Source organism: Micromys minutus (assembly GCF_963924665.1).
Source record: "Micromys minutus genome assembly, chromosome: 10".
Classification (NCBI taxonomy): domain Eukaryota; kingdom Metazoa; phylum Chordata; class Mammalia; order Rodentia; family Muridae; genus Micromys; species Micromys minutus.
In genome coordinates, this window is record NC_137979.1 from 46,553,905 (window position 1) to 46,698,083 (window position 144,179).

At 43.5% G+C, this 144,179-nt stretch overlaps 9 protein-coding genes across 9 annotated transcripts; 1 reads left to right on the forward strand and 8 right to left on the reverse strand.

The window, feature by feature from the left end:
• Window positions 1-1,955: 1,955 nt before the first annotated feature.
• LOC308425222 (uncharacterized protein) lies at window positions 1,956-3,908 on the forward strand (the record flags this gene model as incomplete). Its single annotated transcript, XM_080922441.1, has 1 exon — window positions 1,956-3,908. The coding sequence occupies one exon, from the start codon at window positions 1,956-1,958 to the stop codon at window positions 3,906-3,908; it is 1,953 nt and encodes a 650-aa protein (XP_080778567.1).
• A 12,378-nt stretch (window positions 3,909-16,286) lies between these two features.
• Window positions 16,287-18,503, reverse strand: LOC308425994 (inhibitor of nuclear factor kappa-B kinase subunit alpha-like; the record flags this gene model as incomplete). The annotated part of the gene is made up of 1 exon (XM_080923694.1): window positions 16,287-18,503. One exon carries the CDS (start codon window positions 18,501-18,503, stop codon window positions 16,344-16,346), a length of 2,160 nt encoding a protein of 719 aa, XP_080779820.1. The 3' UTR covers window positions 16,287-16,343.
• Window positions 18,504-40,188: 21,685 nt separating this feature from the next.
• On the reverse strand, window positions 40,189-41,205 carry KRTAP29-1 (keratin associated like protein 29-1; the record flags this gene model as incomplete). Its single annotated transcript, XM_080923726.1, has 1 exon — window positions 40,189-41,205. The coding sequence occupies one exon, from the start codon at window positions 41,203-41,205 to the stop codon at window positions 40,189-40,191; it is 1,017 nt and encodes a 338-aa protein (XP_080779852.1).
• A 5,870-nt stretch (window positions 41,206-47,075) lies between these two features.
• LOC308425997 (keratin-associated protein 16-1) lies at window positions 47,076-48,554 on the reverse strand (the record flags this gene model as incomplete). Its single annotated transcript, XM_080923699.1, has 1 exon — window positions 47,076-48,554. The coding sequence occupies one exon, from the start codon at window positions 48,552-48,554 to the stop codon at window positions 47,076-47,078; it is 1,479 nt and encodes a 492-aa protein (XP_080779825.1).
• A 7,106-nt stretch (window positions 48,555-55,660) lies between these two features.
• KRTAP17-1 (keratin associated protein 17-1) lies at window positions 55,661-55,984 on the reverse strand (the record flags this gene model as incomplete). The annotated part of the gene is made up of 1 exon (XM_080923746.1): window positions 55,661-55,984. The coding sequence occupies one exon, from the start codon at window positions 55,982-55,984 to the stop codon at window positions 55,661-55,663; it is 324 nt and encodes a 107-aa protein (XP_080779872.1).
• An 18,407-nt stretch (window positions 55,985-74,391) lies between these two features.
• Window positions 74,392-79,027, reverse strand: LOC308426017 (keratin, type I cuticular Ha3-I; the record flags this gene model as incomplete). Its single annotated transcript, XM_080923724.1, has 7 exons — window positions 74,392-74,509; window positions 74,688-74,908; window positions 75,247-75,372; window positions 75,464-75,625; window positions 76,974-77,130; window positions 77,612-77,694; window positions 78,680-79,027. The coding sequence occupies 7 exons, from the start codon at window positions 79,025-79,027 to the stop codon at window positions 74,392-74,394; spliced, it is 1,215 nt and encodes a 404-aa protein (XP_080779850.1).
• Window positions 79,028-89,569: 10,542 nt separating this feature from the next.
• LOC308426018 (keratin, type I cuticular Ha3-II) lies at window positions 89,570-95,317 on the reverse strand (the record flags this gene model as incomplete). The annotated part of the gene is made up of 7 exons (XM_080923725.1): window positions 89,570-89,687; window positions 90,339-90,559; window positions 90,933-91,058; window positions 91,150-91,311; window positions 92,136-92,292; window positions 93,157-93,239; window positions 94,970-95,317. The coding sequence occupies 7 exons, from the start codon at window positions 95,315-95,317 to the stop codon at window positions 89,570-89,572; spliced, it is 1,215 nt and encodes a 404-aa protein (XP_080779851.1).
• An 8,490-nt stretch (window positions 95,318-103,807) lies between these two features.
• LOC308426015 (keratin, type I cuticular Ha4) lies at window positions 103,808-107,422 on the reverse strand (the record flags this gene model as incomplete). The annotated part of the gene is made up of 7 exons (XM_080923722.1): window positions 106,951-107,422; window positions 106,765-106,847; window positions 105,794-105,950; window positions 105,035-105,196; window positions 104,818-104,943; window positions 104,408-104,628; window positions 103,808-103,892 (listed from the first exon to the last, which is right to left on the reverse strand). Exons 1-7 carry the CDS (start codon window positions 107,296-107,298, stop codon window positions 103,808-103,810), a joined length of 1,182 nt encoding a protein of 393 aa, XP_080779848.1. The 5' UTR covers window positions 107,299-107,422.
• A 5,170-nt stretch (window positions 107,423-112,592) lies between these two features.
• Window positions 112,593-115,982, reverse strand: LOC308426016 (keratin, type I cuticular Ha1; the record flags this gene model as incomplete). The annotated part of the gene is made up of 7 exons (XM_080923723.1): window positions 112,593-112,746; window positions 113,351-113,571; window positions 113,763-113,888; window positions 113,980-114,141; window positions 114,889-115,045; window positions 115,345-115,427; window positions 115,635-115,982. 7 exons carry the CDS (start codon window positions 115,980-115,982, stop codon window positions 112,593-112,595), a joined length of 1,251 nt encoding a protein of 416 aa, XP_080779849.1.
• Window positions 115,983-144,179: the final 28,197 nt, after the last annotated feature.

Consider the following 144,179-nt stretch of genomic DNA (forward strand, 5'->3'; position numbering starts at 1 on the left):
TGAGTGTGTATATGTGTGTGTGTGTGTGTGTGTGTGTGTATGTGTGACTAAAATAATTTAGCCTAAAGAACAAAATTATGTGATTTGTAAAGAAATAGTTGGAAATGAAGTTGCCATATTAAATGAAGTAAACCGGACTCAGCACGGTAAGTAGTCATATGGAAATGAGAGGCAAAAAGTGATTGTTGTTATAAAAATAACAAGAAACAAAAATAGAGCTGAGAGAGGCAGAGGTAAGCAAGGCAGAAGGCACCATGCCAAGGACGAGCGTGGTAAGAGTGTGCTGTGCACAGGTAAAAAGATGTCATAATCAACAATAGAATTTTGTAAGATTAGCATGTGCTAATATATATTAATGAAAATTAATCTTTCTATACTTCAGAGGCAGCAGATATGAGCTTTTTAATCAGAACACATCTTGTAGTAGAAAAAAATCAATATCTAAGAATAAAACTAGTCAACTACGCCATATTGACCTATTTAGAAGAAGTGTTGTTTTATAAGTGTGTTCAGGGGTATGAAGGGCTCAGTAACCTGAAATTTATTTTCTTTCTTTGGCTTAAAAATACATCAAACCATGTTATTATAGTGTTATTTGATATGTAAATTTTGTTTTCTACATGAAGTATGACTAAAAATACTCAGAGGAATAAACATTTCATAAAAGAATCTTATAACTAATTATCCACATAGTTATACATGCAAAGAAATGTTCAAATCTACTTGCTCAAAGTAGCATGTAAGGCTTTGGTCATGCCATTAATTTTAATTGATCCAAGCTGCGAACAAACTGCATTTTTTTTTGTAAAAGAAAAATCTACACATAGATTGTGTCAAATTCTTCCTAGGAAAGATTACAGACCAATGAAGAAGAGAAAAAAATAGGTAGTCATAGTGAAAGGCTCCACTGTCATAAGCTGAATGGAGAAGCCAATAACTTTTATTTGAAAAAAAAAAAAAAAAAACAAAAGTGGCATTGTTGTCCAAAATGTAAACTTGATACAGAGAGATCATCTCTCCTTGAGAAAGACTGAGACAATGCTATTTGTAAAAATTAAATAAATTTGTATTTCTTACCTGATTCGTAATGAGACAAACTTGTTCATTTTGTGACATCCTCTCCACCGTAACATAATTTGTCCCTTTCAACATGTACAGTAGACCTTCCAAATGTTTTAAATACATTTGCCGTTGCAAACAAATGAGAAATTATTTCAACTTCTGTTTAACCCACCTTTGTGTAAAAAGAAAAGTAACTGAGAAGGAGAATAAAGAAAGGATAGCAAAATTAGATAGTAGGACAGAAGGACAGGCAGGCAGACAGAAAGAAGATAAAAAGACTGGGGAAGAACACTGAACGCACGTGCTCTCTGGTATTTTCTCACTATGATACTCCATGTCTCCATCACTCCTGTAGTCTACCCTGATATGAAGAATAGTTTCAGATTATCTTCATCTCAAGTGCCTTTGGTACACATCAGTGGAAGAGATGGTAAAGAAACAGATGCCTGGGCTAATCTGAAGTGTAAAAGGACAGAGACCCAGCCTTGTTGTCACTGTGAATGTAGCACTATCATTCAGAGATACTTCATAAGCAAAGATAAAAGGTTGATAAACAGATATTCTGACTCTCCCAAGACTTCAAGGGCTACCATATAATCAGAAGGTGATCAAGGATACAACAAGAATGGAGGTACAATATCCTTGCCTTGTTGAAAGAGTTTCCATGAGTTACTCTGGAATAAATATCAACTTTCAAATGATGCATAACATTGAGAAACACTTCCTTATGAAACACAAACTGAATATGGAAAATGGTGTAAACAAAATCAAGGAAGAGTCTTGCTGATTGGTCCAAATCTTAGAGACCTGGCATATAAAAGGTCCAGAATACAAGAACTCATCATATTGTAGAAAACTCACCTATTAACAGAACACCCAACCATCCCGACACCATGACCAACTCTTGCTGCTCCTCTTGCAGTCTGCTTAGTTGCTGCAGGACCACCTGCTGCAAACCAAGCTATATGACAAGGTGCTACAACACCTCCTGCTGTCAACCCAGCAGCTGTGAAACCATCTACTGTAAGCCAGCCTGTGTGACCAGCTGCTGCAGCCCACCTTGTTGCAAGCCCAGCTGCTGTGAAACCACCTGCTGTAAGACCACCTGCTGTAAGCCAGCCTGTGTGACCAGCTGCTGCAGCCCACCCTACTGCAAGCCTAGCTGCTGTGAAACCACCTGCTGTAAGACCACCTGTTGTAAGCCAACCTGTGTGACCAGCTGCTGCCTGCCCAGCTGCTGTGAAACCATCTGCTATAAGCCAGCCTGTGTGACCAGCTACTGCAGTCCACCTTGTTGCAAGCCCAGCTGCTGTGAAACCACCTGCTGTAAGACCATCTGCTGTAAGCCAGCCTGTGTGACCAGCTGCTGCAGCCCACCCTGTTGCAAGCCCAGCTGCTGTGAAACCACCTGCTGTAAGACCACCTGCTGTAAGCCAACTTGTGTGACTAGCTGCTGCAGCATACCCTGCTGCAAGCCTAGCTGCTGTGAAACCACCTGCTGTAAGACCACCTGTTGTAAGCCAACCTGTGTGACCAGCTGCTGCAGCCCACCTTGTTGCAAGCCTAGCTGCTGTGAAACCACCTGCTGTAAGACCATCTGCTGTAAGCCAGCCTGTGTGACCAGCTGCTGCAGCCCACCTTGTTGCAAGCCCAGCTGCTGTGAAACCACCTGCTGTAAGACCATCTGCTGTAAGCCAGCCTGTGTGACCAGCTGCTGCAGCCCACCTTGTTGCAAGCCCAGCTGCTGTGAAACCACCTGCTGTAAGACCACCTGCTGTAAGCCAACTTGTGTGACCAGCTGCTGCCCGCCCAGCTGCTGTGAAACCATCTGCTGCCCACCCACCTGCTGTGAAACCATCTGTTGTCCACCCAGCTGCTGTGAAACCATCTGCTGCCCACCCAGCTGCTGTGAAACCAGCTGCTGCCCACCCAGCTGCTGTGAAACCAGCTGCTGCCCACCCACCTGCTGTGAAACCAGCTGCTGCCCACCCACCTGCTGTGAAACCAGCTGCTGCCCACCCAGCTGCTGTGAAACCAGCTGCTGCCCGACCTGCTGCTGTGAAACCATCTGCTGCCCACCCAGCTGCTGTGAAACCATCTGCTGCCCACCCAGCTGCTGTGAAACCATCTGTTGCCCACCCAGCTGCTGTGAAACCATCTGCTGCCCGACCAGCTACTGTGAAACCATCTGCTATAAGCCAGCCTGTGTGGCCAGCTGCTGCAGCCCACCTTGTTGCAACCCCAGCTGCTGTGAAACCACCTGCTGTAAGACCACCTGCTGTAAGCCAACTTGTGTGACCAGCTGCTGCAGCCCACCTTGTTGCAAGCCTAGCTGCTGTGAAACCACCTGCTGTAAGACCACCTGCTGTAAGCCAACCTGTGTGACCAGCTGCTGCAGCCCACCATGTTGCCAGCCCTGCTGTTGTGAAACCACCTGCTATAAGACCACCTGCTGTAAGCCAACCTGTGTGACCAGCTACTGCTGCACACCCTGTTGCAAGCCTAGCTGCTGTGAAACCACATGCTGTAAGACCACCTGCTGTAAGCCAACTTGTGTGACCAGCTACTGCTGCACACCCTGTTGCAAGCCTAGCTGCTGTGAAACCACATGCTGTAAGACCACCTGCTGTAAGCCAACCTGTGTGACCAGCTGCTGCAGCCCACCTTGTTGCAAGCCTAGCTGCTGTGAAACCACCTGCTGTAAGACCACCTGCTGTAAGCCAACTTGTGTGACCAGCTACTGCTGCACACCCTGTTGCAAGCCTAGCTGCTGTGACACCACCTGCTGTAAGACCACCTGCTGTAAGCCAACCTGTGTGACCAGCTGCTGCTGCCCACTCTGCTGACATCCCTGCTGCTGTGAGTTCATCTGCTGCAAATCCTTCCGCTGATCAACTTTCCAACTGAACAATCCCACACAACCATATTTCTGTCACAGCAATCTTGCCATGTAAGGATAAGCTCATACCTTAATATGAAGTTATCATCACTTTGGAAACCTACTCATCACTTTGATGAGATGCAAGACTGTCCACTTTCTCTTCTTTTCTTTCCATAATGTAGATCATGTACTGGCTTCAGAGACAAATATGGAAGTCAGTTCTCAGTTTCTCTTTTGAGCTCAGATATTTCTTTTCCTCTGAACAACTGTGAAAGACACTTTAATTAAAATTATCAAAAATGTATGAAAACTTAATAAATTCTGAACTATTATTCATCCCATATTGTCTGTTGTTATTATACTTTAATAATCACTTAATGGTAGATGCACATGCTAAAAAGACTTCTTGTTGTACAATATAATATAGTCTCTCTATGTGTATCTATTTGTCTCTGTGTCTGTCTCTGACTCTGTCTGCTCATGGCTGTCTGTTCTCTCTCTCTCTCTCTCTCTCTCTCTCTCTCTCTCTCTCTCTCTCTCTCTCTCTCTCACACACACACACACACACACACACACACACAATTGTTTTTAGCATTCCTTCCCAGAAGGAGAAATAAACTACATCTACACCTCTTAAGGTCCCAGCAGCAAATCAAAGCAGAATGCAACCAGAGTGAACTCCAAAGAGCCAGTGAGGTTATTGGGATTCCTTACAGAGCCTAGATGGAGGCTGCTTCATAGACGTGTGGGTGACTCCCTTGAAAAGGCAACACTGGAAAGCCTTTATCTAGCTAGAATGTGCTTTCTGATAGCTGCATTGGTGACTTTTCACCCCTAGTCTTGACCTTCCTAGATACTCCAGTCCCTCCCAGAGAACACTCATAAAACAGGTAGTAAGGAACAGCTGGATACTCAGGTGATGGTCTCCTGACCCTCCTACCCCTCAGTGACAGACATAAACAGTAAATAAGTCCAAATGGAATGATCTTTTACAAAGGGCTCCAAGATGGCCATTGTTTAGCTCTAAGAACAGTTCTGAACCACACAGACACACACATACAGATATACATAGACACACGCACACACGCTCAGACACATACATACATACATACATACACACACACACACACACACACACACACACACACACACACATACACAGGCACACATATACACAGAGAGACAGACAGACAGACAGATAGACACACACAGAGAGAGAGAGAGAGAGAGAGAGAAGAGGGAGGAAGGAGGGAGGGAGGGAGGGAGGGAGGAAGGGAGGGAGGGAGGGAAAGAAGGAGGGAGGGAGGGAGGGAGGGAGGGAGGGAAGGGAGGGAAGGAGGGAGGGAAGGGAGAGAGAGAGAAAGGGAGGGAGGGGGAAGGGAGGGGAGGGAAAGACTGGACTCAATAGCATCCATCAGACTCTGGAACAGTTGGAAGTTAACAATCAGCATTTCCCAGCTCCCCCCACCACCCCGCAAGCTGTAGTAAGAATCGTTCTGCTGGTTCCTTCTCTAATTCTGACTTTCAGAAGTGTCATTTGTGTGGGACACACAGCACTGTTCTTCCTGCCATGCTTTCTCCATCCATTTGCAGTTGATTTGCATCAGGATTGAGTACATACATTATCCATTGCTAGTAGGTTTGGCGTGAGCATGGAAGTGTTACTATTTCAGCTCCTCCCAAATATCCCGAGATGACCTGTGAAATCGGTTTACTGTTCTCTTGACCCAGAAAACCTTCAAAAGCATACAATTAAGACCTTCAAATGAACACCCATGGAACTGGCTCATGATACAAAGGCGTGGAGATGGTCCCAGCATCAGTGGTCTAAACAAGTATTATTCTGCTCTTGCAGCTCTAAAATTCAAAGGCTAATGATAAACTCAAGGATTGAGATGTACATTCTCAGCTCATTAAATATATCCAGGTGAACAATCTGAACAAGATGGACCATGGTAGGATTGACCTGACATCCTCTCTTAAGAGTTCAAGGATCGGGCTGGAGAGATAGCTCAGTGGTTAAGAGCACTTCACTGCTCTTCTAAAGGTCCTGAGTTCAATTCCCAGCAACCACATGGTAGCTCACAACCATCTGTAATGAGATCTGATGCCCTCTTCTGGTGTATCTGAAGACAGCTACAGAGTACTTATATATAATAAATAAATAAATAAATAAATAAATAAATAAATAAATAAATAAATGAATGGAAAGAAAGGGTGTTTTAAAATTTTCCTGTCTAATATAATGTTAGAAATATGCTTGTCTTATAGCCTTTATTATTTTTAAATAGTTCTATTCCATCTATTCCTAATTTCTCCAGAGCTTTTATTATGAAAACCTGTTGAACTTTAGTAAATGCCTTTTCTATACTTTTCCTATATGATCATGTGCTTTCCATCCTTAAGATTAGTCATATGATGAATTTCATTTATTGATATGCATGTTTAATCAACCTTACATTCCTTGGATAAAATCTACTTGGTCTTTGTTGTTATTGCTGTTTTTGAGCCAAGCTCTCACTATGTAGACCAGGCTGGCCTGGAACTATTCACCTGACTCTACCTCTCAAGTACTGGGATTAGCTACCATGCTCAATGAAAGCTGCTCATTCTTGAGATATGATTTTCTCAGTATGTCTGAGAGTTCAGTTTGCGGGGGCAGGGATTCAGAATATCGTGGCTATGTTCGTAGGAAAATAGGGCTATCATTTTCTTTTTCATTACTTCTCTGAGATTGGTGTCAGGATAATATTGGATCAATAAGATATATTTGGTACTGTTCCTTCCCTTCTTCTTTCATAGAAGAGTTTGAAAATTACTAGTATTATATCATCCTGAGATTTTGATAGAATTCAGCAATGAATTCTACTTTTATTCCACTGTGGTCTGGTAGAACGCATGGAATTAATTCCTTTTTTATACTTGTTAAGGCTTGCTTTATGACCTATATCTGATGAAAGCTCAGCTATGCTCTAAACTTTTGTGAGAAGAACTTTAATTACTCTATCAATCTCATCATTCATTATGGATCTATTCTAAATTTATTTTAGTTAGGTCATACATATTTCAAAATATATCCGTTTTATCTAGGTTTTCAAGCTTTGGGGAAAATAACTTTTGCATTATCTCCTAATGGTCTAAATTTCACTGGGGTCTGTTGTAATTTCTTCATGTCTTCTCTCATTTTATTCTTTTGATAGTCTCGTTCTTTTTACTTTCTTTTTTTTTTTTTTTTTTTTTTTTTTTTTTTTTTTTTTTGATTAATTGGGCTAGAGGTTTGTCAGTACTGTTAGCTTTTCAAAGAACCAGCTCCTTGTTGGTTATTCTGCATCTGATTTTTTTAGTCTCTACCATATTCATTTCTACTCTATTTTGGGGGGTGTTGTTTGTTTGGTTTTGTTTTGTTTTGTTGGCATCTACTAAGTTTTAAATAGGTTGCCCTAGAATATTCAAGTGCATCATTAGGTTGTTTATTTGAAACTTCTCTGGGGCTTTGTGGGAACACTTATAGCTGTAAACTTTCCTTTTACTAATGCCTTAACTGTTCCCCAGAGAAGCTGATATCTTATACATTGATTCTCATTTATGTCTTAAGAAATTTTAATTTCTTCCCTACTTCTTCAGTAACCCACTTTTTCCCTCAAAAACATTCATTCAGTCTCTAAGAATTTGTGTAATTTCTTGTACACTCTCTTGTTATTGGTTTCTACTTTCGTTCCACTGTGGTCTGGTAGGATGTAAGGAATTGACTCCTTGTCTGTACTTGTTAAGGCTTGCTTTGTGGTCTATGATATGATGAATCTCTGAAAGATTCCATGCGCTGCTGAAGAGAATGTGTGTTCCTTATGAGTTGGGTGGAATATTGTGCTTATGCCTGTTATGTTAGTATATAGAAGAATTTCACCTTGAAGTTAAATTATGGAGTAGACCTTTGCTGAGGTCACTTTGGTGATCTATGTAATAGTGGTAAAATATAAGAGTGGGCACTAAACTATCCCAACAGCTATTGTGTTGGGAACATTTCCTCTAAAACATGAAATGAGACAAGAGTCCCCCACCATCTCCAATCCCGTTCCGTGTTGTGTTCAGTCTTAGTCAAAGCGACAAGACAAGAGATGCTATAAAAGGGACAACAACATGAAAGGAGGAAGCAAAACTATGTCTACTTCCAGGATAAATGAATTTATAATTAAAAAGCTTTACAGAATCTACCAGAAAACTCTTATGCTTACCAAGCACCTTTAATCTGTAACATACAAAACCAAAATACAAAATTTGGTAGCATACATAGCAATAATGAACCCATTGTGAAGGAAGTTACGAAAAACACCGTATTCACTATAGCTCCCCCCACACAAGGTTCTTATAAATGAACTTCACCAAAGATGTGAAAGACCAATACAATGAAAACTTCAAGATGCTGAAGAACAAAATTAAAGAAGATAGCAAATGATGCAGGAGTCTTCCAGCAGGTTGATATTTTGAAATTGTCCATAATATTAAAAATTATTTATGACTAAATCTTATTTACCTAAAAACTCTAGTCAAAGTCTTCATAAAAATCAAAAATAGTCCAAATATATTTTATATGAAAAACAAAAGGCTACACATATAAAAACAATCCTATATAGAAAAAAGAATACTACTAGAAGTACCAAAATGCATGGCCTCAAATTATGCTCCAGAGCAAAGGTGATACAAATCATTTGTATAAGAATAGAGAAAGAAGGGTAGAGCAACAGAGTAGGGTAAAGGACTGAGAAACAAATAGTCATACAGCCACCAAATACCATCTCCCCAAGTGTACTCAACATAACTGGGTCCCAGGAGTAGAGCTGGTGCAAGCGCAGATACCTGATTCATCTGGAGGTAGATTTTTGTAGAATAAACAAAGAGCCAGGCATTCAGCTAATTGATGTGATCATAGCACCCGCTCATTCTTCCCCATAGCTACTTCCTAATCAGACTTTAAACAAAGGAAGAAAGCTATAGAAGCAATATTCCCCCTACCCTCTCTGCCTCAGGGAGCAAACACATTACCGAAAGATATTCAGAGCTGTGATGAGGTTGATGGTGCGTATGACTCTTTCCTTTTATCTGGAAAAAGGTCTTGTGAGTTACTCCCCACAACCAAACACATTAAATACATTTTAAAAGATTCCTATTAAGGAACGGCTTCTTCCTTGATAAATAAACTTTGAATATGGAAAATAGTGTAAATAACAAGGAAAACTGTTGTTGGTCCAAACCTAGGTGAGCTGATGTATGAAAGACCCAACTGAAATAAAGTCAGAGTACTCTAGAAGACGTGTCTGTAAACAGAACACCACCCCCCACACCTGATAACTATTACCAACTCCTGATGCTCTCCTTGCTATCAGCCTCACTGCTAAAGGACAAGTTCTACAGGACCACCTGCTGGAGACCAACCTGTGTGACCAGCTGCCACCATCCCAGCTGCTGTGACTCCAACTACTGCCACCCTAGCTGCTGTGTATCCAGCTGCTACCACGCCAACTTCTGTGGGCACAGCTGCTGTGGCCAAACCAACCCCCACGGCAGCTTCTATCAGCCCCGCTGCCAACCAACTTGCTGTGAAATGTCATGCTACAAGACCACGTGCTGCAGACCAACAGATGAGACCATCTGCTGCTGGGTGAGCTGCATCCCCAGCTGCTGCAGCTCATCCTGCTGCCAGCCCTGCTATCAATCAGGGGTTGTTATGAAACCACTTGCTGCAGGAGCACCTATTTTAAACCAGTCCTTGTGACCAGCTGCTGCAGTGATCCCTGTTACCAGCCCAGCTGCTGTGTGTCTGGCTGCTGCCAGCCCTGATGAGAATGGCCAATTCCCCCATGGGACAAATGTCTGCACAGTCACTTACTGTGCTAAAAGACACTTGGCTAACACCAAAAATTCTTTTAACTATCATTTTTTATTTCAACGTTAATTTCCTTAAGTGAATCCAGAGCTCTTGCTTTTATTCACTTCCTACTACTGCAGATCCTAGGCCATCTCGTCTAGAAGTCTGGTTTCTGCTTCAATTCTATGCCAAGGTCTTTACTCTGTTCTCTAAATACCTTAGGAGAGCATGTTCACCCAAAATACCATAGCTTCATGCACCTTTATAATCACACTTCATTCTCCAGTGCACTACACACTCTTGTGCTACTTTCTTCTTCCTGGTCACTTTGAGCTGTCTCATAAAACATAGGGGGCCTTCACAAATTCTTAATTTTAATTATGCACCACATTCCATCCCATATTGTCTGTCTTTATTATTCTGGGGTAGAGTCATTCACAGGAGATCAGCATGTGCAATCAATATCCACATGTGCAATATACTGTCACTCTAGCACATACAGAAGTTACAATGTTACAGAGCAGATCTCTTAAGTTACTCATCCTGCATACCTGATTACCCAACTCCCCATTACAAACGCCTTCAATGAAACCAGTGTCGCTCTAACAGAAAAGCCATAAATGGACTTAGAAACACAAACCACAAGATAATCTCAATAGATGAAGAACAAAGCCCTTGGCAAAATCCAACATACCTTTATAATAAAAAGTCCTAGAGAAAATAGGAGTGGAGAAAACGCATCTCAACATAAAGACTACTACAATCAGTATGGAAATTGGTGTAAAGTTTTTCTAAAACTTAAAGTAAGCACTTCTGTGCAACCCACATTTACCCTCCTAGGCACGTGTCCAATGCACTCCATACTGTACCACAGACATAACTGTCTTTCCTTTGAATATTGCTTGAGAAACATCCATAGATTTTCCACTAGCTACTATCTCTTTTTTCAATCCCACCACTGTATAAAGATTCCCATTTCTCCACACCCTCATCAACACCTTTGTCTCTAGTTTTTCTCTGATAATAGATGGATATAGAGTTCCAGTGTTGCAGTTACTGAGTAATATCCCAATGATACATTACCAGTCTGGGAAGAATGTACAATATGGCAAGTAACCTAGGTTACAGGGAAGATGTCCTTATCCTATCTTGTACTCATCTCTCCTGATGTCACTTTCCCTCAAACTGACTATGCTTCTAGGTCACTACAAGTTGCTCTTGTCAAAACTAATCTGAATTCTCTTGGTTTGTTTGTTTGTTTATTTATTTATTTATTTATTTATTTGTCCTAAGGTATCGTGGTGAACAGTTTCTGTGCTGATATTTCTATTTGTTACCAACACAACACCCCCCAACCTCAGAGAAAGAATTTTTTCTGTTAAGTAGAATTCCGTTTCAGAGACCATACCTTCTTATCCAGCTATGACAACACGGAGGATCTTGGCGGTCCTGGGAAAAACAGGAGGTACAAATGCACCAGGTAAAACATGTTTCATCCCCAGAGGATGTCTCACTGACCTGCTATTCACCCCCAGACTCATTACCATCTCCCTGTCATACATTACCCTAGTAAAATCCCTGCCCAACCATATAATGCAGATGCAAACCAGCTCCTGAAGATTAAAGGACAGGACTCTCTCATCTCCAAGATGGACTCTACCTCCTCCACAAAAACTTGATGAATAATGTTTCTATTCATATTCATACTCAGTATCCTCCCCTTTGTTGCTTTACCTTCAAATCCATTGTTCGGGTGACAGCCTGATTGACCAATCATTTTTCCAAATCCTTGGCTCCATAGAATCTGGATTTTGTTCTTGCTCCAATAATACCTAAAGGGGAAAGTAAACCAGTTCATGATAAAATATAAGAACAAACAAACTGTCAATATTTTTATTTGGTCCTTGTATATAACATTTTATATGTGTTAGGACATTGTCACACAAATATACTTTTTTAAAATAAAACAGAGGTACTTTCATGACTGTTAAAAGCTAAATATTAGTCTCAGAATAATAAAGTTTAGGAAAATAAAAGTACCAAAATAGTATTTTTCCCAAAAATGTCAGGAGCTCTCATATTCTCTGTAATTTTTGATCAGGTAACACTGTAGTATACCTAGTATGTTCTTTTTTATTGATTTATTTATTTTATAAAATATTGTTACAGCTCACAAAATTTGTTACATAATAATATATTCTGAATACACAATTTTTATCCTTTTTTTCCTAAGAAGAACTGAGGCTTCCACATTTTTGGCCTTCCTTCTTTTTGAGTTTCATAAGGTCTGTTAGTTGTTTCTTGGGTATTCACAACTTTCTGGGGCTTGCATCCAATTATCAGTGACTGCGTATCATGTGTGGTCTTTTGTTACTGGGTTACCTCACTCAGGATGATAGTCTCTAGTTCCATCCATTTGCCTACAAATTTCGTAAAACCACTGTTTCTAATAGCTGAGTAGTACCCCATTGTGTAAATGTACCACATGTTCTGTATCCATTACTCTGTTAAAGGACATCTAGGATTTTTCTAGCTTTTGGCTATTATAAATAAGGCTACTGTGAACATGGTGGAACATGTGTCCTTATTATATGTTGGAGCATTTTTGGGGTATATACTCAAAAGTGGAATACCTGAGTTTTCAGGTAGTACTATGTCTAATTTGCTGAGGGACCACCAAACTGATTTCCAGAGTGGTTGTAACAGCTTGCTACCCTACCAACAGTGGAGGAGTGTTTTTCTTTCTCTGCATCCTCACCAGCATCTGCTGTCATCTGAGTTTTTGATCTTAGCCATTCTGACTGGTGTGAGGTGGAATCTCAAGGTTGTTTAGATTTGCATTTCCCCGATGACTAGGGATGTTGAGCATTTCTTTAGGTGCTTCTCAGCCATTTGGTATTCCTCAGTTTAGAATACTTTATTTAGCTCTGTACCCCATTTTTAATAAGATTGTTTGATTCTCTGGAGTCTAACTTCTTGAGTTCTTTGTATATGTTGGATATTAGACCTCTATCAGATGTGAGATTGGTAAAGATCCTTTTCCAGTCTGTTGGATGCCATTTTGTTTTCTTGACAGCGTTCTTAGCCTTACAGAAACTTTGTAATTTCATGAGGTCCCATTTATCAATTCTTGATCTTAGAGCATAGATTATTGGTGTTCTGTTCAGGAAAATTTCCCCTGTGTCTGTGTTCTAAGCTTTTCCCCACTTTCTGTTCTAATAGTTTCAGTGTAGCTGCTTTTATGTGGAGATCTTTGATCCACTTGCACTTGAGCTTTGTACAAGGAAATAAGAAAGAATCGATTCACATTTTTCTGCAGGATGACTGACAGTTGAACCAACACCATTTGTTGAAGAGGCTATTTTGTTTTCATTGAATGTTTTCAGCTCCTTTGTCAAAGATCAAGTGACCATAGGTGTGAGGGTTCATTTCTGGGTCTTCAATCCTGTTCCATTGATCTACCTGCATATCTCTGTACCAAATACCATGCGATTTTTAACACAATTGCTTTGTAAGATAGCTTGAGGTCAAGGATGGTGATTCCCGCAGAAGTTTTCTTGTTGAGAATATGTTTTGCTATTCTAGGTTTTTGTTATTCCAGATGAATTTGCAAATTGCCATTTCCATCTATGAAGAATTGAGTTGGAATTTTTATGGGGATTGCATTGAATCTCTAGATTGCTTTTGGTAAGATAGCCACTTTTACAATGTTGAATCTTCCAATTCATGAGCATGGAAAATCTTTTCATCTTCTGAGATCTTCTTCAATTTCCTTCTTCAGAGATTTGAAGTTCTTGTCATACAGATCTTTCACTTGTTTAGATGGGGTCACACCAAGGTATTTCTTATTGTTTGTGACTATTGTAAAATGTATGTTTTCCCTAATATTTTTCTCAGCATGTTTATCCTTTGAGTAGAAAAGGGCTATTGATTTGTTTGAGTTAATTTTATATCCAGCCACTTTGCTGAAGTTGTTCATCAGCTGCAAAAATTTTCTGGTGAAATTTTTGGGGTCACATAAGTATACTATCATGTCATAGGCAAATAGTGATACTTTGAATTCTTTCTTTCCGATTTGTATCCATTTGACTTCCTTTTGTTGTCTAATTGCTCTAGCCAGGACTTCCAGACTATATTGAATAGGTAGGAGGAGAGTGGGCAGCTTTGTCTAGTCCCTGATTTTAGTGGGATTGCTTCAAGTTTCTCACTATTTCGTTTGATGTTGGCTACTGGTTTATTGTATATTGCTTTTACTATGTTCTGGTATCTGTCTAGAAATTTGTCCATTTTTTCCAGATTTTCCAGTTTTGTTGAGTATAGCCTTTTGTAATAAGATCCGATGATTTCTTGAATCTCCTCAGTTTCCATTGCTATGTCTCCCCTTTCATTTCTGATTTTTTTAATTTGGGTACTCTCTCTTTGTCCTCTAGTTAGTCTGGCTAAGGGTTTATCAATCTTGTTGATTTTTCTCAAAAATCCAGCTCCTGATTTTGTTGATTCTTTATATAGTTCTTTTTGTTTCTGGTTGGTTGCTTTCTGCCCTGAGTTTGATTATTTCCTACTGTCTACTTCTCTTAGGTGTATCTGTTTCTTTTTGTTCTAGAGCTTCCAACTGTGCTGTCAAGCTGCTAGTGTATGCTCTCTCCAGTTTCTTTTTGGAGGCACTCAGAGCTATGAGTTTTCCTCTTAGTACTGCTTTCACTGCATCCCATAGGTTTGGGTATGTTGTGCTTTCATTTTCATTAAATTCTAAAAAATCCTTAATTTCTTTTTTTATTTCTTCCTTGACTGCATTATCGTTGTGTAGCACATTGTTCAGCTTCTGTGTGTATGTGGGCTTTTTGTTGTCTTTGTTGTTATTAAAGACCACCCTTAGTCCATGTGGTGCTCTGATAAGATGCATGGGAGTATTTCAATCCTCTTATATCTACTGGGGCTTGTTTTGTGACCAATTATATGGTCAATTTTGGAGAAAATACCATGAGGTGCTTAGAAGAAGGCATATTCTTTTACTTTAGATTGAAATGTTCTGTAGGTGTCTGTTAATTCCAATTGGTTCATAACCTCTGCTAGTTTCGCAGAATCTCTGTTTCGTTTCTGCTTCCATGATCTGTCCATTGATGAGAGTGGGGTGTTGAAGTCTCCCACTACTATTGTGTGTGGTACAATTTATGCTTTGCATTTTAGTAAGGTTTCTTTTATGAATGTGGGTTCTCTTGTATCTCGAGCATAAATGTAAAAGGATTGAGAATTCATCTTGATAGATTTTTCTTTTTTTTTTAATTTAAAAATCATTTAATATGCAAAGTGAAAAACTAGAATATAAAAGCATTTCACATTTTTAAAAACAAAATACCTTCTAAATTATTTAACATAAGGCAGAGATCCACAATCTTTTATCTGAAACCCCTAAGTCTAGATGTTTCAGAATGAGAAATTTTCAGATTTTAGAAAGGTAATTCAGTGCATATAACATACTAGATCAACCCTCAAAAGAGTTTGTGGCAGCACACCCCAATGTTCAAACACATTAATATCTATGCAGCAAAATGAATGAATATTCACACTAGATGGGATAAGCAGATTCAGTGTCAGATCAGAATAGATCCAGAAGCAAATGACTTTTGTTATCAACCCTATGAAAACCTTGTTTTCAGAACGTCTTGGATTTTGAGACTATAATTACAGATAAAGGAATGCAGACCTTTTGAAACTTGTATGACAAGACATAAAAGATTGTTTAAACAAGTGACCTATTTTTACAAATGCAAAAACATACAACCTTCAAATACATTATAAATTAAAAGGCATCTTCTCTTTGACATTATTAAATGTACACCTTAAATACATATACATATAGCATACAACACAATTCATTATGGTCAGCTGATATCAGAGGCACATATGTTCAATCCCTTACATGAGAAAAGGACTCTATTAAATGTGCAATTAAAGATGGGATTCATCTGACTCCATTTGAAAAGCATTTGCTGAGGGCAATACAAGGAGGTGGGGCTTAGTCTTCAGGTAGCACAATTTTACTTATGAGCAGTCTCTTCCACAGAAACTTGATAGACAAATTTTACTTAAATGAACACAGGTTGAATTTTTCATCTCTGTATATTAATACCACGTTGGGCCTTATACCTAAAATTTAGACCTTTAGAAGATTATCTTTTCCAACTGTATAAGATAAGCGGGTCACTAACGATCTCCCTAGATAGTTTCAATGTTAAAAAGAATTAATTTTGCTAATTTGTTATAAAATCCTATCTGTTCAGAGACTGCAATTATTTAAAAACAAAACAACACAACAAAACGCCAAGGTCCTATGCTTGTAAAGTCATTCGTAGTTTCTGATCACGGCCATTTCCTCCACGAACTGGTGTATGAAGAATGGGTTCAGCAAGTAAAGATGGCTTTACAGTAAGTTCCGGAACAGCTTCATAGGCTCGAGAACCATGGACAGATGGGAGTCATTCTGCTAACCAACTCCAATCAAGACTCATCATACTACTGCTCTGGTCCTCACTGGCCTCACGAATAATAGTACTTAAATGGCCAAGACAGTTCAGATTTTCTTCTACCATCTGTGCTAACGTTTCTCACACATGTCAGAGGATGTTCACGGTCTGCTAATGCAGGGGGCAGCCATGCAGATACTGGAGGGGTTACTGTGCCTTCTAGACTGGATCCTACAAGAGAGCGGGCAGAACTCTGTGTACAGGCAATTTTAAGGAGGTGCCAAATTTCTTTCTGCCTCTTTCCCTGCATAAACATGACAGTATTGTCAGCTTCTTTGATGTTACTGAGGGCCACTTCCACCTTGGGGAGTAGATCAATAATCTTCTGTTTGCAACCCAACAACTTGCTCAGGTGGCCAAACAGCTCCTTGAGAACACGGTCCTGACTCTGCACGGTGTGCACAATGATCTTCACCATCTCTGTACTGTCACTGTAGGAGTGATCAGCAGGTCTGTGCTTCAGCTGCTTATAGAGATCAATGGCACGCTGTTCTAGAGATTCCATCAAGTCTCCCTGGCGTCTTCCATAGGGGCTCTTCTGCAGCTCCATGATTTCAGTGTGCAGAGACATAATTTGATCCTCAAGGTATCCAATGACACCAACCTCAGAATAGTGAATGGCCTTTTCTTCCATTTCCTTCCATGCTTTCAGCATTTTTTCTGAAGATATCCCATAAGTCATCTGCTCACTGTATCTCTCCAAGTCAAGCTGAATGCTTTTTCGAAAAAACTCCAATTTAGCTTTGAGTTGTTGTGATGCTGAGATCAAAGTATTCTTCATTTTTGTCAAGTTAGCATTATATCTAAGAAGACTTAACATTGCTGCTCTTTGTCCCTGAAAGAGCCTGCTGTAGTCTTCCTTTAGCCCAGATACATAGTGCACTGCTTCAGCCCATACTTTCCGAAGCTGTATAATTGGAAGCTGTATCTTACTGTCTTGTACAATATAATTTACACAATCAGATAAACTTCTGGATGCAAATGGTCCTTCATATACAGTCTTACTTTTATCAAATAAATAAACCATGTAGCTATCACAGCCTCTAACTCCATCTAGAACACATTGAGAGGCTGGTTTCCGAGGATCCAGAGAAATTCCTGTCTCTGACAGAAGTTCTTGAGAACCGGTATTTATTCCTGTTTCACGCTCAATTCGAGACTGTAGTGAATGAAGACTTTCATCACATGGTAACAGAAAAGAAATGATTTTTGCAGAAGTCATATTTAGAATGTGCACTATCTTTAAGTTGAGAATGTGATCCATTAATACAAAATATCTTGGCTGCTTCAAAGCAAGATCAATAGGTCCCCCTCTCTGCTGTGGGTCCCAATTCAGCATTAACTGTAGCCAGCTTTCCATTGGCTCTACTATTAAACTACAAAGGCTGTTTGGCTGAGGTAGTTGGCTACTAAATCGAACTTCTCCGGTCATCTCTTCACATGCAAATATACACTTTGGATCTTTCTTTTTAATCTTTTCATGCCAAGTAAATGGCTGTAGATGATGCAAAAAAGGCCTATATCCGGCAATACATTCAAACACCATGGTCCCAAAGCTCCAATAATCCACAGTGGCTGTGTACGGCTTATTTTCAAAGAGCTCTGGGGCCAAATACTGCAATGTTCCCACAAAAGATGTACAGAGACTTCCTTGATCAACATCTTTGGCATAACCCAAATCAATTATTTTATGCATTATCTTCCCACCAACATCTTGAAGAACTATATTTTCAGGTTTTAGATCTCGATGTATAATTTTGTTTTCATGCAAATATCGAATCCCAGATCCTATGTCACTCAGTAAAGAAAGTATCTGGCTTTCTTTAAGTCCACAACAATTTTCTGGTTTATTGAGTAGCTTCCGGAGGTCCCCTCCAGAACAGTACTCCATTGCTAGAAGAGGCACATCATTAATTAAAAAATTCAATTCCTCAGGAACATCACAGGCCTTTACAACATTTGCATGGTTCAACTTTTTCATGATCTGGATTTCATGGCACCATCGCTCTCTGTTTTTGGTACTTAGCTCTAAGCGACAAGACTTAATTGCTATTTTGAGATCAAGTTCCCGGTGCTGGTACAGACTGACGTTCCCGAAGCCGCCGGTGCCAAGCCACTCCCGCATCTCCCAGGGGCCGCCCGCGCCCGGCCGCAGCCCCGGGGGCCGCTCCATGGGGCGGGAGGGCCACGATAGATTTTTCTTATGATGAGTAAAAAGTGTCCTTCCTTATCTTTTTTGATAACTTCTGGTTGAAAAAAAAAATCTATTTTATTCCATATTGGAATGGCTACTCCAGCTTGTTTCTTGGGACCATTAGCTTGGAAGGTTTTTTCTCAGCCTTTTAGTCTGAGGTAATGTCTGTCTTTGTCTCTGAGATGAGTCTCCTGTATGCATCAAAATGCTAGATTCTGTTTACTTATCCAGTCTGAAAGTCTATTTCTCTTTATTGGAGAATTGAGTCTATTGATGTTAACAGATATTAAGAAATAGTGATTGTTGTTTCCTGTTATTTTTGTTGTTAGAGATAGACTCATGTTTGTGTATCTTTTTTCTTTTGGTTTTCTTGCATGATCATTTTCTTGCTTTTTCTAGGGTGTTGTTTCCCTCCTTGTGTTGGATTTTCCATCTACTATCCTTGTAGGGCTTGATTTGTGGTCAGATATTGTGAAAATTTAGATTTGTCCTGGAATACCTTGGTCTCTCCATCTATGGTAATTGAGAGTTTTGCTGAATATAGTATCCTGGGCTGGCATTTGTGTTCTCTTAGGTTCTGTATGAGGTCTGTTCAGGATCTTCTCACTTTCATAGTCTCTGTTGAGAAGTCTGGTGTAATTCTGATTGGTCTGCCTTTATATGTTACATGTCCTTTTATCCTTACTGCTTTTAGTATTCTTTCTTTGTTTTTAACATTTTGTGTTTTCACTATTAAGTGTCAGGAAGAATTTCTTTTCTGGTCCGATATATTTGGAGTTCTGTGGGCTTCTTATATGTTCATGGTCATCTTGTTCTTAAGGGGAGGGAAGTTTTCTTCTATAATTTTGTTGAAGATATTTACTGTGACTTTTAGATGATATTCTTTGCCCTCTTCTATACCTATTATCCTTAGGTTTGGTCTTATTGTGTCCTCGATCTCCTGGACATTTTGGCTCAGAAGCTTTTTAGGTTTTGCATCTTCTCTGACTGTTGTGTCAATGCTTTCTATGTTGTCTTCTGCCCCTGAGATCCTCTCATCAATCTCTTGTAGTCTGTTGATGATGCTTGCATCTATGACTCCTGGTTTCTTTCATAGGTTTTCTATCTCCAGGGTTGTCCTTTTTTGTGATTTCTTTATTGTATCTATTTCCATTCTCAGTTTCTTCACCTATTTAGTTGTGTTTTCCTGTAGTTCTTTCAGTGATTTCTCCTGGTTCTCCTGTAATGGTTTAAGAAAGTTATTCATGTGCTTCTCGAAGATCTCCATCATCATCATCATGAAGCATGATTTTAAGTCTAAATCTTGTTTTTCTGGAGTGTTGGGAAATCCACTATTTGCTGTGGTGGGAAAACTGGGTTCTGATGTTGCCAGGTTGTCTTGGTTTCCGTTGCTTTTGTTCTTGTGCTTTCCTCTTGCCATCTTGTTGTCAATGATTGTAGTTGATCTTTTTGTTTCTGACTGGTACTTTTCTCTCCTGTGGGTCTGAAGGCCCGTGGGCTCAGGAGGGAGATTGCTCCTGGGTGTTTGGCTCTTTGTAGGCAGGCAGTGAGTTCTGATGGCAGTGACTCAGTTCTGTCTTCATGGGCTCAGGTGTGAGAGCTCTTGTGAGGCTGGATTTTAAACTAGAATCTTGAATCTTGAATTTTAAACTGGAATCATGTTGCAAAACATCAATACATTTGAAATTAATGATTTGGGAGTAGGGAGCTAACAAAAGACAAGAATCTAGTTTCCCAGTAGCATTTGCTAAAGATGCTGTTTTGGCTCCAATGGGCATTCTTGGCATTTTTGTAAAAAGATTGTGTGTCAAAGGGGGGACATGGGTTTGATGGAGAGCAGGGAAGGGTTTCTGGAAGGTTTAGAGCAAGGAAAAGGAATGGAGAAATGTAATTAAAATACAATCTGAAATAAATCAACAAAAAATACTCATAAGCTCAAAGAACTATTTTTTAAAAAATCATGTGTCAGAAATTTTAGGATCTCAGACTTATATATGGTTCCCTAATTCTATCCTGCTAATTACAGTGTCTCTTTTTGTGCCTATACCAGGATGTTTTATTACTATAGGTATGTGGTATAAGTTGAAATTAGGGATGTTGACACTTCCAGCAGTATTTTTGTTGCTCAAGATTGTTTGGGCAGGCTGAAAAGATAGCTTAGTGGGTAAAATCATTGGGTGCTCTTCCAAAAGACACAAGTTAAATTCCCATTACCTACATGGCAGCTTACAACTGTCTATAACTCCAATTACAAGGGATCTGGCACATTCACACAAATATACATGTAAGCAAAATACATAAAAAATAAATAATTTTTAAAGAAGATTGTTTTGGCTATTTAGGGTCTTTGTGCTTTGATATGACTGTTAAGATAATTTTCTCAATTTGTGTGAAGAATTGTGGTGAAATTTTCATGGGGATTGCACTGGATCTGTGGACTGCTTTTGGTACAGTAGTGATTTTCTCAATATTAATCCATGACTGTGGAAGCCTTTTCCATCCCTAGCATACCTAATTTCTTTCTTTCATGTTTTATAGTTTTTATTGCACAGGTTTCTCTTTTACTAGCTTTGGAGGTTGGGAACAATCATTGTGAAATAATACCTTTGGACATGATGATATCATTGCATGCATGAACTCACAGGAGTTGTGATTGTCTATCCAAGATCTGCATAAGATCAAAGCAGTCATAATTTCAGCATATGAGGAGAGGTAGTCCTGAAGCTCTGTCCCTAGCTGATGATCTTTGACAGTTGAAGGTTGTTGGGGTAGAGAATATAAACGTTCTTAAGAGATTTTAAGGGAATAGCCCATACTCCAGTAGATAGCCTTAACATTGATGATAGACATCATCAACTTTAGAGGCTGTGCTAAGCCATACTGTTAGATACCCACCAGCTTTGCTATAGATAACATTGTGTGGATTTTGATGATAGCATTTACCCAAGATGTTTCCAGGAACAGATTTATCTAACTCAATGGGTTCGAAACCATCGATAATTTAGTTGAACATTTTCAGTGGACATCTCCATTGGCATCAGCATGTGGACAGTACTGGTTGGACTCAGTGGTCCAAAATGAAGACATAAAGTTGGAAGGGAGACACAGTGGAGGAGTCTGGAAAAAGTTGGAGAAGTAATAGGTGATCTACCAGAATATATAATATACATATATGAAGTTCTGAAAGGTTGAAATTTTCTTAAGTCAACATATTTCCCAAGAACAATATGGAAAATGAGAAAAATACTAGTTGTCTTTGTAAACCAGCACCACACATCACAGACCGTGCCTGTCACTCAAAGAAAGAGCTTTGCACAAGAGAAAAGTTTAACACACAAGACAGTCAAACAAAGAGACAGGAAGAATCTCTCAAATCTGCCTTCTTTGGAATACAGTCCAGAGTTATTAATATGAAAAAGACCAAAGTGAACCGTGGCACTCGCATAGTGGGTAGACGCAAAATGAGCTGGTCCACGGTTTGAACATGCACAATCAAGCATCATGGCTTGTCCAGGATACAGGTGAAGAAAATAGCACATGAGGGTGGTTCTCCACCCTCTCATCTCAAAGAAGTCACCTACCGGAAATGTTCATAGTCCCAACTGAAGTATCAATTCAACCCCATTGGGTTAGATAAAGAAATTCGTCTCTGGAAAACATCTTAGGCAAATGCTAACATCAAGACTCACACACCCTCAGTGTTATCTATAGCAAAGCTGGTGGGGAATCTAACAACATGGCTTAGCAAAGCCTCTAAAGTTGATGACCTCTAAGATTAAAGTCAACTAAAAGACAGTCATTGAAGGCAAAAAAAGATCAAACTGGCTCTCAATGTTTCAAGTCAATACCGACTTCGGTTCCTTTAGGGAGGATGTAAGGATGAGATTGGGAGGTCTTTGGAGTTCATTTCAATTTCTTACTCTAGCCCCAGCAGGATGGTTGTGTTCACTTCATGCTCTTCTCCAAAACTAGAAATTAATGATTATGTTCATGTAAGATGATTGAAAGTACTGAGAAAACCTGTCAATGTGTCTGGTTAATTGGGTACCACAGCAACACCTCTTAAATCCTTCCTTGAATAAAAAGAAGATAGAATGGTAAGGCAGATGGAATAAAACAGAGGCAGACAGGAAGAATGCTGATCTAAGATCATTAGCCTTACTTCCACACAGGTTAGGACCGTATTGTTTGGACCCCAGTTTGTTCAGGACAGCAGCAGTTATAAGACCAAAAGTTCTCTGAGTTCATCCTAGTTTGATCCCAGACCTGGAAAATGAGAGGGAAATTATCACTGTATCCATTAACACCTCCTCCATCCAGGGTATCCTGTTACTTCAACACCCCTGCTCTGACTGGCTAGGCTCTACTATGGAAGGCATTGTGCTTAACATCTTCTTCCCAATTTGACTTTTGTTTTTCTTGACAACATCTCATACAACCCAAACTCCCTATGTATCTGAGGATGACCTTGAACTTCTGACCCTCCACCTCTAACTCTTAGTATTGAGATGATGACCATGTATCGCCATGCCTGGTTAATGCAGTGTTAGGGATTGGTTAGGCTTCATACCCTAACCAAGCATCCTTCCAACTGAGCTGCATCACCAGTCCCTTACCCCAAACTGCCTCTGAAGCATCTGGAACACCCAAGTAGAGGAGCTAGCACTGAGACAAATGCCCAAACTAGCCTGTGGAGTCAGGCTTCTGTGAGTGAACAATGAGCTAGTCATTCAGGTCATCTCTGAGCACCGCCAAGCCTCTCTCCTGAGTCTCTTTGTAATCTAAGTAGAGACAAAGGAATAAAACTTTAAAGGGACAACTACACCAAGTCTCGGGATTTAAAGAGAGATCACACCATCAAGAGATGACCAAAGCAAGATACTGCTGATGACGTATTCAGCTTCCTCTTGCCTGCAAAGTTTGTTTTTAATGAATTGTTCTCAATTATGATCCTTACTTTAAAAAAAAAACTTTGTAACATTGAAAGGGCAATACTTTCGTTGACAACTTAAACTGAATATGAAGTATTACAGAAACAGGGAAAGACTTGCTGGTTGGTCCAAACTATGAAGACCTGGTATACAAAATGTCTACAAAAGCTGACTATTGAACAGGAACCTAACTCTCCACATCTAATACCATGACCCACTCTTACTGTTCCTCTTGCTGACAGCCGAGCTGTTGCAGAATTACCTGCTGGAGAGCAAGCTGTGTGACCAGCTGCTGCCAATCCTGCTACCAGCCCAGATGCTGTGGGCACACCTGCTGCCAATCATGCTGAAATTCCAGTTGTTGCATGCCCTGTTATTAGACCAACTGGGCTAACTAATTTGATATGAAGACACCCGCTGCAGGACAATCTTCTGCAGCAGACCCTGCCACTGTCTCTGCTGCTGTGGGTCTAGCTGCTGCCAGCCATGATGGTGATGGTGATGGTGATGGTGATGGTGATGGTGATGGTGATCCTAGCAATTTACTTGCCACACTGACACAATTCACTTCTTACCTTTCTGGTAACCACGAGACCAGCACAGATAGTTTCTCATCTCTCTTTTAAGAGAGTCTCAGCCACTCTGGGGCAATGCAAAGATCTCACTCTTATTTCCTTAGGACTTATGGATGCATATTTCACAACCACATGACCTTCATATGGTCATATTCTAAAACCGGGGTAAGAAAACAGTTCTTAATGACAATTTCATACTTTTATGCAACCGACCCATCACATTTAAGATCATCGTTTCTTCTACAGTGCACACTAGAATTTTTACACACTATTTCCTTCTTCCTGTCTACTTTAAGTTGTCTCCTTAAGTGGAAGAATCCTTTGTAATTCTTTAAAAAGTCTATTAGATTATTTGGTCTAAGCTTTACTTTTTTCTGTTGGAAGAACACTTGACATGAGACAAACATGTTTAAAAACTGCTGTGCACACCTGCTCATCTCTTTATCGCACACCATAGGTACAACATCATGCAGATGTCCTGAAAGCATTTGTTTTGCATGAATTAAAGTTCACACCCATTGACTTCCAACTCCCCATTTTCCGCTACACTTAGTATCTGAGAGCCACAACCATATTCTTCTTGTCTGAATCTTGTTATTTATACATGTCATTTGGGTGAAATCAGGTAATATGTGACTTCCTATGGCTCCATTTAGCTTAGGCCATACATATCACATGTGGGAAGGTTTATTTCTCTTTTAAGGCTGAAAACTGATGATAACATGTATGCATCTCTCAGTGTGTGTGAGTCTCTCTCTCTCTCTCTCTCTCTCTCTCTCTCTCTCTCTCTCTCTCTCTCTCTCTCTGTGGAGGGGGTGTCTCTCTGTTTGTATGTGTGTGTTGCCTCCACGTATGTCTGCACATGACTTATCTGCCTGGTTGCCTCAGAGGTATAAAGATGGCATTGAGCCAACTGGAGTTACATTGAGTATTGAAGCAAAATGTGGGAACAGTACTAAGTCTTCAGAATGAGTAGTCAGTGATCTTAAAGCCTCAACCATCTCTCCAGACCCTACTGAAGTTCTAAGCCATTCATTCATGGTAGAAACTTGAGTTGCTCCCATACCTTGACCTTGGCCATCACTAATGCCCTGAATAATTCAATACCTTGATTTCTAGAGTTATTTGTACATTCCAGATATTAGTGTCTTATCTGACTGGCAAATGTTTTCTTCATTCTGTAGGCACTTTCTTTACTCTCTTGGTTGACTCCTTTGCTGGGAAGTGTTTAAATTTTTCTTAATTTCATTTGTCAATTCCTGGGACTAGTTTCCTGCTACCAAAGTCTTTCTATGCTCATATCTGAAATGTTTTCCTTATATGTTTCTTGACTGGCACTAATGCTGCAGTCTTTCACTGAGACTATTGAGCCATTTTGAAATGGTGTTTATGTAGAGTGGAATATATTAATCTAGTTTCATTATTTGACACGTGGATACCAAATTTTAGTGCTTCTACTTGTTAAAAAGATTATCCTTTAATCGATGTGGGCTTTGGGTGCTTTTGCCAAAGATTAAGTGCCTGTAGCTATGTGGTATTATCTGCGGGTCCCCTCTTCTACTTTGTTGTCTGCCTGTCTGGTTTATTTGTGCCAGTACACTACCTAGGATCTATAAAGATCTTTAAAAACTAAATATCAAAAAACTATAAATCAAAAAGTTGGTAAATGAAATAATAGAGTGAGTAGAGAGTTCTCAAAAAAAAAAAAAAAAAAAAAAAAAGCACAAATATCCAACCTGGCAGTGAGTGGCTGGTGCTGGTTATATTTTAATGCGAATATAGGTTCCCCAAGATCTTGTTGCCCCAGAGAAGAGAGAGTCCGCATGTTAACCAAAGTTCCCTTGCCCCCAAGTTATTTCTGATTAGTGAATAAAGACGTCAACAGTTAATACCTAGGCAGAAGAGACATAGGAAGGTTTTAGGGTTCCCAGACCTGCGGGAGTCGGAGAACCATGAGGAAGGGAGAGAAGCAGGGAGGAAGAAGAAGCTACCATGGGTTCGGTGAGTTCATGAAAATGTGGCCCTGAGGGCTGGCCAATTGGAGTTAAGAACTCCGCAGATGAAACAGAAAATAATAATACTGGGTTATCTATAGGGAAGTAGATTCTAATAACATAGAGAATAGATACCTTCCCAGCTTGTGTACTACTTAAGGCTTGTTGTAAATAACAAAAGTTGTGTGTCTTTTATCTAGGAACTGAATGATAAAGGCAAGGTAGAAATTCTGGATTGTGATTAAAACCTTGTGATTACAACACAAACCGTTCCTGAAAATACATACAACATCTTCACCCATCAGGTGAGTGCAAGTTGCTGGCTTTGAAGTTCCATCTCATTCCATCCAGATGGCTCTCATGAGGAAAACAAAGACACAGAAATAGACATGCATGCAGGCAGAATGCTCATACACATAAAGATAAATGAATATTTAAAACAAAGCAAATGTTGGTATGGATATGAGAAATGGGGGTATTTATACACCACTGGTAGGAAAGCAAACTAGTACAGCTACTGTGAAAATCAAGATGGGGGTTTCTCTGAAAACTAAAAGTGAGAAGGTATTGGGAGAAAAGAGGGGTTAACAGGAGTGAGAGGGAAGATAGAGAGGATGTCAGTATGAGAAGAATATATTCTGTACATTATTAAAGTGTCACAATGAAGCCATTATTATATGTAAGTCATATATGCAAATAAAAATTCTATCTAATGCTAGAACTACCATACAGCCTAGTGATAGCACTGCTGAGTATAAACCCCAAGCACTCCAAGTCAGTATCCCAGAGAGACACCTGCACATCCACGAACTATTCATACCTAAGAAATGGAGACACTCATGTTCTCTGGGGCCACTGCAGAAACCACCAGCACTGGTTTCATAAATTTGTTCTATACTCTGTTGGTTTTGTTCATAATGCAGACCTATACTCAGCAATTTGGGTCCAGGTTTCTTTTTAACAGGTCCCACATAATGTGTGTTCCACAATAGGGCTCATAAAATGGTCTAACATCCTTACTGAAAAGACATCCGCTATTCTCCAAGCCTAAACATGCAGTGGAATTAATGGGACCTCACACAGGGATGAGAGCCTGCAAAAAAAATCAATGCATTGGCTACAACAAATCCAAACTGGGTCATTGGAAGGTGGAGAGTCTTGGTGGCCTCAGACTGACTTTACTGAAGGAGGTAGATGCAATATAGGAAGAACATGAGGATTGACTAGTTGAACACCATGAGAGTTGGCATCCTGAATGGGATTTAAGTATAACCAATTCAGTTCCATGTGCACGTGACTACCATCCTCTTAAACTATTAGCAACAAAGTTGCTCTAATACTTTGGGATCCATCAGTGGCTTCCATTATGCTAATGAAAAAGGTAGAATAACCGGAGGTATTTATATATAAAAGAGTTTTATAACAATCAGTGTGTATTGCCACACTAACCCCCATAGATTCTCTGTGACAAGTTCCACAGACTGAGGCACAAACTTCAAAGGAAGGAGGTCTCCTGGAACCGCTGTGGGACTCTTGGCAAAAGAAAAATATTGAGCCGTAGTTCTCATGGCAGTCTGTCTGCTTTATTCTTATTCTATTCTATTCTCTCTCTCTCTCTCTCTCTCTCTCTATATATATATATATATATATATATATATATATATATATATATATATATATATATTCTATATTTACAAGATGTTCCTGGTAGCCTAGGCTGAGATTTTAAGCAAGAAAATTGGATAAGAAACAATTCCTAGAGATGAGGTCACTAGCCATGACCTTATCCCCAAGAAAACCAGTGCTTTGCTTCATAATCATTTACACAATTACAAAATAGTTTTATTATAAAAAAAACTTTCCCAACAATAAATGATCATGTATGGCTATGCATGTGGAGTCGAAGTGGGCTTTGGCATATTGGTAAAGAAAGCATTAATTTTAGAGAAGAATTAACGATAGTTGTAAATTGTATTTCGAAGACTTTTAAAAGGCAGAAGCTAGATGTTAGATAATGATTACCTATAGAAATGTATTAACTTGTTCAGGACTTAGATGTTATCAACAAGTGCTCATGCGGACCTTACGAACATGCTCTTGGAAGGATGCCATTAACTATAAGTGACTTTTATGCTTTATTCTGTTAAGTGATAATGATGTTATCTGTCCCATTGGTAATTGCTTCTTTGAACTCACTTTTTAGAAGTTGTATTACTTGAATGATTTTTTATTTTCTTGTGCCAAATGATTATGATAATTATTCTTTGTGACTGCTTCACTGGACACATCGGTTAGATTTGTAATACCTGTTTCTCTATGCATGAAAACCCTTGGTTGAAAGCTGCGAAAAACTCTCAGATTCAAACTGCCTGTTTGTTTCTGTATGTCACCACTGAATCCTTATCCACCTGGTCCTCTATCCACCTGGTCTTCAAGGACCCTTGTCCCAGGGACCCCACACCTGGCTGGGGTGGTCTGTGACAATGTATTCAAAATATAATAATTTAGCAAATGAGGAAGAAAAAAAGTTATATTATTCCAAAGGAAAAAATTGGAGAAAAAGAAAACATTTAAGTTATTGAATTTCGGGAAATATTCTTTATATATGGAGAATATATGTATATCCTGCTCATAATAATTTGCAACATCATACAAAGGGGCCTTACAGTGGACTAAGGCAAGAACAATTTGAAATTAAATAAATTACCATTAAGTAGATAAAACATCAAATTCAGACATGACTATGTAAATTGCCATTAAACATGTTAAAATACTATTAATAAGGGAAGGAGAGAAGGAGGGAAGGAGGGAGAGAGTTGTAGTCAAACACAGCTATAATATCAGCACTCTGGAGGCTGAAACAGGCAGATCAGGTGTTCTAGGCCAGTCTGATTGTAAAGTAAAGCAAAGAGACAGAGGGATGCAAAGAGAGAACTAGGGAGGGGACGGGAGGAGAGGGAAGAGAAGGGAAGGGAAAGAAAAGGGTAAGAGGCAGTTTTACCTGGACAGTTGTACTCAGACAGGTCATAGAGAGGGAACAAGCAGATGTAGATAAAGACAGAGTGAGCCAAAGAATGAGAAGGAACCAGATTAGAATTTATTTCCAACAATAGTATGAAGCCAAGCAGAGCAATTCAGGAGAGACCAAGGCAGAAGCCAGATTCAATCAGTCATCTTGGATAGGAATTAGAGTCAGAACAGCTGGATTGAGCCAGCCAGCTAGACATCAGAAAGAACAAGGAAGAGTGAGCTTATTCAGCAAGTTTCAGAGGCTAAAAATGTTCTAGGCCTAGATTAGATGGTACAGAGGCTAGATGTTTCTGGAAGCAGGCCTAGGTTAGCAGACTAAGGCAATAAGCCTCTGAGATGACAATCAGTAAAAATGAATAAAAGATACTTTTACAAGATAGGGTTGTTCATCAGCAACAATAATTATATCTTGCCCATTAAGATGAATCTAAGAATGTAATATAACGGTGTGGTGCCTTATTTTGGTTGTTAAATTGACATACCCCGAAACAGGGACCCTCAGTGGAGAAATTGCCTACCTTGGCGAGGAGTGTGGAAATGTCTATGGGGCATTTTTCTTCATAGGTACTTTAAGTTGGAAAGCCCAGTCTAACATGGGCAGTGCCATTCATGAACGGGTGGGCCTTACCTGTATTAGAAAAATATCTGAACATGAACCCAGAAGTAAGCCAGAAAGCATCATTTCTCCATAGTTTCTGCTTCCAGCTCCTGCCTTCAGTCCATGCTTTGACTTTCCCTAAAAATAGACTATAACCTGGAGGCTAAAATAAACCATTTCCCCAAGTTGCCTGCCTGTCATGTTTAGCACAACAGCAAGTAAACAAGAGAAAACTGTAAAAAACTAGATTAAGAAACAGGCTGTAGGGTTACTAGCGCAAATTTTTGACTTAGGGTTCTCCAAACCCTGGATCAGCTTAGCTTTCCTGGACAGAGCTCTGTGAGGATAACTCCATGATCTGGTCTCTAGATGTTTTGACATAAACACTGAAGCTGCGGAAATAAAGTGGGAGTTGAGGAAGAGAAGAAATGAAACACTCCTAGAAGTCTTATTAGATATAATGGGTATGGATTTTGTTCCCCAAAGACAGAAGCAGGTCTTCTGAATATTTATCAATATAATCAATATGTCCAGATGTGTTCCAGGAAAACAACTGATCCTGGCTCTGGTTGGGAACTAATAGTTTATGACCAGGACTAGCTTGTGGTTAGTTAGATCTCAGGTGGATGGAGGAATTCTAGGAAGGAGCCATCAAGTTATGTCATTTGCTAGATGCTTACTCCCCTGGTCCATGATGAGAAGAAAGATGAACTGGGAAAGTAGCATCTATTTATTATCTACTGGTATGACCTGGATATTTTCTCCTCTTATGTAAATCATAATCCCACATCATTTAGCGTGTTCATTTTGCACATGTGTTTCCACGGCTAGGCCAAACAGTTGGTACCATGCTCACTGGGAGCCCTACACAGTATGCTTATACATGTCTAGAGAAGGAACATGGGCTGATGAAGCTATATAGACAGTGAAATTATCAACAATTATAAATTACCTGATCTGTCCATGCAGTTTGACCTCATCTTCCTAACTGAGAATTTGATATGGAGAATGAAAACAAAAATTTTTGCCTGCCTGTTAAAATAATCCTTGTCAATAGGATTTATGAAACCACTTAATATGTAAGAACTGTGCCAAGATTAAAGACGTGAACGAAACATCCACCTTCATTGTCTTGAACAGAAAGAAGAAAGGAACTGTGCATATCAGGAGTGAGAATCATGGACTTCCATCACAATTACATAGTATCAGCGTTACTCCCACTGCTACTATGATGAGATAGTGCGATGAAAGCAACTGAAAGGAAATGTCCTGTCATGGCAGAGAAGACATGGCAGTAGGCAGGAAAGTCATGGTGACAGGAGCAGGGGAATGACTGGTCACATTGGATTTATACTCAGACAGAAGAGAACAAACAGGAAACAGGGTCAGGTTATAAAACCTCAAGGCCCTCCCCCTTTCCCTATGATACCTTCCAGTGAGGCTCTGCCTGCTAAGGGCGCCACCCACTGGGGACTGAGTGCTCCAACACCTGAACCCAAAGACAGTAATATCTAGTAGGATTATGTCTTGCCAACTAAACAAGGCAGGAAAAAAGAAAGAAAGAAAGAAGAAAGAAAGAAAGAAAGAAAGAAAGAAAGAAAGAAAGAAAGAAAGAAAGAAAGAAAGAAAGAAAGAAAGAAAGAAAGAAAGGAAGAAAGAAAGAAAGAAAGAAAGAAAAGAAAAGAAAGGAAGAGAAAGATAAGGAAGAAAGAAAGAAAGAAAGAAAAATAAGAAAGAAAGAAAGAAAGAAAGAAAGAAAGAAAGAAAGAAAGAAAAAAAGAAAGAAAGAAAGAAAGAAAGAAAAACTTGTCACATTGAATACATAAATCAATGTGTAGGTGGGACAACAGGGAGACACTAAGAGACCAGTTCAGATACAAATGCTTCCAAAATAAGTACATGTAAAACCAGTAGAGTCTGTTACAACAAATTAAATTCCCAAATACATGGAGGAGGAATGATGAGAATCTTCTTGTCTCTGCTTCACGACCCAGCCTCTCCTGCCTCCTTCCACAGTGGGAAACATGCAGGTGAACCTAAGAAGAAAGATGCATACATGAGTTCTCTTTGTATAGACTTATTACACAATCTTCCTGGCCAGATAGGAAAAAAATGGTATACATCACAAAGCTGGTGCATAGACAGGCATCATGGCATACATCTGTAATCCCAGCACTTGGGAAGCAATGGAAAGACCACTCTAAACTCAAGGCCAGCTGAACTACACAACAAGTTCCCAGCACAGCAGGATCTACAGGCTGAGGTGCTGTCTTGAAAACCCCAAAATACATAAATGGGTACATACACTAGAAGACGGATCGTAGTAGTAGAGAAATAATAAAATAATCCAGATATTTCCTGGATATCTCACCCAGTACATCTAAAATGCAAAGCTCTTAGGAATCAAGGAAAGCCACTCTGAACTTTGCTGTGACAGTGGTAGGTCCCACTCAACATTAGCAATGATAAACTTGCCACCAGAGGACCTCTAAAATTTTGTATTAGCAAGGCAGAAAAGTATTTGCTTGACAGAAATTGCACCCCACACCAAAAGAAAATAACCACTGTGTTTAGAGAAAAATCTGTCTGGCTTCCTAGCAAAGAACCCCAGGTAAAGGATCTGACAAAGGCAGAGACATGCTCAGAATTACCATTCTGATTATCCAGTAATGTGTGCTGCTAATGGGGGAGCATTTCAAGGACTTAGAATGGGAATAAACTAAGAGGTGGAGAAACTCTGCAAAAGACCTTTCCTGGGATACACCCACCAGACCAACTAATTTCATGAAAACTGAGTTTTCAGCCAGGAGACAATCCCTGAAACTGGCAACTGCCTGTTGGGAAGATTCATGAGGATTCTTTCCATGCCCGGAATTCCTTGAGCTCTCTAAACATGCTGTCTTGACCTGTCATTACTAGATTGGTTCATTGCCAACCAGATCACCCTCTGAAGTCTACAGCATTCAGACAGTACTAGAAGAAGAACAGATTTTTTTTTTGTCTATGAACTACAGTGTTCCCTTTAAAGAATGCTACCTTCAAAGGACGTTTGGGGCAGAACTCATGGTTCTGATTAACTTAGGATCTGGCCTTTAGCCGTGCCAACTCACAGACTCATATTTGTTTACATACCAAGGGTGAAGCCACCGCTTGGAGCTGACACACGCCAAGGAAGCCTATAAAACCAAGTCATCTGCCTATTAACTTATGGTAGCATTAACTTACAGAAACTTCTCACCTGCCACATGACCAACAACACAGCAAGTGAAAAGAACAGAATGTTGAGGGGACATTTGATCTCCATGTGATATAATGTCTCCCCAGTGAAACATGGGAATTCATAGTCCCAAGACTAAACCCCACCAGCACACCTCCATGGGCCATCCATTGGCCGGGCACTAGCAGACTTGTCCGAGCTCTTGAGTGTCTGTGCTTCGCCAGTAGGTTTTACATTTTTATATATTTAGTCAAGATCTGTCATTCAACTTTCAAGCTGTCTTTTCTTAACTTGATTTTGCACAGTTTGGTTTCTATCTTTTATAAGGGAAATTCCAAGTCAGGAATAGCATCTAGCTGTGGCTCGCAACTTGAGGTGACATTTCACTAACACCACTGTGTCATGAATACCCATGGTGGAATTTATTTTGGTATAGCTCATACTATCTCTTCATATCTCTACATATTTTAAGTGTATTTCAAATGTGGGGATTATTAGTCTTTCTCTTATCTTCTAAGGTCTTCAAAAATGAGAATTCTCAGTGAGATAGAAATATTATACAATGATATCATGGAATTGTCATCATAATATTTCCTGGGCACACACACGTGTGTGTGTGTGTGTGTATGTACATAGGTGTGTATGTGTTTATGTGTATGTGTGTATGTATGGTCTGTGTATATATGTGAGTACATGTATGTAAGTGTATTCATATGTATACATGTGTATTATCATATGTGTCCATCAGATTATAATCTAGCTTCTTATAACTCACATGCACATTCTATAACTTTCCTTCTTCAATATAGCTTATTGAAAACTATACTAGCATCCAGCTTAAGTGTCTCACAGTAATAAATATAACAGAGCATAAATATACTGACAATCCATTAAGAGCTGAAGCAAATCCCCACAAGACAATCTGCCCACATCTAACAGGTGAGTAAATGAAGAAGTAAGATTTCAATGAAGATCCTTTGGTTAAAAAAATATATCATGGCCTAAGGAGTCTACATAATGTTATCAGTGTATTAAAAAATAATTTGGGGCCAGGCATGGTGGCACATGTCTATAATCCCGGCACATGGGAGGCAAAGGTTGGAGGATTTCAAGTTCGAAGGCAGCCTGAGATACCCAGTGAGTTACAGTACATGGGCTACATCATGAAACCTTGTCTGAAAAGTACAAGGCTGTTATGTTTGCATATGTGTCATACAGGCTGAAAGCATGCACATATTCCAAGAACAGGTTACCTTTATGTCTTAGCCAGGGTGTCTATTCCTGCACAAACATCACAACCAAGAAACAAGTTAGGGAGGAAAAGGTTTATTCAGCTTACACTTCCATATCGCTGTTCATCATCAAAGAAGTCAGGACTGGAACCCAAGCAGGTCAGGAACCAGAAACTGTTGCAGAGGCCATGGAGGGATGGTACTTACTGCCTTGCTTCCCCTGGCTTGCTCGGCCTGCTTTCTTACAGAATCCAGTTCTACCAACCTAGGGATGACACCACCCACAATGGGCTGGGCCCTCCCCCCTTGATCACTAGTTTAGAAAATGCCTTACAGCTGGATCTCATGGAGGCATCTTCTCAACTGCAGCTCCTTTCTCTGTGATAACTCCAGCTGGTGTCAAGTTGACACTAAACCAGCCAGTACACTTATAAGGGAAGAAGAATGGAAAATTGAAATGTTTCCTTCTGAAATGAAATGGGGAAAAATCAGACATAAACAGAAAGAGTCAGACACAAACACCAGACAGACAGAAAGACAACAGACAGACAGACAGACACAGAAAAAAAAGATGGCAGGAGATTTTAATTCCTCTTGATTTTAATTTGCCAGCTATAACTGACCGCCCCAAAAAACAAAAACCAAAATGCCGGTTTGCAGTGCAGCAAGCAGCTCAGGGTGGCACTAGAACTGGTTGCTATTTGTCTCTCTCCTCAGGATGCATTTGTAGCCACCCCTCGCCTAACTTGTGACCCAGAAATGTGAATCACATCAGCACCTACACAGATATAGACTCATAAATGGAGTCTGGAATCCTTAGTCCACTAGGATGCTGGAAATTGAGATTGAACAGCGAGCTACTGAAAGAGTGAAGCAAAGGAAGGTATGTGCTGGACTGGAGACTTGCGGACATGGCTTCTGTCTTTTCAGATGGTGGGGAAAGACTCTGTCCTAAAGAATAAGCAACTCACAGATGCTGAGAATGTTTGAGCTCATAGGCTGGTCTTTGAGAAACCTTGAAAAACTGGAGATGCTTGGTGTGTTTAAGACAGGCAAACACCACACCCGGTATGCAAGTTCCTGCAGGCTGTACCTCTAAGCTTGATCTTCTCTCAAGAAAAAAAAAAAGAAAAAAAAATCTTAGAATGGCTTATTCAAAGGACTCTTTGTGATTGTTTGGGAAAAGACAAAACATACCACCAATTAGACCAAATCATTTCAAACCATTCAGTGTTTTTTTTTTTTTTTTTTTTTTTTTTTGCTAGATTATGTTGATAGGCGAAGAGTGATGGAAACAATCCTGGATTCTACAGGATGGTTGAAAGACCTCTCTTAATGCCTTAGGAAAACAATGTGGAGATGTGGATTGGATCCAGTGGCAATTTCCCCGGGCCCATTTTATTGTTGTGAGGATCTGACTCCATCCAATACTAATGAGAATTTAAGCCCAAATTCAAGCTGAGATCCTGGGTAGGAAATGTGTCAGGGGGTGGATAGGCAGGCAGCCTGCCACAGAGATGCAAGACTGCCCAGTATAGGATTTCAGTGCAGCTGGGGTTCTCAACAGCATTTCAAGCAGATGCTAAGCTAGAAGTACCCAGCTGAGCCACACCTGTATTTCTGTCCCACAGAAATACCAAGATACTACATGTTTGTTGTTATGAAAAAAGTGCTTTTTGAAATCATTTCTTTTGTAGCATCGATCATTAATACAATTAAACACATCTGTAGTTTAAAAGTGCATAGTTTATGTGAGTGTGCAAGTGTGTGTGTTTGTGTATGTGTGTGTTCGTGCACACGTGGGCATGTGCACATGTGTATACAAGTGCATGTGCACATGCATTGCTCATAAAGACCAGAGGTCAACTTCAAGAATCATTTCTCAGGAGCCATTCACCTTGGTTGTTGAAACAATGTCCCTTTCTGGGGCCTTCAGCTCACCAGCCAACTCGCCCCACAGATTCTCAGGCATCTGCTTCTCCAGTGCTAAGATTCCCAGCGCCCATCACTATACCTAGCCTTTTATGTGAGTCCCAAGGATAGAGCACAGGCTTGTACACCCTCACAGCAAACACTTCTCCACCTGGGCCAACTCCCTGGCCCCCAAACGCATAGCTCTATAAAGCAATTTAAAACAAAAATTAATAACTGATACTTGCATGACATATATGAATCTTGAGGTTTGTAAGGCCTGCACTAAACTTTATTTAAACAATTCATGGGTAGTGTCTCCAGATTTGGATAAATAACCGTGGCACAATGACACTTGGGAGAGGGTGGATCTAAGATGAGTTAAGCCTAAAGGACACAAAGGAGACTCAGCGCCACGGACATTTTATTTCTGTTACATTTCTGTAAGGATCCAAAGCAGATGTTTTTTAAAAAAAAGGAAGGGAGGAAGGAACAGAGGAGAGAAAAGATGAAGGAAGAGGAAGGGAGGAAGGAAGGGAGGGAAGAGAGAAGAAGAGAAGGAGGGGAGATAGGGAGGGAGAAAGAAAAGGAAAAAACTGTTTATTGTGGATGGTGGGCACTGGCCTGCTCTCCTGTGTTTTGAAAACTGTTTCTCTTTTCTAGACATAGGTGTAAATAAAGATTTTCTTATGAGCATGTTCAGGCTGAACTTGGTTTATAACAGGAGGTTCGGATGTTTTAAGGACAAGTTCTAGCAAACCTACAAGAAGCAAATAAATGCTACATTATCTGACCTGATGCCAAGCATGTTTTAAAAAACAAAAAACGAAAAAAAAAAAAACAAGTCACAGATCTTCCCAACCCACCTCTTACAGACATTGTGTTTGGCACCTATGGTTAGTGTGTTGACAGAAGAGCAATGAGTTAAAAAAACCCACATGGTGGCAATGAAAAGAATAAGACAATCAGACAAGGTAGCCCACATGCCAGTTTAAAGGCTAATTCTAGCTACTTGGGAGATTGAGGCAGAAAGGTCTTAAGTTCAAGACCTGCCTGGGGTTCAAAATAAGTAAGTTCAGGGCAACCCTTGAAGGCAAACTTTTATAGAATAAGTGGAGAGCGAGGCCATAGTCCAGGATGGAGCGCTTGCCTGGCATCCAGAAACTGTAGTGTTGGTCCCCAGCACTGCAAAAGCTAATTAATTATTTATCAAAACAAACTTGATAGGTCCAAAATACTGCAGAATAAAATTTAAAAACTCAGGCATACTGACATCTGGTACAGCTAACAGAAGTGTTGGAGATGAACCCTAGAACACTGTAGCATAAGGAACAGTGTAGAACATCCCCAGCAGTAAAGGGTAAGAGGCATCCTACATCCAAGACCCCATCTCTTCCCCCACAAGACTGACGTCTCTTCATCTTCATGTGTTCCTAACTTTCATTTGAGACTCCAGTTACAAATCATGGAGAACTGCGACAGACACATCAGCCAACAGAAGAACTGAAACCTGATTCATGAAATCCCACAAATACCTATGGTCAGTTGATTTTTGACAGGAGTTCTAATGGAGAGAGAACAGTCTTTTCTGCAAACAAGGCTGGAATAACTAGACAACCATATCCCAAAGCTAAAAACGTCTTCACATTTTTAGTTTTTAAAATTGTTTTGTAATCCCTTCCTGTCATAAAAATCTGATATGGAATCAACATTGGAACTGTGCTTTGGGAGGGAGGGACCTTCTGCTCTTGCCATTTTGCTGAAAGCAAATGGGTTCTGGTCCTCTGTGTAGGAGCACATGGAATTCCATTTTTCCTCTTTTCTCATGTATCGAACCAGATATTTCACAGTGTCTCTATGTGAGCAGTTAAGCATTTAACAACGTATTTTCTTTCTCTAGTGCCAATGTATGTGCACTTGGGAAAGTCAACATAACCTGCAGGGTTGTATTTGGAGTTGATAATCCATATGACAACGTTGTGTTGTCTTCAGGGTTTTCTTGTTTTCCTCTGAAAAGGAAAAATGGTGTTCCACTCTAAACTTTAAAATGTATAGAGGTTGTTTCATTATGGTACAGCTAACTGTGTACACAGAGGACTGGATGCTTTTCTCTCAGAATAGAACCAACAATAGCCTCCCCAGTCTGACTTTTATAACAGCATCTTCCTCAGACCTGGTCACCCTAACTTTGTATTTTGTAGGCACGGCACAGGCTGACCTCCAGGCTACGTAGATCGAATAAGAAGATTTGACTCAAAGTCTTAATGGTTCCATAGCTAGACAACGTGGGTAGTTTGCTAGTGTAGACTTCTACTCTTAATTTTTTAAACTTCTATTTGTCACTCTCTTAAATAAGATTTAGTTAACCCAATACGTTGGTAACTGTGTCTGCTACTGCTGCCCCACAGACCTGTTGCCCAATGTTAGGGTGTACTGAGGGCAGCTAAGAGTGGTAATGCAAATGGTGGCCAAGAAGATGGGCCATCAGAGGAAGTCCACACTGGTGGTTAGGAGTACTTTCCCTTTCTCACTGTGTGTGTAGCAGGAAGTTCTCAGATGTGACTGCATAGCTCTGAATAAATAGGTCTTTTCTGTCCGATGCCACTATGAGAGAGAACCCCTGACTGCCCAAGTTTTTCAATGCTCTAAAGCAGAGCTAAAATTCAATGTCTGGTCAAACTCAAGGTTTTTTTGGTGTATGAATTATTCCATCAGTAAGCAAGGTGTGATCAAAATCTGTCTGCATGGGTAGAGTATCATTTCTGCACAAGACTTTGTTTAGCCAATGTATACCTGACAAGAATTTTGCCCCAATCAAGAAGCATATTTAGTATTTTTAGTTTTATTTTTAATTGGACATTAAATAAATGTACTGTTTAAAAACAACCCTTAGACAGGCAATGGCAGTGCACACCTTTAATCCCATTACTCAAGAGACAGAGGCAGGCAGGTCTCTGGAGTTCGAACCCAGACTGCTCTACAGAGCCAGTTCTAGGACAGTCAGGGCTACACAGAGAAACCCTAGTTCAGGGGATAGGGTGGAGGTGACTATCATTAGGTAAATATCCCTAAGCTGTCCTCCATGACCAATATCTCAGATTTATGTGTTTACATATTTATATGTGGTCAGGTTTGATCTCATTTGCTTTGGTTAGATTTGAGGTCTGTATAGCCCAAGGTGACCTGCAATTCACTGTGTTTCTGAAGATGACCTTCAGCTGCTGTTTTTCCTCTCAGGTGCTAGGATTGCTAGTATGCACTGCCACGCCTAGTTTAGGAGGAGCTTGGGCTCTAACCCTGGGCTTTCTGCATTCCAGGCAAGCTCATTACCAACTCTGCTGCATCCTTGGCCTATTCAGATATTGCTGTGATGTACCCTGGGCAGCCTGGAACTCAATGTCCTCTCAGTCTCCAGGGTGCTGGGGTTAAAGGTATACTACTTTACACTCAGTCCATAGGTTTATGTTCAAATCCACTCATCATGGGGAAATAAAGACCACCCGGTTCCAAAGAGCTCTTGGTGATAAGAAGGTTAGAAACAAGCTAGTTATTTGTCTTTTCTCCCACCTGACCATCTATAGTTCCAGACACTTGCTACCCATGTAGATTAATGCAGATTTTTCTGACCAGAGGGCTCTGGGCCAGAGTGTTCAAATGTGACCTAAATGAAAGCAGTATGTAAGTCTTACTCGATAAACTGGACCACTCGAATTTTTATTAGCAGCCAGCGGCACAAGCGTCTCCAGAAAGACCAGGAAAAATCAAAAGAAAGGAGGTTTGGAGAGAAGGCTTTGCTGACATGAAATGAACTGACATCAGGAAATGCATTCTGAGAGGGCCGGCCATGCCTGATGACACGCCACCCTCGGGTAAGATCTCCTCAGAGCTGACAAGTCCTCTCCTCAGCACCTGGAGAGACTGTAGGTCTGAACTCCAGTAAAGCCAGACTAGAGACAACATCTGTGCAGAGCTGGAGACAATGTCTGTGCAGAGCTGGAGACAATGTCTGTGCAGGGCTGGAGACAATGTCTGTGCAGGGCTGTCTGTGCAGGGCTGGAGGCAGGCACTCACAGAAGAGCTCCATCCTTGTGGACTACAGCACACTCTCAGAAGAGCTACGTAGAGAGTTCCATTGTGAAGTTTGGCCTTAGGAAGGCTGGATTTACCACCAGGTTGTCAGGAAGTGAAACCACAGGTGCCCACTTGGCATAGGTCTGGAGAGGTTGGTGGGCAGCAACCGGGGCCACTGCTGGGAGGTTTGCCTAAACCAGTCACACAGCAGGGGGGATGGCATGAAGGAGATTCACAGCCACTCTGATCGGGAATGGTTCCATCACAAATCGACTGGCCAGAAATTATAACACGTGGAGCTGATTTACTGCTACACTTTACGAAACAGGGAGACTGGCAGACAGCCACTGGCTGGCAGATGAAAGAGATTAGAGGTGCTGGTTGACAGTGAAGTGATTGGCAAAGGGAGGGCACACAGCACATTTGACTGCAAGAACGCAAACAAGTTAATGGCTGGCAGGAGACAGACACGCAGGGAACTGACTGGTAGGAGTTAAGAACATAGCAGATGGGCTGGTAATAAACTGACTGACAAAGCTGACCTTCACCTTTAGTGGGTTGACTAGACCCTCCTTGGCAGCAGGTTGGTTGGCATGAGCCAGACTCACACGGAGTCTCAGCACAGGATGTTGCTTCAGAGCAGGATGGCTGGCAGGATCCATCGTCACGGGAAGCTGATGGTCCACACGCTGTCTGACAAGACCCCGATGTGCAAGCAGATCCCTGGCCGGAACTCTGGCAGGAGGAGCTGTTCTCATAGCACATCGTGTGACAACAAGCAGATTCCAGACAGGAGGGCTGGCATGAGGCAGCAGGGTGAGGAGCCCCACAGCTGTCAGATGCACAGCAGGCTGTGTGCGAACCTATGGGTCGGCAAACAAAACCCACACAGGGAGTTTCCGGAAAGCAGGTTGATGGACAAGAAACGGGTTTAGAGCTAACCGGGGCTCTGTCGTCGGGTCTCTGACAGTTTTCTTGATGTGTAACCAGTTGCCACGTCCTACTCTGGCAGGAACTGGGCAAACAGATAGTATTTCTAATGCAGCCACCATTGGAGCATGTAGAGATGGTGGGCACAGCTGGAACAGCTGTGGGGTTTCCGGGACAACAGCTGTCTGCCATGGTGTTCCTACCAGCCTCACTGGGAGGCTGCAAGCTCCATCTGTCTGAAAAAGGCATCTGATTCCAAGGGGATTTTATAAGTCCTTCCCTAGGGTGTTGGCCCTGCCTAGAGCATCTTTCCTTGTTGCTATTCTTATTCATTTACATATAAACATCAGGTGAGGGCTTAGGAGCCCTGGAAAAGGCCCCCACTGGGAGTTTTCTTTGCCAAATTTGGAGGCGCTCTGGGATGAGCTGTCTCATTTATGGGTTGTTCCTCAGCCTCACCAAAGCAAGCTTTTCCTCAGTACCCTCTCATCAGGAGGCCAAGAGGAAGCCGCTCTTCCTCCAGGATGCAGTTGTATGCCATCAGGTGAGGTAGAGTGCTGACAGTATTCAAAGGGAAGGTATGATACCAAAGATGAACAGAAAACTAGTCTGTGGATCCAAAGGATATCTTCTCATGCCCCCTCTCCACATCAATGTTTTCAGCTTAACTCTCGATTTGGTGCTAATAATTAAAAGCCAGAATGGCTTCCATTTACACAGTTACCCTATATGATTGAGCCTTTGGCGGCATCTTTCATTTATTCTTGGAATAACCTTAGCTAGTAAATATAGATGACATCCCTATTATTAAAATAACAAGACAAACTTGGATGTTAAATTATCATTAAAACAAAATTCAAATCCAGAGTGATCAGATCCCAAAATCTCTGTTCAGTTGGATCTCCTGGGGAGGTGCAGAGCACAGGGACAGGTACAGAGAGGCTGAGGGTGACATTCACACGGGGTTGGCCCATAGCAGCATGTCCAGGCCCTGTGATGGGGATCATCTCCCCGGTGCAGTGTGATGTTAGGTGGATTAAAATGAGTCGAAGGTTTACCTCTATCTAGTAACATACCCAAAGATGATCTTAGAATTTGGAAATTTAAAATATAAACAGTTAGTTAAGCATGATAGCTTACCCCTCTAACTCTGATATTTGGGAAGCAGAGGCAGAAGGATTGCTGTAGGTCCAAGCCCAGTGTGGGCTGCACAGTGAGTTCCAGTTCAGCCTGCACCAACGTATGAGAGAACGTCTCAAAATTTCCTGGGGAAATAAAACAAACCTCCAAATATTTCATGAAGGAGTATTAAATTCATAAAAGGGAGATCAACAGCTTGTGAATCCCACAAATATAAAACTTCAGCAACCAGAAATACCAGGTCATCTCTGCACAGCATTTTAAAGTTCAAGCAATCTCTTACAAGAAAAGTTGTGATGCTCTCTGGACCTGTCTCCTTTTCCTCTAGGCTTGGGTGGGTGGCTGCACCACCGACTGATTCCAGCATCCCACACAAGTGCACATCCTGCCCTGGTTCCTGCTGAGGCTTGCGATGGAACAGAAGGAAGATGATGATGGTGTGGGGCAGCAGGCAGGGCTAGTCTTGACTTCTGGATTTGCAGCTCATTCTGTGGAATGAAATGGCTCATTACCCACATCTTCAAAGTACCAGGACATCATAAGCTGCCTTGATGTTTCCTGGGTTAACTCCGCTGCTTCAGAAACAGATGAAATAGCTAGAGATCCAGCAAGGGTCTTGGCAGGGGAGCAGCTGTGAAACCTTGCCTTTTCGGCTCCCTCTTTTCACTCTGTTTTGAAAGAAGAGCAACTCCTGCAGAGGGTCTCACCCTTGTCATTAAAGAGCCTTTCTCTGTCACTGTCTTTTCCATCTTGGCGAGAATGACTCCTGACACACTCCTCCTCACCCTCTCATTTTGTCATCTTTAAAACGGCAGCCATTGCACACCCCTAGAGTTCTGATACGTTTACCCCAAAGTTCTTCATCTCCCAAAAGAAATACATTTGGCCTCACCAAAGAAGTCAACCAGACAAAGAAAGACACAAATACTTGAAATATAACCTCATTTTCAGTTTGAAAAGGGAAGTTCTGTGCCGAGCCACCGCAGCTGCATCAACCGAGGGCTTCATTTCTCATCTAGTTTTCTCCAAGTGATTCTTCTTTTATTTTTTTTTCTTTAAAAAAATATACATACCCCAATCGAGAGAAAATTTTATTTTCTTTCAGCTTAATATGGTTGAAGGCTCCAAAGACACCTGCAACACCATTCAAAGACATTGAACGACTACAGCATGAGATGGTCTTGAGGCTGGAGAGAGGACTCGGCGTTTACCGTGCTCGCCACACAACCATGAGGACCAGAGTTCAGATGCCTTATTAAAAAGCCAGTCATGGCCGTGGGTGCCCATGACCTCAATATTGTCAGAGTTTGAGACACAAGGATCACTAGCTTCAGTGAGAGGCCCTGCATCAAGGAAACAAGTCAGATTGTGTGATCCACTAGGACAAATGAAGTCCTCCTCTGGCTGCAGACCAAGTTCACATTTGAACACACACACACACACACACACACACAGAGAGAGAGAGAGAGAGAGAGAAAGAGAGAGAGAGAGAGAGAGAGAGAGAGAGAGAGAGAGAGAGAGAGAGAGAGAGATTCATACTGATATATGCAGCATATATTCTCTGGTATCTTCTCACTCTCTCCATCTCTTAATCTAGTATGGTGATTCATAATAATTTAAAAAGAAAACAGACTCTGGACCCAGCTTCATATTTAAATAATTTATGTTACTTATTAGTATAACTACCCTAAATATATATATATATATGTATGTATATATAGATATATCATGTAAGATATATATCTTTGTATTTGTGTATTTATATGAGCATGTATATGTAGGGAGAGGAGCTGATACTAAAATCTGATTCCCTAATTGGTTCTTGATTGTGTCAATAAAGAAAGTGAAAACCAATTGTGCCAGTTGCTGGGCAAACAGAGGAAAGGTGGGATTTCTGGGTCCCAGGAAGAAGAGAAGGGACACAGAGAAAGAAGAGGACTTTCCAGCCAGGTTTTGGAATGGGAGGCATGTACAACCATGTAAGATCTTGGGCGGCTGGTAACAGAGGTTCTGCCACGGGCAGATGGCTGGAATAAGGCTAGGACAGGAAGTTCTTCGCCAGCATTTGTGTTATCTGGCTAGTTTTAAAATGATAAAACTCTCTAGCATTTTCCATCCGCAGAGCTAAGGTGGGCAAGAGGAGAAAGAACAGTCAGGGCAGTTGATGACAGCTTGGAAAAGTTAGACAAAAGGGGCCAGTAGAGTGCAGACAGCAGCTCCCGGATTTCCCGAGTTGGGGAATGATAATGACTGAGTTGGAGCTAGAGGAAGAGGGAGAGGTCAGAGCATGGGTTGCAGCACCAGGCAAGGAGATCATGTGTTTTTAAAATTACATGCAACATGAATATCCATACATATATGTGTATGGGTTGTTTTAATGCTTTAAATATAAATATCATCGTGTAGGGATCATTTAAATCAATCAACATAGTTATTAGGGCTCACCTACTTTGTTACAGCTATCCTCCCTCTTTTTCACTTTAACATAATACTTCATTGTGTTAATTAAACCACATTTTATTTGTCTCTTCATTGGCACTTGGCTTGATTGACCTTCAGATGTTTTATCTCACATACAGGGCAGGGAGAAATCTTACCTTGAAGAATAACTATGCTTTACATGAAACACTAAGTCTAGTGCCTAGCACTGAGAATGGAAACCCGGGCTAACTCCTCATCTGAAGGAGACAGATTCAATCCTAATGTCCTGTTGCAACAATAACACCAACCAACACCCATCTGCAGGTAAGTGTCACTATTGACTTTCTCTCTCTGCCACTGTCTAATCTATGGATTCTCCCATGGCTGGTTTCATAACTCCCTCAGGATGTCTAGCAATGCCTGGCTGGCAGGGAATTCTGTGTGATGGTCTCCGAGGCTCCTCAGCAAATGAATGTCCCATTCAGATGTCAGTGGTGACAAAGCTGAGAAGCCCTGGTCTGTCCTCTGCTGTGCTTATGATTGTTCATGTTAGACCTGGAGGACAGGACAGACCCCCTTATTCTGTGTGGGAAGTAAGGATGTGAATGCTTTGAAGAGACAATGTGCTTCAGATGTAGAAGGTCATGTCTAGATAACAAGCATCTGTGGGGCTCAGAATACAATGCTCTCCTAGAAGATTTCCCATTGCCCAGCCCATCTTACTACAAGCAAGACTCCCATTTGTTATTCTCATTCTTCTCTGACCCCCAAAGACATTTCGTTCTTTCAGTTTCTCTACATCCAGGACCATGTCTTCCCACTAAGTTTTCCATGCCAAGGCCAGAGAGACTTTCTAAAACCCATTTTCCTTCACACCCCTGCCCTCAGTGACTTTACATAAGCCCTTCACCAACCCAAGCATCTATCTAGCCCACAAGGTCCTCTGTAGGAAGATCATCCCCACTACCCACTGTCAGGGCTCACCTTCCCTCTAAGAACATCTCTGCCCAAGCATCGCCTAGTAGACAGTTTGCTCCCAGCCCTGCTCATCTGTCTGTAAATTTTCTTCCTAGAGAGCTCCTCCTCTGCCTCCGGTTAATTCTTAGTTGTGCCAATGGATATGAGTTCTCTGGTTTGCATAAAGGAATATAGTAACTGTCTCATTGACCTGTGTCAGGACACCACAGGGTGATTTCCCCGAAGACTGGTGACTGAGACATCTGTCTTTTGATTCCTAGAACATAACATTGTCTATGTCACTTTCCTAGCAGCTATTCTATAAGCACCCCTGGTTGCCTAGCTAGATGCAGGATTAGAAGGGTGAGTAGGTTAGAGAGGAGGGAGAGAATGAGGGTGGAAATATGGTGGGATAGAAGGAAATAAGAACAAGGAGGAAAAGGGAAAGGAAAAAGAGAGGAAGGAAGTAATAGAGGGAGCTGAAAGGGAGGAAGGAAAATTAAAATGAAAAGAAAGAAAAGAGGAGGAAGTAAGAGAAAAAGGAAAGGGAAGGAGGGAAAAGGATGGAGAAAGGTTGGAAGGGGGAAGGAAGGAGAGAAGGAAAGGGAAAGAAGGATAACAATTGGTGGTGATAACAATAGACGCTTTAAAAGAAAAGAGGGGGAAGTAAAGAAGGAAGAGGATGGGAAGAACAGAAAGGAGGTTTGGAAATTGAGAAGAAAGAGGGGAAGTAAGGGAGGAAGAATAGGAAGAAATAAGGGAGGGAAGAAAGTAAGGAATGAAGAATCAAAAGAAGCTAGTGAAAAGTAGGAGATTTGAGTGGGAAGGAGAAAGAGGGAGTGAAGAAGGAAGGAAGAATAGATGGAGGAAAATTAACAGCTTTAAAGGAAAGGGGGAGGGAGTGGAAGGACAGGAGGAGTTGGGAGGTGGAGAAAAGAGAGGGAAGGGAAAAAAGGAAAGGAGGAAGAGGAGGAAACACACGTGGAAGGAATAGTGGTTGGAGGGAGGGAGAGATTGAAAAGGAGAGAGGAAATGAGAGAGAGAGAGGGAAGGAATCATGGATGGTGGGATAGATGAAAGGGTAGAAGAAAGAAAGGAGGAAGGAATAGAAAGAAGGAGGGATGGATGGAAGGAGGGATGGTTGGGAGGCTTTCTCCAAGAAAAGCAAGAACCATATGTCACTTCAACTTAGCCACTTTTATTTCATGATTAAATATATCTCACTGCAGATGCTCCCAAGGAACACAATATATGAGGACAGAGCTTCTTGAATAGGGAAGAGTCCAAAGGATGTGGCAAATCAGCTCTCAGTGTACTGGCAACAGAAGACAAGAACATTCCTTCCTCTGTGCAGGAGAATACATCTTCACTGGGACCACTAGGAGGCTGGAACTTTTAATAAGTTCTCTGAAGCATAAGCAAGTGGTGTCTGGCAGTGTAGCGTGAACACAAGTCTAGCTAAGGTCTAAGGAGCTGGGCACATGGCTTTCCCAGTTTCTCTCTGGCTTTTGTTGCTTTGCAGAAACTAGTGAGCTGGGGCCGGCTTAGCGGTCAGCAGGCTTGCTCACTGCCGTTTGGGGGGCTGCAGCCTCACGGGTGATGGGGCTGGCGGGTTTGATCTCAGAGGGCTGGCAGGGAGTCTCATCTGGGACCTCTGTCTTGCCAGGTGTTGAGTCAGCACAGTCGGGTTCACCGGGAGTTGGCTTTTTGCAATCACTCTTATCGTTGTCAGAATCAGTGCAAGGCTGGCGGGAGCAGACGGGGCGATAGGAGTAAGAAGCTAGGCAGGTGGGGCGGCGTAGTATGGAATAACAGGAGCGGTAGCAGGTGGGGCGGTAAGTGATGGATGTCACATATGGCTGCCTGAAGGTGATGGGTCCAGAACAGATGGGACGACAGATAGGGCGGCAGGAAACTGGACTACAAGGCTTATTGCAGGAACTAGGTATGTAGAAAGTCCGAGGCGGGCAAGATGGTTGGCAAATGGCAGATGCAGAAGACCCCGGACGGCAGCACGCAGGTTGGCAGGAGGGAGATGGGCAGAAAGCAGGCTCACGGCAGACAGAATGGCATCGTTTGACTATGTAGCAAGAAGGTTGGCATGGGCTGGGCACACACACCGATGGTAGGCAAGGACTGGGTTCGGGGCAAACAGGTTGGCAGATACTGGAGACACAACATGAGGAGTCTTGGCAGCTGCTAGAGACACATGGCGGCTCACAAGGGCTCTGAACACAGCAGACAGGACGGAGACAAACAGGCTCACACACCAGAGCCATACAGGCAGTTGGCTGACAAGCACTGGTCTCTAAGCAAGGTGGCTCACAGGGAGTAGAGTCACAGCCGGCTGGCTGGCAGCTACTGGTTGCAGAGCAGACAGATGGACAGCAGCTGGGTGTTGGGCACACTGGCTGGCAGCAAGCAGGCTCACAAACCACAGGCTCACAGATCATTGGTTGGCAGGATGCGGGCACAGTGCAGACAGCTGAGCAGCAGCTGGGCTCACAGATCACTGGCTGGCAGGAGGTAGACAAGCAGAGGACAGGCTGACAGGATGTAGTCCCACAACACATGGGCTGACAGCTGCTCACAGAACAAGAAGGCTGGCACATGGAGGCCTCACAGCACACAGGTTGGGCGCAGGTGTTCATGGAGCAGGAAGGCTCACAAATGGTGGCCTCGCAGCACACGGGTTGACAGCAACTGCTCACCGAGCAAGAAGGCTCACAAATGGTGGCCTCGCAGCACACAGGCTGAGCACAGCTGCTCACGGAACAGGAGGGCTCACAAATGGTGGCCTCGCAGCACACTGGCTGGCAGCAACTGCTCACGGAACACGAAGGCTGGCAGCACTGTGAGCCGCAGCCAGATGACCCACAGCTGTCCTCGCAAGTCACCAGCTGCCATGTCTGGCTCCGGCAGGAGCTGGGTAGGCAGATGGGTCCTCCACAGCTCACCTCAGTAGAGCAGAGAGAGATGGCGGGCAGGGAGGGGCATTTCCTGGAACAACAGCAGCCAGACATGGTGGAGATGCCTCTGTCTCGGAGTGAGTGCTGCCTGAGTGTGGCAGCTCCCTTTTATACTCCCTCAGTGGTGCATGCTGTTTGGAGGCCCCCTGCATCTTTTCCTCATTGTTGTTTGGGTCCTGTTTCTGGAGGAACATCTTATTATGCCGACAGTTGTTGATCTAGAAGTTGTTTGTCTGCCCATAAAGAAGATGTTTATTTACTGACTTGCTAAATATGGAGTCCTCAAAGCTACAGGTAGCCCCAGGATGAGCATTGTCACCTTCACAGTGGATGGTCTCGATCCTAGCATCCTGAAGGACAGAAGAAAGGAGACTATAATTTAGCTGCCATCTACCCTTCCACTTCTTCTTCAAGTGTCTACATGAGGATGACTGCCTACCCTGCAGCCAGCAAACAAGCCAGGGGCAGACTTAACTGCACTATCGTGATACACTTCTCAGAGACACACAGTGAGGAGCTCAGTTGTGGCTGGAACTTCCAAACTGAACTGTCAGTGGCCACAGTCCACAGCCATCCTGGATGGGTCAGATTATCCTCCCCAGTTACAGAAGGAACACTGATAATGGAGAATAAGAAAGGTTAGGTTGCTTGCTGGAGGTTGCTCCCCTTGTCCCCACCAATAGGCTTTCAGCAAACTGAACATCCCTTAAGAAAAAAAAAGTATTGTCATTTATTTACTGTGTATACATATACATGTGCAGGCACATGTATGTGCACATGTATGTGTCGTGTGCATCCAAGGAACTAAAAGGACAATTCAGGAGTCAGTTCTCACTGTCTACCATGTGAATTCTGGTGATTGAACTCAGGTCATCTGGCTTGGTGACAAGCACCTTGGCCTGTCGAGCCATCTCATTGGCTCTGAACCTCGACTTTCTTAGCGGACGTCATCAATGTCATTCGTAACAGGCTCAACCTGTGATGCCCCCTCCCATCCTGTTCTGCTAGCTGTCCTACTCAAGGACATTGTTCCATCTGTCCCTAGGAAGTGCTTGACAGTATCTCTGCTTCTTCATCATTTCCTTCCATGTCTATCCCAAGCACTCAATGGATGGGCACTCTCCTTGTCACAGAGGCTGTCACGGCCCTCATACCCATTCCTAGTGTGAGGCAGGCACTAGAGAGTAACTGTGCTGAAGAGCCTTGCTGTTTCAGCTTCCACACAGGAAAGACTCACATGGAGAGATTTTGAGAGTTCATAGAAGGATTACTGGGACCAGTCAGATGGTTTAGTGAGTGAAGGTGAAACCACCAAGCCTGACAGTTGAGTACAATCCCAAGACTCACGTGACAGAAGAAGAGAAACAACTCCTGCAAATTGTCCTCTGGGACCCATACATATGCTATGTCCCACATATACCCCACATACATACAAAATAAAGATGTGTAGAAATATTAATTTTAAAAAACTTTTTATTATTTATTTGCATTTCCGGTCCTCCCTTCACAATCCTCCCATGCCCCTCCCCTTCACCTCTAAGAGGGTGCTCCTCCACCCACTCCTGCCTCACCCCTTTAGCATCTACATTTATTTTATGCCGAATTTATTCCCATGTTGTAAGTTTTTGTTTCTTCAATTCCCTTCTGGGATGTATTTTTCTTCTGTGCAAACTCCTCTTCTGGTTTTGGAACATTTGTTCCTTTTCAGTGAGGATCATCTTGATGTGTTCTGTGGGGAGCTCATATAAATTTGTCAGGACATCTCAGGTGCTTTGTTGACTGGGTGTGTTCAGTGACTAGAAAAATCTACACTTTAACCCTTAAGTTCGGCATTTCTCTCTGCATTTTTAAGCATGTACACCAAAACTCATCACTCTATCTCTGGCCACTGACGATGCTGTGTCCAGACCACTGCTTGGCCTGGACACACTGCCAATTCCACCATTATACTGCCGGAACAGCACATGCATCTTTAGAGTGATATCTTTCAAATAGTTGGTGGCTTTTCAGACATGCATAACCTTGATGGCCTGGGCAGTTTCACGGGTAATCTTAAGGTGAACTTGAAGATTTGAATCTCTTGATTTGCATAGTCTTTGTAGGGGTTTACCGGGTGAAGAGAGTAGTAAACTATCATCCTGGGTCACCTCAGACCACTTACAGAAAGAGCAAGTATTAAACCATTTGAAGATATTTCCAGGATTCATGAAGTAAAAAGAGAAAAGGTGGCTTCCCAGGTTGCTCCCTAAGGCACTATGAAGAAGACTACTCTTGGCTGCTATGTAAGATGAGGTAAAAACAAACCACAGGTTTCCAGACACCAAAAGTGGGCCTTCTTGTCCAATGAAAGGCTAGTCCTGCCTATGTTTCCGGCCTGAGCATGGGTTAGCCTCCCTCGGAAAGTTGAGCATTGGCCATCATTCACCCCTCCCTTTATGCATGAATGTGTGTAATTATTCACTCAGTTTCTCTTTGTCTTATCCATCAACTAGGACAGCACCTGGACCTGAAGGAGGAATGCAGAAAGAATGACCAACAATTTCAGCCGCAACGTACAGGTTAAAAGAGAGATATGCACACCCGTGAGCAACTGTGACATTATGATTGTAATAAAGAGATATGCAAGCACTTTGAGGGTAACAGGAGAAATATTCATATGGGGATTAGGAAGGTAGGAAAGCTTTCTCAAGTCATAAATAGGACGGTCAATAGAATCCTCTCAGGAAGATGAAAAAGCTCAAGACACAAGAGCAGGATACCTTCCGGATATAATTTGACAGCTAAGGCAATTGGCACAGTCAGGAAGAAGAGCACAGGAGACAGGAAGAGACGGTGATGAAAACATAGCAGTTACTTAGGCACCAAGCTTTAGAAGGTCTCGAGTAAGAAGTTAGATTTGATAATGATTCTTGGTGCTTTAGGCAAGGAGATAGTGGGTTTGTGATTTTATAAATCTCTGCCTATGGAGATGGGAGAAAGAGGGCAAATTTAATGGTAGAGAGACCATAAGGAGACTGGCCAATTACCCAAAAGCTCTTTGGAGTAGAGCAGTAGGAGAGCCTTTAAGGCAGCAGAATGTTAAGACTAGAAAGGATTACCATTCCTTGAGATATGCCTTCTCAGCTATGGGGAAGATGTACCTTCCCACAGCTTTGTAGAGGGAACAGTAGAGAGGTGATCAACTCCCTGTCATTCATACGTCCTCTCCTTCTGCTTCCCTTCCTCAGTTAAGCCAACGATGAAGTTGTAGTTGTTTATAACTCCCTCAAAAGAGAGCCCTCTTAAACTCTCTGATGGGAGCTGACAGGGCATTGTTCTTTATACTGTGGTGTTATCGCCTCCAAGAATTCTCCCCTGCTACATGAAGTGACGGCTCTTCTAACTGTGGGCCATTTCTTCTTGACTCATCTTCAAAGCACTGCCCTCCTCTCAGCATCATCCAGGTGCCATAAGGGCAAGGACTTAGTCTATTCAGTGCTTGCATACCTGGTACCCAGAGTCAAGACATCAGTGGTGTGCAATTACTATTTATCGAATAGACTAATGAGAACCTGTGTGTATAGCTAAGACGGGCAACCCTTGTTGGTAACTCAAAGAAATCACTACCTCCACTCATCCATCCGGGTGACATAGCCGTGAGCAATAAATTGATCAGCTGTTCTGAATCACAGGCACTCTGTACACAAGCCCTTGGTCTGTTAGCAGATTTGTCCCATTGTCCCATCCTTGGCAAGATGCTCCTTCTGCACCCATGAGTTTGTTCTGGAAATTAAAAAGTCTCCCTTTACAAGACCAGTTATATCCAGAGTAAAAAGTAAATGAAATAATGGAGTCTGAAATGAGAAAAGAGCAAAGTGGAATCTCATATTCTCTGAAGGAAAAATACACTACTCTACTAGCAACATCTTAGAATAAAACTCCAAGTTGAAAGCACAATGGCAGATGGAGAAAACTTATGAATGACAGAGCATTGATAAGCTATTTACTGCTTTGCCTGCAGGGCTGTTGGAAGGTGGGTATATTGTACTTTCCAATGCTATAAACACACACACACACACATATATATATATACATGTACACACACACACACACACAATATATTGCAAAGTCTGATAATATCAAGTGCTTGCAAAGGCATGGAGTAACTAGAACCCTCAGGCATGGCTAATTGAAGTACAGAAAGGCATAACCACTTTGCAAGATAATTTAATACTTTCTTACATATTTAAACACCCAATTGCCATTTTTCCCAGAAATATTGTTCCCATGTATGTTCCAAAATAAATGAAAACATGTTTACATGAAACTTTCACATGAATGTTCCCGAAAACTTTATTCACAATGATGAAAAATTATAAGCAACGCAAGTACCTTTGTTTTAATGGACAGAATTTTAATATCATGACTATTAAATAATAGTTAACTTTTTAAAAAAGGAGAACAAACTAGGGTTTGGGGATCTGACTCATTAAAGTACTCATTGTACAGGAACAAGGACCTGAGTTTGATTTCCAAGGCTCACGTTTTAAACAGAAAAGGAAAAGAAAAGAAGCTGGCATGGCAGCAAGTCCTTGTAAGCCCAGTGCTAAGGAGGCAGAGACAGTGGAATGCTGGGACACACTGGCCAGCCTGTCTACCCACTTGATCATGGAGAGAGATCCTGACCTGAGGGGGAACAGATAAACAGTGCCCAAGGAACATAACCCAGGTTGACCTCTGATCTCCACATGTACACATACGCCCATATACACATGTGCAGTCATACACAGAAACACGACACACATGTATACACATGGAGAGGGAAAAACTTGATGCCGGCAGCAATGTGAATGAATATCAAAGCTGTTACACTGAATAAGGAGAATTCACACTGCGTGGTTTCTTTCTTAATGAAATTGTAGACATGGAGAAGTGCCTCAAAATATAGGGAGCTGATAGCAGCCCAGGGCTGGGGAGGGTTAACTACTAAAAGGGGAAAGCAGGGAATTCGGTAGGTGGTGAAACTTTCCCTGATCTGTATGCAGCTGTGTTACCACAAGGAACAGATGTGCAATACTCAGGTCTCATCGGGCTGGTAAAAATGGTAGCATTTAATCACATTCCAATCACACAGCCATGAAGTACACTGACCCATAAAAGTTTATGAAATTCTCAAAGAATATTTAAGAGAAACAGAAAAAATGTAAAGGCATTATTGTAGCAGCAGCCCCCCACTTGTGCCTGTGAGGGCCCTCCTGAGCTACATATCAGTGAAAAGACCTGAACAGTCCACTGGCTCTCTCTGCTGCCTGTGCTCCTATAGTCTGCTTCCTTTTAAGAACGATTGCTTTGCTTATAATCAGATTCCTGATATATAACATATATTCCTTATACATATAATATAGTCTTTACATTATAGATCTTTTATATAATATATCCCTTACATAATACATATCCTTTATATATGCTACATGTGCTTTTTATATAATATATATCTTATATATTATAGATCCTTTATATATATGTTCTTTGCATATCCTTTATATATACTATATATGACATATATGTCTTTTATATATAACATAACCTTTGTATATTATTATAATAGAAAGATTTCTGGCCAAAAATTGTGTTACATGCTTTTATCCCCAGCATTAAGGAGGCAGATAGATGCAAGCGGATAAATTAATGGCTGCCAGTCTGACCTATATAGGGAGTTCCGGGCTAACTGGGGGCTATATAGTAAGACCTAGTCATTCCTCTGTAAAAGTAAAAATAAATACTGTTTCCTTATTGCAAGAACAGACTTTATTTATTTTAACCCAAGTGTCATTTAAAAACATTTCTTACTAGGGATTAATCCACTACTATATAGTTTTAATTTCCCAGATAGGCTTGTTCTGCACATGTGACCCTTTCCTTCCTCTCAGTACAGGAACTGCAGCTAGGTCCAGGACAAAAAAAAAGACAAAAAGTAAAAAGCAACAACAACCAAAAAAATTCAAGAACAGAACCTGAGGCTAGAGGAGAATCGCAACCACACAAACATCCTCAGAAACTGTGCATTCACTCAATCTGGTTGTAGAAATTCCTGCCGTCCATAGCCAGCCTGGGATGGGTTTATGATGCTATCTACATGGATGGCTAAGGCAGGAGGATTCTAAATTTAAGGTCAGTTGGGGTAACTTGGTGAGACCCTATCTCACAATAAATGTAAAAGGAGGCCTAAGAATTCAGCCCTGTGGTAGGGGTCTTGCCTAGCAAGCTGTTGAAGCCCTAAATTCAGTCTCTAGCATCTAAGAGTCGTTGTTATTCTTTTACCTCCTCTGACTTTGCCTCCTGACTCTGCCCCAGGGTTCAGGCCAAGCATCCTAGAAGCACAATACAGAAAGAAGGCATCTTGGACATGATGGAGCACAGCTAGGATCAGCTACCTTGAAGATTTCAGAAACATGACCCTCGGGCATCCCAGGTGTTAGAGCTAATGGAAATCACAGTCAGTGGTGACACCCAGGTACTCTCGAAGCCTCCCTAAGTGACTTTCAGAGAGCTTCTGTCTACCTGTCTATCATCTATCTGTACAGCCTCCAACCCTCCATGTAGAGAATTACCTGTCTTCCTATTAAAAACACAGACTCCCCAGGCCACACCCCTATAGTACCCCATGTGTTTCAGGAGTTGGGGTGGGGGTTCCAGAACCTAGTTTTAACCAGTCTCCCAGGACTCTGCTGCAGGAGATCTAACCCTAGGTCGATGCCAGAGTAAGTTTTTCTAGTAGTGCTTAGGAGGGTTAAAGGAAGAGGCAAGGGGACTGATAGGGTAGCCAGCATGCTTGAATTTATTAAAAGATTGACACAGTTTTAAAGGAGCAGAAAGCTGGGGTGGACCAACAGGTCCAAAAAGTAAGAGACTGCCTCATAGCTATAACGCATTTGACTTCATACAAATGAAGCCAGGAACATTGAACTTGGTGACCACCACATTGGAATCCAGCTTTAACTTCTTGCCAAGAAATGGCTTTGGCCCTGAGTGCCTTATACACCAGGGCAAGCTTTCCTCTCAGAACTAACAGGAGAGGAATGTCGCTCTCTTGGTGGCGTGAACGAGTCAGGCGATGAGGAGGTCTCCATCTGGACAGAGGCTGTCCCCAACACTGTCTCAATTAGAGGAGGGGAAGATCTTCATTTCGTCTCGCATACAGGTGTGGGCTGACAGCACACTGGACCACAGCACCCGGAGCCACAGCACCCGGAGCCACAGCAGCTGCCTCCGCAGCCCCCGCAGCCAGATCCGCAGCCCCCGCAGCCAGATCCGCAGCAGCCAGACCCGCAGCCAGACCCGCAGCCAGACCCGCAGCAGCTAGATCCGCAGCCAGAGCCTCCGCAGCCACAGCAGGAGCCACAGCAGCCACAGCAGCCACAGCAGCCCTGCTGGCAGCAGCACTCCTCACAACATTCTTGTTCCTGGGAGCAGCAATTGAGGCAGTCTCCCGGGCAGCATCCCATGGTCCCAGCCGGTCAGGTCGCAGGTCAGGAACGCGGCCGAGTTTCCCCTAGGTCTGACAGTGGCCAGCTGGACAGCGGCTTTTATATCCCCCTCACCCAGGCGTGTTGGCACGGGGTACAGGATGTTTGCATTGTTATTATTTATGCTGGTTTCCATAAGAAACGTCTCATTAGCTGGCTGTTTATTTTCCAGCCGTGAGTACCTCAACTCATAAAAAAGCCCCACTCGGCCCAACTGCTATTTGTCCAGAGGGTAAAAATACATCTGGGCAAAGACCTGTCATTAGCCAGGTTAGAGAGAGGAAGGGAAGCTGGCCAAGGAATCTGCTCTGGCTCCTCTCCCTGCTCTGGCTCCTCTTCTCTGGCTAAAGGGGGATTCCTCTGTTAGCCATGTAGCCTGTTTTTGTGAATGCTGACCCTTGAAAACTTGAAGAGTGAGAATGGATAAGCCTTCCGACTACACAGAGACTGCAGTGAAGGGTCTGAGGCTGTGGATCCTGCCAGGCAGAATAGCATTCTCTCCCCAGCCATGTGAGCAAAGCAAATATTTGTGTCTGTGTAAGGTATGTGGATGTGAGCTGCATGTTTATTTAGGCTTAGCAGGTGAGCATCAATCACGAGTAATAACTGACTTGTGAAGTGCAGATAGACTCGTCATAAAACTGAAGAAGGCTGGGGAGCCGCATTCTCTCTAAGATGAGATGAACTGAACATTCTCACTTCTCTCTCCGTAGGCAGAAAGAGCTCAGGGCAACACCTGCTGCCCACCGCCCCAGGCCTTTCAGTGATGGAAGATGAAGATGAGGACCAGAGGGAGGAAGGGAAGGAGGGACGGGGAGAAAAGAAGGAATAGAGTAAGGAAAGGAAATGAGGGACAGAAAGAGGAAAAAGGAAATGAGAAGGGCAAAAGAAAATGGAAGGAAGAAAGGTAAGGAAGGAGAAAAGGAAGGTGAGGAGACAGAGGGAGAGAGATGAAGAGGGAATGTGGGTGAGAAAGAGGAAAGGAAGAGAAGACAGAAATGATGGAAGGTAGGAAGACTGGAAGGAGGAGGGGAGAGGGAATTGGAGCAAAAAAAGAAAATGGGGAGGGGAAGCTAGAGTGAATGAAAGAAGGCAGAGAATGAGAAAGAGAGAAAGAAGAAGGAAAGAAGGGGAGAGAAGAGGAAATGGGAAGAAGGGAGCAAGAGAGGAAGGGGAAATGGAAGGGAAGAGAAGAAGGAAGAAAAGGAGGAAGTGGGAAGGAAAGAGAAGGGGAAGTAGGAAGAGAAGTAAAAAAGGAACATGAGGAAAGAAGAAGAAGAAGAAGAAGAAGAAGAAGAAGAAGAAGAAGAAGAAGAAGAAGAAGAAGAAGAAGAAGAAGAAGAAGAAGAAGAAGAAGAAGAAGAAGAAGAAAGGGATGGAGGGAGGCATAGAAGGAGGGAGGAAGTTATTGAGGGAGGGAGGCACAGAGGGAGGCATGGAGGGAGGAAGGGAAGGTCACTGAAAGCCGAAATGGGAATGTTGCAGGGCTGAAGAGAGGGCTTAAGAACTTAAGAACACTCATTTTTCTTGCAAAGGGCCCAGTTTTAGTTCCCAGCACCCACCAGCAGCTTACAATCATCAGCCACTCCAGCTCCAGAGTAGCCAGTGTCCTATTCTGCCTCTGTGGGTACAAGGTGCATAAGCAGTACACAGACAGACATGTGGACCAAACACCCATGCACATAAAATAAACAAATCTATCAAATGGACAGATAGAACTGGCTCTGACAAAGCTATAGATTTTTCTGTGGTTGTTTCTAGGCAACCAATACCAGATAAAATCTCCCCTGGGGTTTTATTACTTCTCATGGTTTTTCTTATTGAATTACACTCCTATCTTAACTGAATGCTGTGTTTTAAGGAAAACAAAAGTGGAGGTGATGTAGGGTGTTCTCCAGGATGCAGCATCAGTCTGGAATATCCTGGCTTTGCCCCCAAGAAAATCAAAGGCTTTGGGGAAGAGATGAAGATGCTCAGGTTCTGAGATGGGCAGTCTGTCTCCACTTAAAGCCTTGGGACCTTGCCCTGCTCTAGGGATGATCATGGCAGCTCTGGAGCCAATGTGGCTCCATCTCAAGTTCAGAGGACAGGGGTACAGATGGGGATCTGAGCCAAATAGCACAACCCCTCCCCTGGAAGTGAAGCGACCTCTAAGAGAGGTCAGGCAGACTCAGGACAGGGCATCTGTGGCACAGGACTGGAAAACACACAACTTGGACCTCACATGGATCCCACTAATTTACCGAATAGAGAGCCTGGGGTACGAAGAAGCCTTGAACCATCACCAGTTCCAGTTAGCTTTAAGTCAGGATTACACAGAGTAGTGACTTCTGGGGTGACACTAGGGTCCTATCAATGCCACACCCTGGCAGATGCTCTCCATTCGTAGTTCTCAACCTTCCTAATTCTTAATACAATTCTTCCTGTTATGGTGATTCCCCCGACCATAAAATCATTTGTGTTGCTCCATCACAGCTGAAATCTTGCTAAGGTTGTGAATCACAATTTCAATATATAACATGCAAAATGTCTGATGCCACCCCATCTCAGAGGTCACAATCCATGGGTTGAAAAATGGCTGTTTACATCATACCTACTTTTTCCTTGAACCAAGCATTCAGTAAAGTTAGGAGTTACATAACACGGATCCCCCCATCTCTCAATAAGTCAAATTCCGAGTGGTTATGAAGTGGTACGTTTAGAAGTTCTAAGGTGGGCTAGACTATCAAATTAACTACAAAACACTGACATAACACTGCTTAGACCACACACATAACCTGAAAGTGCTCATATATTTTTGGAAACTTATACCAGTGTCCAGAGGGACAAATAATAGATTGGAGTCATCACTAGGGGTTCTGTGCCTGTGACACAGTACTGCCCTGAGGCTGACACCTGGGAAATAAGCATAATGAAGCAGTGGCCACGGCACACACACCCTTCTATTCTGTCGGTTTTGTGACAGGCAATGCATTCTCAGAGTCCTAACTACAGTCTGGATGCAGTTTAAGTGTGTTCTCCCCACACTGTGTTGGGAGCTTGTCCCTCGCAATGTGAGGCACTGAGGGACCTCTAAGAGGTGTGGCCTAGCAGGTCACTGAAATACTGCCCTCCAGAAGAGAAGGCTGGGCTCCACAGTGATTCTTCTCAGAGCTAGTTCTGATAAAAGGCAGCCTGTCTTCAGTTACCCTTTAATGTCCCATTTGGAGCACAGCTCTCCCTCTCTCTCTCTCTCTCTCTCTCTCTCTCTCTCTCTCATTTTTCTCACTCTCCCATGTGCTGATGTTGACAACATGCCATTGAATATCCCGAATCATGAGTTAAATAAACTCCTTTTATAAATATATACCCAGATATAGTTGCATAAATTAATATACAAGATTTATATATGTATATATATACATAAAATAATTTAACAAACAGTCTTTTCTGTCTTTTTTGTCCCATCATTCAGTACTCTTGCCTCCAGTCCAACCCCTACCCCACCCCACCCCCCCAACCCGGCTTTTACATTTTACTTGTGTTCCCATTTCCTCGGTTGTTAACTGGAAACTATGGTCATAATAACACATCCCTCAGAGCTGCTGTGATGAAATGTGGGCATCCATTAAGAGATCTCCAGATCTTAGCACACCTGACACCATGTTGGAAGTACCATTCCAACCTTAGAACCCAGCACTTAGGCAACTACATCTGCCAAAATCAGAACAAAGGCCTAATCCATCAAAAATCTATCGTTCTGGGAAATTTCCTAAATAACTAACTTGGCTTTCTTGGCTTCTGTAGTTTTGCTTCTAGCTAACTGGTCATGCTAACTGAGGTGTGCCAAACCAGGATGTGACTTTTGTGCTTAAAAATTCACCCTGAGAAAGACTTAGAACTGCACTGGGGTCCTGAGCACCCAGTGTAGTTGCTGGTCAGCTAATAAACACTTTCTAATGGATTGAACTGTGTCCAAGCGGTTTATTCGGGCAGATACATCACGGCATACATGCAGATGGAACACAGGAAACAATGGCCAGTCACATGCACTCAGAGAAGCATCTGCTATTGCAAATATATAATAGAGTGTGTAGGTGCATGCATGTGTGTGTTCATAAAATGCAAGGGATATTTTCCTCCAGACAATGATTTTTTCATTCAAGTAATTTCTATGAGAAACCCAGATGGAACAGGAATAGAAACATCAGAATGGGACAAACAATGGCTGCCCTCTGCAATACAGTGGGGAAGAAGGTAACCCTGACAACTCTCAATACTCAGCATGGAGCACACTCCCTCAATCTGCTGTAGCAATCTTGACAGGGGACTCACCTTTTCTGAGATTTGCATAGTGGGCAGCCAAGCCATTGTACTCAGTTGCCCATCCTCCACAAAATATCTCGGGATAGTGAATGTGGGGAGTGAGGGAGAAGTGGTAGGGATGAGCTTTGGCCTGGGTAGCTGCTATAATGACAGATGTCCAAGAATGTCTGAGAAGCCGAAGCAACAGAAGCCCCTGAGAGAAGAGAGAACGGGTCTAGAGTGGAAGTGGGTAGGGTTGCATGAGTATTCCCCATAAACTTAGGTGTCTGGAAACCTGAGCCCCTTGAACCTCACCTAGATACGGAACAACTCCATGTCTCTGTGCCTCCATCACTCCCAGCTGGGGGCAAGATGGGCAGGACACCTATGAAGAGGGCTAGGAGCGTTCCATTCTCTCCGATCTCCCTGCACCCCAAAGAGGGTTGTCTGGTCTAATTCAGAGCCTACAAAGGGCCAAGCGCAATGAGTCCCTTCACTGGTTACACCTGCTGCTGAGAGGGAACACTTCTCCAAATGAGATAGGCCTTAGACTTCTGTAGGCTCTAGAGAGGCAGAGTGGTCCCAACCCAGGAAGCCCAGAGGCCTGGTAAGGGAATGGAAACCCAGTAGAGAGGAATGACTCTTAGGGCAACTGGAGCCTCTTTCAGAAGAAAAGCATATGAGTGTGGGCATATGGGTGTAGACAAGCATATGAATGTGGGAGGTGGTAGGAAGCTCATTTCCCTCCCAGGGCAGAGGTCCTGTGACACTTGTTACTGTACACTGGAGGGGTAGCTGGCTAGGAGCCATGGGCAGAGGAGCTGAGAAAGCTGTCTCACCTCATGGGGATCCTGCTTCTCTAGGGAGAGAGCAGGTCAAGAGCCAGGCGTGACCACGCCATCCTCATTCAGAATGACTGCCAGAGGTTCCCTCCTCCTCTTCCTGCTTTTGGGTTGTCCCTAGATGTCCTCTCTGGAGCTGTGGTTTTCCGAGTCTCCCCATCATCCCTGTCACCGCTTGCCTTTGAAAGACACAATGCTGTCAACTGCTCAGTCTTGCTTCCAGCCCCTCGTCTTTCTTCTCTTTCCATGTCAGGAGCTCAGGGCTTGGCAGAACTTAGTGATTTAATCCTCTGTTCTCTTTTCCACCCGCCTGGTAGAAATGCCAGCAGCCAGAGAGAGATCAGGCTGCTGGACTCCAGCTCCAGGCTCTGCATAGTACCTGCCTGGCCAAGGTAGAAGACAAGCTCCATTTTAGCAGCAGCATAAACCAACCTCAGGAAAAACCTCCCTCCACTTCCCATTAGAGGCCTACACACACTGTCCTTAGTGCAGACGCTCTGCCCCCTTATGATAACTAAGAGCATTTCATTACTGGGTACAAAAAAAAGTTTTTCATAGGAATATTATATATTTAATATTTTATATATTATACATTATATTGATATATTATATATTACATGTTATGTGTTATATGCTATATGATCTATGACATATAATATATGATATGTGATATGTTAGATGATATATAACATATGATATGTTATATATTATATATTATATTATATATTATATAGTACATAGTATATAGTATATGTTATATGTTGTATGTTATGTATTATATATTATATATTTTATATTATATATTATGTTATATAACAGTAGTCTGCATTAACCAGTTTCCTACTGAAAGACATTTAGGTCACTCCTACTGTTTCTGATATTTTCCACTATAACCACATTGTGGAGAATAACTGTAGTTTAAGTCACTTTACACATATCCTTATATCTCCCGACTGTAAACTCTTTGAAATCACTGGGTCAATGAGTTCTTGCATTTGTCATTTTCCTGGATGTTGTCATATCACTCTTTATAAAGGTGCCAAATTACACCCCCTTCAGCACTGTCTCATTCCCTTCAAGCTTCACCTACAAGATGGCTGTCAAGGAATGTGACCTTGCAGGGAACATAGCAGGGTTAGTTTGCATCTCTACTGTGTGTTTAAATGCTAGCCGAGCTCCCTCTCTGGTGAATTAACTTCTCATCCCAAGTCACTGCCGGTTATAGTATTCTCTCCAACCTGAATAAGCCTGTTCAATGAAAACACAATTCAGTAAATATGAACACAAGCTGCACGCCTAGATTGGGCAGATTTACCACTACACTAGTCTATCCCCCAGCCATGACATCCTTTTTTTTTTACAAATTTATTTTAAAAAACAAAGATAAATGTACAGATTTTAAGCATTTTTTGCATAAAAGTATACAATACATTTTTGTCAGTACTTGGTTTTTTTTTTTTTTAAAGGTTTGATAGTGTGATTACGATCTTACTAGTTACAATGAGCATCAAGTACATGTAAAACAAGATGTAACCTGGAAATAGTCAAAGTTTTCTTGGTGTGTAAAGATTTTTTTTTTTTTTACAGTGATCAAACAGTACATGTAATACAGGGTGTAACCCGGTATTTGTCAATGTGTTCTTGGTGGGTAAGGATTGAGCATGACTTTTTTTTGTTTGTTTGTTTTGTTTTGTTTTTTTCTTGGACTTCACACAGTCTGTGAGTTGTTTCTGGGGGAGTGCGAGCCTCTGGGGTTAGCATCCCACTATCAGTGACTGCATATTATGTCTGTTCTTTTGTGACTGGGTTATTTCACTCAGGATGATATTCTCTAGATGCAGCCATTTTCTTAAGAATTTGGTTAAGTCATTGTTTCTGGTGGCTGAGTAAATATACCACAATTTTTGTATCCATTCATCTACTGAAGGACATCTGGGTTCTTTCCAGCTTCTGGCTATTATAAATAGAGCTGCTATGAACATTGTGGTGCATGTATCTTTGTTGTGTATTAAAGTGTCTCTGGGGTATATGCCCAGAAGTGGAATAGCTGGGTCTTCAGGTAGTACTATATCCAATTTTCTGAGGTATCGCGAGACTGATTTCCAGAGTGGTTGTATTAGTTTGCAACCCCACCAACAGTGGAGAAGTGTTCCTCTTTCTCCACAACCTCGTCAGCATCTGTTGTCATCTGAGTTTTGGATCTTGGTCAATCTGACTGGTGTGAGGTGGAATCTTAGGGTTGTTTTGATTTGCGTTTCCCTGATGGCTAAGGATGTTGAGCACTTCCTCAGATGTTTCTCAGCCATTCGATATTCCTCAATTGAGAACGTTTTGTTTAGCTCTGTACCCCATTTTTAATAGAGTTGTTTGATTCTCTGGTGTCTAGCTTTTTGAGTTCTTTGTATACCTTGGATATTAGGCCTCTATCTGATGTGGAGTTGGTAAAGATCTTTTCCCATTCTGTTGGCTGCCGTTTTGTTTTCTTGACAATGTCCTTAGCCTTACAGAAACTTCGCAATCTCATTAAGTCCCATTTGTTAATCTTTGACCTTAGAGCTTGAGCCATTGGTGTTTTCTTCAGAAAATGTTCTCCTGTGCCATGAGATCCTTATAACTGGTGGTTTCTCCAGGCCACGTGTTCCAGCTCCTTCTTCTTCTCCTCCTCCTCCTACCTTCTCTCTCCACCTTTCCTTCCCCTGCCCAATCACTGGCTCTCACCTGTATTTTACTAATTAAAATGGGAAGGTTCTGATGAAATCACCTGAGTAGTGACTAGGCAGCCCCTCTTGGGGAAGTAAAATTAGCATCAGAATCCAAACAGCTGCAGGACAATCCACAATTGCCCACCTTTCTGTTGAGTTGTTGATGTTCTTTGATGGGAATAGTTTGCACAGCAGAAAATAAGTATTTCATTTAGTTGTACCCATAAAAATTTTTTAAATCTTATAAGGTTTATTATACATAAAACACTTGCAAGTAAAATAAACATCATGTATCAAAATTAGCCAAACCCAATACCTTTATATCTCACTGAACTTCTGTACAGTTAAATGAGGCACTCTAATGCAGTGGAGCATTGTCACTATCTAATATATTCTTTCTATGTTATCTTTTTAAAGATTTATTTATTATATCTATATGAGTACGTTGTCACTGTCTTCAGACACACCAGAAGAGGGCATTAGATCCCATTACAGATGGTTGTGAGCCACCATGTGGTTGTTGGGATTTGAACTCAGGACCTCTGGAAGAGCAGCCAGTGCTCTTAACCACTGAGCCATCTCTGCAGCCCCTTTATGTTATTTTTAAATGGATTTTTCCATACACTATATATATCATGATTTCCCCAGATCCTCCCCACTTTCCCATTCACCCAAATCCATACCCTTTCTCTTATTAGAAAAAAAAAGACATCAATAATAATAATAATAATAATAATAATAATAATAATAATAATAATAATGTATTAATAATATATAATGTAATAATATGAACAATATTAAGATAAAAGCACACCGGAACAAGACAAAACAAGCAACTAGTAAAATAAAACGATCCCCCCCCACCACAAGCACAAGAAGCACATACAGACTCTGAGACGCACATTTGCACACCATTTGCATACACAAAAAATTGTCACTGTACTTTTGGTTACTTTATTAGGTTCTCATATCTATCACCCTGCTCCACCCCAATCCCTTCCACACCCCCAACACTAGGCAAGCGAGAAAGAAGCTTAGAGAGGAAAGGGGGAATTGACCTCTTTAGACTACTTCCTGCTGATTATGGGTATCAAGTTCCTAGGGGCATCCAGTCTTCATCTCTAGAATGCCTTCAACTAGCAAACCAGCAACAACAGCAATCACACCAGCAGGAACCAGCAGCAGCAGGGAGAATCAGCAGCAGGGCTCTGGCGTTTATATGTTCCCTCAAGTCCCCAGAATTCCAAGCATAAATTTGTTCAGCTGACAGAATCGTGACCCTGCCAGAGCACAAGACAAACAAACCATAGTCAGCTGCTGTGGATGGTCTGAAGCAGTCTCATATCCCACAACTGGAATTAAAACAAAAATATATTCACATAGCATAACTGGGTTCTTAAGAAAACCAAAATTTCCATAAAAACCCATAAAAATCAAAATCAGAAATCAGAATACATAAGCAAAAGGTCTATAAGGAAATAAAAAGAAAGAAAACCTCCAGAATTATCATTTTGTTTTTTCATGTTGTCCAGGCATGGGGCCTGCCCTGAGGTGTGGTTTGTGTGAGTTCATATGTGTCTCAGTCCTGTTGTTTCTAGAAGGTTTCTTCCATCCCCACTGGCTCTTTCACTCTTTCCACCTTCTGTTCCTCGGGGTTTCCTGAACACTGGGGAAAGGGGTTTGATGAAAAGATCCCATTTAGGACTGAGTGGTCCAAGGCCTCTCAACTTCTGCATATTGTGCAGTTATAGGTCTCTGTGTTTGGTGATATGTGCCTGCAGGGCATGCAAAAGGAGGCAAAAGAAGAATGATCAAGAGTTTGAGGCCAGCTTGGACTACACAGTTTTTTCACCATCACTCAGACAAAATGACAGGCCACAAAATGGGGGGGGGGGAGGGATGACATTGTATTTTATAACTATCTTCCCAGGTTGCCACATCACGTTATTATTTTTATTATAATTTTTAGCTATCTATGGGTGTGGTTGTGTGGGAAGGGGGAAGGATCAAAAGACAACTTCCAAGGGTTGATTCTCTCCTTCCACTTTGTGGGTCCTAGGGTTGGAATTCAGTCAATGAGGCCAGGTGGCAGGTACCTTGAACTCTTAAACCATCTGTCTCCCTTCAAAAATGCTGTGATCACAGGCATGTTCCACTGGGATACTGTATTTATTAAAGTCTTGGAATCCTGAGGCTAGAGAGATGTCTCAGCAGTTAAGAACACAGACTGTTCTTCTGCAGGATCAGAGTTTGGTTCCTAGCACCCACACAACAGATCACAACTTTCTGTAACTCCAGTTCCCAGGCTTTTAATGGCATCTTCTGGCCTTTGGGGGCATCAAGTATGCGTGTGGTATACAAACATACATGCTCATCCATACACAGAAAATACGAGTAAGTCTTATTTAAAATGTTATTGTATGTCTAGTAAGCCAATTGCAAAATCCCATCATATTTATTTGAATGTATTTCATTATTGGTGCATCTACTTTATAATTAAGTATTGTTTCCCACAAATGAAATCAGAGAAGGGAGAGAGAGAGAGATACAATTTCCCTTTAGCAATTACCTACTTCTGCTGATTTTTCTACTAAGCTGTTCATCTTTCCTAACTAATTTGTAGGAACTTAATTTATGAGAAGTATGTTTCATTTTTCATTATGTCAAACATGTTTTAAAATTTGCCCCAGAGCATCATTTAACTGTGTCTGTGGTGTCTTTAAGTACAGAGTTTTCTTTTTTCATTGACAAATCTATCTTGCCTTCCTTGTCTTGTTATGTTTGGAAAGCTGTTCTCCAACTCCAAAGCAGATGGGAACCATCTTTTTCTTCATTCTTATGGTTAAGCTTTTATACTTAGTCATGCTACATATCATGAATTTATTCTGGTGTATGGCAGACACCATAGTTTTCTGTTTTGAAAAAAAATCCTACTTAAATAAAACGAGTACATCTAATTTTAAAAACCATCTTTAACGTGAGTGTGCCTGCCCACTGTCAGCCTTAAGCAGAGAAGCTTCTTGTTCCGGGAAACAATGCATATGGAGAGTCATGGCTGCACTGGACGCTGAGGCTAAGTAACAGATGCTGCTCTGCCTTCAGAAGGACATCTGCATCTTCCCTTCTAACACTCATGGGGCATTAGAGCAGGGTGGGGAGAGTGTCACAGCAGAAGGCAAGGAGAAGCCGTGCTAAATGTCTTCCTCTGGGCAATAAGCATACAGCAACTGCAGCCACATGTTGCAGCAGGTCGGATGTCTGAAAAATAATAATAATAATAATAATAATAATAATAATAATAATAATAATAATAATAGTAATAATAGTAATAATATCAGGGACTAGAGAGATGGCTTGTGGCATTTGCTGCTTTAGCAGAGGACCCGGCTTCAGTTATGATCATCCACATGGAACATCACAACCTTCAGTAACTCCAGTTCCAGGATATCTGACACCCTTGTCTGACATCTATGGACACCAACCACACAGACACAACTGGTTAAACTAAACAAGCCACAAAACAAGAGCAAAAGTCATCAGTCTGGACATGGAAAGGTTAACCAGGATATAAGTGTGATAAGAGAGTATATGAGAGTTATCATAATACATCCACATGTATGAAATTGTCAAAGGACAAAATTTTAGTTTACAAGAAAAAAAGAAGAAGAAAAAAAAAAGAAAGAAAGAAAGAAAAGCTTGGCCTCTATTCTGGCGGCCTCTAGTGTTCATCTACTGACATTACATACACAGCATCATGGTCCAGACTGCAATGGGCAAGTTACAGGTAGTTATAGGTAGGATTTGCCTCTGTGTGTGTGTGTGAGTGTGTGGGGTGGGGGAAGGGAGGAATGGAGGTAGGAAGGGAAGGAGGGAGGGAAGGGGGAGGGAGGGATAAAAATATTCAAGTTTTACAATTTGGGGTAGGGAATGGTCGTGGTAGCATTCTTTCTTGAGTTTTGTTCATCATTTCTTTTGTAAATCTTTTGTGCTAGGATCACAAGGGGCTCTTGTTTTGTATATAGGTAAACTAATGCTCTCAGAGATCAAATACTTTAACTAGAAGATGCAAAGCTTGGGCTGCAATCCTTATCTGCCTGCTCCTGAAGTCACCCTCCTTTCTCTCCACACTCCCTTAACAACAGAAACCGCCTCTCCGTTCCTGTTACCAGGATATGTTATAAGAATATTCTTAAGCAATGTTTAGGTTGATGCAAATACACACACGCAGACACACCAAGGCTGCTTTACTCACCGGTTGGCAGTGGTTAATATCTATAGTGCATTCAATAGGTTTTTGCTACATGAAGTCATCATTAAATGGGAGTTGGTTTTTCTGACGACGGTGGAGTCAAAGGTATCGGCTAGAAGAGGGTAGGTGCTGGTGACACTCACTCCCTCACCTGTCAGTGCCCACCTCATCTTGGATCAGGAGTGGTGCCTTGCTATAAAATATTTTGTGCCAGTAGAAATGTTGCTAATAGACTATGCACGCATGCACGCACGCACGCACACACGCACGCACGCACGCACGAACCACTAAATGTACTTTCTAAGTATTTTTAAAGAAAATTGTCTATACATGCACACTTTACAGGACGGGGGACTCCATCTGCCTGTGTCCACTGGACACTTTAAATGCATCTAGTAATGGAGAAACTGGATGTTTGTCCTTGTTTAAAGTCAATACATTTAGAGCGAATGACCGAGCATTCACATGCACGTGGAGTGGATAGCAAACGCAAACACTGTCAGGTAGATGATGGCTGGGATATTTGAAATAACCCATGTGCTAAAAATAACTAAATGTGCTATTCGTTTCTAAGTGTAAATCGTTTGAAAAGCATCAAAGAACAGACAACATAGTGTGTGCTCTGAACAGCCGTCAGGAGAAAGGAAGTGACGTGCTCCGAAAGCTGAGCTGGACGTGGAGACTGTCTCTCCCCACCCCCGGGGCCTTTTCAGAACTCGGAAAACATGAATTTCAACCTTTCTGACCTGTCAAGTAGGTAGAAACCACAAAGTCCTAGAGTCGCCCTAAATGGAAACACCTCTGTAACCAAGAAGCTAGATCTGCAAAGGACCACAGCCTTGTAGAATGAAGGACTGGAAATCGAATCCACCCACTGACACCTACACCAAAGGACCCCGGAAAAAGCTGTCTAACCTTTTGCCTGCACGTCCACAAAGCTCCCTGACTATCAAGAGGCCCCAGCTGGTGGTATCCTAATGTACTGACAAAAAATGAACACCGATCCTTTTGGAGAGACACAGTACTATCTGCTTCAGCAAGTGACATGAATGGAGCCGCAGGGAAAGCCCATAGAGTGCTCATTACCAGCTATTCCTATCTGTCTCAGGCTTTCCAAAGCATGACACGAATGTGTCCCAGTTCTGCTTTGTTTGGAATTAGGTATAACCAAGAGACCTTCTTCGGCTAATAATGCAAACGGCAGTGACGACGGTTAATTTCCAGACCAAAGCCCCAGGAGACAATACACCTTTCTCCTCCCACTGTGAAACTAGTATGTAGAAGGCCACGTAGAATTGGAGCTACAGCCAGCCTGAGTTTCTCCAACTAGATTTTAAAATGAAAAACATCGAGGGGGATAGAAAGATGGATCAGTTGTTAAAAAGCTCTGGCTGTTTTCTCAGAGGACCTGGGTTCCGTTCCCAGCACCTACGTGGCTGCTCAAAATCCATTTGAAACTCTAGTCCTGGGGGGGGGGGATCATTTGCCCTCTGGTGGTCTCCAAGGATACTGCACAAAACTGCTGCCTTTGCATACACAAAGGCAAAACACACACATAAAATAAAAACACATATGCTTTAAATAATGTTGAGTAGTTCCCTGACTTTTATCCACATCTTATTTCAATTTTCTCTTGTCATTAACATTTGAGTAGATAGATGAACCATATATACACACATGTATACGTGCATACATACATACATTGCATGTTTTATAAATGAATATACAAACCCAAGCTTCTGGAGTTTCTTTTGCTGTACATCATGGTAGATCCATGAGCATATATTTTCAGTGCTTGATTGAGTGTTCAATTAACATAAGATTGCTTATTATCAGTTACTTTAGCCTAATGCTCACTAAACAAAAAAAAGAGAAATTTTCTTGGTCACATCCTGATCCTCTCTGTTCTTTAATGTTCTTTAACCTTTCTTTAATGCCCAGCTCACATTTTATTGTTGCCTTCAGGCAACTCTAGTTCAAATGCCCCTTGAGCCTTATATCTAACCACAGAAACCCCATCCTTGAGAAGATCAGCAAGGACAAGCTTGAAGGGATGAAGCTCAGTTCTGGGTGGGACTATGAGCTACACAAGTTCCTGCCTCTTAAGCATGTGATGAACTGGAGGCAGGGGGACTGGCACAAACCCAGTCATTCTGTGTCCAAATCATTTACATTCTTAATTTCTCGTATGTGGCAAGCTTCATTCCAAAGATCTCTGCAGCTCTGTTCTTGTCAACGAAGTGCCTTCAAAAGCGAGTTCCGTGCCTAGTCCTGTCTGTAGTTGTTAACACAGGAAATCAAATCCTCATTCAAGAACACGGTGCCAAGGTGAAAAGGAGGAGGGCGTGTCCTTTTCTCATCAGAAAAAGATACTCACATGCTACAGGTACAGCTCAGTGGAAGGAAAGACACAGGGCTACAACGTCGGTAAAGTAAAACAGCAATTTACAAATTGTCCAAGATAAAGGACAACTTTTTCTTTCTTTTCCTTGTCCTTCCTGCTTTTCCACTTTCTCTTCCCCCTCCTTGTTCTCCTCATCTTCCTCGTCCTCCCACTCCCCCTCATCCTGCTATTTCCTCTCTTCCTCCCTCTCCTCCTCCTTTCTCTCCTCCTCCTCCTCCCTCTATTTTTCCTTCTCACTTTTTTCCTCCAGCACCAACCACAGAGCAGAACCTCAAAGTGATTTTAGTGCACAGGAATCAAACAGATGTAAGGTTTTCTTCCTTTTTGTGGTTTTGATTTTGATTTGTTTCTGATTGCTTGTATCTTTTTGGCTTATGTTTTATTTGATTTTCTGAAACAAGATCTCACAATAACCCCTGCTGACCTCAAATACAGGAGAAGACCTTGAACTTCGGATCCTCCTACCTCCACTATGCTGAGTGCTAGTGTAGACCACCAAGCCTATCCTTTGCAGTGCTTGAATTTGAACCTCTGTCCTTATGCATGTTAAGGACGCATCCGACACTCTGAACTACATCCCTGCCCCCATTCACTTTTTTAAAATTTCTTTTCTTGCATCCAAATGCTGAATGGAACTCACCACATCTTATTGCCAGGAATCTGGATACTTCCTCAACCGATCCCCAAACCACAGAATCTCTTACCTCCCACCGTTCCACCGCCCATGTCTCTGCATTGAAACTCAAGATAAGCTACCTTGGAGTTACTGCTAATTGGACATGGAGTGTGGCCAAAAGCAGTCTTGATGCTTTTATGTTTATCATCTTTCTCACCCCCATACAATGCCTTTCTCAGAAGGATTTCACTCTGGGTAGGGATGCTCTACTCCTTACCACACAGCCTGCTGGAGCCACTCCCAATGGGACATCTGGCCTTCTCTCCACCTGGACTTTTAGACACAGACCACACACATCTCCTGTCACCATGATTCATTTATCACACTCTTTTTCTTTTTTCTTTTTTCTGTGTGTTTGCATGTGTATATATGTTCACATGTGAACACACTGGAGGTACCCATGTATGTATTTGTGTGCCAGCATGTGAAGGCCCAAAGTTGATGTCTCGGGAATCTTCTGGGACCACTTTTCCACTTTATTCTTTTGAGGAAGAGCCTCTTGATCAACCCCACATCTCACCGACATAGAGTTCATCTCATTAGACAACTTGCTCAGAAGATCCGATCCTGATCTTCCTGGTGTCAGAGTTAGAGATAGGTGGGCCGTGCCTGAGGAGCCTTTATGGGGTTCTAGAGATCCAAATTCCTATCCTATTGTTTTTAGGATGAGGATTTTAACTGCTGAGCTATCTACCCAGCCCACTGAGTTATCTTCCCAGCCTTTTACATTTTTCTCTGCCATTAGCAGTCAGCCACATCCTACAACTGACCAACAATATGGAAAGATACAAACATTAGATACAAATATGCAACGTTTTTACCAGGCCTTCAGTGATAAACTTGACTGTTTCATTCTTGAATGTAAAATAGTCATAAGGGCTACTTTCAGCTTCCATACGTGAAAAAAAATTACCTTGACATTGACACGTATAGACCCATGCTTTGCTTCTGTCCTCTCTTAGGACAATTCTGATGGTAATCATTGGTGAAAATACCACATGTGCTGATCATAAAAATGTCTTCCTAACACAATACCACACACACATACACACACACACACACACACACACACACACACACACACAGAGTGAAGAGGATAAAAAAAGAAGAGAAAAATTAAACAGTAATGTTTTTTCTATTATTCTTTCTGTAACTCAAGAATTGAGGCTCAGGAAGATGATGCAACACACTAGGAACCAAGATTAACACAAAGTTATAATTAAAGACAGAAAGGAAAACATCATTTTCAAACCCAAAATGTGGAAGAGTGTAGCTTACATTTTTATCACCTATTAGTCATGTTATAATATTCAAACATCTACATTCTTATCTGTCACACCCTTAATGTTTAGTCACAGCATATGGAGGCCACCGTGAGCCTTCCTGGTCCTTCATGTGAAGCCATTTACTGAATTCAGTCAGTCCATGCTGAATTTTCCAGCCACTGTGAGGTACAAGTCTTAATTTCTTATACACATGTCTTACCCTGTAAGTCCCTTTAGACTTTACATTTCAGGTGGATGATTATTCTTGTATGTCAAGAAAAAAGTGAGAGATTGCTACGTCTGCCCATACTTCTGCCGTGGGCTCAGATAGGAACCAGGTGAGCCTTGCCCATGATATTGTCAAGGTGTTGGTGTGAGTTTCATAGTGACCAGGCGCAGCCGACATCATGATCCTATCTTCTGGTAGTTTGAGCAATTGTATGATTTCTGTTACTCTTATCTTAGTTCCCTTACAAGGACGGGAATGTGAGAAGTTGTTCATGTCAGTGATTTCTTTTCAAATCAAAACAACTTGACTTGTGGCTGTCGTCACTAACCCAGGGCCTTCAATCTGAATGTTCTGGGAACCTATCTCCTACTCAACCACCAAAAGAGCCTTTAATGATAATGCCACTCAATCCAGCCTTGGAGCTTTTCTCTTACTTGAAATAAAATCAGGGGGCTGAGAAGACAGCTCTGGCTCTCATGCGCTTGCTGGTTTGCACTGGAATCCGTAACACCCACTTACAAGGCCAGATACAGTGGAGCCTGTAAGCCCAGCACTGGGGGAGGGAGTGGAGACGGGAGGATCCTGGGACTTGCAGGCCCATGAATCTAGTCAACTGGTGAACCCTAGGTTCAGTGACAGACCCAGTCTCAAAGAACACAGACAGTGACAGGGGAAGATGTCTAGTGTCAACTTCTGGTTTCCTTACAAGTGTATACACACACACACACACAAATACCACACACCCACATACACACATACCACATACACACACATAGATACCACACACCATATGCATACATATCACACACACACAAATACCACATACTATACACACAAACAAATACCACACCACACCCCCCACACACACACACACACTTAAATAAATAAATAAATAAAATCCGTTTCTTCAAGAACCAATGAGCCCTTCACACCCCCCAGCCAGCCACGCTCCACTCTGCTAACACACTGGGCCCCTCGTGTTTCAAAATATGGCTTTGTTCTCTCTCTCTTGACTCTCTGGTGCTTCCCTGAAATGTTCTTTCCCTCTGGATGTCCCTTCTCTAGTTTCAGGTCTCAACACAAATGTCACCTACTGGCAAACCTTTGCCATGGTCGCTAACACCACCTAGACCGGAATCTACCTCCTCTCTCTGTTCCCTTAGTGCCAGTCTGGCCAGTGGATGACCTCAGAAAGAAGCTTTTTCTTTTCCTTGAAGGAAATCACTAGCCATGTATGGGGGTAACCAGACCTTTCACCTAGCGGGGGGGGGGGAAACAGGTTAATATTGAGAGAAACAAGCAATTCAGATTTTTGTGCCAGAGTAAGAATTTATTGGGAAGACAAAGGATTTGCATTGCATTTAAAAGACCAAAAGTACAACAAAAAAAGCTGAAGTCCACTGATGTTCTTCTTCATAAACATGCTAACCAGATGCCCCCACACTCAATGAACTTATTTACAAATCACATTCAGATACGTTTTTATCAAATAATAAGCTTGCATGTATAAATAGGGCTTTGTCTGAGGAGATGGTACTAAATCCTATGGTAGGTTCCTCAAATGACAGACTTTGCCTCTCCTGTGCCCAAGGATCAAACCAGAAAATACACTGCAGGCTTGAACTGACTCTAAGAACTGGTCTGTCTTTGTCCAGTGTGGTTACTTTTTGAGGTCTCAGGATACTGTAGATTCAAGGTGTGACTGGTATCTTTGTCCCCCTCTGGCAATGGTTCACTAACGCACAAAATTATTGCAAGGTCCACACCGAGGTCTTGTGACACAAGGGTTGGAGACACAGGGCCCAATGGGCTTATCACACGCGTTGGTTGTAGCACAGGGATTGCAGGGGAGCCTGGAGACAGGAAATTATTGGAGGAAGTTAGGGCAAAGTGAGCTCAACATACAGGAAAATACTGAAAGCACAGTCAGATCAGGATCCTTCCATTGACTGTCTCCAGATGGAAGGGATAAGTTAATTCCTACCAAGAAAACAACTCAGACCAAGGAAAAGTCAGTCAGCGCATACTCACTTGCAGTCCTCGCTCTCCAGCAGGCCCCTGTACGTGTTGATCTCACACTCCAGCCGGGCCCGGATGTCCAGCAGCACCTGGTACTCCTGGTTCTGTCGCTCCAGGTCAGCCCGGATCTCACCAAGCTGGGACTCCACGTTGGTGATCAGGCACTGCACCTGGGACAGCTGGGAGCTGTAGCGAGCCTCACTCTCTGTCAGGGTGTTTTCCAGAGAGTTTCTCTGTGGGGGAGAAGACAGAAGCTGTCACAGAGCTGTTCCCTCTGAAGTCCCTGCATTGCCTTCCAAAGAAGTCACAGGCTTCAGGAGATGAGAGAGATTGAGAGAGATTGAGAGAGAGAGAGAGAGAGAGAGAGATTGAGAGAGAGAAAGAGAAAGAGAGAGAGAGAGAGATTGAGAGAGAGAAAGAGAAAGAGAGAAAGAGAAAGAGAGAGAGAGACAGACAGACAGACAGACAGACAAACAGACAGACAGACAGACAGACAGAGAGACCCCAAGGACACCCCAGTGACTGCCTCCCGACTCCACACTGCTCAGCAGCAGGTCTGGACACTACACACCAGGTTGTGCTGGGCCTGCAGCTCAATCTCCAGGGCGTTGACTGTGCGCCTCAGCTCGATGATCTCGGCCTGGCAGGACTGAAGCTGCTCTGAGCTGGACACCACCTGCTTGTTCAGCTCCTCAGTCTGCAACAGGCAAGGGGAGGGACAGGGTCAGACCCCGCTCTACAGTCCTGGGGGACTGTGTTCCTGAGCGAGCACAGGCTCAGATGCCCACCTGTGTGGTGAACCATTCCTCCACTTCCCGGCGGTTGGTTTCCACCAGGGCCTCGTACTGACACCTGGTCTCATTGAGCACACGGTTCAGGTCCACAGTGGGAGCTGCATCCACCTCCACGTTGAGGCGGTCTCCAAGCTGGCAGCGCAGGGTGTTGACTTCCTGGTGGGGGAAAGGGGGAAATTCAGAATATCACAAAGGATCTTGATGCTCTCCCAGAGAGAACACAGTTGGGTGTATGGTGCATTGAATCTTTCTACAATCGCCATTCCGTTCTTTCCCGATATCCTTTTCCCTATGGTCAAGGACTGACTTATTTCTTTTTACAAAGTACCTTCCAGCCCATACCTCATTCTGCCTGCATGCTAAACGTAACACCTTTCATTTAGAGGGATACCGTGGTATAGTATCAGAGCTGAGATGTAGCAGCAACCATTTAAATTTTTCTCCCTAAACGGCCAGCTCAGAAATATCTCTGAATATCTCCCTATATCCTTAAATGTGTTTATCCTTAAGCTTGGACAAAGTCTGACTACAAAGAAGGCAAAGCGAACGACTTACTGCTGACCTCTTCATGGAGCCAACAGAACTCGGTTCTGGGCTTATGCAACCATCAGACAGACTTAAACTGTATCTCATCTTAAACACTCCCATAGAACTTCAAGAAGCATCTAGAACAATGGTTCCCAGCCTTCCTAATGCTGCTGTCTTTTAATACAGTTCCTCATGTTGCTGTGATCCCCCCAACATAAAATTATTTTCATTGCTACTTCATATCTGTTATTTTTGTTTCTGTTATAGATCATAATGTAAATATGTAATATTTGCTATTTCTGATGGTCTTAGATGATCCCAATGAGAGGGTTATTTGAGAACCACTGTTCTAGAATCTTCAAACTGCTCATCTTTTTTTTTTTTTTTTTTTTTATCTTCTGAAGCTGTCAAGGGTCAGCACAAATTTGGGGCCTAATCTTTTGATTAGCATTAACTGTCACTACACACAGAGTTCTGGGATGCATAGCGTGTGCCTATGTTTCCTGGGTGTTGGTAACTGACGAACACTTTACGCCATGGTTCTTCCAAGCAGCACACATAGCAGAAAGCGTTTGGATGGCAGTGAAGGGCTGTGTTCTGAGTCCAGCTCAGCCCTCTTGTTGGGCAGCCCTAAGCCACCCTGCACCTCACAGTTCAAAATGGAGAGTCATCGTCTGCAATGGTGCCCACACACTCTCTTCTGGGAGTGACAGCGGTGACAGCAGTTACCTTAGCACTGACCTCCTCCTCCTCACTGACTGAGCTAGCCAAGTTCCTGGATTCTTGTTGCTGCCTCTGGCAGAAAATCCTAATCTCCTATCAAGATTACTCATTCTCTACAAATCCATTTTTTTGTTTGGAGAACAGCTTTCTGAGCTAATTGAGTCGCAACCCACAGGCTCCCTCCCTCGGCCCATGGCAGTTAAAAACATGTCCTGGCCAGTCCGACCGTGTGCTTCACTTTAGAAAACTTCACCTGTTCGTGGTTCTGCTTGAGACACAGCAGCTCCTCCTTCAGGGACTCCACCTGAGCCTCCAGGTCAGACTTGCAGAGGGTCAGCTCGTCCAGGATCCTGCGCAGGCCATTGATGTCTGACTCTACCAGCTGCCGCAGACCGAGCTCTGTCTCATACCTACAATCGCAGGAGAATCGGGGATAGACCTCGTAGGAACATGCCTAGACCTGACTCTGCTTTGGTTTGCTTTGTTGGATAACTAGGAATGACAGATACTAATTTTTATAACCGTCTCCTTCTACTTAAGTTGTCAAGATCCAGAGGTAGATCTTGCAGGAAAAAGGAATGTTATTTACTTCCACAGAGACAGTGAATCAGAGGAGATAAGAGTTTACAAACTTCCCACCCTCTCATGACTGAGTTCTGTGCACACTAGAAGACTAGGCTAGTCACAGACACACAGTCTGATGGAGTTAAGCTAGGGGCTAGAGATGCCATCACACAAAGGGGAAAAGGGAAGAGGAGAAAGTGCGGATCTTGGAGAAACTCCTTGGAGAAATCTTGATCAACATGGTCTGTGTGAACAGCAGAGGCAGGGGCCGGAGACAGGGAGACGGAGACAAGCAACAATACCCCACCCACCGATCCACCCACTCACTTGGTCCTGAAGTCATCAGAGGCCAGCTTGGCATTGTCAATCTGCACAATGAGCCTGCCGTTCTCAGATTTGCCGCACAAGATCTAGAGATCACGAAACATTGTATAATCAGTGGGGGGGGGGGGGTGTTCTTTTCACCAAGAGAACTCCTGTTCATTTGTTTATATGGAAACATCAGAATTTTTTCTTTAAAAATCACAACATATTGTGTGTCTATTAAATACTATCTGTGTACAATAGGTGCTCAGAAATTATCTGGAGGCAGACATACAAATGCAAAAGAAGCATCATTTTATTTCCCCCTTTCCTCATAAGCAACATTAAGAAGCTGATTAAAAAAAAAAAAAAAAAAAAAAACTCATGTTCATTTAAAACAACTGGTATTTGGTTGGAAAGGCTTTAAAAGCTAAAAGAAATTCCACTTTAATAGACTTTTAGGCTAATTGGCAAGAGGAATACATAAAGCAGCGAAGGGGCCTAGGCAGTGGCTGTTCTGTCCCCAGGCCATCCTGGACCACCTGGAACCATTTCTGTTTCATGTCTAATATTTCTGGGTTTTACTAAATACTCTGGTTCCCCACTGGACCCAGTGCACCAAGGGAACCACAGGGGCATCCAGGTCGAGACAATGAGATCAGAGTAGTAAGGTGCTCAGAAGAGGTCAACCAGAGGTCATCAGCATGCCAAGTTGAGAGAGAGAGAGAGAGAGAGAGAGAGAGAGAGAGAGGGTTCTTCCCACTGTGTGGCCTCCTTTGCGGGCCCAGTCCTTTTCTCTTTCTTCTAGGAAGTTCTTTAAGATCTCAGAAACACCCACAGGCAGGCCACTCTTAATAACAGTGGGGAGTTATCTAAACTCCTATGACCTCCACCGAGTCTAATTTCTGCCAAGATTCAAGACCAGCAGTCTCCAGTCTGCAAATAGTAGAGGCCACAAGAAAGGGTGCATCAAGAGCTGGAAATGTGGTCATCAAATTTTCCACAACACCAAGAGTGCCTGTCATTTCTGTGTCTCACACATTCTCCTGACAACTTCCAGCTAGGAATGCAGTGAATGCCAGCCCCCCTCACCTTCTGTTGCAGCTCCTCAATGGTCCTGAAGTAGGCCTGGTAGGCAGGACACACCAGGGGGTCCTGCTGCTGGTTCCTCTCCTGGATCCTGCATTCCAGCTCAGCATTCTCTCTCTCCAGCTGCCTCACCTTCTCCAGGTAGGAGGCCAGGCGGTCATTCAGGAACTGCATGGTCTCCTTCTCATTGCCATTGAAGGAGCCCTCACAGAACCAATTGCAGTTGCCCACATTGGCGGGGATGTTGCAGGCCCCGGGCAGGGTGCAGCCATGGCAGCTGGGGGGCACGCAGGGCCGGGAGGAGCAGCTGGTGCGGCAGCTCATGGTGGGCAGGCAGCAGTTGTATGGCATGGTGCTGGAGGGAGTGAGGTGCCTGGCTGAAGATGCGGTGTGAATCCTCCAAGCCTAAGAACTCTGAGTCCCCTTCCTCTGGTGAGCATTTATACTCAATCCAAACAGGGTGTGGACATATAAGTCAGTCTCTTCCTTTTTTTTTTTTTTTTTTTTCCTTTTGACTTTGCTCATTTAGTGATGGTCAAAGGCCTCCTCATTCATTTGCTGTGCTTCCTCAGAAAACTCCCTCACCTCATAAAAGGCTTTACTTGGGCTTCTCCCTCAATCAGGACTCCTTGCCGTGCTGTACATCATGAGGTAAGAGCTTTGTGGTCTGACTTCAAAGGACGGGTCTCCTGAAAGGCCCAGCCTTCATTAGTAGGGTGTGGCAGGTCAAGGGACAGCGCTGCTACTTCGTGAGGGCCCTGACACTTGAGTGAGCCACTGGCCTTGCTGGGTGGAACAGAGAAGCAGAGCTCTCCCAATGTCCAAATTCCAAATGTCAGAGTCACGGTTTTTAAAACAAAGAACCAGGTGCCGGGACAGCCTAGCTTCTTTGTGACCCTGCTTGAAAATACCATCCACCAGTGACATCCCAGACAGCACTAAGGATCACGGTTTGTCTCAGGCAAGATACTAGACACTGTGGGGAGTGGAAGGTGGACAAGTGCCACAAGCAGAGGAAACTCCCACTTGCTGAAAACCTGCACATTCCCAGACAGTCCGAGTTGGCATTTTTCACTGACCCTTGGCACAAGTCTTTAAGGTAAATGATGTCATATCCATTTTACACACAGCAAGCCAAAGTGTCACAGGTAGGAGATGCTATGTGGTTACAAGTTGAGCGCTGGCTCCTGTTTGTCTCAGCATTTCACACTGCAACTATACAAAGAGCCCGATTCCCTTTTGAATGTCTTTGGTCAGGTCTTTTTTCCTCTCTGAACATTCCTTTTGCTCTACCTTGAGCATGACATTGTCCTGGGTTGTGCCTTTAACTCTGTTTGAGCTTCTGCAGGAAATGTATCTTTGAACCCCTTGCTATATGACGGACATAGTGAGTGGGGGTGGGCCAAATAGATGAAGACATAAACAGAAGGAAATATCCAAAGCAGGAAGTGACCAGTGGCATCTGAGAGGTTTGCATGTTGGGAAAAGCAAGCATCGCCAGACTTGCAGGTTCACGGACATGGATCTGCTCTGGGAAGTAGCACAGTGTGCTGTCTAAGAAACAGAGAGAGTAAAACCAGAAAGCCCAGGTGAGATTTGGTGCATGCACCATAACACAGCAAGAAAATCCAGCATGGTAAAGGTACCCAAGTCAGTGTAGGCATCAGTGAAGGGAAATGGTAGTAGACAAAACTATCTAATGAGGCTACAGTCACATCCTTCCTTCCAGTCCTCTGTGGAAGGCTGGGACCACCCCGGTATCAGCATCCATGTGAGTTTTGGGTCCAACAAAGTTTTAGGGCACCATTTCAACAAATGGTTATCATTTCTTTCAGGAAAAGCTAGAAGCAGACAGACCAGCAAGGAGGTTGTTATAGCAGAGCAGGCAAGCACTAAAGGGGGGCAAAGGGAGTCAAAGGAGGGATGTTAATGACATGTGTGTGTGTGGTTGGGGTACAGATGTGAGAAGTACAGAGATGGGCAAAGGGAAGAGTATAGAGAGAAAAGCAATAGCTGAGCATCCAACTTGGGAAATTCCAGAGAAGTGGAAACAAAGGGAGAAACAATGAAAACAATGGGTTTGTGTCAGCACCAGTGAGCAGGGAGGAGAACTTATGAAAGAAGAGACCTTGCAGGCCAGAGAGATGGGTGTCAGGAAGGTGCTCGCCACGCAAGCATAAAGATCATTCAGATCCCCAGACCCCCACATTTGGAGGCAGGCACAGAGACACACAGCTGTAATCACAACAGTGGGAAGATAGACACAGAAGATCTCTGAAGCTCTCTGGATAGCTGGCCTAGACTGTCAGTGAGCTCCAGGTACAATGAAAGACTCTGTCTCAAAAACTGAGGTCTGGGGAGGAAGACAATGGAGGAAGAGACCCAACATTGACCTTTGACCTGTACACACAGGTAGAGAGAGAGGGGGGGACATAAAGACAGAGACAGAAAGAGAGAAAGACAGAGATAGACAGAGAATGCATCTTGTGGGAACTTCCAAGTACACCCACAAGATCATGAACAATCAGAACCATGGAGAGGGCACTGAATAGACTGAAAAGTTGTCAGGACCCTCCTAGTGTCACATAGGTATGCCTATTGTGTATAAACCTGTGTTCATAGAGCAATATCCACACGAAACTTTAATAAACTGAGTTTTCGAGCGTGCAGAGGCAAGACATCCATTCCTTAGAGAACTTCCACCATATGAATTTGTACCCTTGATTATAAATCATATAAGCTTCTATCTCAGGGATCAGAGTTTTATACAATGATGAGAACCTTGAAAGATAATTGCACTTGAAGCAGCTCAGAGATGCTGCGCTTCTTTGAACTCGGTGATTCATTACAGTTTGTGACTTAGGAACAGTCATCCAAGAGGCACAGCAATGTAAACTGTGCGTAAGACAGCACTTGAGCATGATTTGATATTCAGTCATTTAGCTCAAGAGCGATGCATCATCCAGGCAGGACTTCCCACCGTCCTCACAGCAGAGGACAAAGTGCAGCTCAGGGAGAGATGCTCCCCAACAGATCCAAGCCATTCAGCCACAGCTGCACCTCAACCACCTAACTTCTTCCCCACCTCCTCACATAGACCCTGAATGCTAAAACGGTCCAAAGAGAGAAGGTCTTGGAACAAAGGGATGTCAGGGTCTTGTGGTCTTCTTGTCTATGCGGCCCTTGTTTACCAATGGGGAAACTGGCTCAGAATAAAGATATAATTGTTCAGGACTCTATCATTAGAAACTAATCAACCCACTGATCCTCACTGCATTCCTAGACCCAGCAACATGTTGCAGAAAGGATGGATAATTTCAAAAAAATCTGACCTGACATTGCCTGGAACCAGAGATCATATATACAGGGGAGCAACGAAGGCCATTGATATCCAGTGTTATTATCTTGATGAATTAAGGATGCACATGGACGTATTAATAGAATCTAACAATACCAGGTTCCCTTGGCATCTCTTTGGTTTTAAATGTTCTTTTTAAGTTGATGATATACTTAGAGTACAAAATGCCGATGCAGCAATATCCCATGGGGTATAGAACTATATCTAATCAGCCTGAAGTAACTTAGAATGGTAGTTGGTTAAGCAACAAGGCCTCACTCCACAGCAGAACACTTAACTCCCTCCATTAGAAAGGTGCACAGACAAAATTTTAATATATATTATCTTAAAGGTTGTAGCTGGAGGGCCAGTAGGATTGCTCAGGAGGGAAAGGCACCACAATTATTTGTCAACTGTGTTTTGTAGACATAACTTTATTAAGATCCAATCTGAAGACCTTCACAGAATTTCAGGAGGCTTCACACTGGGTTCTAGTTTGGATTTTCTCTTCTTCCAGATGACAAACTCACTTGTATACAATTAAACGGATCTCAAAATAGTTTTGTAGGAGATGGATGTTCATTTTGTTGGATTTTTGGCAGAGTGTTCTGCACATCCTTGTATTAAGATGTAGAATATATATTTCCACACCACCATTTTTCTTTCTTTCCTTTTATGTGTTTAGTTGTGATTTTATGAATCAAACTATTTTTAGTTTTAATGGCTGGCTATGATTTGTAATAAATACAAATAAATTATGACTACCTCTGTTTAAATTGCATTTATTGAGGCCAGTGAGATGGTCAGTGGATAAAGTTTTGCTGCCAAGCCTGCCAGCCAAAGCCCCAACCTGGGGACCCACATGTTAGAAGGAGAGAAGTGACTTCTTTAAGTCATCCTCTGACCTCCACGTGTGAGCAGTGGCCTATGAACCCACATGAGTACACACACACACACACACACACACACACATACATTCTTTACTTTTAAAACAAAAACATATTAAAACTAAATCTAATTTAAAATTAATAGTAAAACATTCTTATTTTTTAAAGGCTAATATCAATTTTAAAGCCCAACAGATATATTAAACACCAGATTAAATAAAGACGGAAGAAGAATAACTGAATTAGAAATCTCAGATGAGGAGATTGTCAGCCTACAGCACAGATGGGTCTAAGAGGGAATGAGGGAGAAGCTAGGAAAGTCCAAGATCTGCAGAGAGGAGTTCAGAATGGTGTTATAAAGAACTCAAGGATCATCCTCCTCTGGAAAACATTTGTTAAGCCATTCAAAATTGGTAAAGAAAATCCAACATCTTTAATAAAAAGGTTTACAAAAATACTAAGGTGCATGGGCTCAAAACACCCATAGAAAAGTTGTAAGAGCATCAGGGACTTTAGCATCTAGACACCTTTGTTTAGACCCATTGTAAGGGAACGGGGAGACTCTAGTGTCTGAATAAGGAACTGTGCCCATTCTTCACAGCTGTTTTCCATAAGCATCGTGGGCCCGGCAGCTGAGTGACAGTCCCAATTCACCTTAGCAGCTAAGACACATCCACAAACTTTATTCTTCACAACCTGACCCTTCCTTAACCCACCACCAGTTTCCTACACACTGGAAGGACTCAGAAAGAGTAGCCATGGAATGGTCCATCCCCTCTCCTCTCATGCCTCAATGTGGTAGATAAGATACCCTCATGGATTCAACAACTACGATGATATTATAGTTAGTCTTTTCATCTTGGTGAGACTTACAATGGTGATAGAAACAAATCTCCAGGCATTGTCTGCAAAGAATCACCTAGATTACATTAAATGAGTTGAAAGGACCTACTTGAAATATAATTGTATAGTTGCATGCCCTGGGACTGTAGGCTGAATAAAAGGGACAGAAGGTAAGACATAAGTATGTAACATGGTCTGCTTCCCCACTGGGAAAACAAGGTTGCCAGCCACATCGTGTCTTTACCACATCCCTTCCCTTTGCCACGATGAGCTACACCTCTGGAACTATGCGCCAACACTATTCCATCCTCAAGTTACCCTTGTAGAGTGTTTTGTCACAGCAGGTTACACAGGTACAGTACAGATGACAATGTTCATGCAACTGACTTTAAACTTCAACATGAGGCCCAAAGTCCCAGCTACCTTAGGCATAGATGGTGACAAGCTGGCTCAAAAATTCACTTGGGAATGGGTCAAATCACCAGAGTAATCTTCAAATGAGAACAGAGCACTCGGGATTCTCTGGCTTTGAAACTTCGGGCAAAGCTCTTCAGTATGGGTACCAAAGCAACTAACAGAGGAAAGAACACTGTTTTTGATGAGCAATGTCTAAGTAACTGGGCATCCACATGCAGAAATGTGATGCTTGGCCTTTGGTCACACCACACAGAAATGAGGCTCTAGAAGGAGCAGAGAGCCTATCAAGGCTATGCGTTTCTACAACCCCAGTACTTGGGAGGCAGAAGGAAGAGGCTGAGTTTGAGTCCTGACTAAGACATAGAGAAAGATCCTGTCTCAGAGGCTAATGATAAGAACTCAAACTAGAAAATTTGAGGGAAAGGTAGGAGAAATCCTTCTAGACCTTGGGTTAAGAAATGGGGTTATTTTGCCAGGCATGGTGATGCATGCCTTTAATCCCAGCATTCAAGAGGCAGAGGAGGGTGAATCTTGGTGAGCTCAAGGCCAGTCTGGTCTACATAGTAAGTTCCAGAACAGCTAGAACTACACGGTGAGACCTTGTCTCAAAAATAAGTAAATAAATAAACAAAAGGAAAAAATTATATATGTCACAAAATTCACAAGTGATAAAAGTAAAATTAGTGGACTACAGAGATGTACCAATGATTGAAATCACTTCCAGCTCTTCCGGAGAACCCAAAATCAGTTCCCAGCTCCCACATCAGGAGGCCCACAACCACCTACGGTTCCAGCGCTAGAAAATTTGGCACTCATTTCTAGCTTCTACAAGCACCTTCATTCATACATGAGTACACAGTATGCGTGCACACACACGCACATACACACAATTGAAAATAATTTTAAATTGTTTTAAGTAAAATTAGATTGGATTTCAAGATTCAAAGCTCTTCTGTAGCAAGCAGACTTTATTTTCACCAAGAAAATGAAAAGGGGAATGTTTTTGAAGGAAAAAAAACATTATAAATCATCTATTGGATACTATTCCTGTGTCTGGACCATTGAAAGTACACCTACAGCTTAAAAGAGAAGTGGGCCAGGCTTTAAAACCGAGACAGTGGATCTGAGCAAACACATCTCCAACGATCTCCAAACAGCCTGTACACACATGAAAAGGATGATCCCGTGAATCATCAGAGAAATGCAAATAAAAATCACAGTAAGAGCCGCTTCGTGTGCACCGGGGTGACCTTCGTTTCTGCTGTTGTTTTGCAATATGGAAAAACACAGGTGTTTGTGAGAACGTGCGGAGGTTGGAGGCCTCTCTTCCAGTTAGTGAGAATGTCACCTAGCACAGATACAGGTCTAGCAACTACTCTGTTTTTGGAAGTATACAGTTATAACACAACATACCAATTTTATTCATGTCTATCTATACCCAAAACAGCTGAAAATACATGCCCAAGCAAGGGGTGGTGAGTCACATGTGAAGCCCCAGGACTTGGACGTTTGAGGCAAAAGGGTTGCCATGAGTTCAAAGCCAACCTAAACTATGTGCTGAATGCCAAGCACTGTTGGTTGCAGGATAAGACTTTGTCTCAAAATAACAAATATGGGATGAGGAGATGACTCACTTGGTAGGGCACTGGCTAAGTACGAATCTGAGCTGGAATTCCCACACCCACATAAAGCAGCTGTAGGTTGGCTTATGCTCGTAATCCCAGCATTAGAAAGTGCAAACGGAAGGATTCCAGAGTTTCACTGGCCATCTATGCAAATCAGCAGGCTCTAGGCTCAACAAGAGACCTTGCCCTGGAAAATAAAATGGAGAGCAAAAGAAAACCGCAGGCAGCACTGTCTTCTGCGTTCCATAAGTGCACATATGGGCATGCATACCTGCAGTCACACATGTGCCACAAACATACACAAAGCATGTACCACATACAGAAAGAAGGAAGAAAGAAGGGGAGGTAGAAGGAGGCAGGGAGCAAAAACAACACATGTCCACACTAAAACTTGAACACAAAGATTTAAGACAGTATTATCTTAGTAACAAAAATAAATAAATAAACCTTCAAAATGCAATACCCATACTACATGTTCCTTGCTAGAGGATGGGTGGATCTAAAGACACTCGATTTATACAAAAGAAGTCAATTACAGAATATCACATAACCTGCGTGTCTACTCATACTGTTACAGACTTGGGGTCACAGCCTGTGTGCCAACGAGCCAGTTGCAACCACCCCATTGTCAGCAAACCCCGCAAAAACAGCCATATTGCTGGAGAAAAACGAAGAAAGAGATTCGTTCAATGACCACATTGGGAAGAGAAACAAGGAGATCCAGTAGTGTACCCCAAGACTTTCTTTCGGGTTCTGAAGCCAAATTTAAGTAGAGGTCTGTTATCATGCTTATCTAGGTAGTCTGGGTCAAAGTGTAGTCCTGCCCATTACCAATTCATCTTTGTTTTGGTTCCCCTCTCCTGCAAGACACTGACAAATGCAAACCTCTTCCCAGAGAGAAAGATTCCCCTCTGGTTTTAGGATCACTCTTCTGTCAGTGTGAGATTCCTGGGGAATTCTAATTTCTAAGGCCCATTGGTCAAAGTGAAAAACACAAGTGACAGTTCAGAATTTTAGATATCTAGAGTATGTTAACCTATAGGCACAGTGTTGTGGATTTGGTTTAATGCTTGCATTATGGGTCTCCAAACTGCACAAGAATCCTGCATGTGAAATGCTGAGGGTCCCTGCCCCAGATAGTTATAATTGGTAAATAAAGTTGCCAGCAACAAATGACTGGGCAGAGACAGAGATAGGACTTTAGATTTCCCAGGCAAGGGAAGAAGAAGAAGAATTGAGTGTCGGGGAAGCTAAGGGATCAGGCTTGAGGACAGAGATACAGAGGGACTGCCAACATGTAAGAGTCAGGGATCATGGTCCAGGAAGGCTGCAGGCCTGGGTCCGGTGTGGCCAGGATGGAATATAGGTTTTAGCAAGTAATAATTCAGGAATATTGGAGGGGAGAGTGTGCTGGCAACATAAAGGATTGAAAGTGCCCAGCCATTGAGCTGTTTAAGGCATATTAAAATAAAAGGCTGTGTGTGTGTGTGTGTGTGTGTGTGTGTGTGTGTTTCATCCAAGAATCCATAGCATTGGGCAGTAGTGAGGCATGTATGTGCCATGCCAGGGAGTTTAGAGCAGATTATTAGAGCAGATTATTTTTCCCAACAACACAAAACTTGGGAAAAAATGGGAAATGACTGCTGATGGGTACAAATTTTTAACGAGTAGTAAGATTCTCTAAAGATTCCCTCAACTTGAAGTTGCTACTGTAAATATAAAACATTAAGATATTTAAATTTATACTGTACATAAACCTTATGGTATATGGACTATATATATAATACAATATGCATATTGTATTTTAATTTTAGATGAGTAAAACTATTTTAAAATGGAAATTCAGAAAGAGAATATAGAAATAACAAGTCAGAAGTAGTATTCAATAATGACTGTAGATTTTTCACAGTTATTGAAGTATATAAATCAACTCCAGAATCATGTGAGTCTCCAGGAGAAAAAAAAAAAAAAACCATGCCTTGACATAATACAATATAGCTTCCCAACATAAGAGACAAACAAACAAACAAAAACAGATATAGACACAGATATAGGAGTAAAGATAGATAGATAGATAGATAGATAGATAGATAGATAGATACATACATACATACATACATACATACATACATACATACATACATATATACATGGATGGATGGATGAATGGATGGATGGATGGATACATGCATACATACATACATACACACATACATACATATATTAGTACATACATAGAGATACATAACTACATACAGATAAATAGTTACATAGATAGATGCATACATACAGATACATAGATGCATAGATAGACACATAGATACATACAGGCACATAAATACATAGATACATACATAGATAGATAGATAGATAGGTACATACTACATAGATAGATACATAGACCACCAGACACCTGTTCCTGATAAAGGCAACTACAAGGTCATTATTAGTGTAAAGCTCTGGTGTGTAGGGATAAACTTGACAAGGGTGAATTGCATGAGGCATGGCTATGCTGAGAGTGAACCTGACTTGCAGAAAGAAGCTGGAATCCACAAACTGGAGCTAGGACATTCTGATCCTAGCATGGAATGCCACTCAGATGATCTTCCCCACAATTCCTGGCTGAGCCGTACCAATCCCAGTCATAAGGCAACAGCAACATTCAAAGATGTGGAATAAACGAGAACACAAGAATTGCAGAAACACACTGAGGTGGCGTCCTCACAGCGGGACGGAAGATGCAACTAGAAGGTTGGATAATCAGGGAACTGAGGCAATGACCTTGACACAGACCACAGTACGCATATGGACAGGAACCATCATTCTTGATGAGACCATAGCCCGTCTTAGCAGGAACAGAACTTTTGACATTCACAGATACCAGAGACTTGATAATATAACCTTGGAGGTTAACCTGGCAATAGCCGTGGAGGGGGTGTCCCTATATTCATATTTTCAGTGGTTAAAAATTTCAGGTAAGAAGAGGGTCATTTTAAGAATCTGCAGGATGTTATTTAGACATGATGAGTTATCTGGCGTTTCCCAAGAGAGTTAGATGCCCTTCTAGAAAGAATGGGAGAGATCCGCTAATTCTTGTTTGAAAGCAGGTTCCTTCTTCTCCTAGTTGAGCACATAAACAATTATCACAAAAAGAACAAACTCTGGGTTCTGTCTCATCCCATTCCTTCCTGAATGTGCAGAAGTTCCTGGTACTTTTTAGGAGTTCAGAAGATACAGGGACCTGTTCTCATTGTAGTGCATTAGAGAAGAAAATTTTTAAAAATTCAGAAAGCATCACCCTGTGATGGATGTGTCTATCCCATTTGCATGAGGTCTTTTGCCCATTTAATGCCAGCCTGCATGGATGCTGCCCCTCACTGTACCTAATGAATGTTAGGACAAGGTTAAGCTATCAAGTCCCCTTCTGCATTCAAGTGTCCTCATAAGAGTCCCACAGAGAACAAACGCTCTGAAAAACATGGACACAAGGGAAACTCATGTCTGTTTGCAAGAGGAAATTTTATTAGGTTTTTGGAAAACTGCAAGAAAGGGTGAAAGAAGCAGCAAGAACCACAAAATACCTTATGTGGCCCCTTCACAGCTCAGATCTCGTAGGCCTCCAAAATACAAGTGGGTGGTCACTAGGAGAAGCACTAGATGAAGATGGCCCAGTGAGCCTGGGCCCAGAGCCAGACCACAGAACTAGGCCTTTGTTCTGCTTCCAGGCCAAGCTGATCCATCGACTTTCTGCCTTCGGGCAATCCTCCTGCTGGCTGTGGGGTATTTAGCAGCCAAAGGTATTGCAGGGTCCACATCGGGAGCGTGTGACACAAGGGTTTGTGACACAGGGTCCGATGGGCTTGTCACAGGCATTGGTGGTGGCACAGGGGTTGCAGGGCAGCCTAAGAAACAGAATCATTAGAGTCAGTGTGAGAAAGTAAGTTCTTAGAAAACAGAGTTGCCTAAAGGCAACAAGCCCATTCCCTTATTTTAAGAGTCACTTTAACCTCTAAGTCTCTGCCTCCGACCTAGGAAACAAGATTGATGATATCCACCCCTTGGATGTAAACTTTGCAAGAGAACTGTGCTTCTCAATAGCCTGCCTGAGCTCGGCCTGATCTACTACTTATGGAGTCCTCTGCCTTGGAGATGCTCAAATGCACAAGAAGATGGCTATATTGAGTTAAATGCCTTCTCTCAAGTGATGTTAACAAGGGTCCAAAAAAAAAAAAAAAGTGGACCTAAAGTTTTAGTTTAATCAAGCAATGGTTGCCTAAGTTTTCTGCCTCCTTTCCACGTCAGAACCCAGCCATTGAAGACATAAAGTTTTTCACCCTGCACCCAAAGAATCCCCATCAGGGAGTACAGTCACCTCATCACTATCTTTCAGGATATACAATAGTTTTAGCTCAGTTAATACTGACAAGTACCTTACACTGGTCTCTAGAGAGAGACTGGTATCTAAACTTCATTTACAAAGTCCCTTTAATGTTCTTAAATTCCTAAGTTCTGTGTGTGCCTCATGATGCTAGATACACCTGCCAGCAACTCACTTGCAGTCCTCGCTCTCCAGCAGGCCCCTGTACGTGTTGATCTCACACTCCAGCCGGGCCCGGATGTCCAGCAGCACCTGGTACTCCTGGTTCTGTCGTTCCAGGTCAGCCCGGATCTCACCAAGCTGGGACTCCACGTTGGTGATCAGGCACTGCACCTGGGACAGCTGGGAGCTGTAGCGAGCCTCACTCTCTGTCAGGGTGTTTTCCAGAGAGTTTCTCTGTGGGGGAGAAAACAGAAGCTGTCACAGAGCTATTCCCTCTGAAGTCCCTGCATGGCCTTCCAAAGAAGTCACAGGCTTCAGGAGATGAGAGAGATGAGAGAGATTGAGAGAGATGAGAGAGATTGAGAGAGATGAGAAAGAGAGGGTGAGAGGGAGGGAGGGAAGGAGGGAGGGAGAGAGAGAGAGAAAGAGAGAGAGAGAGAGATTGAGAGAGAGAGAGAGAGATTGAGAGAGAGAGAGATTGAGAGAGAGAGATTGAGAGAGAGGGAGAGAGAGAGAGAGAGAGAGAGAGAGAGAGACCCCAAGGACACCCCAGTGACTCTGCCTCCCCACTCCACACTGCTCAGCAGCAGGTCTGGACACTACACACCAGGTTGTGCTGGGCCTGCAGCTCAATCTCCAGGGCGTTGACTGTGCGCCTCAGCTCGATGATCTCGGCCTGGCAGGACTGCAGCTGCTCTGAGCTGGACACCACCTGCTTGTTCAGCTCCTCAGTCTGCAACAGGCAAGGGGAGGGACAGGATCAGACCCCGCCCTACAGTCCTGGGGGACTGTGTTCCTGAGCGAGCTCAGGCTCAGATGCCCACCTGTGTGGTGAACCATTCCTCCACTTCCCGGCGGTTGGTTTCCACCAGGGCCTCGTACTGACACCTGGTCTCATTGAGCACACGGTTCAGGTCCACAGTGGGAGCAGCGTCCACCTCCACGTTGAGGCGGTCTCCAAGCTGGCAGCGCAGGGTGTTGACTTCCTGGTGGGGGAAAGGCAAAGAATGACCACAGAACCAAGGAGACCTTCAGACTTTAAGAAAGAAGCACACACAGAGCAGAGTTTTTAAAAAGATGAATGCACAAGAGTTTAAAAGGATGAATATCTGTAAGAGGCAGGTTTGTCATAAACACAATTTCGAGGAAAAGGAATATTTTGGTGGAATAGAGAAGCATTTCCTTGAAATTAGAAAACCTGAGTCCAGTTTATGTAAATCACCTATGGTGACTCTGTCTGAGGTCCTTCCTTTATCTATGTATGAACAGTCTTGGTTAAGTTATTACTAATATTTCTTGGAACTCCAGGGTTCTACACTTCTTCTGATTTTGCGTTTGTTGTGTCCTAAGTCCAGTGTGACAAGTGATTTATAATTGTTGCTACCTGAATATGCAGAAACGCAGGTTAATGGTGCCCACTTATCCTGTGTCCCGTGAAATCATATCCTGTCTGTTAGAACTTGTTTCCCATGATTTCCCCCATCCATTTGTCTTAATACCCAACCACCCACTTACTACCTTGTAATCCATTTGCCTAGACCCCACAAAGCACAAAAAACTCTCTTTTCTAAACTTCAGCATTGATTTCATAACTACTCAGAAAATCACCAAATTCATGTGAGTCTAGAGCCACACTTCTTCCTGGAAAAGAGACCAGCTTGGGCTTCATCGCTCAATCATCTCTCAGCTTTCCTTTGAGTGACTAAAAAAAAGGTTTCCTTCACCTAGCCCACCAAGGCTCTTTTTCCCATGCTCAGGAGTCGTGGGACCCTCAGTATTGAGATGTTGGTGGCCGGGACTTCTTTCCTACCTCCTCGTGGTTCTGCTTGAGACACAGCAGCTCCTGCTTCAGGGACTCCACCTGAGCCTCCAGGTCAGACTTGCAGAGGGTCAGCTCGTCCAGGATCCTACGCAGGCCATTGATGTCTGACTCCACCAGCTGCCGCAGACCGAGCTCTGACTCATACCTACACACATAGACAAGGCAGAAGGCATCAAAGAGGAGACATTTCTGTTTGGACAACCTAGCCAAACTCATCCTACTTTGATGCCAGTCTATTTTAAGAGTTGTAAAAGAACAGCATCACCGTGGTAAGTTGGGTGGCCCATCCCCTTCCAAGAGCCACAGAGAAGGTACTGTGTGTGGTTCCATCCACCATTCACTACAGTTGCTCTAGGAACCCATTCACAGTTGCTGTCAATGAAGAATAGTCTTCACCCTCTTGAACTGCACCCTTCCTAGTTCTAGTACAACCTGTCTCCCTTCCTTCCCAACAACACTGAGAATTTTGAAATCCAAAGTCCCTCAGATCCAGCCTTGGCATTAAATGGCTGAGGATGGATTTGTTATTCTCCCTGAGCCTTGTTCGTAAAACGAAGACAGAACAAAAACTTCATTGTGTTGGCCTGAAGATGAAGAAGAGATATGAGTGAAGTCTATTATAAGCTCTATAAAATATCAAAATATTATTATGAGCACAATTATACCTGAATATACTTATTTATTCACTGAAAAGGGGGGCTTTTGCCTCCTGTTTTTATGTCTTAATACTCCTTTGGGATGCATTGGTGACAACTGATACATATGGTAAAGCCAATATGAAACTTTTAAAGTCAGAGTGTTGAGTTCAAAGGGAGAAAGGGTGAACCATCTCTTACATACTTAAATCGTAGACCCTCAGCTCTCAGTGAAGAGACCTTGGCTTTTAACCTAACTCTAACCCAAGTCACAATAGCACTTGCAAGCTTTCTGGCACATTCTCAGAACAAAGAGTCAGCACTTTGCAATTCCACCTCTCACTGGGCTGTTCTGGTCACTTCGGGTGTCTTACTTGGTCCTGAAGTCATCGGCGGCCAGCTTGGCATTGTCAATCTGCACCACCAGCCTGCCGTTTTCAGACTTGCCACAGAGAATCTGCAGAGGATGGATTGTGGCATGAGAAACAGCATTTCTTGTCCCGTGCCCTTTCAGATCTTCCCATTGGCAGTAAAACAGGGTTTGAAGCGAGGGGGTAGAACATGACATGCGTGCCAGAAAGAATGCATGCGGTTTGAATGCCAGGGTTCTTTTACCCACAGCCAGTGAGCACAGTCATGAGTTCCACTCTTCTGAGCCTGTTTCTAGTCTTTCTGTAGGAACTGTGTCTACTGCGTGATCAAGCCTCAGGTCATGTGACCAGTGATCCCTGGACGCTTAGAAATGAAAGCATTCCTAGGATGCTAAAATCAGGCACATTGCAGACACACAGTTCATTCTCCTCTCACACCCTCTCTATTGAAATCCTACTGCCCACTGTTTATCTCCCGGCCCTGTGCATGTGCTTTAGGTAAAATGTCTGCTCCTTGTAGAACCCGCATCCCTCCTTTCCCAGAGTCCATGGATGGCTGCTCCTTCCACGTACACTTTTCCCATTGCTCACCTTGGCTGTGCTTGCCCTTCCCCACACCTCTCTACCCTATCTGGCTGTTATCTCCTGCTGATAGGAGATTCTCTTTCTCTGCATTTTACTCTTGACCCTGACCCTAGAACTTTGCCTAATGCTCACCAACTGTGAGTTAAATAAATAAAGATACTCAAATCATACTACTCCTTTCTGACATTTACTTTGTCAGGACTATAGGACAGTGGACAGACAGTTCCCTCCAGGAACCAATGGCTTGCACAGTCAGATATAAAATCCTACTTGTTGGGGTCTGGGAGATGGTTTCATTGGTAAAGTGTTTGCTTTGCAAAATGAGGACCTGATTTAGTTCAATCTCTAGAACTAACAAGATTACATGGTAATTATATCATGGTTTTATATATGGTATTATATGATGTATAATACCAAACAGAGCCCTGTGGCTTGAAGGCCAGCCTACTTGACAAGTCCAAGCCAATGGGTCTCTTTGTTTCAGAAAAAAAAATGGGTGAATGATACTTAGGACTGACACCAGGCTATCCCTTGTCCTACACACACATCAATAGGCACCTGCCCACACAGACACACCAATCAAACACACACAAATGTATGCACCAATCCCTGCTTGTCATTCAAACCCCACTTTGATACTGACTTTCTCTGAAGATCCTCCCACATCCCACCTTTATGTGGGCTCTACTTCTGTCTGCCCAGTATGCCATTTGCCTACGTACATGACCTAGTGAATGGTGTGTGTGTATGTGTGTGTGTGTGTGTGTGTGTGTGTGTATGCATGTGTGTGTGTTAGTGGGACTCTGCTTTACAAAAACTGTCTTTTACTATACTTACTGCAAGTTTAAAATGCTTTAACTATTTGAGAACTCATATAGAAATTCTTTAGCTCAAAGAACTAATTCAGTTGCCCAATACTTTTTAATGTTATCATTTGTATGAGAGCAAGAAAGAAACATCATAAGAAACTTTTAAGAAATGACCTATTCTGGTTTGGGACAAGAAGCATGTTAGAAACCTCTGACTAATTTGGCACTAATGCTGAATCCACATACTTCCATTAAGGTGATTGATTCACAAGTGGATTTTCAAAAGCTTCTCACTTTAGGCCTGCGAATCCTACATCAGCTCCAACATTAGCTGTAAACAGTCCCGACCCTGTTCAGACTGCAGTATGTCTAACTTGAATAAATAACTCATTCAACTGTCACTGGGGTGCTCACCCTCTCACCTTCTGTTGCAGTTCCTCAATGGTCCTGAAGTAGGCCTGGTAGGCAGGACACACCAGGGGGTCCTGCTGCTGGTTCCTCTCCTGGATCCTGCATTCCAGCTCAGCATTCTCTCTCTCCAGCTGCCTCACCTTCTCCATATAGGAGGCCAGGCGGTCATTCAGGAACTGCATGGTCTCCTTCTCATTGCCATTGAAGGAGCCCTCACAGAACCAATTGCAGTTGCCCACATTGGCGGGGATGTTGCAGGCCCCGGGCAGAGTGCAGCCATGGCAGCTGGGGGGCACGCAGGGCCGGGAGGAGCAGCTGGTGCGGCAGCTCATGGTGGGCAGGCAGCAGTTGTATGGCATGGTGCTGGAGGGGCAGAGTTATGGGAGTCAGCTTCTACACCTGATATCCTGTCTCTGGTATAAGACCTGGTCCTCTTTGGAGCTTTATATACTGTCCATGGTGGGTGTGGTGACCATGTAAAACATCACCCTTCTTTTGCTCACATTACCAATTTCCCATTTGTTATTTAGCCACCTTGCATGCGTCCTTTAGCTCATAAAATGTTTTACTCTGGCTTCCTGCTATGTCAGGACTCCTCACCAATCATGCTGGTTAGTTCAGAAAGAGCTTCATGGTTTGTCTTCAAAGTAGCCAGTTTTGCCAACAGTAGCATTTGTTTGATGGGCATTAGGTTACTGTGGCTTCTGGCCCCAGATCTGGGGGCACTTCTGATTGCTTCCTCCTAAGCCCTGAAAAGCTCTATGCCTTGTTCAGCTCATCCCTGGTGAAGAGTCTGTGGGGAAACTATCTGAGCATCTCTCTGGAAACCAAAATGGTTGCTAGCGAATCCCAAAAGCTAACATCAGAAAACACAACCCAGCTCAGTACTGCCATATCATTCAAGTCAGCCAGTTAACCTCTTCCTACAGGGAGTCTTTGGGGTTCCAAGCTTCTGCTTACCTGAGTGTCCACTTTGCACCAGACACCAAGGTATCTAGATACCTCAGATCCAAGTCCTTCAGGACCTACAAAACTCTCTAAGAGTTTGTAAGGTAACCTCAGAGTTTTTCCAAAATCCTACAGGACCACCATGATGGAACCAAGATCAAAAGCAGACTTCCCCAATTCCGGTGGCCATATTCTCACTGTCCCATGACACTTTGTCCCTTCCGATACCTTTACTCTAAGAATAAATAATATGAGACAGACTGAATTCAGTTCAACCCAGCCATTGTTTGGCAGTGTTTCTCCTCATGCCCTGCCTTCCCAACCAGAATGAACCAAGGAACAAATCTAGTCTTCTTTTTCTTAAAATCCAAGTCATTTCTATTCTAATAAAAACCTACTTAGCAAGAGCTCATCATTCCCACTAAAAATTGAAAAGAAGAAAACCCCTAGTCAATTCAGTGTGGAAATCCCTGAGCCTAATTCTCCCAAGGGTCTCAAGGCCAACACATGTGCACATGCTAAGGTGATATCTCATGGCTGTCATTTTGAACAGTTTGGCAAACTCATCTGCCTTCATGCTATTATAGATGGAGCTTTGAACTGCAGAAATTTCAAGTCTAATGGATCAGTATCCCAAATACAAAAGGTATTTGTTAAAGTTCTCCTCCTCATCCTCCTCATCCTCTTCATCATCCTCCTCCTCATCATCCTCATCCTCTTCATCCTCCTCCTCCTTCTTGAAAATGGTGCTACTTCCTACCATGTGGTCACCACTCAGTCATTCTTCAAATGTGTGTGGGACCTTACTCTCTTACATTACTCTCAGGAAAGGCAATTCTACGTGTTTTAAGGCCATTTTTATTCATGGAGCCAGCCAGATGTTATTTAAAACTAGACTGTTATTTAAGTAAGGTAAGCTTCTACACTGAGTAATTGTTTAGTGATCAGAAACAAGTCATGACTGTAAAGCAATAAGATGCATGTGGTTGAGTGATTCTGAAAGTCATTTCAGAACTAGCTCCAAGCATGCTTTTGGACAGAAAACAAGCTTTAAGTGAATGGGTGAACTTTTGGGACTAATGCTAGCTGCTCACAGTCTCTGTCTGCCCTCCTGACTCTTCTTGTAAGATGGTTCTACTGTGACATGTAGACCGAGAGTGTTGATCTAAAGGCAGTTCCAAGCCTAAGTCCAGCTGAATGAACTCACACAATCAAGAACATATGTGAAACCATTATTATTTTGAATTTCTCTCATCCTTCCCTTTTTCTTCATCATGAGCCCTAAAAGAGAAAATCCCAAACGATGCTTCTTTTTTTTTTTTTTTTTTTTTTTTTGAGAGTAAGAAAGAAATCATTTGTTGTAAACTAGAAAATATATCCATGAAGATTAACTACTGCTATAGTTTCCACCTTGGTCAGAGCATAATAATCCATGGAAAAGATTGCTATATATTCAAAAGTACATGATAGAATTAGAAAAAGACACATCCTGAGTAGAAACCGTGTGTGTGTGATATTATATATTTAATATATTATATAATATATATGTGGCTAAAAGGATGTTGATCTATTAAGAAAAGAAAAATATTTGCTTCCTAGGAGTTCTTAGAAATAAGTCCTTCTCACCTATTGTATTTACTATATATACTGTGTGTTCTCAACTTTATATAAATGACAATATTATCTCTCGACAATGACCCTTCAATAAACATGATGGGCAGATGAAGTCCTAACAACCAGAAAGGTTTTATAGTTACCTGTATCATTGTGTGAGACGCTGTGGCTGAGGCTTTTTGTCTCAAGATGTGAGCTAATGACATCTGAGGTTTAAGGACACCATTCATTATAGAAGCCAAGGCTATTTTCCTGTCCAGGATCACACACAAACGCAGAAGTAGTATTTACCATAGAGTGAAGTCAGGGCAAGTCTTTGGCTGGAGCCACCCGCCCTGTCTTTAAAGTCAAGAGGAAGCCTCCCTTCTAGTTCCCAAAGTCATGTTTATGCTGGCCAGAATTTAGTTTGAAATTCTCATCAGGACATGCCATATGTAAGTTGTGTTCATTTGAAAATGTAAAATAAGAAGATAAAAATATGTAATAGATTTATTACATGCTTATTACTGTACACAAGGGGCAGTTCAGGGTCATAAATGCTATCACTGAACAAGAAGATTTCTCATATCAAAAAGGGGTCCTAGTGGAGAGGACCAAGTCCACTCCTGCTGCTTTCCATGCTAGATAGAAAATGCAAAGCAAGTCCAAACAATGAAACTTAGTGGGTTTTTTTAATTGTACATATTTATTGTTACTGTGTCAATGTGAGTGTAGGCACACAAATGTGCAAAGGTCAGACAGCACCTTTCAGTAGCCAATTCTCCCCTTCTATCTCTGCATAGATTCCAGAGAGCAAACGCAAGTCATAAGACGTGCAAGCCGATCACTTCACTGGCTGAACAATCTCATCAGCCCTAATGATTTTACTCTACCTGGGTGAGATTAAGGGACCAGGGGGAGAGCACACTGAAATCTGATGTGAAGAATACTCTACAGGTCAAGGGAAAGAGCAAATCCTAACACAGGGCTGGTTTGGTTTTAAGCAAATAAAGAAGTTTCATTCTTAAGTGCAGGTGTTTAGTAGATCTCTGCATTACAATCACTGTCAAGTTGATCGTTTGAGGTGAACATGAAGGAGCTGTAAGGATACTGCTTCTTCCCCTGCATCCTACAGACAATGTCTCTTCACAGTCACCAGTGAACACCCCATTTTCACATCCAAGCTGACTCTCTTCTCCCTTGATCTGTTGACCATCCCTCTCAGTGAAACTCTTAACTTCTGTTGCCTCCCAGGTCACCTCAGCTGCTCCTCCATTTTCCTCTCCAATTGCTGTACCCAGGTGTCCTCAGAGACCTAAGAAAACAAGCTATGAACCTCACGTTGGGGATTGCTGGGCACACCATGTTAGCTGTCATTTCTGTCATTGGTCCCAAGGCTCATTTGTACTCCACCAGCTTCCCTTCAGTGGTCTTAACTCTTACAACTCTAGCTACAACCCTTACTTAAATAATTCTCCAATAAATACAGCCATTTGTTCAAAGCTCTCTACATCATCACTGTTTCATCATTCCAGGGAAGCCCAAAACTTCAGACCCAGGGGTCTAGACAGTTGGCTCAGTGGTTAAGAGCATTTGTTGCTCTTGCAGAGGACCTAGATTTTTTTCCCAGCATGCACATCACAACTTACAATCATCCCTCTAAAACTGCAGTCCCAGGGGATCCAATATCCTCTTCTGACCTCCCTGGACACCAGCTACACACATACCACCTATATGTGCATGTGTGCTAAATAGTCATATATATAAATTAAGATAAACAAATCAGTTTTTAAAAGAGAAAATCACGTTAGACCCATAGCAAGAGTTCGTAATGATAATTTTATGTGTCACCTTGACTTGGGTGAGAGATGCTAAATAGCCGATTAAGGCTACTCCAGGATGGACTTATGAAGTGTTTCTGGAAGAAAATTATATTAAGGATCATTTTAACCAATATAGATGGGTATCATCTAAACAGCTGAGGACTCGAATAATAAAAATAGTATGTAAGGTTGTTGGGATCACTCTTCTTCCTTGAGCTATGGTACCAGCCTAATCCTGACCTCAGACATTTATACCTTCTTACCTTGATTAGGACCTGTTCCATCAGCCCTTTTGATTCTCAAGCCTATGGGCTCAGAATGGAGCTACAAAATTGCTTTTCCTGGGTGATCAACTTGAAGAGTGCAGAATTTCTCAGTCTCCATAATGATATGAGTCAATCCTCCATATTTTTTCTATATGTCTATTTGTCTTAAATAGAAGACAGATACATACATTGGTAGGTGAATAAATAGATGATAAATGATAGACCTAGCAGCTCAATTTCTGTAGAGATCCTGTCGCTTGACTTTTCTAGAGAACCCTAATATAATGTTCAACCAGTATGATTTCTTCCTAGCTTTTCTTCATTTTTCCTCATCTCCAATCAGTTTCTCATATGCTAGAGGATGCCTCCAAACTCCATCATCCTCTCCCCAACCCCCATCTCAATTCCTGGTTTCTCTCAGTGGTCTCCTAAACTATCTTCCTCATATGGCAACCAAGTCTACAAGCTTCCAGGTCCCATTACAAGCCAGGCTATACACAGCTGCCAGATATAACACATGACAACCTCCCTTGCAAGAAAACCTTATTTAACGCACTGTCAAATAGAGTCAACCAAACTGTCATGCAGCTTCGTTTGACTGCCACATTTCTGTTGTGTTCTACATTAGAAAGTAATCTATCAAATTATAAATACTTCTCCTAATTCCTCATTTCCCTACCGGACAAATGCAATGCTTAGAAAAACATTCCCTCTTCTTGAAGTTACACACTCTCATCTTTCCAAATATGTGCCATAAAATTTTATTTCAGAATTATGCTAATATCATATAGCGAGAGTTGACTGAAGTCAGAACTGTGGGAGCTACATAAATTTTTATAATAATCTTTTAATAATCTTATGAATCCTCAGTAGTGTTCCTCTTCCTCATTCATTTCACCCACAGAATGCCTTGGTTTGCACTCTGATTTGATTGGCAGGTGATTCTTTTGCAGTTGAAGGGCCTGCAGTCAAGAAGACGCAGATATATAATATGTATCTATAGTAATGAACACGTTTCAAATGTGCTCATCTTGTTCTCTGAGACTTTTCTTATCTTTCTCTCACTCTTATGAAATTTGTATTTCTTGATCTCCCTTGAGCCATCTTGTAGTCTGTCAATAACGTCTGTCTTTTTGTATTACACAGTGTAGGCTGCAAACATTTCTATGAGCCAGAAATGGAGCTTGTTTGTAGAGTTTCTGCTTCTCTGACATAACGTTTGGCATGCAACAATATATAATTGATTGTATTTGTGTTAGTTGGAGAATATTAACTGAAATAATAATAATAATAGTAACTAGACACATAACAATTATGGACTTGGAAGCTTTAAAAATTCAAAGATGGGGCAAATGGGGTGAAGACATGAGAATTGTGTATTGAGAGAGACAGTGAACACTGGCCTTCCTTACAATTATAGGTCATGGAATACAGAGAGTTTATGCTGGGCATAGTGATCCATGCCTTGAGCCAGTACGAGGGACGCAAGGGCATGTAGATCTCTTTGAGACCTGCATGATTCACAGATCAAGTTCCAGGTTTCCCAGGCCTACATAGTGAAACCCTGTCTGAAAAAAAGAGAGTGGTTGTGAAACAAAGTGACTTCATGTTTAAAGTTGGGTACATGAATCAATAACCACAGTGGTATCTGTGTAGAGATAGAGAGAGATGTCTCATCCTGTGTACATACACAGATGTCCACAGGTATGCAGGTACACAGCTCATGATTTGACCTGTTTCCCATTCATCACTACTATATCCATTGTTATTGGCATAACTTGGAACGTAGGTTACCAACCTTTGTGTGTTACCATTGACTATTTTCCATTGACTAGTCTGTGAAGTCTATGATGTTTTTATGCAATTCTCAAGTAAGTGTCTTTAAAGATGTAAATTTCAAAAAAAAAAAAATTGTTCGGCCTAGAGAGATAGTTCTGCAGTTAAGAGCACTTAATGCATTTTCCAGAGGACCTGGGTTCTAACAGCCACATAGCAGCTCATAAATGTCTGTAACTTCAGTTACAGGGGATCTAATAGCCTCCTCTGGCTTCTATGAGCACTAGTTGGCATATATGTGCACAGATCCACACATAGGCCAAATAAAACACGTGAAATGAAATGAAAATCTTTAAAAAAATGTTGATTTGAGAAAAGTTTGGAGAACAAAACTGTCCTAAAGAGAGGAAAAGTCAAGAATAGAAGTTCAACTGTTTTTGAAAGACAGTACCTTAAAGCAATGCCAAATATAAATACACTCGGTAGCAATATCACGTATTGGTTTAGTTAACTACTCTTTGACATAGTGGGATGGTTTGAGCAAGGAATTAGTGGTGATTGTTGTTTTTCTTTGGGTCATGATTTTTTAATGTGTAAATCCTCCTCTAGCAAAATTTTACCTAACTCTTTAAAATACATATCCTTATGAAGTTAAAATACTTTGGACAAATAAACAATTGGAAATCTAAAGGAAAAGACAATGTCTTAGGTGTAACAAGTACATAAGAAGACAAACCGGCTTACCTATTAGTCCAGTCAGGTTCTAAGGACACTGTCAAGAAAACAAAACGGCAGCCAACAGACTGGGAAAGATCTTTACCAATCCCACATCTGATGGAGGTCTAATATCCAATATATACAAAGAACTCAAGAAGTTAGACTCCAGAGAATCAAACAATCCTATTAAAAAATGGGGTACAGAGCTAAACAAAGAATTCTCAGTTGAGGAATATCGAATAGTTAAAGTAACTTTTATTTGGCTGATTTAATTGTCCTTTGCATTCTCTAGCTCCTTCTATCTTTGCCTATGTCTAATTTGTTTTCTCTCTGCAAGCTGTCTCTGTACAACTATCCTGGTAAAACTTTCTTCTCTCTCGTTCTCGTTCCTTTTTTCTCTCTCTGCACTGCTCTCTTAAGTAGCTTTCTGTCTCTTCTCGTGAGAGTTGGGCAGATCCTATTCTGTCAGATCTTTCTCTGATTCGACACTTTGTCTGTCACTCAATTAGACAACACTTTCAAACATGGGTGCTTCCTTCTATAAACTAACTTCACCATCATTGTTTGGGATTAAAGGTGTGTATTAAGGCTGTGTCTGTATTCCAGCCAGAGGGATTAAAGGTGTGTTTTGTGCTAAAGCCTGAGCCACACCATAACTAGAACAGGGCTAAATAATACAATCTCGGGTTCAGTGTGAGCAAATATTCTTTGACACTTGGTGGAGTGGACAGACATGAAGTGAAACTTTCTCACAAGTAACAACGTGGAACTGGAACCAAGACTTGTTATAGCAATAAGGATAGAAAAGAGCAAGCAGCTTTGATGGAGAGGAACGGAAGCTCAGTTGCCCTTCAGAGTAAGAAAGAAACTTCCCTCTAAACTCTGGAGAAAGGCTTCAAAAGTTTAATTAAGAGAAATAGCTGGAAGTAAATGAGAATGAAAGGGGTCCACCTTGGTCACTGTGATGAGGGGGGAATTCAAAGGAAAAGAGGGCCTCCAAAGAAATCCCTAAACAAAAGGAACAGATAGGTTACAAAGCCAGTTTTCATGTAACTTAAAAGCAAGAAGCCTAGTAAAGGTGATAATTTGAGAAATTTGGGGAATGGAGGAGCCTCAGAATAGTCAAGGGCCCTGCAGCCACAGCAAATGAGCTTGGGTGTTCATGGCCAAGTTTTTCCACATGGCCCACCCTTGGTGAGAGTCCACCCAAACATAGAACACCTCTCCCTGCCCCTCAAGGTTTCCCTTTGAGCTTAATAGCTGGGTCAGGCATTTGATCAATTTAATCACCGGGCTAGTTCGAGGTATTTTTATGGGACAGTCATGAATATTTTACAAAGTATGAATATGAATGAGAAACATCTTTACTATGCCAAAGAAATAAAGTTTATTGGGAGGTAAATGAAGCTGCCTCCTTGCATTCCAGAGAACACCAGAGAAGAAAGGAAGGCAGGAAATGGAGGCATGTATGGGAAACGCCCTCTATGCCAATCTCTGGCTGTAGACATGGGACACTTGCACAGCAAGGAGACTCAACCTTCAACTGAGGGAGTTGGTCAGGAACTTGCTTGCTGGTTCTGGAAAGTATATCCATGTCTAAAAGCCACAGTTGTCATGATGATGTTTCTCAATAGCAATGGAAGTTCTTGCCAAAGAGGGGCCTAGGGACTGTTCCTGAGTTTGAACTAAATGGCTTCATTGACATCTTCAAGGAGGATCACTTCAGTTAACAGCAACGCTTTTGAGAGCTGCCACAAGGTCCACAGCAGCCACCACTAGCATTGGTGGTGGCACATGGGTTGCAGGGGAGGCTGCAGAGACACAAAGGTTAACAATGGATTGGCGAGAAGTCAGAGAACTATAAGTCACACAAGGTATCTGATACAGGAACAATCAGTGACTTGCCAGCAGTTGGAAATAGAACAGCAATGAGATTGTTATCAAGCCCTTCTCCCTTACCCACAATACCTTGTGCAGTACTAGAAAATTGTGCTTTTGGAAAACTATTGTCTCATACGATTGTGCTCTCACAGAACTTAATAAGATCTGCCTTACCCAACATGAAAGACTGTGACTGACAATCTCCCTGCCCACCCATCACCTATCTATTGGTAACTTTTGTAGGCAGGAACTATTTCCTTCTCCTTTGTTTATCTACATTTACTGAACTGACTCAAATTGCTGTAGGTTTTTAGTCTGCTCTTTGAGTAGCTTAATGTTTGGCCATCGTGGTGTATGTGTGTCTGTGTGTGTGTGTGCCTGTGTGTGTGTCCGTGTCTAACATGCCTACCACACATACAATCCCAGAAATCTATTCTGTACTCACTTGCAATCCTCGCTCTCTAACAGGCTCCTGTATGTGTTGATCTCACACTCCAGTCGAGATCGGATGTCCAGCAGCACCTGGTACTCCTGGTTCTGTCGCTCCAGGTCAGCCCGGATCTCACCAAGCTGGGACTCCACGTTGGTGATCAGGCACTGCACCTGGGACAGCTGGGAGCTGTAGCGAGCCTCACTCTCTGTCAGGGTGTTTTCCAGAGAGTTTCTCTGTGGGGGAGAAGACAGAAGCTGTCACAGAGCTGTTCCCTCTGAAGTCCCTGCATGGCCTTCCAAAGAAGTCACAGGCTTCAAGACGTAGGGAGAGAGAGACAGACAGACAGAGAAACCCCAAGGACACCCCAGTGACTCTGCCTCCCCACTCCACACTGCTCAGCAGCAGGTCTGGACACTACACACCAGGTTGTGCTGGGCCTGCAGCTCAATCTCCAGGGCGTTGACTGTGCGCCTCAGCTCGATGATCTCGGCCTGGCAGGACTGCAGCTGCTCTGAGCTGGACACCACCTGCTTGTTCAGCTCCTCAGTCTGCAACAGGCAAGGGGAGGGACAGGATCAGACCCCGCCCTACAGTCCTGAGGGACTGTGTTCCTGAGTGAGCTCAGGCTCAGATGCCCACCTGTGTGGTGAACCATTCCTCCACTTCCCGGCGGTTGGTTTCCACCAGGGCCTCGTACTGACACCTGGTCTCATTGAGCACACGGTTCAGGTCCACAGTGGGAGCGGCGTCCACCTCCACGTTGAGGCGGTCTCCAAGCTGGCAGCGCAGGGTGTTGACTTCCTGGTGGGGGAAAGGCAAAGAATCTTAAATATGCCTTGCCTTGGTACTTCTTCGAACAGCCTACACCCTCAAAGGGCAATACTCAAGTGTTGATTGAAATCTCCCTCTTGCCTCTGAGAAATGCTCCCCAGCTCCTCTCAGAAAGACTGGCTCCCTCCTACCGTGCACACCACAGAACTCTTTCTTCACTCAGCCTTACATTATATTTTCAGGACTCCATAGCTGCCCTCCACACTAGACTGCAAGTTCTTAAAGAGAGGAGCCACGAGTTCTTTTACTTTTTTGCCCTCTATTTCCAGCATCAGTTCCAGGACCTGGGGTTAGCATCCAGCAGAGATGGGAGGTCAGCAGATGGACACTCATGCCCTAGCAGCTGCCTACACTCAACTGTGTGCTAGAGCATCCACAGCTCACCTCGCTCCTCTATAAGGACACAGTGATATGGTCCTCCTGAGACCTTAGCTTAAAGTCCCTCAGGAAATGGCCCCACATCATGGACCTTGACAGCGGGTGCCTCCTAATTTGGAGAAGCCTCTCTTAACTCTAAAGGTGTCGCTATGGGGCTGTGAAGCTTGCTTTTAAAATATCCCTTCATACCTCCTCATGGTTCTTCTTGAGACACAGCAGCTCCTCCCTCAGGGACTCCACCTGAGCCTCCAGGTCAGACTTGCAGAGGGTCAGCTCATCCAGGATCCTGCGCAGGCTGTTGATGTCAGCCTCCACCAGCTGCCTCATGGACAGCTCAGTCTGGTACCTGTAAACACAGGGTGGGAGAATCAGCCAAGATCTTCTCAGGATGGGATGGGACCAAGAACTCCATGAGCATATCCGTAAGCCTCTCCTCTTTTGCTTTCTTCTTGCTATGTGCGGATCAGCTGGGGAAGATCTGGGCTCACTTATGCCGCAGACACCCATAAAGTGGAGTCTTCGGTCTGTTCTTGATGTCATTGATTAGTGTAACACCAAATCAACCCGTTCCCACCTCCAGATTTGGAGGTTTTATAAAAAGAACTTTCTAGAAACTCTGATGTAGACTAAACATCACTAACCACAAGATCCCATTCCCGAAATGCTTAAAAATCTCAAAGTCTCTGAGGGGCATAATGCAGTTTAAAAAGCCCCATCTGACTTCGCCAACAGAGCAGATTCACAAGACAGGCATCAAAAATAATGTATAAAATGACATGCAGGTTGTGTTTCTGGTGCATAAACACCTTAACAAATGAGTTTTGTGCTTAGACTCAGGTCCCATCCCCAAGATAGCTCATTCTGAATGTTCAAATATCCCACAATTCAGAAGGAAATCAAAACCCAGAAACACTTCTGGTCCCAACCACTTCCAACACAGGAGAGTCAACCATATCAACTGGAAGGCTAGACAGTCTGAACGCCTATTTGAAGCTTACTTTTTTATAGCCAGACTCGGGAGGAGACATGAAAAAGGAAGAAATGTCTTTCTCATCCCTTCCACCTACACTTCAGGCAACATTAGACCCATGGTACCATGAATGAGCCATGACAGAGCCACCAAGATTCGGAAGTCACCCAACTCAAAAGGTTCAACATACTTGGTCCTGAAGTCATCAGAGGCCAGCTTGGCATTGTCGATCTTCACAACCAGCCTGGCGTTCTCAGACTTAGCACACAGAATCTGAAACAACGATTCTGATGTGAGATCCACTTGAACTTGAGCATGTCTCCCCAACTCAAGAAAAGGCAGTTGCTGCTGGGTCTAAAATAGGACACCCCCTCACCTTCTGTTGCAGCTCCTCAATGGTCCTGAAGTAGGCCTGGTAGGCAGGACACACCAGGGGGTCCTGCTGCTGGTTCCTCTCCTGGATCCTGCATTCCAGCTCAGCATTCTCTCTCTCCAGCTGCCTCACCTTCTCCATGTAGGAGGCCAGGCGGTCATTCAGGAACTGCATGGTCTCCTTCTCATTGCCATTGAAGGAGCCCTCACAGAACCAATTGCAGTTGCCCACATTGGCGGGGATGTTGCAGGCCCCGGGCAGGGTGCAGCCATGGCAGCTGGGGGGCACGCAGGGCCGGGAGGAGCAGCTGGTGCGGCAGCTCAGGGCAGGCAGGCAAGACTCACAGGACATGGTTTGGGGAGAGGTGATGGGAGCGGTGAGCTGCTGCAGGTAGATCTGGGTGAGGTTTGAGTCTCTCCTTCCTTCGTTGTCTTTTTATATCCTTACCAGTGGGCGGGGGCTTGGGAATTAGCATAATTCTCTTTCCTGGTACTGAAGCTAATTTTTCTTCAAAATATGCTACTTAGATTGCTTTCAAAGAGTCCCCCCTCATCCCATAAAATTATTCCATTCGGCTTGTGTCACAGCACCCTTTTCCTGGGCACAAGAAGTGGTTGAAATCAGCGTTTCATTAGATGGCTTCAAAGGAGGCAGATTCATCACAGTCCCAAAAGGCTCACCCCATTACTCAGAGGGAAAGATAGCCTGCAACAGAAGGTGGGGCTTTTTGGAATTTCTGATTCCCCGGGAGGTTCTGCTGATATAACCATGGCAAAGCACTTTGGATAAACATCCTTCCCACAAACCTTTCCTCTCAAATCTACCCATATCTCAGCATCCAGGGAAATCATCCTTACAGAGGGAACTCACTCTGGATAAGCTGCAAGTGAGCTGATACTTGGTACTGGCTGCACCTTGGGAAATGTGCAGATGGACAGACTAGAAACAGTTGTGTGGTGGTGCTCGGGGAAATGAGAATGCGAAATGAAATCTGGGTGAGTAGGTAGGTGGGTGGATGGATGGATGGATGGATGGATGGATGAATGGATGGATGGATGGATGAGATGTACTGGACAGACACAGACAGATGGATTGGAATTGTTCTAAATGGAGGTTTGGCCAAGTATAGGCCATAGTCTGCATAGGGTATGAAGCTCTTGGAGGATGGTGGAACCTTTAAGAGATGAAGCCACATTCTCTGACATTGAGGAAAATACACACACACACACACACACACACACACACACACCTGTACCCTTAAGAAGTCAAGACATATGTTGGGTTAATAATAATCAAAATTATTAATAATCCTAATAAAAATTTTCACTTTATAGTGTTTTCATGAGCACAATGTTCTATGTTGGGTTTTTTGTTGCTGTTGTTGTTTTGGTTTGTTTTTTGTTTTTGTTTTTGACAAGTGTGTAAAGTAGGTGGAGATGGGATGGTTCTCTCTACATTACCTCTTAGGAAACTAAAGCTCAGGAAACTCACAAGTCCTGTCCAAGAATGTCAAGCTGATGTCTCTGATTAGTGGGCTTCATCAGAACCAGTGGAACCTCCTAATCTGTAAAGATTCTACAAGTCTCCTGCGGCCAGGCTGGTTCTTAATTCTTGAACTGATTAGGTCTGTTTGAGAAGAAACTAAACTCTCAAAAGGTTTAATGGGTCTTGAGGAAACGGAATCTAGGGTGTGGGGCAGTTCGGCCTGGCAGGGACTCACTCACTTGTCTTCCTTACAGACCTGCACCTGAGCAGCTGGTCTCTACTGAAATTGGCAGAGGCCCAGCTACAGGGCATCCTGTAAGGAGGTTGAGGGGGAGTGGGGAGGCAGTGGAATGTTTCTTTGGAAACTGAGTCTAGGTGTGGAGCTCTTCAGGGGACAAGTAGGTCACTCACCTATTCTGCAAACATTTTTAAATGTGCCTCCCCCACTTTTCAAAGCACCCCAAGACTGAGAACTGCTGTTTTTTCATGTGTCTGTTGATAACAATGGAACGCTAGGAAAGTTTTCTTAAGAGATTTAGAAGTGATTTGGGAACTGTAGAACACATTTATTTACAATATTTAGATGCATCTGAAGACACATAGCGTGACTCAGGAATCAAATAATGTTTGCTCATAACCACAGTACCCCTTTGTTATAGATGTTATCTCTATTCAAAACATGCACAGAGCTTTCTGTCTGGGGGATGGGTTGCATGTATTTAATGCTCAGTTTGTGAACAACAAACCTGTCTGCTTGAGGATCAGCGTGACTGTTGTGAAGCCATCCAATGAGCAGCTGGGAATACAGTAGACAAAGTAGATAATTAAAAGCAAACAAACTACGTGATTATATCAATTTACATCAATTATGACCCATCCTTGTCTTTAGAGTGGCTTGACAAAAAATTAGTTTGGAATGTACCCATTCAGGGGCCTGTACGTGTGGGACAAGCTTGAAGAATGTCGATGAATGTAGATGTCCCACATTCATACTTTATGGTAGAGTCTTGGTTGTAGCCATGGGTGGAACCTCGTTCTAATAACCAAATGGGATAGTAAGCAGGTTTCTAAACCTCGGTGTCCCTGCCTATAAAATGGATTTAATTTCTAGCACTGCTATAAATGTTGAGATAACATCCTACTATTTTACCTAACGCATAGCAGTTGCTCAATAGGGAAGAGCTGTGTTGGTTTCTTGTTGATGTTGCCATGAATTACTGCAGCCGGTCTTTGGATACTTTGTGGATTCTTCTTTCTCCCATTTTCTTCACCCCTTTTCTTCCATCCTTTCAGTCCCCTAACATTAGAATGGAGGGGAAAAAAGCATAGAAGGGAAAGGGGACGATATTATCATCAGACTTCTTCCTGCTGATTAGGGGCATTGAGTTCCTTGGGGCGAGTTTGATCTTAGCCATCAGGATATCTAATTTCTTCTAGTTTTTTTCTTTGAACACGACTGCTTAACACACTGTGACCAACAGCAACCAGCCACCAACAATCAACAACCCACCATGCCTCTTGGAGCCCAAGAATTTATCTGTCCTCTGAAAAGTGCCCAGAATTCTAAACATCACACAATCATAGAAAATATCTTCATCTGGAAAAAAAATCACACCTCTGCCAGAGCAAGATGCAAATCACAGCTACTTCAGACAATCTGGAGCAGCCCCCATCCCACACCTGGGATTAAAACAAAATATATTCTTGGAATATTTCTGTTTTATTGTTTTTTTAAGAAACCAAAACTTCAAAATTGTCACTACAAATCACTGCAGAGTTAATGACTTAAAAAAAAAAACTAAATTTTTTTTCTTTAAAATTTCACAAGTTAGAAGTCCAAAATTGGTCTCAAATCAGAGTTTTATACGACGATAAAATCAAGAAATCAGGTAGCATTCTCCACACCAACCATGGAAGGGAGCTGGGGAGATGATGCTTACTGCCAAGCCTGACAAAATGAGTTCCATCCCTGCACTCACGGGGTGGACGGAAAGAGTCAACTCCTGTAGATTGTGCTCTGACCACTGCATACACGCTTGGTACAGGGGCACTCTCTTACACACACAGATACACAAAACACATAAATTATTCTTTGATTTCTTAAAGAATCAAAGTCCAAAACATCAGACTCAGAAGTATAAAACTTGTAGAAGAAAACATCGAAGGAAATCTTTATGAATCTGGGTTTGACATTAAAAGCTCAGGCAACCAACAGAAAAACTGAATAAACTTACTAAAACTGTGCATCGGAAACTCAATCAAGAGCTGGGGAGGCATAGCTCGGCAATTAGGGTGCTTGTCACTCATGCAGAGGACCCGGGTTCAGTCCCCAGCACTCTCATGATGGCTCACAACCCTCTGTAGTTGCAGCTCCAGGGAATCCAAGGCTCTTCTCTGGTTCTGTGAACATTGCCCACATATATATATTTACATATGTGCATGCCAAACACCCACAGACATAAAATAAAATAAACTCTTAAGAATACAGAACTCTGTCAAGAAAATAAACACAGTCTGGAGATAGAACTTGCTGATCAAGTACTTGCCTAACCTAGAAGGACCTAAGCTCAGGGTCTAAGCTCCAGAAAGGAAGAGTGAGTAAACCAAGGAGTTCAGAAACTGGGGGGAAATTTCTACAGATCATATATCTGGTGGGAAATAAGGTCCAGAATTTTGAACTCCTACAATCAAACCAGAGAAACGTGTTTTAAATGGATAAACGTTTTTAACTGGCAATTCTCCGAAGAAGGTATACAAACAGCCATTAAGAAAGCAACTTAGGGTCCTTTGTCATCAGGAACATGCAAATGGAAACCACAGTGAGGTGCCACTTCCCACCCATCCTGGTGACTATTGCTTCAAACAACCAGAAAATAACAAGCATTGGCGAGCTTATGAGAAATTGGAACCCCGTGCATTTCTGGTGAGAATTTTAAGTGGTGCAGACACTGTGGTAAGGATCCAGTTTGAATCACTCGATCATGTCAGGCCACAAGATCGTGGTTCACAAACGTAGGATGTGAAGTGTCCTAAGGTCCTCTGGGGTTTTATGAAGTCAATGATGGCCATGGCTGTGGATCTCCCTTTCTTGACAAACACTGCTCTCCTCAGCCCCAGACTTGTTTCTTTCAGTATTCAGATGTGTGTTTCCAGCACCAACTGTTCAGGAACTGAGGTTCTGTGTCTTAGGGGAATAGTACTTCTTGCTAGTCCAACTTTATGCCTTTTAAAAAAATGTGAGTGATTTGTGATAGGGAGCTGCCTATAACTATCTCCCCTGCTGGACCACCCAGCATCCATCAGGAACTGGTTAGATTGCTGGGAGAAGCCCGTGAAGAGTTGACGGATCTTCAGTGACTGGAAGCCAAGACTAATGTAAATATACATAAAAGAGAAAAAGGAATTATGGGTATGTCAGGGAAAGGCAGGGGCTTCCTTCATGGAGTACCCCTGAGATTATCTGAACCACAATAACCCAGAATCACAGAGCACTAGATGCAAGGATCCAACTGAGTTTTTTTTTGTTTTGGGGGGTTTGTTTGTTTGTTTGTTTGTTTGTTTGTTTTACTTTCCCAGAGTCCCTTTGCAGTTTTAGCTCATGCTTCCTAAATCAGATTTGGGTCTCAACAGCTCTGGGGAAGCCATGTCATGAGAGAAATACAGAAATCGTAAAAGGGACGCAGTGTTCGGCATTGCAGCAGCATTGCTCTTTCTGACAGCTGCTCTGCGTCACCCGTGAGTCCAGGGTGTCGGGCTCACCATCTGGAGTCAAGCCATCATAAAGCGTGACTTTCAAGTGGCTTTTTATAGAGTCCTCAAGTGGTGAGTAGTCGGCAAGGAATAAATACCAGCAAGAAAGGCATCTGCTTTTGCCAGGAAAAAAAAAATGTTTATTGGGAGATTACAAGGGAGGGTCACGGGCACTTCAGAGTCTCCTGGGCAGGCCAATGAAGAGTTGGATGCTTCTGAGGGAAAAGGTAGGCAGGGAAATGTCTGGAGGAGGGTACACTGGCTGAAGACATGGGTTCTGGGGCTGTGGTCCCAGGACTGCTCCAGCCATTCAGTTTGTGGTTTTCTGCCTGTTTTTCGGAACCAGAACCAGGCCAGCATTCTGGAGTGCTAAGCCCTGTGTCCTTGTTTGGTTGACATTCCCCTGGGTTCTAGCGTACAAAGCTGTTGCATGGCCCACAGCGGGGACGTGGGACACAAGGTGTGCAAGGGGCAGGGGGTGGGCAGGGGACGCAGGGATTGGAGACGCAGGGCCCAGTGGGCTTGCCGCACGCATTGCTTGTGGCACAGGGGTTGCAAGGCAGCCTAGAAACAAAAGAATAGAACGAAGAGTTGAGGTAGGGCAAACCACATATCAAAGAGTCCCCAAGAGTAGAAATCCTGTTAGGACTTGTCCTGCCTTAAAGCAGAATGCCCAGGTCCCCTCTGCTACAAAACTTTTGAATCACTAAAACCCACTCTATTACAGAGAGCCATGAGTACTACAAAGACACCCCCAAGTTAATATGCTCCTAGCTGTTGACCTTGAGTCTGTTACTACTTTTTCCAAGTCCTGTTTTCTTACATAGAGACCTGGAAGAATACTGTCCCAGCCTACCCAAGGGCAATGACACAACCAGATAAGATGATGCCTATCTAAAGCTTACAATGAAGTATTGTAAAGACAGCTCACATGATCCTACATGTTATCATAGTATAATGCAAACAGTAGCTATGAAATTTCATTCTGCACACAAACAACTGTGCCAACAAACCACTTGATGTTTTTAATGGTGGCCACAGTGTGTTGTTTAAGCTCCGCTTGTGCATGTCTGGTAGGAAGGTATGATTTCTTTCTGGAGGTAGGCAATCTCTGCACAGTCCAACTGAGTCTTCTCTATTGGAAACGTCCTTCCAGACATGTACTCACTTGCAGTCCTCGCTCTCCAGCAGGCCCCTGTACGTGTTGATCTCACACTCCAGCCGGGCCCGGATGTCCAGCAGCACCTGGTACTCCTGGTTCTGTCGCTCCAGGTCAGCCCGGATCTCACCAAGCTGGGACTCCACGTTGGTGATCAGGCACTGCACCTGGGACAGCTGGGAGCTGTAGCGAGCCTCACTCTCTGTCAGGGTGTTTTCCAGAGAGTTTCTCTGTGGGGGAGAAGACAAAAGCTGTCACAGAGCTGTTCCCTCTGAAGTCCCTGCATGGCCTTCCAAAGAAGTCACAGGCTTCAAGAGATGAGATGAGAGAGACAGACAGACAGACAGACAGACCCCAAGGACACCCCAGTGACTGCCTCCCGACTCCACACTGCTCAGCAGCAGGTCTGGACACTACACACCAGGTTGTGCTGGGCCTGCAGCTCAATCTCCAGGGCGTTGACTGTGCGCCTCAGCTCGATGATCTCGGCCTGGCAGGACTGCAGCTGCTCTGAGCTGGACACCACCTGCTTGTTCAGCTCCTCAGTCTGCAACAGGCAAGGGGAGGGACAGGATCAGACCCCGCCCTACAGTCCTGGGGAACTGTGTTCCTGAGCGAGCACAGGCTCGGATGCCCACCTGTGTGGTGAACCATTCCTCCACTTCCCGGCGGTTGGTTTCCACCAGGGCCTCGTACTGACACCTGGTCTCATTGAGCACACGGTTCAGGTCCACAGTGGGAGCGGCATCCACCTCCACGTTGAGGCGGTCTCCAAGCTGGCAGCGCAGGGTGTTGACTTCCTACAGATGTATAAATTTAAAGTTACTGTGTTCAGTGAGTCTCAGAGATAACCCTGCCTATTGAATCCTTCCCCCCCCCATTCTATTTCCTCAGAAAAGAAACTTTAAGTAGAACAGTCTGTTATCAGATCAAGGCAAATAAATCTCCATGTGGGTCAATTCCCAACTCCCTCCTGGCCATTACTATGCCATGACACTTGTCTACAGAAAGAAATCCCAAGGGTCTGCTTAGCTACCACTGAAAGATGGGCTAATTAATACATTTCCCTAATTGGAAAAATATCTGTGAGACCCTCAAAATGCAAAAAGATGGCTGAACTGGTCCAGACTGTACTTCAAAAATTTTACTACCAAAAAGAAGAAGAAAAGAAAGAAGATTACATCATGTCACCTTTCAGGAGAAGCCACTCAATTTTCACCAAGACTTTGGAAGAGTGGAGACATTTGCCTGCCCTGACTTTTGATCTTAGCAGGAGAACACTCACTGCTATGGCTTGTCTCAAACCCTATACAGCTAGGTGGCCAGTTACCAGCAAATGGAGCTGTCTGGGAAACACTGCATGTGTTTCTAACATGAGGCATATCCTATTGGGAAACATGGACAAATTCACCTCTACTTTTCTCTCATTGGGTCTTGGTGGCTCTGAAAGGGATTTATAAAGACACCCTGTGATTCATCTTTATACCCTTAGTCTGTTTCTCCCCATCCCAAAGCCAGGGGCTGTCAGTTTCTTCAGTTCATCTCACCTCCTCGTGGTTCCTCTTGAGACACAACAGCTCCTCCTTCAGGGACTCCACCTGAGCCTCCAGGTCAGACTTGCAGAGGGTCAGCTCGTCCAGGATCCTGCGCAGGCCATTGATGTCTGACTCTACCAGCTGCCGCAGACCAAGCTCTGTCTCATACCTGAAAAAGGACAGGGTCAGAGGAGCAACTTTTGGAACTTCAATAAACAGAACAATAATTCTTATCAGATGCCATTTGCCTTGCTTTCCTACTTCCTGTAATGAACAGACCCGGGAGACGGGGAGTTCTGGATGCTCCATCAAAACCCAACACTGTTTCTTTCCATTTCTGTGATTCCCCTTGCTTGGTTCTGCCCCCAACACCTTTGGCAGATGACATTTTGTCCACTCATTGGAAATCCCCTTAACTGGAGGTTAAGCCAAAGACAAGGATGCTAGCGTGGATGTCAAATAACTCACTTGGTCCTGAAGTCGTCTGCAGCCAGCTTGGCATTATCGATCTGCACCACCAGCCTGGCGTTCTCAGATTTGCTACACAGAATCTGAAGAAAGAGAGACCACACGAATTGGTGAGCATGAAAAATAAATATGAAACCATCAACTGCTTTAAAAAATGGCTTGCAGAATTATTTTGAGGTGGGGGGGAGAAAGGCAAGAATCATTATGGCATGGAGACAAAAACTTCTCTACGACAGACTGAGAACCATAGCAAGTTGCCATCACTTAGACATAACAAGAAAGCCCCTCACCTTCTGTTGCAGCTCCTCAATGGTCCTGAAGTAGGCCTGGTAGGCAGGACACACCAGGGGGTCCTGCTGCTGGTTCCTCTCCTGGATCCTGCATTCCAGCTCAGCATTCTCTCTCTCCAGCTGCCTCACCTTCTCCAGGTAGGAGGCCAGGCGGTCATTCAGGAACTGCATGGTCTCCTTCTCATTGCCATTGAAGGAGCCCTCACAGAACCAATTGCAGTTGCCCACATTGGCAGGGATGTTGCAGGCTCCAGGCAGGGTGCAGCCATGGCAGCTGGGGGGCACGCAGGGCCGGGAGGAGCAGCTGGTGCGGCAGCTCATGGTGGGCAGGCAGCAGTTGTATGGCATGGTGCTGGAGGGAGTGAGGTGCCTGGCTGAAAATGCGGTGTGAATCCTCCAAGCCTCAGAACTCTAGGTCTCCTTCCACTGGTGAGAATTTATAACCCTTCTACAGAGGGTGTGGACACAGCGTGTAACATCTTTTTTCTTTGTACTTCTTCGCTGGTTTTCAGACGCCCTCTCCTTCAGTCTGTCATTTGCTTCCCTCAGAAGAGTCCCTGGACCCATAAAATGCTTTACTTGAGCTTCTTGCTAAGTCAGGACTCTTCTTCAGCAATTACACCCATGAAATCAGAGTTCTTCGATAGACCTTCAAAGAAACCACATGGTCCAGCCATGGTCAGTTGGGTGTTGGTCCACCCAGTGACATTCTTTTGTGTTGGATCCTCAGGTCCCATAATCAACCGAATGCCCTAGCCTGCCTGGCATTTCCAGAGAGAGAGAGAGAGAGAGAGAGAGAGAGAGAGAGAGAGAGAAGAAGAAGAAGAAGAAGAAGAAGAAGAAGAAGAAGAAGAAGAAGAAGAAGAAGAAGAAGAAGAAGAAGAAGAAGGAGTAGGGGGTGGGTAGAGAGGGAGGGAAGAAGGCAGGGAGGAAGGGAGGGAGTGAGGGAGGGAGAGGGACAGGGAGAGAGAGAGGGATGGGGACAGGGACAGGGAGAGATTGGTTTCAGCCATCTACTCTTGTTCCACCTGATGAGCGTAAACTCTCTGAATGTTGTAGCCTTCCAGGCCTGGTCTGAGCCTTGGCTATGAACGCTGCAGAGCTTTCTTTGGTTTACAGGACCACGTAATGGCCTCTCCTATCACTTAAGAGAATGGTAGCGGCTTTGACGATAACCTGGAGAACAGAGAAGACAGTCTTTAGAGTTGTGGCTGATAGAAGGGTGTAATTCATTTAAACTGCCTAGGAAAAGAACTGTGGAAGAAATAAGGATGTATTCATCAAATTTTCCATGAGGCATTGATCAAAACAGAGTGAATGGGCTCATAAGGAAAATCAAGAAATAACACAAAGGGGTTAGAAATACAGACAGGTTTGTGACAAGTAGAGCACTTGCCTGCTATATAAAATGGATTGGGTTTAATCCCCAGCAAGGCAATAAATAGCCTAAAAAGGTCTGTCTTCACTGGCAAAAAAAAAAAAATTATATTATACATGAGCAAATTGATTTTTTGTCCATAACATATCCATGTTGGCTTTAACATTAAAAATCACTTTGAAATTTCCAGCTAAACTTTCTAAGCTTCTGTCCAGTTCTCCTTAGTTCAATGTATGTAGACTTGATGTTCTGCTCTGGGCATCCAAGCATACAGATGCTCTAGGAACCAAAGGTTCAAACGTATGAAAGGAGGGCCACATTGTATCATTGACTCCACGGGCTTAAGGGCTAGGAAAGGAAATATTGAGATACCTGACAAGCACAGTATTTTTTGGCAGGGGTGGGACAAGCTAGAAATGGGTGGTGGTGGCAGAGGCCAGAAGATCTGAGGATGAGGTGGCCCAAATGGTGAATGTATAAAGGTTAGGTAATTATAGGCACCACCAGATACCACCCGCACTCCAGCACATCACCCAAGCTCCTGTGGCTTTGGCTCACAGCCAGAGCTTCTGCTTTACTCACACCTTATTGGAGTCCTTCTCCCCGGTGAGCTTTCATGGTAGTCTTCATGTGGCTGGAGGCTCTGATAAAAGGTCCAGTGTCTGTACTCTCCAAAACCATTATCCCCCACTTATTATAAAACCATTCAGATTTCTAAAGGCCCAGAGCACTACAAAGCAGCCTTGGACTTGTAATAAAATCAAATTTTTCTTTTTTTTCCCAAGACTATTAAAGTGGGAGAAATAGGCGGATCTGGACACAAGGTACCACCCAGACTTCCCAGAAGGACATCAGGCCAGTGCTAGAAGTTGGCAGGAAGCTTCTCTAACTTCCTGGGCTTAGAATGATATTCAAGGTGACTACATACAAAGAGGAGAAGCCATGACTAAGGACCAACAAGAGCCTCTGACTTCCCAAGGCTGGTCAGACTGCTCCAAAGCACTGGCTTTCCAGCAAAGGGCTGCTTCTTCAACCTGCCTTCTACTCCATCCAAGGAAGCCTTACTCTGAGCACAAGCTGAATACCTGCAGCATCCTCTAATCCCTTTGGTCTTATCTATGTGTAGAGACCTTCACCAAAGAAAGAACATTCAAGTGTTCTATAGGAGATTTACTGAAGGTTGACCAGAAGGACAAAAATGGGATCCCATTAGTACAGAGAGATCAAAGACATGGAGCCAGATGGAGACCAGGAGGAGTCTGTGCAGCAAGAAAGACAGGAACACAGAGAAGAGAACAACAAGAAGAAAACCCAGAAAGGAGCCCCAGGACTGTGCAGAGACACATGAATCAGGCAGAGCTAGCCCACTTTCAAATGGGCTAACCTGGAGAGTGCAAGAGTGCTAAGAAGGTAACTGAGATGCACAAAATTGGTGGCAAGAAAAACAGACCACCCGGCTGAGTGTTCTGTAAGGGGTAAACAAAGATTGGTCCTGAAAGATCTGCAGACACAGTACCACAGCTTCCAAGACCTCTGAAAGATCGGCCTTGACCCATGGTGCCCAGAGCAGAGCATCATCTGCATCATTTAGCCCTGAATTTGTTTGTAGCTGAAATGCATTTTTTGTTTGTACCCAGATGATGTAAACTCCAAGAGCAGCAATACTGTTTGTTCCTGCCCACGTATGGAGATCTGGAAGATGAAACAGGGAAGGAATGGGGACAGTTAGAGAGGATGAGCAAGAATATTCAGACATGCACTGGCTTCCAGTGTTGGACAATCATCAGTCACGTTGAAGATGTGGGAGGACAGGTCACCTCTGGCACCTGCATCATACTCCTGGAGATATCTGGTTTCCCTGCTGACTGTCCTGCAGAAGGTGACATGGAACAGTTCACCAGGATGAAGAGCTCAGGCAGACTGGCTGGTGAGTAAGCACAAAGATGGCATCCTGTGTCTCTTGCAGTATATCAACTAGCTGGGGTAGATTTGCCTCTTGAAAATTAGGAGAAATGAGACCCCAGGCATAAACATGCCCCGTGATTCACTCGGGCTAGCAGTAGATTTGCTTTCTTGTTTTCTTAACTGGACTTCTTGCATGCTTTAATCCCCCTCAAAAGAAACTGAGTTCTTCATGGACCCTCAAACCTGCCTTTCTTTATTTACCATTTAATTCAAAATGAATTCACTAGACATTAGAACAGAACCAAACTGAAACAGAAGAATCACAGATGGTAAGGGATAAATCAGGCCAATCAGCCCTGATTTGAGCCCAAAGAGTAAACAAAAAGGGCAGACAGAAGTGAGAAAATGAGGCATTTTAAAGGTAAAAGGTAATATTTGGAAATTTATTTGTACTTAATATAGTTTTAAAATTACATAAAATATTAGGGGCAGCAGACATTTTATGACTACCCACTGTGTGTCTAGCATAGTCCTAAGAGCAAAGTCACGGTAAGTATAGAGTTTGATGTGTTCTTGCCCCTCCTGGAACTCTCAGGTATATATAATGGCATGCAATTGTGGTCAATAATGTATCTTCCTTTACCAACATTTACCCATTCCCCCCAACCTGTCACTTGATTCATATTCTATTTGGACCATTTCAATCCAGTTCATGGTTCTCAACCAAAGGGTGAGGGGATGGACCATTTTTTGACTAGTACCTATCTCTCTCTCTCTCTCCCTCCCTCCCTTTTCTTCTCCCTTCCCTCCCCAATATAGAAGCCAGAGGACAACATGAGGTGTCTTTCTCTATCAATCAAGTGTCCTGCTCTCTCTCTCTCTTTGCCTTACTCCCTTGAGACAGAATCTCTCACTGAACCTGGAGCTATGCTGGCAGCCAGCTAGTCCCAATGATCCTCCTGTGATGCGTTCACCATTCCATAGACGCGTGATTACCCCTAGCTTTTAAGAGGAGTTCACAGGGATATAAACTCAGGTCTTCATGCTTGCACGACTACCCACCGGACCATCTCCAAGCCCTATCTGCCAACATTTCAAATATCCATTTGTACACCACTTTGGAACTCAAAAGAACTGATCTCATTACTATGGCTTCCCTGGGGGTATGTTTTTAATAATGGAAGGAGGGGTTTGGCAGGTACAACATGAGAAATGGTTTCAGGGGTGTGAGAGGAGAGGAGAGAAGGGGGCATGTGGATTTTAATCCATTTAAAGAGAAAAACCCAAAAACAGGAATCCCAGTGGTAGAGAGAAGCGGTAGGCGGCATGTAAACCTGCTGATGGGCACACACCACGCTGCCCTCTTCACACCAAATCTCTCAGAGGTATGGAGCCTTGAGTACCTAGTTTTATCCCCTCTTCTGTGAACCTGTAAGGAGACTCCTCTCCTCTTTCGGCCTGGGCTCTTCCCCAAAGATGGCGATGTTGACTCTGACTCTCTCAATTCAAACCGGATAATCGAGACGCTTTGTAAATGGTCAAAAGCAGCGAACACAGGTGAGGGTCTCGGACCACATCTCTTCTTCCTTGATAGATGTTGTAATTTTTGGTGATGGCAGTGGGGGGTGGGGCGGGGCGGGGCATGGATCAAACTTCTTCATCAAATCCTAGTCACCAAAATTGTACTCAAGTTTCAAGCTATGTCATGGAGGACACCTTGGTGTCCTCACCTCAGAAGGATTCCTGTAGCAGCAGCATCCTTCCCTCCAATGCAGTGGCTCTCAGCCTGCGGGTCACAATCCCATTGGGAGTCAAACGACACTTTCCCAAGGGTCACCTAAGACCATGGAAAAACACAGACAATTCACAACAACAGCACAATTACAGTTATGAAGTAGCAAAGGAAATAATTTTATGGCGGGGAGGGGGTTAGCACAACACAAGGGACTGTATTAAGGGGTCACAGCGTTAGGAAGGCTGAGAACCACTGCTCTAAAGAGAGGGACAAAAGGATCGTGCTGTCACGGTTCTGTCCATCCTACTGATGAAGTCTGAGACCTGGCTTTGGAAAGTACAGCGGTTAGAGCACGGGTGCTGGAGGCAGCCGAGCTCGGGTCTGAAGCTTGTGCCCTCACTCAGCAGCCCTGTGATCTTTAATGGGCTAGTTATGCTCTTGGTGCCTTGGCGCCTCATCTTCAAAGAGGAAAGTGATAATATTGACTTTGTGAGGTTACTGTAAGGATCAAGTGGGCTTGTGTACACAGACTTAGCTACATTTTAGATCAGTGTGTGGTTCATGGTAAGCACTCAATACATCTATCTGCCGATGTGGAAGAGGAAATGAAAGATAATTAATACATCATCATGATCAGGATTCCAGTGCTGGTAATGAGGCGGTGTTGTGTTTCGAGGGAATCTCTTCACACATGCACTCATACGCATGCACACACTCACACATGCACATGTACACAGCACTCCTGGTATAGTAATCCCTGGACCCAGCATTTCTTCTCAAGAAGCCAAACCACTCGGCATGCCACCTCCTCACACCTAATTGTCTCATTATAAGTGACAGTGACACTGGATGTGAACTTAGGAAGCACAGGTCAATCCCCCTGAGGCCCCACTGACTCACTTCATGCCACCAGAAGATTCCCTCAGCCACCGCATGACTCACCCTCCCTCTCTCTTCCTTCAATGGAAAGACTGGTGCTTGCTTATTCTGCCGTGGTGCAAGAGTAAGATGGTTTATTTTGTCAGACAGCTTTGAACTTGTTGGATGTAAGCACAGAGGAGGAGTAAGACTGTTTGAGCCAGGTACTTGCTACAATAGGGCCAAGCATGATTGCGCTTTCTTATGACTACCGTTGGTGAGAGCCTCGGGCACGGGTTACCTGAGCCGCACTCCACAGCTTAGAGCGGGGTTATTGTGGAAAGAAGGGTGAGACAGCCTCCAACCTTCCCTGAGCATCCCATGGTAAAAAGTCTCAGGTCCTTACAACCAAATCAGAGTCCACGTGGACAGTTGCCAGTGGACACGAGGAAGCTTAGGTTGAGACTAATTACAGGCAGAGCCAGCCACATTCTAACTTGATCTCTGTCCCTTTACGGTTGGAGCTTGAGACCATGGCTGCTTCTGTACCCAAGCTCCTTACCAGGATAGGGGCTGGATTAAACCATCGCCGGCTGGTCTTGTATGCTTCACAGCCAGCTACTGTAATTTGTAGAGTTGACAGAGCAGAAAGGTGGGGAGCAAAGCCTGCTCAAGCACTTGTGGTTTCGCTGGTGAGTAAGAACCAGGAAGCAGGGCTCAGAGAGGATAGGAGCCAAAAGAATGACTCCCCCCATTACCCCCACACCCCACACCTAGCCCCATCAAATGTCTGAACGCCCTCCTTGGAGGTTTTAAAACTTCCTTTTAAATAGCTTCAGAGATACTTCTCGTCTTTTGTCAGCTGTGATGCTGAATTCTGGGAACCTGTTTGTTCTTGGCCGCTTCTACCTACTATGGAATGTCCAGACTATATGTCAGTTACCTTTGGGTTCTAAACTGAGGCAGCTGCCAGAAGAGCTCACTCGCTAGTGGAACTTCCCAGGGAGCTCAGGTGGACCCGTATGTCTGGAGCACTCCAGACTGATAGTATGTGAGACTCAGCAGTTACCGTCAGTTCACACCTTAACACTTTCTGAATGCACACAAGGGGCTGTCTTTATGGCACAGAGCACTCCTCACCCATGCGGTGCATCAGGAAAGCAAGACTAAACCCTTCTACAGTGTCTGGCCAAACAGGGGCTTACTCCCAAAATGCACACCCAACCCAGATCTATATTCTGATCGGTACTCTCCAACCTGAGTGTCTATCAGAATCACCTGATAACAGCAGACTTCTGATTCAGAAAGTTTGGGAAAAGACTGTGCACATCCAACAAGTTCTCACTGTTGCTGGCGCTGCCGGCTGGGGAACCACAGTTTCAGAACCAGCCCTAACGCTTCTGAGTAATATTTCCCTTCAAAGCTTCCAAGGAACGGACTGTGGACCTACTTCAAAGAGACAGGGGTTCAAGTCTTGACTCAGCCACTAAGAAGAATAACAGTTGCGCTCTTTGCAGATTTGTGGGTACCCAGGGTTCCCTTGAAGTCATTCACAAGAAGTCTCTGCTACCATACTTAGTATTGACACAGTTTCGGGGTATGCTTTGGCAAACCTCACTATCCAAGAGGTTCTGACATATGAGAATCTTGCCAGAAGCTGGATGCTCTAGTGAACCTAATGGGGCTTAGCATCCAGGCTGGTACAAGACTATGAAGGCCTGGGCTGCACATAGGTGTTCTGACACAGGAAATGGAGAAGCAGGTTAAAAATTATGTACCTATCTCCCAAAGAACAAGCCAACTCCTATTAGCAAGTTTCTAGCTGCAAGAACATCAATGATTTTGCTTTATGAGTCTCCAGGATCCCCCTTACTTGGCTTCATGGTCACCCGTTCACCATCTGCCTCTGGGAGAAAGCCCTTCCAAATGAGGTGTGGGCAAGACTGTGCCGTGTCTTGGTTTCTGTGAAGCGTATACTGAGCCCAGGAAGCTGCTCGTGCAGCATGCGGATCAAGCTAAGGCTGCTCTATTTACAAAGGAACGTACCAGCATGTGCTAAGACCAGAACTGCACATGCCTGGGGGGTTGGCATGGATCTCAGCTCTGGGATTAATAGCAGGTAGTGTGGCCTTCAGACTGAAGCCATGCTGGGTCATACAGTGATCCAGAACAGAGCCAGGGCCCCTCCCTGATCTGCAGCACACCTCTGGCCTGGGTTTAGAGCCACTGTTGCACCTCCGGATGGCAGATCTCCACCAGAGTCCCATTCTGACACCATGTCTCCTCCAGCACCCTGCTCAGATTTCCAGTGGACTGGGTGTTCAATTCAATCCACAGTATGTCTCCCAGCTGACACTCAAGAACCACACTTCACGTGGGCTCAGGAGGAGGATGATGTACTCAGGGACTCTTGTTGTCCCACACTCAAAGCCTCGGTTCCCACTCAGCGTGTTTCACAGTATCTTCTCTGGGCTCTCTGATGGAGCACTGCCTGCCCCTCCCAGCAGACTCCAGGGCTATGGTCTAGAGCTACCTCTATGGAGAACCAAGGGGGGGGGGGTTGCTCTTCTCCAGAATAGAGCCTCCTGATAAGTTATCTAACCTCAGGTGGTCAACCCTAAACAAATTCACATATGAGCCACACAAAGGGGACTCCACAGGCTAAAACTTCACATGCACATGCATTAAAATAATCAAAGAATAAGAGGTACACAGGAGAAGTTGCAGAGGAAGGAGAAGGGGCAAAATGGTGTAAATATAATGCCCCCATATGAAATTCTCGGAACTCTTCAACTAAGTTTTTAAAGGTTCTAGTCTTGTCTATTGTGACTATGCGCTAATTGAGATGGCCACTGTCTGTTCTTGGGGTCCCACTCCTTCCACCTGACCTGCAGATCCCTCCTGGCCCTGCTTATAGATGAAACACATTCAACAACTTTGATCCTTTATCTTTTGAAATGCCCTTGTAGTTCTTTTAAATTCACCTAAATGGTTTGCTCATTATGTGTGGAACTTGAGAACTTTTCTTTTGCGTGGATGGATGTGTATCACTTGTATGTAGTACCCATAACGGCCAGAAGAGGGCGTCAGATTCCCTGGAACCGGAGTCACAGACATTAATGAGCCTCCATGTGGGCAGCATGCATGGAAGTCCATTCTTCGGGAAGAGCAATTAGGGCTTTTAACTGTTGAGCCCTCTCTCCAGGCCCTATTTTTATTGTTTTAAATTAGCTTACAAAGTAGCAATTTTCCTGACACCTGCACTGTTTTCAGTATTTCCTTCCTTTCTCCTCCCCCCTTTTTGTCACAAGTTTCCCATTGTCCTCGTCTTCCACCTTGTCTCACGTGTTATCTTCCCCACAAGGCACCCCTGAAGCTTTTCCTCCATCCGTGGCCTCTTTTCCAGTTGCTTCATGCCTACTTCCACCTAGATACATCTATTTATCAGTTAGAGGCTAGGCTCTGCCTACAAGAGAAAGCATGCAGTATCTTTCTTTCTGAGAACAGGATACCTTGCTTAATATAATGTTCTCCAGCTCCACCCATTCCCTTGCAAATGTCCTCAATTTTCTTTACAGCTGAATGAGTCCGTTGAGTATATAAACTATATTTTTCCTTATTTATCTGTAGATGAACATCTCTACTGCTCCCATTTCTTTACATCTATAAAGGGGGGCGGGCATCGAGAAACACGGATATTCAAGTGTAGCGTCTATAATAGGATGAGCAGTCCTTTAAGTGCATAACCAGGAATAATATGGCTGACTCACAACCTCTGACTTGTATAGTGAATGTAGCGGTGTGTACTCACACAAGCCAAGAACGAGGTCTCCTCTTTCCCCATATCTTCCCCAGCATTTGTTGTCAATTTTTTTTCTTAATGGTAGCCACCCTGACTTGAGTAAAATGGGATCTCAATGTGGTTTTAATTTTCATCTCAACAAAAAATTTTTCATTGTCCTTGTTTTCAAAAACTCTCAGAGCATCAGATGCTTTATACGTTTCTTTTATTTCTAAAACAAAAGAGCTAGTGGCTAGTTGTCCAATAAATCCTGGGGGGAAGTAGCCAGCTGGCTTCTGGTCTTTGCTGACAAAGATGTTTCTCTGCCCCCTCTCCTGTGGTGATTGGCTTATTCTTGTAGCCCTCGAGACCAGGACATTCAGACATTAAAACCCCTCTGATAATTCCCTCCAACCATATGTCTAGTGTGTCATTTCCCAAGGTGGTCCATGACCTCCCATGACTCAGTTTCCCAGGCTTTAACCAAGATACTGAGACTATATGAGAATAGTTTGTAAGTTCTTCATGTGGACAGAGAGCTGCCTCATCACTTCATCTGCCTGTTACTCTCACTTGTTCTTTCTTTCATTCACTCCATAATATTTATTTACTGCTTGCCCGGCAGGTACTGGGGCAGGAACCTGGTGACATAAACAAGAAAGTTGAGCTTTTCTTTTAGCTACCTGTTTCCTAACTCTACCCGGCATCTCTCAAGGATGCCGGTGAACCACTGGGCTTGGGAGATGTCAGAGAGGCATCAAAGGGGCTGACTACCTGGAACTTGAAGATAAGGACAATTAGAGAGGAACAGAAAGAGTATTCTTTATTTAAAAAAAAAAAACTTTATGAAAACATAAGTACCTAAGAATGCAGGTTTGAAGCCAGCAATAGGCCTACCCCAGTTGCCAGATCATCAAAGAAATAGGTTTGTTTTTGTTGGATATTCTCTGTATTTACATTTCAAATGTTATCCCCTTTCCCCCAAACTCCCATCTTCCCTCCCCCTCCACTTGTTTTCATGAAGGTACACCCTCTCCCAACAACCCTCTCCACCTCAGTGCCTTGGTGTTCCCCTACACTGGGATAACATGCCTTCACTGGACCAAAGGCCTCTCCTCCCATTGATGCCAGACACTGCTATCCTCTGCTGCATATGCACCTAGAGTCATGAGTCTCTCCATGTGTGCTCAGTGGTTGGCGTTTTAGTCCCTGGGAGCTCTGGAGGGTTTGGTTGGTTGATAATGTTGTTCTTCCCATGGGGTTTCGAAACCTTTCAGCTCCTTCAGCTCTTTCTCTAGCAAAGAAATGGGTTTGAGTGACAAGAGGAGAGATAGAAGAACAGAAGTTGTGCTCTCAAGGCCCGTAAAGCGGGAGTTTGTGTTTAGCGGTGCTAAGGATGTTTCCATTCTCAGAGCTTCTCTATGATGACCCTTGAACTTCAGCCTATGTCAGGACAGCCAGAACACGTGCAGCCACGCAGACTGACCAGCTGGAGTCTCTCACACAATACATTTAGGGTCAGGCCTGAGATTCTCCAGCAAGGCCCCTGCAAAGGGCCTGTTCTGTAGTGACCATTAATCCTCCATAAATGAAAGCTCAGGTAGATGAGTCCTAGGAGGACCAATGAGTGAATTGTGGCCTTTCCAAATCAGTTCAGGAACTGGAGATGTCGCTTCATGGTTGACTACTTACGTGACGTGTGCAAGGATCCCAATCCCCTCCCCAGCACCACACAAAGAAAGTCTGAGTGTGCGCTGTCTTCGGGATAATAAGCAAGGTCTGTTTATTTTCCTAGCTCACTCTTCATGGCCAAGGTTGTTTTGTAAGAACGTCTAAGATGGAAGACGAATAAGGAAGGGACCAGAAGAAGCCTGGGTGCTGTTCGTTAAGCCTGAGGGGAGGAGGCAGGTGTTACAAGGAGCAATGTTTGTAGGGAGCAGAGGATGAAGTGAGGCAGTGTTATAAACTTCTATTACAGTCTGGGAATCGGATCTTAGCACAGTATTTCACTAAACAACTCTCTCTCTCTCTCTCTCTCTCTCTCTCTCTCTCTCTCTCTCTCTCACACACACACACACACACACACACACACACACACACACTATGCCTAACACTATACTCAAGGTTAGCTATAGCTATACTTACTACAGAAGTGTTGACTATTTTCAAAATCCCACCAACTTTGCCACCATATACTCTGTATGTGTTGACATGTTTTATGCTACAATATTGTACAAATATTTCTATGTAGAATACAGAAATATGGTTCAGTGGTTAATCTCACTGGCTGCTCTTGCAGAGAACCCCCACGTTGACTTCCAGCACCCCCATGGCAGCTCACAAACCATCTGTAACTCCCAGGGGATCTAAAACCCTCTTCTGAACTTCAAGGGTACCAGGCACACAAATGGTTGGTGTACACACATACATTCCAGCAAAACAGCCATACACATTTAAAATCATCATCATCATCATCATTATTTATTGATTACAGAAAAATCTAAGAGTAGAAGCTAAAAGGAAAGGAAGAGACCGTGAAGTGCCAGCCCAGGTCTGCCTTGATCTCAAGACTAAGCTCCTTTTGATCACCTAGACAGCCCTAAGGGATCAGAGAGCAGAGTCTGGACTAAACATCACGCCATGCAAAGCATCCACCATGCAGATCCACTCAGTCAATTCATCCAATATTCACCAAGTTTCTGCTCCGGGTCTCTTCCTTGTAATTCTCTGGAATTACAGCAGGGTTAGGACAGAGTCCCTAAGAGGTGTGTGAGCAATAAGAGAGATCATTGAAGCAGTTTGGGACAAGTCATCTGGTACCCACAGTGTGCTCTAGGATGGGAACACTGAAGCTCTACTTTGCAGGCTCTTGGGCCATGACAAAGCATCTCCCAAAAATCTGCAGTCCAGAAGTAGGACACAAAAGAGTGGCAGTTGTGTGCATGGAATAGATGTGGCACTAAAAAGCCAGAAGAAGAGGGAGTAGGAAGCACTAGGAGGAGCTGACTAGAGCTTCAAATGGCGGGATACATGTGCAAGCCTAGCGTTTAGAAAGTTGAGGCCCAGAATCAGAGCAAGCTTGAGTCCAGCCTCATCTACATAGAAAGTACCAGGCCAGCCAAGGCTACACATGGAGACCCTGTTAAAAGCCACAGCAGTACTGCCAGGAGGAAGGACAAGAAGGTTGTGGGTCAGAGATGTTCTAGAGCTGAGCAATTTGAGTATAGGGTGGTCAGGGAAGGGAGAAAAACCAAAGGGGTCATAGATTCCCCTCTCTGAGGACAGTTGTGTGCTTGAAGAGAAATAGGCGGTTAAGAGAAAGGCAGCTGGAGGAGGAACGTGCCATTCACGGGCCAGAGATGAGTGCGTAGGGGCAGGCAAGCACCTAGAAAGTATCCGAACCCACTGAGAAACTCTCCTCCCACTCCTGTGAAGGCCTTCTCCTGGCAGGCAGATAGCCCACAGGCTCACATCTGAATAGCATGATTCTCACCAGAACAGTCTGTGCCCCAAAGGGGAGGCAATGTTTAGAGTCTCTGAAACAGGTGGCAGAGAAGAGATTTCAGTTAGAGGGAGTGTCTCTTCAAAACAAGCTTAACCTGTCTTCTAAACCAGCTGTCTTCCAACCTTGATGGGAGCTTGGCATTTGTTATTTTTTAAAGTTAAAATTACATTAAGCAAGAAGACCGGGTATTTTTTTATATTTGTTAAAAGGGAAGGCATAGTGGAGAAGCATTGAATTAAATGAGGCTGGGAAAAGGAAGATTCAAAATGATTCACCAAGCTGTGACCCTGAAGCTTGCCAAGTGCCCATGAGAGGGAACGAATTTGGTTGTACTCTGGCCAGAAAGATGACAAGAAAAAGCTGAGAGGTGGGTGAAGGTGGGTGCATATATCTGCTATCGGCAGAGCATCATGGAACACAGAGAGAGAGAGAGAGAGAGAGAGAGAGAGAGAGAGAGAGAGAGAAGACAAAGATAAAGACAGACAGAGACAGAGAGACAGAAACAAAGGTAGAAAGAAGCAGAGTCAGAGAGACAAAGACGGGGAGAATCTGAGAGAGACAGAGAGGCAGAAAGAAGTAGAGACAGAAAGGAAGAGAGATGGGAAAAAGGAGAGGAAGGGGAAGAAGAAAAACCACACTGAAAAATGCTCCTAGTCCAGATTAATTTGGCATTCTTGGCTTTTCAGTGGGAGCGAAAGTGGGGCACTTCCAGAGTTCTCTCCGTAACTAAAAATGTACATTCTCAGGGCTTGAAGCCGGTCATACTTTCTGCTTTACTGGGCTTTGCTGGTATTGATATTTAGATTTTAAACACACATTGGGAGTCTGGACAAACGTTGTCATGTAAAGTCTAGAAAAAGACAGCAAGGCACATGGTAACTCACCATTCTGGAAACACTGGGAACCTGATGGGCCTGACCCTAGCTGGCCTCAAAGTAGATCTTATCTTCAAGGGAACAAAAGTCTCAGAGAAACAAAATAAGAGTCTCCTAATAAAAATGAGCTGCAAGCATTTGGCCAACACATTCTCTGTGTGCGGCAAATATCTGAGACAGAAAGTTGCAGACTGTGGGTGTGTAGTGGTAGAGAAAGGTCAGAGAGACAGGCATTTGTACAAATGGGACAGCCAACCTGTAAAAACAAAGGGGTTTGGAATTTGGTACCAAGGATGTCTCTTAGCTCTCAGGGCCCCTCATAAAAATAGAGTCCTGTATCTTAAGATATGATACTTCAGGACTAGAGGGATGGCTCAGCAGTTAAGAGCACTGGCCATTCTTCCTAAGGTTCTGAGTTCAACTCCCAACGTCCACATAGCAGCTCACAACTGTCTGTAACCATAGTTTCCACATGATCTGATGCCCTCTTCTGGTGTGCAGACATAAAGACAAAATACCCATATATAAATAAATAAATTGTGTGTGTGTGTGCATGTGTGTGTGTGTGTGTGTAGGAATACATATATATGATACTTCTAGATTATTTGTTAGAAGGAGTCCCCGGGCATTCTTTTTGAAGTTTTCACTGCCATGTATTATACACGCTGACAGTTTTCATTATGACATGTTCGTGCATGTATAAAATGTACTGTGATCAGGTTCATCTCCTCCATTACCCTTTCTTGTCCATTTCTCCCTCCCGTTAATCACCTTCCTCTTTCCAACTGGTTTCTTTTCTATTTTCCCATGTTTTATTTCTTAATTTTGTGATGATGACCCGATGTGTTTCATTGGAGTCGCTTACAGGAGTTATTTGTCGAAGCATGAACCCTTCACCACTGAAGGAAATGTCTCCCCCTCCCCAGAAACCATTAACTGCCTGTAGATCATGAGGGAGACACAGGCATGTGTGAGTTCCTCCCCTCTGCGTGGCAGGATATTGATGGGCCCAGACTTATGCTTAATCACAGCAGCTGTGCATATGAGAACGCCATGGCCAGATTGTGTCCAGAACGCTACGCCCTACCCCTTCCTCCAGCTCTTGCCTTCTTTTCACCCCATCATCTGCAGTGCTCCCTGAGCCTTGAAGGGGGTGCTCCAGATGTCCACTCGGGGCTAAGCATTCAACAGCCACTCATTCACAGCATTTGGACCAATTATGAATCTTTGAGGTTACCACTGCCCACTGCAAAAAGAAATCCCTCTGACCAAACTTGACAGGATCACCAATCTCTGGGGTAAACACAACTATTTATATAGCAATTTGATGGGTACATCACACGCTCGTGCATGTACACACACACACACACACACACACACACACACACACACACAAAGAGAGAGAGAGAGAGAGAGAGAGAGAGAGAGAGAGAGAGACCAAGACAGACAGACAGAGATATTCTTGGCAGAGAGGCAGAGAGAAAGATTCTGACCTATGACAACACAAAAAAAATTTCATTTTCTAGTGTCAGATGAGTCACTCAAAAGGAGAAATACGGTTCCAGTAAAAATCGTGGCTCTTTAATCAAAAGCTATTGTCACACTTCCAGGCCACCAACATGGACAGCCAGGGCTCCTCGAGCTGACCCTTGGAGTGCACCTCTCCAGCTCTTCTCTCCTGCTGGTTCTCCATAAGCAGTAACTACTGAGTCCCTTCCCCCTGCCAGGAACAGTGTATGAGTTCTCCCTCAACCTAATGGAAAGAAATGGCAATAATTCTACTTTTTCCACTGAGGACTAAGTGTCAAAATCACTTCACCCCTGAAGTGACTCAGGCTAGCAACACCAGGACAGGATCTGAAATCAGCTCTGTCTGACTCTCCCTCTTCCATATGATGTAGCCACAAAGAAAGGTAATTATGCTTTGTTCGCTTCTCTCCTCACCCCTTCTACCTCTCCTCACCTACCTCTCCTCTCTCCTCTCCTCACCTACCTCTCCTCTCACCTCTCCTCACCTACCTCTCCTCTCACCTCTCCTCACCTACCTCTCCTCTCACCTCTCCTCGCCTCTCCTCTCCTCTCATCTTTTCTCCCAGATACATAGTTAAGCTAGGATCAGAGATTTTGTTCTTGTAGGTATACCTTATGCCTGCCAAAATGCCTGGCGAAGCAGAGCTCCTCAGGAATGCCTTCTCACCTGCCTCTCCATAATGACCTGCTAAGGACCACTCTGGTCTTTGCCAGAGCCCAGGAGGTGATAGTGATCTAGAGGGTTCAAGTGTCAACTGCAATCCTCAAAGCCAGAACTTGTGGGGCCACAGAAGCAGAGAACAGAGAAATCTGTGACAATGTTTCCCTTAAAAAGGTGGGTGGGGGTATCTGGGCATCGAGCCAAAACCAAGACAATTGTCCCTGGTACCCACGCTGGGCCTCTGGGCCTAAGGAATTCCATGCTTCTGTGAAAGGGGCCAATCTGAATGAGAGATAAAACTTGGCAACTCGGCCAAAGCAATTCTCAACACGACCAACCTCCTTTTAACTAAACTGGAACTCCTAAGAGGGCTGGCTGAGTTTGCTCTTGGATAAAATACCAAGAGGCCAAAGATGCCAAAAGCACGGTAGGGACATGTTAGTTCTGAGCTGTTCTGAAAGAATTTGAGCCTGGCAACAGTCTATAAGGAACCACAGACAAAGTGCACATCCAGAGTCAGGAAAGAGTATTCGTCCAGGGACTTAAGACCCAGCTGCAGTGACATGTCAAGACCAATGAGGACCCAAGAACTTGAGGATCATCACCCCATGAAGAGCAGCACTAAATGACAGCAACTGATGTGTAGGGTGGCTGGCTGCCTACGTGATGCAGACACACAGTCACATCTTTAAAATCTCTGAGATGACGCTGAGAATAGTAGGAGCCTAAATGGAAGATAACTGCATTATTGCCAAATTAAATTTCAAAGAAATAAAGCTTAAAGAATAACAGGAAGGTAGTATTTAGAAGTACCTACTACTTGCTTTTGAGTAGAAATGTCCTCAGGACAATACGGTCTTTTTGGAAGGAATTAGGAGAAGAGGAAATGAACACACTATGACCCCAGTGCCACCTCCGTGATACCCTGCATTGGAATTCTGACTTCAGCATCATCCCCAAGCATCATCTCCAGCTGCAAAGTGAGGCTTGAGGTTGACAGGTCCCAGCTTGAGAGAGAAGCAAAGGAAACGTACAGTCATGGACAGCAGAGATGGTGGGGCAGGCTGCAGGGAAGGAAGAAAGAACTCACTAAACAAAGTTAAAAGATGGTTTGACGGTAGACAGACAAGATGGGATCCAAAGGACCGAACAGCAAGCTTGCTATCAATAAGGCACACAAATCAAAGGAGCACACAGATCAAAGGAACACACGCTGACAAGCTCACTGCCACTTGCATCTGTGTCATTCAACTTTCAGGAGGCTGGAGGTGGGGCCGTGAGGGGACATGGCTGCCATTTATGTAACATTCTGCCAGCATAGAGGTATATGAGTCACTAAACAAAGATACTCATGAAGCCGTGTTCCTTGAGCTGAGATCTGCAAGCACTTCCGTTATCGCTGAGGAATGGCCTGGCAGTCTGGTATGTGGTTTGTCCAGGCTCTGCCTACATTACATACGTGCAGTACTCACTCTCCAGAAGGCTCTAGTACACGTTGCTCACACCCCACAAGTAGGTCCTGGTGCCCAGTTCTAGTTTCTCTGACTCCAGTTGAGCACAGACCTTAGAAAGCTGTCCCTCCGAGTTGCTGATGGGGCTCAGGACCATAAATACCTCATCTTCAGACAAGAGTTCTATACACTGGGAGCTGGAGAGGTGGCTCAGCAGTTAAGAGTGCTTGATGCTCTTGCAGAGGACCCAGGTTCAATACCTAGCACCCACATGATGGCTCCCAGTTTCAGGGGATCCAACACTCTCCTCTGACCCCCACAGGCACCAGACACACATGTGGTGCACATACATGCATTCAAGCAAAACATTCACAGACATAACATAAGTAAATCTAAATTTTCTTATTAAAATTCGACATATGTTTCTGTAATATGGAAGGGTAAAGTAGAAAACCTAGGTACCACTAAATTCACCCATGAAGATCATGCCTGGTAAAACTCTCAAATTCAGAAGGTTGGGAGGACACTTATAGAGCTCTGACGTCATCATTGCTAATACCATAAGGTCTCACCTAAAATTTTAACAAAAACTTTGCGCTGCACATCCATATGTCCACAATACCTAGCCAAAAGCATCATTCAGAGACATTGTGTTGAATGACAGCTGAACCTCACGCTTCATTCCAAAGAAAGTAGAGTTTGCTTTTGATGGAAACTCTGCTCTGGGTCGAGCTGATTTGAGAGCAAGGCCTCTCCATCACAGAGAGTCAAGTAGAGCCTGAGAGTTGATTTAAGGGTTTTTTTTTTAAGTAATTTTTATAATAATGTAATTACACCATCTCGCCCTTTTTTTTTTCTCCATCCAACACCTCCAATATACCTCCTAGACCTCTCTCAAATTCATAGTCTCTTATTCTATAATTGAAGCTGGTGTGTGTGTGTGTGTGTGTGTGTGTGTGTGTGTGTGTGTGTGTACACACACCTGTGCCTCTGCTTATATGTGGGCATGTGTGCATATGTTTGTGTGTTCCTAAATTTATAAATGCATTCTGCTCAGTCCATATGCTGCTTGTGTGTTTCCTAGGCGACCATTTGTTATTAGATAACCACTTGGCATCTTCTTCCCTAAGAAAGACTATTTCCCCCTCTCTCTGCATCCCTTAGTTAATTGTACCTGAGGCTCAAGAATCATTTCAGAAGATGGGACAAAAAGATTCCTCAGAGACAAAGGAACAGAATTGTGTCACCTAGAAGTATCAGAGAAGCTACACCCATGAAGCCTCACTGACATGACTGCCTAAACATGACCTGGACCAGAACAATACCAACAGGCATCCTAGGATGTAAAGGAAAAACTTCATAAGGTCTCAACCCTAGACCAAGAAACGACTTAATTTTTAAAGGAACTGACTAGTAAAACTTCTGGCTGTTACTGCATGTGCCGTGGCCTGTGTGCTGAGGATAAAGGATACGGGCCAAGATGGCTGGGTTTGGAGCTGCACCCTAGAGAACTCAGTGAATATCTCACCTCCGAGGTCTCCAGCAGGCAGAATGGCAGTTCCTAAGAGTGAGATGTGGCTGGCGGGCTGATGCCTTCAGACTAAAGCACAGGATGTCAAAAAACAGGACGGTACAGCAACCCAGGGCAGAACCAAAGGGGGGCCACCCTGCTCTGCAGCGCAGTTTCTGCTTCACCTTCTAGCAGCTGCCCAATTCTCCCTGCCGCAGCCTCACATCACATTCCATCTCCTCAGAACTCTAGGTGGCAGCGACCTCAGTCTGAAACTTGACACATCCCCACCAGGTGACACCCCTGAGTTTAGGGTCCATTGGCAGAGGAGAGAAATAGATAACTAAAATGAGACAGAACTCCAACCAAGCAAAGAGTGCCTGGACTTGTCCCTTGGCAAACTAAAGGAGACAATCCTATAGGAACATGTGCCAATGTGAAAGTCTGACCTGAGGTCCAGGTTGAGGAGATGTGAAAGACCTTCCTAACTCACAAGGCAGCTCTGTTCTAGAGGCAATATGGCCTCTTAGACCCCTCATAACCTTTTTCTCCGGATGTTAGCTGAGCCTACACCCCAATCAGAAAGCCACAGGACACAGAGATGCTCTTTTGTCTGCCCTGAACTCTCCTGAGCTCCCAGGCCTGCACCTGTTTGTGATTTTTCTTTGTAACAGACAGAACTTTTCCTCCTTCAGAGTTCCCTGTGGCACCTCCACGCCACCCAGGCTCGGGTCATACAGGATATTTATTTATGTATGTATGTATTTATATCATTATTGTTGTTATTATATAATATGGATGTTTATCTGCGTACCATATGCATACCAGAAGAGGGCATTAGAGCCACTGGAACCGGAGTTACAGACATTTGTGAGCCACTATGTGGGTGCTGGGAACTCAAGCAGATCCTCAGCAAGAGTAGCTTGTTGCAATTAATATTAAAAAATAGAATGGGATTATCTCTTTACCAGCCCTGAGGTCTCTCTCACTCCTCAAGCCCGATTTTAGTTCGGAGCCCAACGATCCTCTGACACCCAGTGCGAGCCAACACGGCCCAACTCGTCCATGCAATTCCCTTCCCTTGGCGGTTTTCTACCACCTGTTCTCCACCTCCGTCCCAGGGTATTTCTGTACCCCCAAATCCCACACAAACACAACTCTACAGCCCGATAGATTTTCATACAGGTTTATATGTTTAACTGTCAATCCACAAACCCTCTACACAACAAGATTACATAAAATAGACAAAGATACAAATTGCCCTTCATATAAGATACTAGACCTATAAAATCCTTAATGTTCATAGCCTTTTAACACTAATAAATATCACTGGGTCTAGCCGGTCCTTGGGAAACTCCATGTTGCCACGATCTTCCCCTTCCATCGGCTCACCTCCTCAGCGCTCTCCAACCTCTGACCTCTTGTCCTTTGACCTCTTAGATCTCCCTTCTCTCCACACCCTCGCCCTGCCCAGTCACTGGCTTTCCTTTATTTTACTAATTAAAATGGGAAGGTTCCGTTGGAGTCTCAAAACTAGGCAGCCCTTCTTGAGGGAGTGGAATTAACATCAAAATACAAACAGCTTCTGGACGATCTACAGTAGCCTGGTGCTCTTAACAGATAAACCATCTCTCCAGGCTTCACCCAGAACCGTATACAATCTACACGTGTCCACTTCCACCAGGTGATCCAGGGACGCTCACTCTCATGCCTGTTCTAATTCGCTTCAGCTGTCAGTTTGACGCAGCCTAGAGTCAACTGAGAAGGAAGTCTCCATTGACAGAATGGTCAGGCTTATATTTGCCTGTGGGCGTTTCTATGAAGAAATGACTCTTCTCAACTTAATCCTTTCTTCTCTTTCCTGCCATATAATGTCCATTTCTAGAAAGGAGCTGAATTAATGTTGAGAAAGGAAAAAAGTATCTATTCTCTCATGATTCATTCATTTATTCAGGCAAAAACTGATTTTTGGTTGCAGTTTGGGTTGAGTTGGGTTGGGTTGGGTTGGGTTTGGATTTTTGAGAATGTATTTATTTCACTATGTAATCCAGGCTCAAATTCATGATTCTCCTACATCTGCCTTCGAAGTGCTAAGACAACATGAAGCACCATACCTTGCCCTCAAAAACTATTTATAAAATGCCTGCCTACTGTAAACCAAGCACTAGTGGCAAGTGCTAGAAAATAGGGAAGAAAAGAGGAGTCCCTAGGCTTCCCTCTTGTTTGACTCTAAGCAAAGTATAGTATTGGACCATATAGCTACATCTCAACCAGTAGGAGAGAAAAGTGTGGTGTTACAAACTAGCTCCTGAATAGGATAGCTACTTGACAGCTTAAGTTTTTGTTTATCATGGTTACTACTGCTAGAAGATACAGGGGAACTGCATCCTGTAGGGGAGGTTACCCATCATGCATTGCAGTAGATGCAAACACTTAAAAGAACTGCTAGAACCCAGTCCTAAGTGTTAGGAAATACAACCCCAGAAACTCACATAGGTCAAGGAAACCATGAAGACTTTTAACAGACCAAGCTAAGCCAATCAATTCAAGCGAGCCAACTCCTCAAGCTATGCTGAATTGAGGAGACACCACCCTTTTTGCTTGAGTTAAATAAGACTTCATTTATATTTTAATATATGCTTATTTATAGTTAAGAAATACATGCTAAAAGATTAAAGAGATACCATCTTCTCTTTATCAGATTTTCTCTAAGTAGGATGACAGCACGCAGCATTGGCAGGTGTACTAGGAAACAGGTCCCATCACACTTTGTTAACAAGATGTAAATTAATGCATTCCTGAGCTGTCAATCCTATACTCAGGTACAGGGCCCAGGGGTGCACAAAAAGATGTTAAGAGCCTCAGAGTTGCTTCCGGTGGCAACCTTGGCTAATCTGCAATACATCCATGGGGGAGAGGTTCGGTGAAGGTCACAGCACTCTGAAAAGAGATGGTTAGAAGAGATTTCTGAAAATGGATTGGGAAAGATGTTGGAAGATCCTGTGTTTGGGACACTGAAGGGGAGGGGAATATAGAATTCTATTTCCACAAGAACGAAAAGAGACTTTGGTGTAATTCAAGGATCTTCATGATGGGAAATACAATGGTGCAGATAAGTCAGCTTTCCTCTGCTCATTACAAGCCCATGATGATCAAATAGCCTAAATCTGGATCCTTATTGTGCCTATAGAAAGAAGAGTCCTGAGGGCTGCCCCTCAGTCTGCAAATTCTCTCTGGGTTCCCAGCAAATTCCATCTCTTCTCTCTTTCTCTCCCTCCTCTCCTCCTTCTTTTTTCCTCTTTATCCTCCCTCTCCCCTCCCCACCCCCTCTGATATCAGGTTTCCCCTGTCGTTTGGAACTGTGGTCCCATCCTTCCCACCACTTACCTGATCATGTCCCATTGACCCAGAGCCCGGCTGCAGAGTAGGTGTTCCACCTGTATGTGTTAAATACACTGGTGGGGAATAAAATGTGGTCAAGCGAAGACACTTGCATGTTAAGCCAATCAATCAGCATCACACATTCTTAGCAATGAGAAAAAACAAGCAAATACCCAAACAGAGATGTGCTTATAAATTCACTCTTCAGAAAAGAAGGAGCAGCCCTAATTTGTTTGGTGCTCCATTTTCTGTGGTATAGATACTCCACTATAGTGAAGTCAGCAATTTGTCTCTGAGTGAGAAGTTGGAAAGAGATGCATAAAACCATCCCTTGTGAGTCACTAGGAGGCAGCTCCCACAGTCTACTTGACCCTACTTTCCAAATTAGTGACAGTGGATTTTTTTTTTTACGCATCAGTTTAGTCTATAAATTCTATAGCTCACCACAAATAATGTATGCTATAAATCTGCCCTTGGAAAAGAAGAAAGGGGTGTGGTCATGGTGCAGCCCACATACAACTTCATCTCAACAGTCCTGTGATGCTCTCCTAGAACCCCAGGTCCACGCTGGACTGTGGGTCTAAGGGAATCGGGTTGGCCCTGGAAAGGGTGAAAACAACTTCCAGTGATGTGTGCTCCTCTCCTGAGTCATCCCCTTCTCTTTCTGATGCTGCCACAGACTGCAGAAAGATATGGCTCCATGTGAGGCCATTAGCAAGCATTAGGAGGAGGAAGCCAATACAGAGAAGGAACACAATAGAGATGTAGGTTTGCTTTCGCACTGTAGTGGGAAAGACCTGTGTCTGGACATTTCTCTAAGCAGGCTTTGTCATCCTCCAGGGGATTGGTCCCAATGCTCAGTTTTCAAGCCATTAGCATCAACATTGCCTGGGAACTTCTGAGAAAAACACCAGCCTGAACCTACTGTATCAGGTCAGGACCAACAGACAGGGTTTGCACAAGTGTCCCAGGAACTTGTGATTCATGGTGAGATGCGCTGACCACTTCTTAGTGGAACAGTCCAGCATACAGGGGTGCAAAACATCTAGAACAAACCCCTTGTCTGCCTTCTAAACCCAATGCACACAGCTCCCGAGCTTGGGAGCACAATAGACCACCCTGGTAAAATCCAGATACCAGTTCTCTAGTTGGCTCTAGCTTCAGTGGAGGCTGAGAAACAGTGACTTGAAAGGCTGAGAAAGGAGAGTGTGAAACAACATAAAGCAACTCCTTCGAGACAAGTATACAGAGAGACCCGGGCCTCCTTGCAGGTTTGAGTTAAGCCACAGAATTCTCCTTTCCTCTTGTAACAAAAGAGGATTATAAAATCCTCTTTGGAAGATCCAGGGGAGATTTCACATCTCACAGAGTGAAACTAGCTAACGGACCTGCTTGACCATGAACAGCAAGAGTTTGCCGGGACTTCTCAGCCATTCTGAGAACCAAACTTTCCCATTACTCATTTGCCTTTGGACGGTGCCTATTTATTTCACTGGTATAAATAGCAATACTCAGAGGGAGAATTAGTAATGTGTTTGCTTACAAGGTCTCCTCCACACCCTTGAGAAGTTTGGACTAGAGCCCAGATATTGGGGCTCAGCAAAGAACTGCCCTCCCCCGTCCCCGCCCGTTATGGGGTGGGTTCTTCTACATGAATACCAGGATTATAGTGTTGATGTGGATGGATGATTGAGGTCTGGGTGGGTAGGCCACACACCTGTGGTATTTAGAGACTCATTTGACATGTCAATCATGTGCAGGGAACAGACATTCTCTGAGAGGGAGGAAGCACATTACACCTTAACTCTTCTTTGGTACACACATCTGGGAAGTTAGCATCAAGGATGGAGTTCCTACGCCTTACAGGGTGAATACGGCACCCTGCATGCAGAGTAGAGTGGGGGCTGGGAAGAGAAGTTCTCAGACAAGATCAAGTTTTCCTAGAACCAAGAGATAGTTTAGGCCAAGAGGAATCCTACAGTCTGTGGGCCACCTCAGCCAGATTCTCAAGCTGTAGAACCCCTTCTGTTGGTTCCACTTGGTCTCTCCGGAAGCACTGCCCCCCACCCAGTGACAGGGAACCTGGGGCCCTCACTGTTCTTTACTAGTGTTACATGAGAAGTCCTCCCTAGATCCAGTCCTAGAAATTAGCAGTCCCCAAGACCTGGTGACCAGACAGGAAAGACTGGACTTTTCTTCTCTGGTTTTAAATCATTCCATTCTGTATTGCTAAACAGGACAACTTGGGGCTTTGTGTCACTAAAGAAGGAGGCACCCCTGTAAGTGTCTGGCCATTAGCTCTACCACTCACTAAGCATGGAGCCCAAAACTAGACATCTTCGGTCTCCATCTGAAAAGGCAGCTCCGGAACAGACTATGCACTTGAACTCCTGTGAGCACAACTCAGATGAGAATTACACAGTGTATTGAAACCCAGACCATATACATATATAGGCATACATGTATGTGTACATACATGTTGAGACCTGAATTTCAGATGAAAATCCTTCTCTTCTTTCAATTTTATCTCAGTACCTCTCTGTCTCTGTGTATCTCTGTTTCTTTGTCTCTCTCTGTTTCTCTCTCTCCAACACATATACACAGAGAAATTTCTTTTTAATTGTAGTGCAGCAAGGAATCCACAAGGGATGCACATATCCAACATTTCATACATGTCCCAGGCTCTCCTCTCACCCTGTTCTTCTGCTGGGCCAATGGCTAAAGAGAAAACCAAAATGAAGGCAGAGCAGAAGACTCTCTAGGACATCTGCACTGCTACAGCTGGGCACCAAGGACAAGGGGAAAGGAGCCAAGGGACCCTGAGCAGCCCTTGGTGAAGGCAGTTGGTACACAGGTACACATCCTTCAGCCTCTTGTCTGTCTGATTTGACAGGCTGCTGAACAGAAGAACTGGGCTAGAGACCTGTATAGTCTGTCTCTGCACTGCTTGCTTTCCTGGGAAGATCTCCATCTGGGCCCAGAGAGAAGGGCAGCTGATGCCTAAGAGGCTCTGCCGCTTGAGAACAGTGATCAAGCACAAACCAAAGGTGGCCTATTGCTCTTCCTCCTTGGCCTCAATAAGCTTCTCCCAGTTGCCTGAAGCTTACCCTTCTCACAGTTCATTCCAAGCACACTTAGTCCCCCCAGAGACCCCTGCCGAGCCTCATGCCAGACTCATCCTCCAACACCTGGACCAGCTCTTTGTTTATACCCCCTGGCAGAGAGCACCACACCCTGGACCTGCTGTGGCAGAGGCAGATAAGCAGCCAGCAGCTGTCTGATCAGCAGAGTCTTCTTTCTTTCTTCTCTGGCCAGGCACTGAGATGTGAGCTTTTACTGAGAGAATCTAGGGGTTTGGGGCAAGGGGTATTTTATCAGTTATCTGTCTGAAGTGGGTGCCAGTACTGAAGGCTGGACAGCCGATGGGTAGAGTTCTGGGGTGACTGCTTGAGCCATCTCTCTAGTCCCCATATTATCTTCTTAAAGATAATTCAGCTGTGTTCTTTGAGTCACCTCTAGGCTCTGACATTGCCTAAAATGCAGCAGGACATTCAGACGGCCCAGACACAGGGACCTCCGGTCTCAGGGGAAGAAGGAACCTGTATAGTATTGAGGGGTAGAAGGTTAGAGAACTCATTTAGCCACTGTGGCGAGGTTTTTTTCCCCCTCATTGCCATAACCAAACACCAGATAAGAACAACTTTAGGAAAGAAAGGTTTGTTTGGGCTCAGAGTCCATGATGGCCCGGAAGGCATGGCAGCGAGAATGTGAAGTGACAGGTCACACGGTATCCATAGCCAGGAAGCACTGAGAAATGGATGCCACTCACTGCTGGGCTCATTGTCTTCTTTCTATTCAATCTGGGACTCCAGCCCGTGGTACAGGGCTGTCCAAATGCAGGATGCGTCTTAATTAAACCTCAATGGGAACACACTCACAGATGGCCCCCGGGGCAGTATCTCCTAGGAGAGTCTAAAGCCCATCAAACTGATCATCAAGATTAACCATTATGTCCTCTCATGCTTCAGAACCCAGTGAGGAGCCATAAGTTCCTCAGGGGCATGGAGCAAGTTAATGACAGAGCCAGGGCTGCTCTCTGGGCTCCCAACTCCTGCATATTGTTTACCCAATACCACGATGAAGCAATGTTTCCTGTTAAAGAGCCAGGTAGCACGCCATTACAGTCTCGGCCCGGCAACAACTCAATTCCACCATCATGGCGCAGAGGTGACACAGGCAATATTGAATTGAAGGCTATGGCTCTGTTCCCAGAAAACTTTTTTAGCCAGAACCCACAACAGCAGCCTCTGAGATTGTGCTATTATTTGTGGCCCCTTGTTCTATACAGCAGTTAATAAGGGTGAAAATACTGGGTCCCTTAGAGCACAGTCTAGTGTGGTGACAGAGGGTAGAGGCGGAGCCTCTGCATCTCATGGAGGCATTTCCTCCAGGGAGGCTTCTTTCTCTGTGATAACTCCAGCTTGTGTGCAGCTGACACACAAAACCAGCCAGTACAAGTGCTATAGATCTGTTCCACTATGTCCAGTAAGATAATTGTTTTATTGCTAATAATTTTCCAGTTATAAGTTGAAAATACATAGTTTTAGTATATTATAGCTTCCTATAATATGGACAAGAAAGAGAAATTCATTCAATACAATTTAGAGTACACAAACCACCTCTGAGACATTGTGTTCAACTCCTAGTCTTCCTCTCATGAAGTGTGACCCTTGGGCCAGATGAGCAATGTGGTCAATGTCTCTCACCCCTAGAAGAGGAACTTTTCTCTGGGGCACTGAATGCCAGGCCCAGGCCCATATTTGGGGGGTATTGTGTCTTTGAAAATCATATCTTTTCTTCCCCCAACCCCACTCCAGGAGGATCTCAAACATCAAATATGATCAAGGTGGCCTTGCCTACGTTTCCTATAAACCAGGGCTATAGGCTCAAAGGCTTTGCTATGAGGACAGAGTTCCTCTGAGAAACTCATAGGAGAAACATACTTGGAGGTTCTGGTGCTAGTGGTTTATCAATATTTCCCAAAGCCCTATGCCCATGGCTTCTTGACCCATCAATAAGAGAGTAGGCAGAATCCCAGTCATCTTGGAGGTACTACCCAGACACAGAAGGCACTGGTCACTAGTTTACAACAGGAAGCACATTCCAGGCCATGGTCTGTGGAGCTTGGTTTTGTATTTTTAAAACTTTAATAGGCATCTGGGTGGTCAGACAAGTCTTGGCAAGTTGCACTGACACTGGTGTGGGGACGAAGGGCTGGTTGGATTAGACAATATATTCAGGGGGAAAGAAGCCTGAAGTAGTCCCCAAAGGGTCTAGAAGCCTGGGGCTCCTGTGTAACAGCTTCTGCTGAGCTCCCGGCTACAGCCTAAAGGATGTTCTCATCCTGAACTAAATGTGCAAAAATCTGAAAGGGTCCTCTCTACTTTTTGTTTAGTCTTGTTTTTTTCTTTTCTTTCTTTCTTTTTTTTTATTTTCTTTTAAGGAGACTGTATTTCCTGGCGAGTTTCCGCATCTTGGAGAAAATACCTCCATTCTTAGGACACCAAAGGAAAATGAAGGGGAAACATTTCTTACCCTGGAATAAAAATAAGCCTCACGTGCTTGGAGAAAGCATAGGGCTTAGAGACATGTTGGGCTTGGCCTAGAATCATCTGGCTTCCATTCCGTCCCTCTGGTTGCCTGTCTGTGAACATATCTTTCCTTCCCTCTGGGTCGGAGACGGCTCGTCTGTGACATGGGAGAGTCTGAGCACAATCTGGAAGGCTCCTTCTGGTCTGGAGTCTGGGGCAGCTCAGAGCAAAAGCACTTTCTGTGGTTGTGAGAACATTCACTTCTGCACCGTGCTAATCAGTAGTGCTTGGGACAGGGAGCACACAGCGGCATGGGGCTACTGAAAGAGAGGGGCCGATTTCTCCCTCCATTTATTTAACTTTACGTAGTTAAAAATTAGATGA